This window comes from Apteryx mantelli, chromosome 13, assembly GCF_036417845.1.
Source record: "Apteryx mantelli isolate bAptMan1 chromosome 13, bAptMan1.hap1, whole genome shotgun sequence".
In the NCBI taxonomy this organism is placed as follows: domain Eukaryota; kingdom Metazoa; phylum Chordata; class Aves; order Apterygiformes; family Apterygidae; genus Apteryx; species Apteryx mantelli.
The window spans coordinates 6,690,963-6,833,854 of record NC_089990.1 but is presented as its reverse complement, the minus strand read 5'-3'; the positions used below and the strand labels follow the sequence as shown (position 1 = coordinate 6,833,854).

Sequence of the window (142,892 nt, the reverse complement as noted above, 5' to 3'; positions counted from 1 at the left end):
ATATTTATATATAATTTATCTTTCTAAGTTGTCATGCGGCAAAAGACCTCTCGCTGTGAGGCAAGCTTCTCTTCCTACTTAGAGAGAATTACGTGATTAAATAGAGACCTGAAAAGTTGTGAACAAGCACTGGAGAAGAAAAGGTTTCCTCTTAAAGCCTTAATGAAGTGGGCTCATTCCTCCTCCAACATCAACTTAGCCTTGTGTAGTTTGTTTTCACTGCGGTTAATCACTGACCAAAGCTGTAGTGCGGACCACCAGTTCCCAATAACCCATAAAAGGCAGATCAGAAGCCATTGTTCTTTTCTGTAGGGCTTAGCAGACAACAGCTGAATAAACCTGTTCAAAGTCAGAACAGTCAAGGAGGAACAGAAGCCCAGCCATCGGCCGGGGGGAGGCCTGAAAAGGAAATTAATTTATTACGACATAATTGATAGTAGGCGCAAATACGCGACGTGGCCGCGGCGCAGTTTTAGGTAATTAAATGCAGAGCAATTAATGCGCTGCCATTGCGGAAAGCAATGTTATTGCAAAGGGGGAATTTGCACCCACCAGCTCCTAGCGGACGGAGGCGCCTGCCCGCTGCTCCTTGCATCCCGCTCTCAAGATTTTGGACAAAATCCTTCTGTGGGGGGGAGGAGATGAAAAGGGGATATCTGTGCATCAGGATCTTTGGAAATTACATCCTGTAAAACTGTTACAGCTGAAGGAGAGGCTGAAAGGGCTGGAATAAGCTGGGAAAAGACTCAGTGTAACTGTTGGTGGAGCAGTCTTAGTGAAAGTACAAATGTAACCTTCGCAGGAGGCATGTTTTGCCTTATTATTTCATTCAGATTCAGAGCTCTTGCAAACTTGCACTCAGGGCGTTTTGACCATAAAAAGGGTCTCTAATGCCATAGTAGCCCAACTCCTTTCTACCACCACCAAGCCAAAAGGAAAGATCTTCCAAGAACATAATCAGCTTCTTAAATAAAGAATGGCCAGATAAAGCTCCAGGACAGCCTTTTTGCTCCGAGTTTGCTTCTGCCCTGTCCCCGAAGCTCTGGGTGCGAGCCCCACCGGAGGCCGTGCTGCCCGCCAGCCCAGGCCCCCTCTGCTCCGCAGTAATGACTCCATCAGCCCTTTCTGTTCCAATACCTTTCTTATAGAGCTGTTTGCTGAGCAGGGGCCAGGTGAGAAAACAAGCCTAAAACGGCAAATTTAAAGACGGACAACAAAACCCACAGCAAGCCCTAAGCGGCCGCGCTGGAGATGGCATTGCGAGGACGGACACGTCCTCTCCAAAGCCTTGTAGGAAGGTCTGGTTTGGTTGTTTCTTTTCTTCTCCATCCCCAAAAATCGTTGCAGCCACTCAAAAGCGGACGAGCAGCCCCCCTGCGAGCGGTGAACCGGGGCGGGCTTGCCTACCGGGTCCCCTGCCCTAACGCCGCCTCCCGGGGTGAATTCGTGTCTCTTGCTTTTACTACAGGAGGGAAGTTCTCTCCCGTGAAGTCTCAGGGACACAGAGAAGCGCGTTTCGGGCGGCCACCACGGCCGCAGATCCCAGCACGACAGACGCCGGACGCTGCCGTCCCAGCGCCCCAGAGGGGACTTTCCCCGTTCTTTACCCCTGGCTGGGCTGCGACACGGCCCAAAGCTGGCAGCAGCACCAGGCTTCCCTCCGCGTGCTCCGCTCAGCCCTGTCCCCGCCGGCAGCAGGGTCTCGTTTCGGTTCTCCGCAGCCGGGGAGCTCCTGAGAGCCAGCGCGGCTGCAGGAGCGACCCTCCGGGATACGCCTGCGACATGGGAGATGCCTTAGCCCCTGCCTTCCCCGCGCAGCTCGGTATCTTTTTAGGCAAGGCCATAGGCAGGAGGCCACATATTCGGCACCTCATCTTTTGGTCAAGGCGGAATGATTTCCGGTGTCACCAAGAGCCATCGAAAAATAAATAACAGGACCGGCTGCAGCAAAGGCCTGAACATCAGGCTTTGCTATTCCTCTGCTTTTTCCAACTGATGCTATTGAGGAGATTTACGACACTCGATCACACAAAACTTGTGGTTGCAGTGAAAACAGTAGCCCCGAGAGAAAAAGCAAACAGTGCCGGGGAGAAGAGGGAGAAGTCGGCCGCGGAGCGTTACGAGCGCTGACACTGCTTGATGAAAACCCCGGAGGAATCGCCCGGAGAGCGGCACATACACCAGATTTTGGAGGGCTCTTGGGAGAGACACTACACTACTTTGATCTTTGGTAGGGGGAAAAAAAATAAATGGAAAGGTTAGAGGCGGCGAAGCAGCTTTTCTCCTCTTTACTCCTCTGAGTTAAAACAAAATAAATAAATAAAACGTGTCAGTAGGGAAAAAAGGTTAAAGAATAATAAGCAGAGACTGATGAACAGCAACAAAGTCTTTGGCTGAAACAAGGATTTGTTGTTGCTGCCGGGAGGAGGGAGAGAGGGAGGGGCGGCAGGGGGAGAGCTGTGCTTTGGCCAGAGCGCCACAAACTTTCAGTTTTAGACATCATTTTCTATTTTTCAGCGGTTTATTCCTCTCACCTGCGTGCTCCATGGGGAAACACTGATTGCTTTAATTCTAACATTTGGAGTGGAACCCATTCACGAAACTTTCTGGCTGTGTGATTCAAACGAGCCTTCTCTTTCCTCTTTTTGTTCTCACAAGAAAATCAATTCACTTGAAGAGCCTCTTAATCCCATTTTTGCAATCAACAATTGCCACTTGTATATCGCTCTAATAGATTAAGAAGTGGGATGATGCGGTTGTCTGGTCTAATTCAACCCTATTCAGGTAACTGCAGCCCGAGGCACTTTGTAGTGCCAAGTGTAGAGCTCTACAGGAAGACTTTTGCTATCATAATTTCCTGTGGAGCTATGCACTGCCCCCACTGAGTAGCCTGAATTACTTTGAATTAGGCCCGACAACCACAGAGAGCAGAAATCCAACAAGCAACAATAACCAAGTCTTTGAGCATGACTTGCATGGGTTATTTTTTCTTTGCATTAGAACAGAAAGGAGGAATTTCAAAACGCACATCTATTTAAATGACAGCGACCTGCCATAAATCAAGTGTGAAACAAAAGAGAAAACAGTTTAAGTGAGCGAGAAGTTGAAGTGGAGGAAAAATTAATCAAAACAGTTTTCAGAAACTTCATCGTAAGAGCCTGTGAAAAAATTTCAGGCCTACAGCATCTCCATGGCAACAGAGAACAAGCACATGTGGGATACCAAAATCATAAAAGGTTTGTTTTGCAGGGATGAAGCAGAAACAGATGGATTGGTGCTCAGTTTTAGTTTAATTTGTTAAAATGTTTCAGGCAATTTACTGTCTGGTATGCCAGAATATTAAAGAAATACCTAAAAATAAGAAAGCCTGCACAAGCCCTACCAAGAGTTCTGCAACACACGCCCCAAATAGCTGTGAAGAGCGCCGCTGGATTTCCAGTCGTAAATATAAGGCTTAAAAACCCAGATCCGACTTGAAAATCAAGCTGACATCACATCAGGTAAAACAGCCCAATGCTGCTTTTCAAATATGCGTTTGAATCGTAAAACCATCTCTACAAAGGAACAATTCCGAGCGCTGGAAGAAAAAAAAAAAAGAAAACTGGCATATGTTAAATCGTTGTCTGGTTCCAGCGAGTGAATAAATTGGACAACGTGGCTAAAAATGCAGTGTCTCAAGGGGTACAAGTTAAAAATGTTCTGGGTAAGGAAACTCTGATCTTAGAGGGGTAGAAAGAGGTTTCTTTCCTCCCCCCCCCCTTTTTTCCCCCCCCCTTTTTATTTGTCATCATCCCTTAATTATTACCAACACGGCAAAAAATGAATTAAATCTAAATAAATATCGAAGGTTTCTCTTCTTAAGAGTTTCAATCACTATTCCTACTCTTTTACCTTTCTGTGTTCAGAAAATAAAGAGAACAAAGCGGGAGCCCTACTGGTTCAAAACTAGCAGAACAGACAAACAACAGAGCACAACTGTTCCCTCATGCATGCCTGGGATTAGGATAAAAGCAGAAAAGACTTCTGAGAAAAAGAAAACAACAAAAGAAACAGGAGTGCTGACAAAACTTTTTTTCTTTCTATTGAGGCAAAAGAGAGAGAAAAAAGGAGCCCTGCTAATAAAAAAAAAGAAAGAAAGAAGGGGGGGAAAGAAAGAAAGAAAGAAAGGAGAAAGAGAGAAGAAGAAAGATTAACAAACAGCAGTAAGGGTTTTCACCTCCTGTTTTACTTTTTACTTTTAGCCCAATCTGGTCAGAGAAACAAGGCCCACAAGTAAAGCAGATCATAACCCAAGCCCGCGCGGCAATTTCGGACGCCCCGGAGGAGAGGCCGGCGGCGGCACTTTTGGCCTCTTGGCGCTTTCTTTGCTCGCGAGCAGAGCGGCGCCGCGCGATGCCGGCCAGGCTCCTCGCCGTTTCCTCTCCCCGGCTCAAGAGCAGGACGGCGCAAACAGTTTGCAGGATTGCTGCAGGAGGGCAAAATGCGCGGGCAAAGCTTCGTGCTTGGGTGCTCTTACGTGTTTTTAATGAATTTGCAAATTAAAAAAACCCAACAAAACACAAAATGCAACATAATTGTTTCAAATAGCAGGGCCCTGGAGGTCAAACCAGCTAATGTGGCACCAGGGAGAATTTAAGATCTTATGAACTACAAACTCCAGGCTCTGCCTGTTCGTTTGGTAAATCGAACAAACGAGTCCTAATTAAGTTGACCGTGGTGTCGTTGGAAGTTGGCGCCACTTCACTAGGAGCTGCAGCTCACCTGGAAAAGCCCAAACGGGGACGCGCAAAGCATCTCCGCTGGGCCAAGAAAAAATAAAGGGTTTTCCCATGTCTAGCTTCAGAGCGTTGGATTTTAGCTACATTCGTTCATCAAGGGCCAAAAGCTGCTCTCTGGTGGTTCAGAGCATCGTAGAGGCCTGCGGAGCGGCTTGGCCCAGCCCGCAGCTCTCACTCGAGTCCTTGGGCAGCTCCACGCATGCAGACGTGGCTCAGCGTGACATCCTCAACTCAGGACGGCTCAGCAGAGCAGCGCTGGGCACAGCACTGGAGTTGATACCCTTGTGCTGTGCTAGCTTGCAAGTGGCTTACCTTGGTCAACAGTTCTCAAAATCAGCCCACATCTTGCAAAGAGCAACTTACTGACAGTCCCGTGAACCAGCCATATGGCTTGAGCTGTTCAAGCCCTTGCTTATGAAAAGGCATTTTTCGATGCGCATCTGGTTATAGCACAAATACACCCATAACCAAATAAACTACCCATTTGCAAGCAGCAGCAAGATCAGTCTGAACTGCAAAACGTGCAGGGAAGAGCAAAGTCTGCCCTCCCCGTAGCCCCATCACCACAAGGAGAAGGAGCCCCGTGGTAGCCTCCAGGGAGGGCTTCACTGAAGTTCCTTGGGAAGGGACCAAGACCTGCCCAAAACTGATGGCAGATATGGGGCAGGAGGACTTCAAGCACTGTGAGCTCCTGCACAGCACTGAACTTCTCTCAGGAGGGGAAAAGGCAAGAATAAGATCATGTGCTAAACAAGGCTCCGAGGCCTCTGGGATGCTGTCAGCAAGATAGAGCCAGGACTAGATGCAGGCAGCCAGTGGGATTTCTGCTTTTATCAGGATAAAAGCATTTGTCCAGCGGCACGGTCCTCCGCACACAAAGAGCAAGACAAGCACTTTGGAGTCTAAATGACTTCTTTGAGGTTGAGGGGAGGGAAAAACAAAATGAGCAAACAAAGAGCGAATTGAGGCTATGGAGAAGGGAGCTGCTCCGAGTCAAAGCGCACACAGGATACCAGCCACTTCGCCACCTTTCCAAAGCAGCAGCACACGGAAAACAGGATCTTGCTCACACCAGCCAGAAAAGGGGCAAAGGCTGTTCAAGCTCGAGGCAAAACTGAGCTTTCAGAGGCAGTAGCTGTGCTGTCCCAGCGCAAGGGCTCTGGTGGACAGGTTGCTTGGGATAACCTGGTACACAGGACCCAAGGGGAGCCTTTGGCAGACACCCACAAGGTCGTGTGCCTCTCTTCTTGGCTCATTTCAGTTTCTTTTACCAGTTCAGCCCCTAAGCACCAGGCATCCCTGCTCAGCAAGGGGCCCCATTTCTCAGGATAAATCAGAGTGTTTAATTCTTCAGGACTGCAGCCCAAACAACCATAATGCAGAACAGGATGGATCCAAACTGACACAGGGCCAATATAGCACAATGGCCTCCAGAGAAACAGAGGTGTTTAGCCAACAGAATTAGTCACACATTAAATAAAATCTGATCCTGCAACCTCCACTTGCACCCGAGCAGAGTGCTATGGGCCCCGAGTGCTTCTGGCCAAGGAAAGGCACATTGAGGGTCTTCTTGCAGACATCCACCTCTCTGCAGGCCACGCGATCCAACTCTCCTTGTGCCTACGGCCACTAAAGGATCCAAATCTCATTCAGGCCTGCAGGAGATCCTGGAATACAGGGCAGACCCTGGGGGAAATGTGCATTGGTTTCTTTGCTCCCTCCCATCCCCCAGGAGGCACAAATCAAAGTCTTAAATGAGATGTTCACCACGTACCGTTTGCGCTGTGTTCGAGTCTGTATTCACTCACGGCACAGGTGGATGCAACAGGCAGATACAGGCATTGGAGGGGAGCGTATCCCTACAACAGGTGTAATTGGCACCATTGCAACCCAGCGGCAGCGAGGAGAAAACCCTTCTCCTGCGCTCTGTCAGCAGCGGCAGCTTTTTTCTCCAACGAGTGCGCTGGCTAGCCATTTACACCAAATGCCGTCCTCAAATTGCATTACAGCTTCTCTGTACCCAATGCCAGAAATCCAGCCCAAAATTGCTGTGCTGATGTTTTACCTGTTAGCAGTGCAAGATCATGACCCTGCAGAAGGAAATATCGGGGGCAGATCCTGCTACTCGCGGGAGCCTCTTCGGCAGGGTGTCTCTGAACTGCTCAGAGGCAGAGCCGTGTCAGTTTAATCCTGTCGCCCTCCAGCAGCCAAAACTCCCAGGGTCTAGAGACCTGGTTTGAAAAGATGACACTCCTCTCAGATTAGCCCAGATGGCCACTGGTTGTCACTGTTGCACCATTAAAATGGAGCGACGTCCAGTTTAACCTGGCTGTACATAACGCAGTCTTTAATGACAGGAGTTCAAAAACATTCCTGGGAATGAGGTGTCATTTACACTCTTCAGTGACGTTGCTGCAGTAGTTTCTGTATCCTGATGAACTAACCCTAATCTGCAACGCCAGAGATACCAACAGGCACGACCCCCATTGCACAGACCACATCTCGTCATGGCTGTGTCCAGCTCCTGAGCTTTCTAACAGAGTCTCTCCTAAACATAATGGCGATAATAACCCTTACAAAAGTCCCATAGTACTGTTAGTGGTTTGCAAACTATCACACGCGACATTTCAGGAGCATCCACGGATGAGCACCCACCCACGCAGGCTCATCTCCTTTGTGTAGAGCGCTTTCCCCTTCACACCTGCCGCTCAGACCTCTCTGCTCTCACTGAGCACTGTTCTGACTGCAGCTTAGGAAATCAGCCTCTTATCTAGAATAATTCTCCAAAATCCAGCGAGACTGAAACCCCCATCACAAAACCACCCGCCCGTTAGTGCAGAAGCCAACCCATCCGGGTTTCCAGCTGCACATGTCTGACCAGCGAGCTGTAGCACCTACACTCTTGGTTTCTCACTGGCTTTATCTCATGAGTTTTTCTATATCCCATCTCCTGCCTACATCTTTCTGGTGGGGAATTCACATGTGCAGCACCTATCACCAAGGGCACTTGCCAGGCAGGAGCTGTCAGAAAGCCCATGTCCCTGCAGATTGCACTGAGATGGGCTCGATTTTTAAAGAATCAGCAAAAAGAGTGAAATAACTCACAGGAATTTAAAACAAATGCAAATAGTTGTGTGCAGTCACCTTTTTAGATTTGCTCCATTTTTTTGCCCCCCAAGCAACTGTTTGTCCTCTTCCCTCCTTGAATCTCAAGGTCAGTGCCGGTGGTTCAGGGCAGGACCAGCTCCTGCCTCCCCTTACGCAGCTTTGGAGGGCACCAACATGGGCTCTGCCAGCTTCAGTGCCTTGTCAGAAGAGGAGGCCAGCAGGGACACAGCAGCCAGGTGTTGCTGAGCTTCACTCGCTCATGACAAAGCTGGAGGCACCATAGGGGACCCACGCTGGAGCAGGGACCCCTCAATGGACTGTGGAGGGGGAGACCCACAGCAGGAGCAACAGACAAAACCCCCAGCTTAATGTAATTAAAGGTTTACATTACTTAGCACTAAATTAAATAAAGCAAAATTACCAAAGTCAAGACCATTTTACCCATGACTCTACCCCAAAATTAATAGTTAACAAGTGCCTAAAAGTAAAATTCAATATTGATAATGATTAAGACTCATTCTTCCCTAGGTTTTGTCTAAAAACCTCAGTCTCTTTAGAAATGCTGATAATTCCAAATACATTTGTAAAAGAGTAGATTATGCTATATCATATTTTACTCATGTAGTGAACGCGGGCACGTGTTTACCTTTTCAAAGGCACTCTCGTGGCTTTTTCTACTTTCATATCAGATTCCTAGCAGACTCTAAGGGACTCATGGAGTAATTACTATCCTGCTCAATAAAAATCAGCCTGTGAAGGGAGGTTGTAGTGATTTTTACAGAAGTTACTGTTTCTTACAATGTTCTGCTTAGCCAAACTACAAGCCTTCAAATAGGAGGTAGGAGAATTAGAGCAAACCCATCGAAAAAATAAATATAAAGACCAAACTGACTTCCCCCCCATTAAAACTAGTTCATACAAAAAAAGTTAGGATAGAAAAAAAGGGGAGAAAAAAGTAAAGTATCAGATGTCACACACTCCAACCAAGTGGGAGATGTTTGGTCCCTGAAGTGTGTGGGATCCAGCCTGACAGCTTCTGAATACACACACATTCCCAGCCCTCTCCACCACTGGAGACACTCCAAACTTCACCGCCTGAGTCTGCAGAGAGTCTGATGTTGCTGAGGAGAGTCAGGCTGTCCCTGACATCCACCTGGCGGGGTTTGCCACTGGGAACGGGACCTCATCCTGATGCTCCCCTGACTGAAAACACTATAAAATGGAGGGGGGGGTCTACAAAGCAATACAAAGTAGTAACAATAGAGGAATCGAGGGTGAAGAACAGGCAAGACCAGAAAGAAGATAAAATAAGGAACTGCAGTGATGGTTCTGCACCAGACTGTCCCATTAGGTGACGACAAATTCAAAGAAAATGTACTGATGCCATAATGCTGGCAATCATTAGCGTGTCATTAAAACCATTCCTGTTAGTCAGAAATACAGGCATGTGCTTAACAGTAACAGAGGGCTCAGCCTCCCCTTGGTGGCACCTTTCTGCCCAGACTCCAGAAGAAATGGCATCATCTCAGTGACTCACCTCCTGGCTCTTTAATCTAGCATTCAAATCACATGCACACAAAGTCATGTATAACTATCAAAATTAATAATGTAATCAAGTCTCATTTGAGCAAGATATCATCTTGCTTGTACTAATATTTGATTTCTATTACAAATTCTCATGCTACTAAAACCTTCCCCTCTGGACTAGCCCGTAGCATTTGCTGCTGAGGTTGGATATGAGGATGGAAGACACCAAACCTCCACATAGAGCCAAATCTCAGATAATTATTTAGTGCATTTGCATAAAGATAGCACCAGTCCTAGAGTAAGCTAAAACATTGGACTATGTGCAAAATTAATCTGCCATAATTAAGATAATTTTCCAGGTTCTCATATCACACATCTCTTTTACAGGCACATACCAAGTGACAGAAAGGTTTTCAGATGGCAGAATAGCTGCCTGGCAGGTTAGGCAGGCAGCTCATTAGCAACTGAGCACTTGTTTCTGCAATGCTGATGCAGCTACAAGTGTTGCATAAACTCCTATTAGGTGATCTGGGCGTGATGCCATACGGTTCTTTAGTAGCAGTTGTTATTTTTTGGGCAAACACAAATTTTATTCCTTTCATGTTCAAATATGAAACACTTTCATGCCACGTAAAATTATGTTAAATCACCCAAACTTAAACACTGAAGTTTATTTTCACCAGAGAGACATCAGATGTATATAGATAAAATGGAAAGATATTTCTGAGCTGTATATTATAAACGTTCATTGAAGTCAAACGGAGTGGCTTTCACTGACTTCAGCAGACACTGGATGAGATCTTTGAAGATCAAAGGGTGCAATTATATCTTACTTGCTACTGCGAATCTGAGTTTTAAGCAAATTATGATGTTGGTTGTTTTTTCCTCTTTCCTTTTTTTTTTTTGAAAATAGCTCATGCTGAAAAAGAGAAAGGAAGGTTTGGGGCTGGAAGCCTGCAAAAAGCCCTCACATGAGTTACAATGTCCCCAAAAGGTAACCAAGATACCCACCAGCCTTCTTTAGGCTGGATAAACTTATGGTTAGAGCCCTATCACAGATCAAAAGCCCCAGAAAAATTAGCTTTGCATGCCCTGAGCTCAGATGACAAGAAATGAGCAGCTTTGAGGGTTGTGATCATCAGCAACCTCCGGCTTGCCAGAGCGCTTTCCTTCCTTAGGTTCCCGGGAACTGTACTGAGGGAAAGGGCCCACTGATGGACGGCACCTAGACATCTAGGGCACTGGTGTGCCTGTGGGACAGACCCAGCGACGTGCACCACACTACACACCCAGGAACTGCCGTGAGATCCCTACTAGCAAGCCAAGCATGCTGCTGGAGAGCGAGGGAAATGCTATGGATGCGAGTGTGCCCAGCCCCTTTCAACTGGCGGAGATTTCTGCGTGAGCAGCACTGCTGCTGCCGATGCCGCTGGGACTCCCACATGGCGCAAGAGTCCCACGTGCCACCTGGGGGAACACAACCAAAAAAGGTGGCCTGCCGTCAACAGGTGAATTAACCACCCACGTGCCTGCACCTCCCTGAATTTTCTCTCTTAGGGTGCTGCAGACAGGATGCGGTCAGAAAGCACCAACAGGAGCATCCCTGGGGACCCCTGAACCTGTTAGCACATGGGTACCAGCTGCCCTACAGAGCATTGGTCTCCAGTGGCTCCGCTGCAATGGCCAAGGCAGCGCTGCTCTGGCTGAACTGGGAGTGTTTGCAGTAAGCTGCAGCCCTGCCACCCATGTGGTCTGAAGGGAGTTCAGGTCTACCGGCCTCAGAGCACCCAAAAGACCTATGTTGTTTGCTGAGGGTGACAGAGGTCTTGGAGGGGCAACAGAGCCTCTCATCGCCACGTCAAACAAAGTCGATGCTCTTCACTTTACTTTTAAATTGGGGAAGGCAACAAGCACGAGGCAGCACTTGCCAAAGGATGTGGCAGATAAAAGAGTAGCTGTTTTTCCAGAGGACAGCTGAGGGCAGGAAGCACTGGGGGACACTGGTGGTCTGAATTACACCAGTGTCAGACCAAGTCCCAGGGACTCCTCCGGTCTTGCAGCCCACCAGCAGGTAGAGTGGGCCTTTGCTTTCTGCTCATTACCTGAATTACGCACTCATTATGCTTACATAAATAGAGAATGGCAGCACACAATTATTTAGTTCATCAACTAATCAGTTCCCATTGAAGTTTCCACATGGCTTCATTTCTTGTGCAATTTTCTAGTGACCTTATACATGGCTGAGCGTTTCTCCTTGCGAGGACACCGCACCATGCCACTGGTCACAACTAGCCTAAGACCCAGCTCATTTCCAGTAGTGGGCTGTCTCTCAGAGGCTGACCACAGTGCGTGGACACTGCAATTAAAGACAATTCCCTCTGCAAAATGTAATTACACAGCTGAGGTACATCGGCATGGCCAAGGCACGAGAAAGATGCAGACTTCATCCGAGTATCTTGTCTTGTGTAGGACTACCTGCTACAAATTAACAACAATAAAAACAAACAAAAAAGGCATTTTTGCTCTCCAGAAGTCTGATGGTCCAAGATCTCCAGCTGCCTCAGCCAGTTGCCACCTCTCACTTCCCCATCACCATACAAATGTCTCAGGGGGGCTCATTTGGAGCAATTCCACAAAATCACTGCAATCCAAGGTCCAAGTCAAGCCAGCTGCCAGGGGACTTCACTGGAGATGGGCTGAGGACCTGAGCACCCTCCCGATTAAAGGATATTTTGAGACAGATCTCAGCAGCATTACTCTGGACTTTCAGTAGCTTAAACTAAATCTCAAATCTGAAAACTTAGCTAGAACTCACCTAAGCCTCCCGCACTTCATTCCTCCTCTTCCTCCTCACCTGCTTCCTCCCCCCCCAACCTGGCCTTCTCTCACACCCTATCAGCCCAAGCGCCTGCCCTTGCCATCTGTCTGCAGTCACACGAGTCCCAGGGACACAACCAGCAGCTCCCTTCGGTACCCGAGCAGCGCTGAGTGTTTCATCACCCTAAAGAGGCGCTGCGGGATTTTTAGTCAGACGACACTGTCACCAGCAGAGCTAAGCAAGAACTGCAGCTCCAGCGGCAGCAACCCCCGTGGTGCACCGAGACAAAGCTAGAGGCTTTAAGGAGCTTTCGGCGCTCAGACAGAAACTTTCGCCCGCCCCGGAGAAGCGAGAACCATGCTGCTGGGAATTTGCCCTGCTGGATCCAACCCAGGGACCGAGCGTCACCTCCCTGCTGGGAACTGGGGCCCTGTGGTCCTCACAGCCAGTCTCTGCACCAGCACCATGGGAGCATCCCAGCCGGGGGCTCAGTGGGGCAGGAGCAAACCAGAAACCTCGCCTCAGGCAGAGGTGGCTGACAGAAACATTATTGCAATGAATGGATATTTTCCCCCTCCCCCCAAAAAACAGGAATGGCTGTCAGACCATTCCCAGGAGCCAGCCCTTGCTGCCGCTGGACCTCACCTTGCGCCTCCAGCAACCACCTACCCCACTCCCCATCTTGGTTGGTAAAGAGCAAGTGCAAGTCCTTGACAAACAGGTCAAATCAGGCAGGTTTAATTAATTAACATCTGTAGAGTAGTTTGAAGATGGCAAGTACCTGTAGTTGCTACACATCAGCCTGCAATGGTTTAAGGCAGTTTATTTCTGCTGACTGTGGACTCTTGCAGACGAGCACCCGTGAACACCGGGGGGGGGGCTGAAGCATTGCAGGCCCCAGTGCCTAAAGTGCCCCTCCGTGAGCACAGGCACAGGACGCCCACCCTGGCTCAGCAGAGACGACACTCCCGCACGGATGCAACGGCTCCAGGTGCTGCAGGTCACGGCACTTTCTAGTCTCCCCATTCAGCTGTATGTTATACTGATGCCACCCAGCTGCTGCAGAGCATCTGCACCCCGCAGTTCTTAGAGAGGCCTCACATCCACCCGTGACCACAGGATATGGGTCCAGCAAGCACCGCTGCTAGGTCCAGAGACGAATTGTGGGAAGGGGCCGCGAGTGCAGCCGGAAGAGCCCGATGTGACCGTGTCTGCCTCCCCCTCCCGCGGGAACCACGTTGCTCAGAGGGGCACGGGAGATGGTGGGTAAGGCTGCAGCTCCACAGCACATGCCTGCAAGGGGACATCGCCTTCAGAAACGGGGACACACCTTCCATAGCACCCCCACTCCTGGCAGAGCCCTTGGCCCTGCAGTGCTAGCAAAAGCCCTTCTTCATCTTTACCCCACCCCACGCAGACTCTCCTTCCACCTGCAGGAGGAAACACGTAAAAAAGTTAGACGTGCAGCCTGCATTGAAATAAAGCCTCACATCCTTCCCTGCCCTTGTGGTCAAACCCCTTAACCATCGAACCTTCTGCGAGAAGCACGGACCAAAAGGGTTTCTGTAACAAAGGAAACGCAGTAAATCACGGCAATAGGGCCACACCGCTTGCAACTGCATCTCCGCCGACCTGGCCCCTTACAGACGCAGCCAAGGGCAGGAGGTGGGCTGGGCGCCTCTTAGGCAGGTCTTAAACAGATAACAGGGCAAAGATTAATAAAATTAGCCCCGAAGTAAAGTGTTCCTGTTTGACTGTGTTTGACTGCCGTGCGTCAGTGCGCGCGATACGCTGAATTCAGCTTGCGCTCCTAGCCTTTCTTCCTGGCAGGAACCCCCGAGCTGGTGTGTATTCATTAAAATCCTGTCCTAATTGCTCCCTCATCAGCTATGAATCTTAAGAAGCTTAACTGCTAAGTGCTTAAATTGTGTTTACTGACAGAAAATAGAATATTCTGCTAATGACTAGATGGCGATGACTCAGGTTTATTGCGGGGGCCTCGCACCTTGTGCTTTACAGACGGCGCAGTGATGCCGGCACTGGGATTTTGTACTTAAAGATGAAAGATAAGGTTGTTCTGGACCACGCGGTGCAAAAACGCAGTGCTGCAATACTCACGGGGGACGTGCGTCCCGCTCCGGGCTGCATCGGGGACCCCGCGGGGCTGGCGGAGGGCTGCAAAGGCAGGGCTGGGAGGTGGAAAGGGGTGCTGTGCGCCAGCCTGCAGCCCTAAAAGCATCCTCCCGAGGGGTGCACCCACCCTGCAAAGACAGGGCGGTGGGGCTGACCCCGTTTCCGGGCTCCCCGCGCGGTGGCCCCGCAGCCTGAAAGCTGGCTCTGTGCTCGCGCGCGCACCCGGCTTGACGCCGCCTCTCTGGTTTCTGCTCGACGCGCGCATCAATGAGCGCAGTGTTTTAAGATTGAAACCGGTAGAGACTCGCCATTGTGGGAACACAAATATTAGCTTCATTTTTTATAACTAATATCCCCTAGCTTTTGCTCCGTGGCTGCTGTGGGGCAGCCCTGCATAGAGTAGTTGATGTATTTATGAAGTCCTAACTTCCGAAAATATTGCCGGCAGCAGGCCATAATTCTCTGACGTGTGACCTACGGTTTTTAAATACTGACCTGAACAGCCTGGCTACTGGGAATGTGTGTGTTTTTTTCCTTCCCAAGTTCTCCTCCGAGACATATTTACTGAAATACTTTATTACCTCATCACTGAGCATAATTTAAAACTGCAGTTAAGCACTCAGCGTTTAAGTAAAAGCATGCATCATTCTGACAGTGTTTTGTTGTGAGAGTTTGAAATTTTCACAAATTATTAGCCCCCGAGTTTCTTAAAATTCTCAGCTATTAGCTCCAATTTAGCCGCATTCATTGAAGCGCATTTCAAAGCTTTAGCTTTTGCCTTCTGTGTTTTAAGGTAACTGTTGTGGATTGGCAAAATGTGTGAATTTAATTAGTGTAATCTAAACAAAAGAAGCATTTCAGGGCTGCTTTAATCCATATGAGACCAATATGTTGATTTGTCAATGTGAATTTAATTAGTGTCTTCGAGTCTAAACTCCAACTCCCCCTTCTTTTATCTAATTATCACATTTATAAAAAAACATTATCACATATTTGTTGGCCTAACTGTTTTGCCACGCAGTCAGACTGAAGTCCCAGAGTCAACATGCACTTCTAATAAGCTCAATATGTTTCAAGAGCACCGCGCTCGGTTCAATAGCATCCCATACAGCGGCTGCACGCTTCCCCTCGAGAGGCTGAGGACAACTTAGCAGTCATTGTATCTTTTCACCATACTTTGCCATGCAAAGAAAGTGAGATCCTTCTGGTGTAGCCATCGGTTAAATGCATCAATTACACACCATTCTGGGGACGGCGACCACGAGGCATTCACTTATATATGACTAATTGAGCAGAGAACAATTGCTATTCATTTCACAAGTGGTTCCCAAGGGCTGGAAGGGGGAAGGGGGGGGGGCGGGAAATGCATCAATTCACTGTTCATCAAGTAAACATTCAAGTCATAAGCACAACCCAAATCTCTCCGGGATGGTTAAAGATGTTCTCATTTCTCCTTACAGCCCATATTTGTTAAATGCGGCCGCGCTGTCCCCAAAGCCAGCGCCACAGCTGCAAAGTGAGTCGCGGCGGCAGGAGCCGGACTCCGCACCGTGAGCCCGGCAGCACCCCCAGCAGCCGGGGACCTGCTCCGATGCCTGGTGCTCAGCGCTGCACATCCCACACGCCGCCCCAGCGGCGACCACGCGGAGAGGGGAGGCGAGGGGAGATCCCGCGCGGCCGTGGCCGCCTCCGCGGGGATGCTCGGCATGCTCTGTGGGCCAATGGCACCAGGCTCCTCCGTCTCCTGCCAGGAGTCCCCAGATGTTGGCTTTTAAAACAAGCGCGCAAACTTACACGACAGTGGGCAAAAACATAACTAGGTAAACTCACCTGTTGGAGCCGTACAAGAAGCAGGTAACTGCCAGGCACCTGAATTAGGACTATATAGACTCTAGTTATCCCTGGCTACAGCACTGCCATTTACTGGTCCCAGAGGGAGAGAAATTGTTCTGTGTGTTATTTATCATGGACAACCATAAACTTTGAACTTCCTCAAACTATAAACCCAAATACTATTCATCTTTTACATTAGGCAGATTTTCCCTGACACAACCTATTATGGCTCCTTCCAGACAGATATGGGATCAAGCATAAAAAAAAAAAGATCGTTTTTTCCCTTTCAAATTAGAAACGACAAAGATCCTGAGTTTCCCCGTTTCACCACAAGCATAAATTAAAATCTAGTGCCAAGGACAAAGGCCAGATTTTGAGAGAAAAATGGGCCTCTTCACCAATGCAGCAGCATATCCATGCTGCCATTCATCTCATTCGAGCTCTCCTTAGGCAGGGCAGCGAAATATGGCACAGCATCATGCTGAGTTATTTTTCTTCCGCGCATGATCATTGCATTTGAAAATAAACTGGCCTTCTCGCTTGCTCCCGTTGTGATTACCAGTCAGTTCAGCTAAGAGATATTGTCAAGGAACTTAACCACAGAGCTATTGAAGAAAATAATAGCATGAGGCTTTACAAGAGCTCTTTGATCAGGTTTCTACTTGGAAACAGGCAGACACCTCTGCTGGGAGAGCAGGATCCTTCAAATGTTCTTAGCACACTTCAAAAAACAAAAATCACACCTGGATCACCACGTCCATATGAGCTGCTTGGTTATCTTGTTTGTGCTAATAGCACAAATCCTGCAGTTTGTGCCAGGGAAGGAGAGGAGCTAAGCTAACACAGGGCAAACGCACACTCGCTCCAGAAAGTGTGGGAAATCAGGAGTCTTAAGAAAAATGGTCAGGAAAAACCATTTGGGTCAAAATTCCCTGAAAGTCTTGACCCATGGAAGACTGAGCAGCTGTTGCCCTCTAGAGATCTTGCCTCACGCGCATGGTCCTTGTGAATTTGGTCTCCCTGAAGATGACCTGGGCAAGCAGGTGCTCACATACACAGCTGGTATGAAGAGCAAAAATCCAGCCACACTTCAGAGGGAGAGAAAGATCCAGTGAAGGGTCAAAACCAAGCCAGGTCTAGCTGTGAACACAGCACCACGATGGAGGTTTTCAGGAGGCAAAGCAAGCCCCCAGGTCAAGGCCGGCCGCCCAGGGCAGGACATGCACAGTTGGCCGTCTCCTCTGGCAACCAAGCATGAGCAATAGCTAGTTTGAGGAGTATGTCTCAGAAATCAGGGGAAATGGAGCTAGAAGAGATGCAAACATACTTATCTATGTCATTCCCCAAAATCTCCACTGCCAGAGATGCCCTGAGCAATCCAGTCCCTGGCAGCTCCTTACACATAGGAAGGGTTTCTGAGCAGGAAACCTACCTATTCCTGCTGCAACCCCATCCCTGACTTCTCATCTTAGTCCTAGCACATACAGGGAGCAAATTACTCTTCTTCCCTGCAGCCATTATTTCATGTATTTGACCATCATGGGCTTCCTCCTGCGCATGTGCAAGACCAGGAGGCAGGAGAGGGAATCTCCACCAGAAAGAGCCACTCTTTATCATGCAAAAAAAATGAAATTCTGCTTTTTGGCAAAAGTGAATTTTCATTAATTCCCCCAGCTGGAGGTTCACCATTTTCCAGAGGAATTTGGCCATTTTCCCAGTGTTGCAAAGCCTCTGTGGGTTAGCACCAGCAGGGTTTCATTTTCACAAGATCAGCCTCCAAATATGCAATGCAGCCTATTGTCTAAATACAGTATGAGCACAGCTAAAGCCACCTGATCAGGGGCCTGGTTTCCTGGCATTTACTTCCCCCATCTGTTGGCTTTTAGCATAAATTGAAGAGAGAGTGCCTACTAATACTAGTCTCTCATTTGAACGTGCTCATGAAGCCATATTCTGACATGCAGAGCATATTGGACCGAGCTCAATTTATGCAAAATGCAAGGCACATCCCTGAGACAGAGATGGAATTACTTTCAGGGCATGTTCTTTGCCCAGAGCACTTTCTGCTACACGTGCATTTCTCCATTTCCCAAAAAAATGGGTCTCCAGTGTATGCACGTAAATGGGAGCTTCCCTTTGGCTAATTCTGATCCTGCTTCATTTCTCATTTGATCCCTAAACACATTCCAAATGAACTCAGAGAAATCGAGACAAATCATTGCATGGAAGACACTGAGTTTTGAGTGATTATCTCCTGAATTTCCTTGCACGTTAATGACTTGGATGTGCAAAAGAGTGACGCAGCTCTGTGCGGCAGGCAGGCTCCCTGCAAAGCCACACACCGTCCTAACACCAGCCCACATTCCCAAGCTGTGCAGGGCTTTTGCAACATGCCACGATCCCCTCCACAAAAAGGCCTCAGTAAACCCAAACTTCTAGACAAGGTGAGAATGTAGCTCTCCTGAAAATGCAACGAACTGGTAAGGAAATCAAAGGAAACATTTTGCTATCAGTCCTTTCCAAAGGCACCTTGCACAGGGTCTGTAAGCATCACAGCTCAGCTTTGTTTTGGGAAATTGGGACACCAAGTGTTTTGGGGTTGTACTCGGCCCTTGCCCATTCCCTTCGTATTTCTGCACCGTGTCACATCCCCGCAGAGCGGGGGCTCAGCTGTGCCTCTCGGGTGCTGCGCGGCCTCAGGGATCGCCGTGCTCATCCCCGCCCCAGGTTTCTGAAGGTCAGTTCCCCAGAGTTCAGGCAAGGAGGGATCATGCTGATTAGGTGCCGATTTTGGTAAGCTTCTTAGACCCAACCCACAAGGCTTTTCTGGATTTGTGTGCCTGTAACTTCAATAAAGGAACTGCTTCCATATGTGCACCTTCTCAGCATCTTGGCTTGCCTTTATCTCTTTGATTCATCCTTTAAAAATAAATAAATAAATAAATAATAAAGGCTTGCTTCACTTTTCATCCCCTGTTTCTTAGGAATACCTCTGAGGACAAAAATGCACCAGCTCCTTTCCTGAGAATGTGCAGGTCAGAGGGTGACTGCGCTGGAGTTTGCACATCCACATGTATTGACTTGGCGATATATCTAATATTCCTTCAAGGTTAGCCTCTGGGCCCTTCCCTTTGAACATCCAAGCAGCAGCACAGCACTATTGATGGGTCCTGTTCAGGGCACGTTTTGCTGCACTGCTTTTTTCCCCCCTTCAAGTCAGCCTGCTATTTGCCACTATATTTCTCAGGAGTTTCAGCGAAGGCCTTATCTGCATTGCTATAAATACTCAGCGGGCAAAACTCACCAAGTCCAAGTCCATTCACCACCTCCTTCTCCAGTGCCACACACTTGCATTGTGTCCTCCCACACTATCCAACCTGCCGGAGCAGCAGGCAGTGAGCCCAGGAAGCCAAGCAGGCATCAATCAGAAGGGCACCATGGGGCTAAGCTGAAGGAGGACTGCGAGCAACTGCCCTGCAACCCTCCAAAGCTAAGAGCAGGGATGCAAATGTCAAAAGGTGCTATATTTCCATTTCGTGGGTGTTGATAGAACCTTTGAGGAAACTCATCTTGATTTAAAAAGGCAGATCCTCAAAATTGCTATGGTCACAAATTCAGCAAGGCCTGGCCACGTACATGCTGCTGCTACTGCCTCTGGGCCTCTTGAAATGCACCATGCTGCAAGCACCAGTTAGGACCTTGCCATCTACACACATGCTGCTCATCTACTTTCTGCACAGCAGCCGTTCTCCAGCATGGTCCAGTCCCACCACTACCTACACCCACTGTGGTGCCTCCCTGCTCCCTGCACAGCAAAACTCCTCCCCTCCAGGGACACAGGCACTGTAAGGAGGGTGCCAGGGCATCCACAACCTCCCCATGGCCACCACCAGGAACAGGACAACTGCCTCCTTTTTTATTTCATTTATTTTCCATCTCTTCAACATCAAACTGCATCACTGCCTGCAAAAGCCGTGAGCTGCCAGGAGGTACAGGGACACATCCCCAGGCTGCTGGGGAGGAGGAAGCCTGCAACACCCAACAGCAGTGTTGGCCGTGTCCATAAACCAGCTCCACGGCACACCGGGCTGGGGCAGATGAGGACAGCTTGAGGGGAGCGAGAACATCCCCAGAAGAGAGCAGGCTACAAATACCCACCAGCAACCCTATTCCTTCCTCCCCTTGTCCCCTCCCAAACTCTAAGTGTTTGGGCATACTTCTTAGAAGACTTTTCACACCAAAGCTGGAGCAAGAGGAGGAGGCATCATTGCCCCTCATCTCCTGGGGCTGCCCATGGTAGCGTGATAGGGCAGGCAGCTGCCTGCTCCTGGCACAAGGCGTCATCCCTCCAGAGAGCGGAGCTCTGGCAGGGAACGTCCTGTTCCTCCGGAGGAGGAACAAAAGTACATGGGTTTTCACTGCCGCGCAAACATCTCCGTATATAGCCGTGTGCTATTCTCATCCCACACAACCTCCTGCCCAGAGGAAGCCACTTCCCAACACATTCTCATGCTTAGCAAGAGGCACACTCAGGGGCTGACGGAGAAAGCTCTCAACAAGCCTAAGCACAGCATGGCAAGCCAGGAGAGGCCAAAAGCAAGCAAATGTGGCTATTTCCCACATTTACACAGGGTGCCTTGCAGTTCCTGTGTCCTGGTCCTAGTTGTGCTAGGAGCTGAAGAAATATTCAAAATGACATCGTACATCCCAGAGAGCCTCTACACCAGGGCTCTGCCGCGCTGCATGTGCGTTGCACATTGCACTGTGCAGTGCCGCAGGACCACAGCTCTGTCCATGGAGTTATTCCCAGCCAACGGACTAGCAAAACTGCGCAGTGCGGGGGGACACAAAGAGGTGCACAACAGCTTGCCCAGCCCCTGGTCTGCTCACGCCATCAGGTCGGCTCGCTGGGAGCAAGCCCAGCTGCTCGTGAATGCAGCACAGGCATGAAGATGGAGCAGAAGGCAGTAGGTTAATTCAGATTTCTCCAGATTTACCGAGGCAATGCTCCTGCAAGGCTAATCTAAGCAGCACTGGAAGCACCTGTATCAAAGGACAGGCCCAACTTGACTAAACGCCTCTCCAGGCACAGAGCGAAGGGCTCTCGTCTCCATCTGCCCAGGGCAGGTCCCAGCCCTCACAGATGCGGTCTTGGCCCTGGGGACCGTTGCCCATTGGCACAGGCCACAGCTGGAAATGAAAACCGCTTTGCAATGCCAGGATTTTCACCTGTGAGCACAGTCAGCCCCAGGTATGTTCACCAGCTCTGCACAGGTCCTTGCCCAGCCCTGGGGGCACACATCCTACTTTGCCCCTCAAACTCCTTCTCTTAAGGAGCAAGCCATCACTGAGAGTAGCAGCAATTGCCACAGTCTATTTAACACCATCATTAACGGGGCCAAATGATTTAGTGTATATCCTGGGCAGAGAAGTACTTAGGATTTGGCAGAGGGCAATATTCATTAGCTGCTACGTTATTTCCCTGTTGTTGTACATCAGGCAAACCTCAGCAAGTTAGCAGTTACTGACTACAGGAAGTAGCTTCTCGCTTGGCAACTTAAAAAAGAGAATTTTTCCTGATGCAAATCAAAGTGGGCTCCGTCACACCCAGGTGATGCCAGGCCAGAGACACTGCCACCCCCTCCACACTGCACTACCACTAGAAAAAGGAGCACAGGTGGGAAAAGTCGCCTGTGCACAGTCAAAAGAAGTCCCCAAAAGCCCATGGTCACAGGCTCCTGCAAGGCAGCGAGTGATCTCCCAGATCCTAAGATTCAAATGTCTTTGGCAAGTCAGGCTTCCCCTTGCAACACCGGGGGGGAGCAAGGGTTTCCCACCAGCTCCAGGCACGGGATCAGCCCAGTGGTCGAGGGTTAGGAGCACAGTCCTATGGTCCGGCACCCGCACCGATGGTTCTGGAGGCGCTGTCGCTCCATCGTGCTTACAGAGCAACAGGAAACCACCACTGACTTTCCTCCCACAAAAAGCCCCATTTTTGGTACCTTGCCTCGAGGCCACAGCTTGCCCTCTTACCTTTCCCTTTGCAGAGGCACACAGAAGAAATCTCCCAGATGAAGGAAACTTCTGCACGCAAAATCCACCCCATTCAGTGGGAAACTTCCCACAGACTCCACGTGAAGCTCTGGCTCTCAAGAGCTGCTGGTAACCAATTCTGTAATCGTCTCTAAACACATCCATTGCTTGGTCAGTAAAAATTACTAAGGAAGTGTTTCACCCGGACAGACCTGTGCACATTCCTGCGTTCAAGACAGCTCAAAAGAAAAGCAACAGTGTCATTACTTAGTACTCACACTGCAGCAGATCCAGTTATTTACACTGCCGCATTTGGTGCAAAACACACATTATATAAACCTAATCCTTCTCAGTAAATAAACTCCCTGCCAAAAAGAAATAGTACTGTAAGACTGTATTTGCTCCCAGCTCTTTCCCTTCCTACCACAGCAGGCAGCTTTGCATTTTAATGGCTCATAGGCAAGGATCTGAGCCCTGAAGAGGAAAACTTGCCCGTGCAAAGTTTAAGTGGGAAAATAGTCCAACCTGGCCGTCAGTTCGGACACTGCCTTGCTGCACCGTACCTGCAGCGGAAGGAGAGCCGCGAGCCAGTCGCCAGCCGACCAAAGCCAGACCTCTGCCTGCCAGCCGGGCCGCGCGGCTATTCCCGCTCTGCGTTTGGGTCAAGGGCAGCTGCTTTAACCTGCTGCCAACAGCCTTTTGGGAGCCCAGCTTAACCCTTCCTTCCAGCGGGGCAGGACCGTATCTTCCTTCAAGCATGGCTAAATGCTGCATGCTAAAATAATAATAATAATAAAAAAAAGACACACCAAACCACACACACAGAAGGCATAGAATATAACTGTTTGGCTGACAGTTTTTAAAATGGTATATCGTGATGCCAGCCAATGTGTTATGCACATGCCATTCAACGATTAAGGCTAAGCAGTGAAGTCTCTTGAGCTGCTAGCAATAAAGGTGAAAACACTTTCAAACAGTGCTTTTGTTATAACCGCATCTTCCCGTTACGGAGTAAAAGCAGGCAGTCAGCGGGCACAACGTTTCCCAAATACGCGAGCTGATTAAGCACCTTTGCACACAGAGCGTGCCGAGAACACAAGCTCCTGGAAAAGCCGACCTCAGTTGGACAAATCAGACTTATAAACTTGGTCGCTTCTGTGGAGGGGGCTAACGGCTGCTTTGCTGCATTACCCAGTGTCTTCGTTTAGGCGGAGAGGAGCAACCGAGGGGCATGTGCACGTAGCGCGACTTCTGCGCTAGAACCCTGCAAACCGCCAACTGGCAGCTCCTTGGCTCCCGGCCACCCAGATCCAAGCGACCATCTGGCAACTGGCTCAGTTATCCCTCCCCACTTAACAGATGTACACTAGATGGTGTGGGAACAGCGTTTTACACAAGCAGTTTAGACTCCAAGCTATTTGGGGGTAAAGAATAAAAAAAAGGAAAAAAAAACACAAAAAACAAACTAGCTTCTAATTTCAGCAAGAATAACCATCGAGCAGCCAGTTCTGCTGGTTGCGCTGCCGATGCGTACCCACGGGGCTTGCCAGCAACTGCGCCAGCGCCGCTCGCTCCCGTTTCCAACGCCACGTGTCGGACAACAGGGAGCCGCCCGACGCGTTCCGAGGCCGCAATTAGACACCACCACTCAAACCGCCATGCGGTGACCGCACGGCGGGTCCAGCAGCTAAAACCCAACTGGGTAGGGGCTGGTCTTTGAAATGCAAATCTGTCCTGACTTCAGCTCCTCCTGTGACCCTGGGCAAATCATTTAACCCCTCTGCCCAGCGTGCACTCCTCCCCTTCTCCAGAAAATGGGGCAAATTATGTGATTTTGCTTACAGGGAGCGCTAAGGTGGAATCAATTAGACACTGGGAAGCACTTGGAGTGTCTTGAATGGGAGGAATCACAGAAATATAAAGTACTGTTATTAATTACAGTAACTAATTAATTATTATTAAATTAGAACAATTTTGGTCTCTGAAGAGGAGAGAGATTCCTCTCCCAGCCATTTCTTTTGCTCGCTTCCTTAAAAGAATGACTTTCCAACTGGAGAAGACTGAATGAGCAGCTTAACCCAAATAAAATAAATTGCCAGTAATTTCTGGTATCCCCTATGCCATTATTGAACAATTTGCATTTGAATCAGGGCTTTTTCCATCACAATCCAGCTTCACCTGATCCTGCTCTATAATCACCATCCCCATTTATGAAATCCCAGCATGTTGCCACAGAAATTATGTCACAAATTCATCATTATGACTTCCCCAGCAGGAGCAATTGGAGCTGAAGATTGGCTGTAAAAGTTGCCTTTTTACCAGCCCTGCTTTAAAGATATTTTAATATTTTTAAGGTACAGAACTGAGATTACCTACCATGGGGAATTATGTGAACATGTCATAAATATCCCAGGGATACAAGATTACACCCATGAGTCACAGGAGCCATAAAATATGATCAAGAGACTTTATGGAGGATGATCTTTGAAATCAACTCCTAATCTCCGAGAGGTTTACATAAAACAGACTATTAGTTAAAAAAAAAATAGTAATTCAAAATTCAAAAGAGAACCAGACTCATAATAGCAAAGTTACATCTATTTCAGTCAGAAAGGCTTATCTGTCAAACCACTGCAAACACCGAGGCTAACAGGTTTGCACACTCCTTTGATAACATGATAATTAGTTAGGCACCGTGGCAGGAAGAATTCAGAGAGTGAACTTTTGAGGTAAATAATTTATACTTAAATATTTCAGAATTTTCCCACTAGGCTACGTTCCGCTCACTGCCACTTTTCAAAGACGGGCACGTGTTATATTTCCTAATGAGAACCGCTGAAGAACTCTGACACGGGGCAAAACCTCAAAACAAAGAATATTTAGGCTATAAGCAATGTACTTTGCCAGTAATTGTCTTATGATCCTTCTTAATTATTGAAAATAAACCACATTGGAATAAAAGCCTCCTTCCCTCACAGCTCGAGCCAAGAAAAAAAAAGAAAGAAAAATTAAGAGCGCCTTATAGAGAGCGTAAGGCCTGGTTTGGGGACCATACGCTGCTGTTTTAGTGCAGGCTCAGTGGCAGGATGCTCCAGGCAGCTCTGAGGGGTGAAACCCGGCACCAGGGAAGGGACGGCAGTGACATGTGCCCACACCACGGCTCCTCCTGGCCACCCCCCGTTGTGTCCGAGAGGGTTCATTAACTTTTTGCATCGTGTTTGATAAACGCTGTCCCCACGCACTTCATTAATGCTCCACTAAATGCCTCCCCTCCATCAATCCAATGGCCACAGAGTGTTTTCCCACGGGCCAGGGAACCCTCCGTGCCCAGCGCAGCACCGCCATGGATGGGGCTCAGGGTGCCTCCGACGGCAGGCGAGCAAGGCACCCGGGTTGGTAAGAGGGGGCAAAGAGAGAGGACCCCAGATTTCCCCCCCTGCCCCATGCACATGCTGGGCTCTGCTCCCCACTTGCATCCCTCCGGGGACCACACGCTCCCACACAACATTCCCACGCTCCGGCACTCGCCGCCGGGCCACGCGCCCCGACCCCGCGCGCCCCGCAAACCAGCCTGGGCAGCTGGAGAAGCGGCTGCAGCTGACATGTGCCCATTCCCCGCTGCACAGACTACTCGCACAAGCTGCCATCAATTTTCATTTGCGCTAACACAAACTATGGCAGCTGGAAAATCACCCAGCTATAAATCACTGCAGCTTCGTTGTCAGCTATTAGTCCTCCAGTTGGAGGCACAGATTTCGCCTCTTCTCCCCATCAGTTTTCCATCTTTTCTAAACTAAAAAGAGGAAAAGAAACAGGAAATAGGTCTTGTATTTAATAACAAGAAATCTTTCTCTAATGTTTTTAAGCAGCCTGGCAGGTTAATTACTTCCCTGGTATTTCCTAGCACACACTGACTTGTAAGGGAGATGCGTCCTGTCCGTTTTAAACCAGCTAAACCAGACAGACATGGTAAGGCAAAGCCAGCGCGCTTTTTAAGACTGTGCCTGCATAATTTAAGGCCTCAAATTCAAGCAAGCCTAACTTGGCCAGATGCTTAGCCCCTCGTCCAGGGCAGCACGGGTTCTGCCAGGAGAACTCCAACACGAGTTCCGAAGGGAAGCACCGCAGTGCCGACGCTGCTAGAAATCCCTCGCTGGCTACCAGGAGTCCCCGGCTTCCCGAGGGGACGGCGCGGGAGCCTCGGCCTTTCCCTCCCCAGGGCTGTCCCTCACAGGGCAGGGGAGCACACGGCTTCGCCAAACAGAAGGGTGCAAAGCAGGGGGTTCCTGCCCTCCCCAGCTCGAGGAGGACGGGTACCACGAGCAGCAGGCAGCCCTTGGCCTGCAGGTCATCACAGCTGTAAATGGGGGTTATTCTGCACAGGTAACTCCGTTACGTGGCAGCTGTGCTCTTGCACTTCCGAGCAGCAATGAGCAGTAATTAATTAATAGAGAACATTCCCAGAGATTTCTCACTCTTAGTGCAGCGGTCAGACCTGCTGCCACGAGGCCCGTGCTAGCGCGCTTCCCGCTGAGCCCCGCGCGGCACAGCTCACGGAGGGAGAGCAGAGAGCCGTGCAGAGCGGAGGGATGCGGAGGGCAGCCCCGCGGCACACGCTCACCGCCGGGGCGGCGCTTCGCAGGCGGCAGAAGCACCGCTGGAGCTCAGACACCTCCGGGCAGCGCACAGGGAGAATTACACGCTACATGTGAAAACTGCCTTTTAAAGCCCATAAGCACGGGGTGCACGGGAAGTTGTCCTGCGCGCTCATACCCGCCGGGGGGATGTTATCGCTGAGGCTGAACACAGCGCTGCACCGCAGGGACCCCCATTAGCTCTCCCGTACAACCAAACACCCTCCCTCCCCCTCATTCAGGGAAGAGGGGCTCAGTAATAGTGTTTTAACTCACATCCCATGCTGCTGCTGCTGCTGCTGCTGCTGCTGCTGCTGCTGCTGCTGCTGCTGCTGCTGCTGCTGCTGAGGACCTGGCACACACCTCCTGCCCTAGCTCCCCTCCATGCTGCCCTGAGAGCCTGTGAGAGCCACCAGCTCTTGGAGGCTTTGCTAATTGACCCCCTTGGCTGCACAGGTGAGGCCAATTAGCTGGTTTCCCTCGTTGGTGCTCGTTGGCCAATGACGGTGCCAAGCTGCTCAGCGCGCCCACAGAGTGTGGGCTTGGCTCTGGTGGCATCTCCACCTCTCTGCTGTGCTGGAGGATGATGGGCAGCTGGTTCAGCACAGTTTTAGCTAAAACTTCTGCCTTTTTTCCCCTCCTTCTTAACCAAAACGTGTCTGCTGATGCAGCCTCCACAGGAGGTGTTTGGAGAGGAGAGAGAGGAAAAAGCTAAAGGAAAGCTGAGCTTCGCGGGGCCTGAGGACTCGCAGCTGGTCCCACGGCCCAGCCTTCCCTGGCCGGACCGGGAGCAGCACGCTGCCTCCCCATCCTCCCCACAAGGTAATCGGCAGCGCGCAGCCGCCTGCGCCCTGCTCCAGCGCCGGCAGACCAGCCTGACACTCGCGGTGCTTCTCCTTCTGCTTGCAGACCAACCCCAGTGAGAAACTGCCCTGAAGGTCTTCTCCTGCTGATGGCCATCCCGGTGCAGACAGACAGACAGCTCCCTCGGACTGGACTGCAAGACTTCTCCTTAGAGCCCATATCCCACAAGAGGGAGGAAGGGACCGTCAGCTCGTCAAGCAAGTCCCCTGCCCTCCTGCACAAGCCCGTGGCAGATGCCAAGCTCTGAAGACCCTCAGGGAACATCTATGCAACGTGCCCCGCGCACCCACGGCCACGGGGCAAACGAGACAAAGTGAAGACCAGCGGTGAAACGCCACAAGCTGCATAACTAGAGCGGGCAGGACGGGCAGCATCCCGATGCCCAGGCCCTGCATCACTAGGGAATTTGTTGGATAAAATACTCCGTGCTCACCCGCAGGGGAAACCACACATCAGGCCCTGCCAGTTTGACAGATTGTCTCTTAATCTGGATAAAGTTTAACCCTGAGCACGTGACCAGGCCATCCAAAGCAGGCACCTTCGCGCAAATGTAAAGCTATGAGCAGCATGTTCCCCCGGCTTCTGGGTGGTTTGGGGGGGGTTGTTCTCTGTGTGCCGGCCACAGAGCCACCAGGGCAACAGCGTTTTCCTGCAAACACCTGCAAAACACTCAGAGGTGACCCCGGCTCGCGCCTGCCTCCTGGGGACCATGTTTGCTCCCAGCTCCTCTCCACCGCCAACCTGTGACCAAGGAGCAAGGGAGCTCCAACTCCACCTGTGCCTGGCTGTTTCTTCTGGCGATCTCTCTTTTGGGACAAATCCCTCCCTTTTCAAAATTCTTTAAGGTATCTTTGCCTGCAGGCCTCATCCAATGTAATTTCCTATATTTCCCTTTTCTGGAAAAATTACAGCTTCACTGAGAATTTGGCTGCCTATGTTTCTTCTCCTTTAATGGTAGCTCAGGAAGGAGATAAATATCCTTTGGATGTACCATTATAATCCTCATACTCCAGAGTCCAAGGAATTTGTGCCACGGCTCCCACACCTTTTCATACACTGCAAACCCTGTCAAGGAGCAGCACAGGAGGGAAACTAAACCAAAAAATATGGGAGGCACATGTGCACCTCTGATTAACCCCACTTTTAACGACAAACAAAGCAGCTCGAGGGCCCTGTTCTCTCTGCCCCAGTAATAAATCTCCCTGTTTTACTGTTTTATGATGTCAAACATCTAAGAGTTTTCCTTCAGCTGCAAATAGAACATAAATTACCTTGGGTAAACTCCGCAGACGCTAACGTTTTCTATAAAATCCTGGCACTAATAACTTCACGGAAAGTCTAAGGGCTTCCCATTTTGTACGAGTAAAGCTGAACAGTGCGTGTAGACTGTAACTAAGAGGCATGTAGATTAGGAAGATAAAGTACCATACTATGAACTCCGTAACTGTAGTTACTTTCGATGCCAGAATAGGAGGTGACCCTGACCTGGAGGTTCAGGTACAGCCTTGCAGCATCTCAACGTGAAAAACCTCCTCCTTTTATCCCAGCAAAGTCATGGACATCCCACCTTGGTGTAAAGAAAACATACTAAGAAGGATGTGCCATGCCTCCAGGAAAGCTGCGCCACTAGTTCACCATCCTACTCAGAAGCACAGGCTGTCGTTAAGCCCTTCCCCACCAGCCCTCCGCCGTGCAAAAACGCTCTTCGCAAGGCAAATCGCGCTGTGGCCAGCTCCCAACTTCGGCCTTTCCAAAGGAGCTAAAACGAACAGCTCGGACACTTCTTGGTGCTCTCCCGAGCCCATTTCATGTGTCGCAGTTACATCCATAGGTTTCTGAGCCAACGGCGCTCCATAAAGAGGAGCCCGACCGCAGCGTTTTGTACTAAAAGACACAGTATTTCCTCCAGGCACCGCGTCCCTCTCCACATCGGCGTACGTTTGGGTCAGACAAGCATGGGAAGTGCTTGAGGAACAAGTCCCAGTGGACCAAAAAGATGCCAAAATTGAGTGCCAGAAGACACCCTGCATCCAAGGAGTGCCTTTGCAGTGAAATATAGACTATATAGAAATATAAAATATATATTTTTATATATATATATGCGCTGCCACCCGGGTGCCGGGAGCCTCCTGCCGGCTGCCCCCCGGCCGCGGCACTGCTGGGCGGCGCGGGTGATCTTCGTGACGGCGTCCTCGCACCTCCTGTGCGCGGGGCCCTACAGCCTGCTGGGGCCGGCGCGGGTGGCGGGCCGGGTCGTGCCGGCCTGGCTCGGCACCGCCGCGCGGCTCCTCTTCCTCTCGCAGCGCTGCTTGCGCCCCGCGCCCACGGCTACACGCGCGAGGACGTTCGCAAGGGGCTGGACGCAGCCACACGGCACCGCCGCCGCCGCCGCCGGCCGGGCGCTTCGCTCCCACCTCGCCACCGCGTCGGCCTGGAAAGCCTGAGCCCGAGGGGCGGACAGGACCTCGCCGCGCGCGCCCACCCGGCCGGGAGGAGCGAAGCACGCGGGGCCCCGGGGTGCCTCGCTCGGGGCCCCCCCGTCTCTCCTTGCCGGAGCGGCTTTGGGGGGCTGAAGCCGTCCTCGGGGTGCGTCCGCTGCCCTCGGAGGCTTGCCTCGAGGGCTGGAGCGTTGGCCGGGCCCCTCTCCTGGCCTTGGTCGCCACAGGAGAACCTCTGAAAGCACTGGGAAATGGGGGAAGACCCTCGTTTTCGCACGGCGCTGCCAGGGGGAGCTTTGCTCCGGGAGGAAGGGCGTCCCCAGGCACGGAAGAGCAACACGGAACAAGGGCTGCCGTCCTTCGGAGCCGTCTGTGCCACCTCGCGGGCCGGTCCCAGTTCTCCGGGGCGCTGCGGGAGGAACCTGCCGCTTCTGCTAGCCCAAAGGAGCGAGGCTGATCGCCCGGCTGTGGCGCAGCTTGGCAGATTTTGTAGCTCCCCGTTACCGGGTTTGCGTGTGGTATTTAATGCCTGTTATCAACAGGAAAACAGGAACTGCCGCTAGGGAGAGACGGATATCAGCGTTAAGGAACTGCTGCCTATGTTCCAAATAGCAAAACGGCTAGCGCTGAGCTGTTTGCTTATTCACCAATTTACCTCTAACATCAGAGTCCACTCCGCACCGGAAAAGACGCTGACAGCTCTTTCGCCGGTTGTCCAGCATTAATCCAGCTGCTTTCGGAAAGCAGTCAATCAAAACGCAGCCTTTTAGGCGCTAACGGAAGGAGACGATAGGTCTGGAGGGAGAGGTTTGTGAAATCTTTTATTAGAGCAGCTGGTAAGAGTTGGGGAAGGAGACCAGCCAGGTCCTACCGGCGGATGCTGAATCCGAAAGCTTTCTACCTGTACCAGCTGGTCTAAAAAAAGAGGCAGCACCTATGAGCTTTTCCTCCCTAAACCAGCACGGCCAAAACATCACAGCTAGCGTGGGGTACAGGTTATCAGAGCTCAAAGAGCGCGGGTGGAAACCGGCCTCCCAGCCGTGTGCGTTCAGCGCCGTCATGCCCAGGTGGGCTTCTGCCGAGGCGAAGCCAAGCTGGAGTCGGAGCTTTGCGCGCTAAGAACAGGTAAGGCCATATTTAACCGCGGATGTCACGGAGGGTGTTTGCACATGCACTCGGAGCTGGCCTCGCTCTTTCCTGTCGAAGTCGGGGGCTACCAGGGGAGAGCGTTTCACAGGACGCACCGTGCTACCGTGGTGTTTGCATCCATAGCTGTTAGCATTTTAAACTGAGCACGCACTATTGGTAAATTTAATGAGCTTGTAAAAGATAATGGGACTGTCCATATCGCAGATTGAAAGGTTTTCCTTGGAGGATTTTTAATTAAGCTTTTCCTTATTGTTTTTAGTGTATTTTATCAGCATACATGCTTACTGATTGGGGAAATGCATGTATTGTCAAAATAATCACTAAATTAACTAAATTCTCTATTTCTCTGTCAGTAGGCATTGTCTGTACATACAGCCTTTACATTTTGCACCTCAAATCCCTTGTTATGTCCTGCACATAGTTCATATTTAATAGAAATGGGAATATTGAAATAACTGAGCACCCTGACATGAGTTTAGCAGACGCTGGTTTTGACCCAAGTTTAGTTGAATTAAGCATGTCATTTTTGTACTTGAAGAGCACAGCAGCCTCGGGTTTCTGTTCTTAGTCTGAAAGCAACAGCCACATTTCTATAGGAATGCAGTGTTTTCATTCCTGTGTTCAAGGAAAAATGAATTTATTCTGATCTGACCCATATGTAAAGTAACATAAGACCGGTCAGTGAAACCGTTATACCTGTGCTGAACTTTACTTACATAGCTATTTCCACTAGCTTCAGTGCTACAGCTCATGGGAATGAAATCAAACATCAGAACATCTGGTACTAGAACCAAGGAGGACTGATCTCCATCAGGAAATTACATGTCTAACAGTCATCTTTTCCATGCAGTTGGTGATTAGCATGACCTAACCTTTCTCCATCCATTTCGAGTCATTTGCCTTCTCCCCAATCCTTATGATCCAAAGTGCCTAACAGTCTTTCTTTTACACCTGATTTTCACAACTGGATCTTTGTGTGGTGATTGCTGTTAAAGATCTCACCCATAAGTTCCAGAAGGGATCCCATGTCCATAGCAGGGTTTAGGAGCGGGCAAGGTTTGGTTTAAACTTTCCTCCAGCCCTTTGCAACCGATCTCTCTGAACATTCAAGCTATTGGCACAGTAGGCTTAAACAATTTCTAGACAAATTTTAGATGTGAGCTTAGAATGTGTTGCCAAACACAAAAGCACAAATGATACAAGGAGCATTAAATAAGACAATAAAGACAAGCTTACAGCAAAAAATGTCCTTCCCTCGCAACTAATCGTGAGTACATCACGTGTTTCCAGCTCCTCCACAGCAGCACAGTTAAACAGATGAGGGCACGGACCCCATAGGCACATTGCCCTGTCCTCTCTCAACCCAGTTCTAATGCTTGCTGTACATCTACATAGCCTCGTTCCTGCATTCCCATTTCAAATCAGGAATGAAGATGGGGCTGCATCTGTTCAGCACTATCCGAGCAAGTGCAATTAAATGTAAAACACCCAGTACTGAAATTCCCTGTTTCTTTGAGATTCTGTTGTAACTTGTGTTACTTCAAATAGGATAAACATGACATTCTACAAAGTCTCTGGAATTGGGTGGTTATTACACAAAGATTCTTACAAGATGCTTTACTTCGTTTTATGTAAGTCCGTTACTGGAAGCACTGCAAAAATGAAATGTAGATGCCTATACATCCACTTAGGAAAAGCTAAAACTTAGCCTGATTTTTTCCTTTTTAAAGAGGACAGGAAGACTCAAGTGTCTGAGACCGGATAGGGAATGCTTTACTAAGCCCATTGCTCTAATCAGAGTAGACTTCAAGAGACAAGGGGCAGTGTCTCTTGGGCAGGGGAACTCCAGCAGCAAAATTTCACAGCTATCCACTGATGGGAAAACAACAAAGGACAAATTAGTTAAAACATGTATCAGCAACTGTCCCATCTTCCCTCTGAGTTTTAACAACTACAATTCAGATATTAGTTGGTCATGACACTGATAGTCAATCATGATACTGCCTCTCCCAGGTCATCTTTGTAGCCTGCAAAAAGAGCACCCTAAGAATTCATTTTAAATATACTTAAACATACAGCCTGTGGCAGACACTAACAGCAGAGTAATTGCCTTCGCCATTACAACATCCATCTATTTTGAGGAAAAGTGACCAGAACTAAAGCCTTTTTATGATTGTTTTAAATAGACACTCCTGCTTCATAACACTGTCTTCACCACAGATTGCTGAATTACAAAGCTTCAGATATGCATAAATAGGGCTGTTACAAAAACCTTAAAAAAACCCTCCGATAATAACTGCATACAAGAATGACTGATTTGCCCTTTATGGCTTTGACTCTAATCTACTTGCAAGTTTCAGAAACTTGCTTAACCCAGTTTCTATTTTTTAACCCACTAGTATGCACAGTAAAAGCGTGAATATAATTTTACAACTCATTTTATTTTGCCTCTTGTGAAATGCACATTTATTAATCTGGCAAGAATTCCTGCTGGGATTTTATGCCAATTGTAGCTCCAAATTTTTCTCATTAATTCATTTCTTATTGAACATGTAAAATTCAAAGGCAGTTTTAGCCAACACTTCTCATAAAACTTTTTTTTAAAACCTTTCAATAAAAAAAAAAACCTTCAAATACGAGATTTAAAAGGAAGGACCTTTTTTAATAGGGCAGCACTGATTTCAATATGAACATAAAGTATTTAATACAGTGAATGGTGGTTTTGGATGAGCAGATAGCCATAAGCTGATTTCTCTAATGACAACTCTGGAGTTTTACAATTCTGAAGAAGAACAGAAGGAAAACAAAGAATTTGGGGGTAGGAGAGGAGAACATTTAAGAGGCCAAGTTGCCAGCAAGAACACACCTGAAGCTCACCAAACTATCTTTATTGTTGCCGGCTCTTCCTGATACACTGGTTTTAAAGTGCTTGGCTCTTTTTATTAAATTGTCTAAACCTGGAATTCCATGGAAGAAAACTTACTGTACTGCAACACTGTTAGGAGTTTTTCCATATGACTATATGCAGCAAAACATATTCCCCTTGTGCATACTCTGCAAGCTTTGATTTAGAACCATCCCAATCTTGCATGTGGGAAAAAAGAGAGAGATGTAGGACATTACACTGCAAAATAATGCAAAAAAAGATTATGTGCTTTGTGGGTCCTTCTGTCAGTCTCCCCAGACCTGTAATAATTAGAAAAAAGCAGAAGAGCATCAGCCTGAAACAAGATAGTATAGTATAGTATAATCTTGAAGAACACAGCTAACTGGTGCTCCTCGGTTACTCTCTAGTTGGTTGAGCAGTGAGGTTTCCACTGTGACTACATCCTCCCACCCCCAAGCTTCCTCCCACCTAACTATATATTCATGTACTGCTTTCCAAGAGCCAGCTGAAATATGCTGTTCTTGAGAAGTTTCCGTAATAACTTTAGGAGCACTGGTATTGAAGGAAATTCCATAGACAAATACAAGTTCAAAGATAAAGCAAGCAATAATTTGCAGTATGAGAGATATTAAGATATAAGACACAAATTCAAGCTAATAATGAGAGTAATCCTACTAAAGGATCTCACTGCTCCACAGGCTTTCTTCAGTTACTAATTTATTATATCCTCATGAGGGCAGGATAAAAAAGGTGTAGGTATGTCCTATTGACTGCAGCTCCAAAGATCCTCATCTCAATGCTTCCTTTGTCAAAAGAGAACTTCACATCTCTCCTGTTTGACAAACTGATCTGATCAAAGTATTATTGCTTCAGCTCCAAGGGAGCCAAGAAGAACCATCACTATCTAATTCAGACTGCAGCACTCTGCCTGGCAGCAATCAGCATTAGAACCTCCCTTTGCACCAACCGCTGTGCAGAAGAGATGTCACCCAGTACTCACCCCAGCTTAGCTGGATGATCTATCCCCCACACCGGTAATCTGGAAGGAACTACTACAGGTGGGAGTGAGACTTGAAATCATCATATCAAAGATTACATTTTGGAAAGAATATAGCTTCCAGCAGTGAATGTTTCCATAGGCCCAGTTAATCAGCTTTGATTATTTCACCCATTAATCTGAATGGACATCCCCTTGTTCATCTGCAGTGGGGCCAGTAACATAGCCATTGGAATTCAGCAACTCTCTTGCTCAGCCTCAAGTACAATTCAAGATGTTGGGAAGCCTCTTAAAAGTCTTGAAATTCCTAAGAAAAGAATGCCTGTAATCTTATAACTGAAGAGGTTATTAAAATACTCCTTCTCATACAACCCAGCATTTAAGAGCACCTCTGAGGAGTAGGAAGGAAGGCTTCACCTTTAAGAATCATCTATTCTCCAGCCCAGCTAGGTTCATGGTTGCTTCCTGGCAAGCTGCACAATCGTCAAAGGGCTAAGAACAATAAGATGCGTGGTTCGAGGGCTTAAAGAAGGGGAAGGTTTTTGCTCTTAGGTAGATGGTTTGCCTAGCGACAATATTTTGGGGAAAGTTAGAGTAAGTGCACAGCTGAGACACAGGTAATAGCAGCAGCAGTTTCAGAAGTCTTTGCCAGTTCCACAGCCATGGATTCCAGTTACCAACCAGTCCCCGTGCCAGCACAGGTAATTTCCAGCCACAGAGGACAGCTAACAGATGGAAGTCATACCCAAACTGCTTATGAGTGATATGAGACTTGAGAGCTATCAGTTGGCTCCTGCTGAACTAGCCAGACTTGTGCAATCTGTATTCAAAAAGTGAAGGCCTAATTAACAGGAAAGGAGACAAGTCAGTGGGAGTTGTGCAGGTTTATTTGAACAAAAACCAGTGTCGATATTTTTAATAAAGTCTACATTACACTAAATGCATGTACATTTGTAAGAAGTAGTTGTAAAGAAGGTGCAGGATAATATGTACAATCATAGTTAAGTTAAAAAATTCACATTTTACATAAGATTTACTTGACAGTCCTATGCTTTGATGGTATAACTGGTAACCAGAAGAGGCAACCAAAAAAACAAAACAAAACAAAAAAAACACAAGAAATTTAAGAAATTTCAACTGGAGAGCTGTATAATGCACTCATTGTTCAAATAAACTAGTTCACAGAATTTTTATTTGTTCTAAATCAAACTTTGGATACAGTTTTTAGAATGATTAGAATTAACATGTTCAATGAGTATACTGATGTAAACATTTTTCCAATGGTGCCATTTCTTTCCATAAAAACATGTATTTTATGCTGTAGTCTGCTCTTCAGCTTTTACAAATCAGAATAATTACACAGTATGTTTCTCAATACATGGTAAAAATTATCAAACAGCAAGGGAGATATGCTCAAAAGACACTTTGAAATTCTTCAGTCCACTTTCACAACACTGTAAATCTTACTTACAAACCAGAAGCAGGCAAAAAATCCAATAGTCCCTAAAATGAGAAAGTTAAAATGGTTAGTTTATCTTCCAATTTGCTCTGAGAGAAAAATCTTAAGCATTTCACAGCAGGACAGAGCATAACATTGTAATCCAGCTAACTATCCAGAATAAAAACACTTGTTAAATTTAACAGCACACATTCATCCCTAGGCTAAATTATTGATTTAGATCAAAGATGACTCTTAGGACCAGACTGCATGATGTACGTTTAAACCACTGAAGGTGGTGATTAAATACACTGCTGTAACACCACCAGCAGGCACACAAGCACCATTTAAGAAACTGACTTTCATACACATGTAAAGTCAACATCTACCTGAAATCATTCAGGATTTTTTTAGATCTACAGTCTTGCAAAGCCACCTATGAGTTATGCCACCTTGGGAGAAGTCATCTGGCCTGTTTTTCTGTTCACCCTGTTCTATCTATTTAGACATAATACTCAAGAACAGTGACCCTCTTACTCTGTATATCCTGTTACTTCCTTTTGCTACAGCTACGCTCCGAGCACTACAGCAGTTGAGAGCAAGCATCAAATGAAACTAGCTGTGACAGGCTCAAACCAAAATGAACAATCTCGTATAACGTGTATTTGAGTTGTGGATTTTCTTGCCGTAGGTCACTACAGATACTAAAAACGTATGCTGGTTCAGAGGACTGAACAAATTCATGAACAAAGAAATCCAAAGGCTATTAATTACAGAGACACCACTTCAAGTGCTCAGAATGCTCTTGAGCCACAGCTGATGGGAAGCTGGGAGAAAGTACTTCTACACACCTGCCCTGTTCTCACACCCCTCCCTGGGAGTACTGCTCTTTGACAGGGTGTTGGGGTAGCAGACCTAGGTCTGGACTGGCATAGCCTTCCTTTGTTTCTTACTAATCCAGTTCTGTAGTCATCCAAATCAACAGTATGGGGCTGGGAGGCAACAACTTCAGAAGGCCCTTTGGCCATACGTGAAGTCCTATGGCTCGAGTTACCACATTACAGAGTAAAATAATAGAGAGGAAGTGACATGAAGAGATTAGTCTATACCATTTTTAAAAATTTTAAACTGAAGAATGAGTCTGTGGTTTTTTCCCAATAGTCACAGCAATTGCAAAAGATGTTGTCCATCACATTTATTTTAATTACCTTAAGAACTTGGTACGTAAGGAGACAATGACTTCCATAAAAATAGTTAAGTCTCAAGTCTCTCTAAGGGGAGCGACACATTATTCCACATGTTTTTACCCATGGGTAAGCTGTGACACAAATGTTAGGCCTGACCAGCTAAAAAAGGAAGGTGTCACTTTTGGCCGAACTAGCTCTCAAGGAAACAGCCACAGCCAGCCAGCAACACTAGCCGCTTGCAAGATCATGCATGCAGCTCCATCAGATTTACATCTGTAATTTTCTGTTTGTTTGTCTAGCTGTTTGTCCAGCCCATGTTTAATACCAGCTCCAACTTTTTTTACTCCTATTTCTTTGTGAGGTTCTTTATTAAGCATTTGCCTTTTCTTCATTCATTACATTTTCTGTCCTTCAGACCACATCTACACATTTGATAACTGAGGAACCTGTCTTTGGATGCTTATTATCTATATGCCAATTCTCGTGTCCTTCATGCTGCCATGTATATTTGAGGCTAAAGGCTTTTTGACAGCCTACTATTATGTGCCACAGATTACCCTTTCCCTCTGAGTTTGCAGTTATCATCCTCTGAAACAGTAGGAGATGGCAGATTTACTGCTGTTGATAGAAGATCAGACACCAACCACAGAAGGAATTTAATTCCTTTGTAGGCTTGACATCACTAAGTCTTTACAGTTTATGGTCAATTCTCCCTCCTTCCTACTGCGTCCAATACTCCAATATCAGCATTGTTATCTTAGCCTCACCTTCATGTTTCTTCCTAATAACGGTTCTCGGCATCTGCTTTCTAGTTGTTTTTATAACATAGCCCACTTTGAGCCTTTTATGCCTTTGAAAACAGTGTTTCTTCCCAATGTTTAACAGATGAGGTATCTTAAAAGTCTATCTGCTGTTCTAGAACAAAATTGTAGTATCATAAGAAAAAAATTGCAACTTTAACATGAGAATGAGATTTACAGCACAGTCTTCTGATCATGCTGTAACTTAATATAGGAATATAATCTAAATACACAGTATTTTCCTCCAATCCTTGTCACTCCGAATCTTTCTGACACACCAGCTTTCTATTGTGTGGCCTCATTCATGGTAGAATCTGCAGACTTCAGGCTCTGAATGATCATTTCATCTATAAACAGACTTTTACAGGTTTCAGTACCATTGATTTTCAACACCCCTCTTAAAAAGAGTCTGTTCAGTACAGCCTTGCATATCACTACCTTCTCTGTCAGAAGTTTCCTTACATTTTCACTTCAGTAGTGTTTTATTCACACATCTATAGTTAGGGCTTACCAGTACTGTAATTCCTTCTTCCCTCCCAAAAACAAATGTGTCCTATGAATTCTGGCTGCGGCAGCTCTACGGACTAAGAACCTTGAAAAAAGGCACCAAACTAGGGATCCCATTATCTGACCCAAGTACCTCTCCTAATAGTATATTCCCCACTCAAAGATCAGAATGGTTTGAAAGATGCTGGCAGAGTCACAACTAGGTTGAAAATCCACCTCAAGAATCCAACTGTAGATTTAGAGGTAAGAATTAATCACAGCAAATCAATTAGGAGTTTTAAATACTCCCAATTTTTAAACAACATGGGCCAAATCCTCAGACTAAGAGCTTCCGAAAGTTCAGGTCAACACCCAGTTGCGTTGGTATTACAGAATAAATATTAATGGACAGAAATGAATGCAAGTTAAAGAAATAGTTATTTAAAAGGTTTCCATGTACAGCAGCTTTACCTATAGGATTGCTTAGGTTAATGTAATGAAAAGGTTAACTTTTTGGTGGGGTGAAGAGTACAGTGCCTGGCTCCACTGAAATTCAGTGGTTTTTTCCACCTCAGATCTGCAGGTGCTTGGGACTCCATGAACTGCTTCCAAGAGGTCCAAAAGGATAATTTAGTCAAAAAGCTTCCAATTTCCTATGCAGGAGAACATATCCCAATCAGAAAGGCATCTGCAAATGCGTAAGGATTGAGGAAGGAGAAGAATAAATCTGACCTAATTTGGCTCCTTTGAAAATCCCAGCCAGAACATGTTTTCTGCATTTTAGACCAATTCGCAAATTTGCCATTTGTTCCAAATCTCCTATTCCAAACTTTAGCACTTGATACAGAAAAGCATCTACATACTGAATATTAAGCCAGTGCTAACTCACACGGCAGGTTCTCAGATTCCCCCTTTGCTTTAACTACTCTAAGGCCAATCTTAAATTACAGATAAGTATATGATCATAGGTTCCTTAACTGTAGCTTTACCCATTAAAATTGCCATTGCTAGTTGCACTATTTAAAATACCACCTTTTCATCTGAAATGGCATGGTTTTCAAAGTGTATTTTCCTGAAGAGCATACTCAGCTCTTGAGCACTTTTCCTTGCACCAAATGTAAGAATCATCCACCTCCTTAGAACAGCAGCACTGTATAGATAAGTTATAATCACCCAAGGATCCTGCTCACAACATTTGATTTCAGTTTGAATGTTGAAAGAAGCAAAGTCTTGAGGCACAGTCACCAAGGAGCCTACCTCTTTGCCTTACTGCTTCACTGATGCACAGTAGTGAACACAGAAGGATAGAAAACAGATATCCAAACCTTTTTTTAAAATCCATTAAACAAATTCTAACAGTAAGTGCTTTCAAAAAACATTGGTTCAAAGAACTGACCTCTAAGATTATTTTCTGATAGTCTACACTGTTCCATTATAAGGTTTTTACAGCTTTAATATGCACTTCTCTATCAAACAACACAGCACAAAGGCATCAAGCCTGACACCAATTGCCCCAATGAGGCTGTAAAATACAATTTGTTTTTTTTAAAATCCAACATTATGAATGAATTTTTAGGCTAATGTTTACATTAACTGATCCTAACCATCCACCAGCTTAAGTTGTATGAAAGAGCATTTGAAGGACACACATTTAAGAATTTGCTGGGGAGAAGGCAGCAAATCTTTATTTTTCCCAACTGGGTGATACTTTAAGATTCTGCCTTTCTAAATAACCCCCAATAGTCTAGGAAACCAATGCCATCATAGTGCACTGCAACTTACTGTATATCAATCCTCATTCTAGAGAGGCACAGCTAAAAGATCATTTTTGTGGGAGCTGTTTAAAAAAATCATGAACCTGGTAGTCAAGGTGTCTCGAGTAATTTCTCTAGTCAAGAAGCAAAATACATCCAATACATCCCTTTATATTAGGGAGACACTGACATTCCAGTTGTTTCTCGATCTTTTGTCCTCCAGTTCCTGTACTGTTGAATACTCTGCTCTGTAATATATAATACCACTCAGCAACAGTTTTCTTGTACACAGAAGGAAGATCACAGGCTAGCATCTACCCGAGTAAAGAAAAGTTATTAGTAAACTAGTTTATTTTGAATTCAATATTAAAAACAAGATTATCGCAGAGTAATACCAAAACACTTTAAGCAGACTGTTCTGCTCTACTCATCTCTTCTAGCTTTATTGTTTAATGAAGAAAAGAGAATTCAAAGCACGAACAGATTGTAAGAAAGCAAATAGAAAAGCACTCTGCACTTGGCTGATACTTCTTATATACCTTAAAAGCTCTCTGTATCATACTGCTTTCAATCACTGCACAGTGGTGGGTGCTTCAGAATCTTGGATTCTAAACACAATCTACCCAGAAGATCAAAACTCAATTTTGAAAATGGCATTAACTCACAAGTGAAAATGATGTTCAAAAATAGAGGTCACTGTAAAGCAACATGCTTTGACTACATTCAGCAATTTTTTTTTTGGTCTCCTAGCATGAAATGCACCTAATCATGTAACTATCCCCATTCAACCAGACTTAGTACTTTCTGAAAAATTAACTGCACTTTGTACATTAAAATAAAATTGTCTCGTTTGCATGTGCATGTTAATTGTTAAATTTCACCAGTCAGATTATATTATTATCACTGTTGCCATGAAAGCCTTCAGTTCCTATTTAGTTATTCATTGTGATCTCTTTCGTAATGTCCACAGTAATACAACATGCTGCTATGTAGGAGGTATTAATTCTGCCCTTTATATTTCTCTGTCACAGTTGCTGAGACCTAATATGCAAGAATACAGAAAAACAAAATACCTACTGCTAACTTAACTGGAATAGATCAAGGTCCCAGTTTTGGGAACATACACACAGGAAGAAAGCTACTACTGCAAACAGTATGTAAAGTTATGATAGTAAACTCCCTCACCTCCATAAACTTGTGAAGGACTGAACCCTTACTTTTCAAAACAAGTGCTATTAAGGAATATTCTACAATACAAAGCAGAAAACATCTAACTTTGCTTGAATCATCTAGCTATAATAGCTCACATCTCAGCATCAACTGTCAAACTAAATATGGGAATGAAATTTATCACAGCATTCCACATTAGCAAGTGTTTATTAAATACTCTACATAGTTAATTACTGGAAAGGTAGAAGGTATTTTATTCAATTAAAAAAAAAAAAAAAAAGTGACCATATAGCAGCTTTCTTCATGAACTATAAACATGTAAGTAAAGCACAACCAACATTAATGTGGTTCTGTAAAAAAACTGAAAAAGTAACAGTGGCACAGTTTATAATTTTACTTTTTGGGCCTCACTAACCTCCACATCAAGAGCTCCAGGATCAGCACATCTGAAGGTTTTAATACCATTTCAGCAGCTGCCATGACAATTTCAATTATTGTTTTATATGTGAAAAGGATATTTTTAATTCTACCAATTTGCATCTTGTAAGTGAAATTGGAATTAGCAGAATAGCAGCTAACCTGTCCTAAAACCCAGACACACATTAACATATCGCTTTAGTTTAAAAGCAATTAAAGCATTTTTACAGTAGATTTAATATATATAAATTATTGATTATATCATATTAATTATATACATACATGTGTGTATAGATATATAATAGAGGACATCTGGAGCTCATCTGTTTTGCCAAGATTAAAGCACACATTTAACTGGCAATATGCCAAATTCTATGTTTCTCTTCTAATAATTAAAAATTAGAAGAACTAAACCCTTCCTGTTTTTCATTTTTTTAAAGACAGTGAAAACTGCCAAAAGTGTATTAAAAACAGTTTTTTTGATACACAAATGGGTCTAAATAACAACCAAGAATAAAAATCTAGCAATAAATGCTAGTTACTGTTGTTAACTGTAATCTCTACAGTATATTTGCTTTGCTGAAACACATGCAGCAATATTCTTCAGTATTTTAGTATTAACAGTACTATTTTTTGCCTCAAGCATTCATTCAATTTTAGAGGCAAAAAGATGAAAGAAGTCCTTCTCACTGCTGACCTGGCAAGCTTTATAAGTCTGATGCTAGGATCTTTGTTTTTACAGTTATTTTAACTTCCCTGATGCAGTTAAAGGCTTGCTAAATGATGCATTCCATGAGGCCAACATGAAATATTTACAGCAAGTTTCAAGAATCAGGTAAAAGACATTAAGAAGCAACATCCTGAACCAGTATGCCAGCCACAAGGAGATCCTTCATTACGGATCTTAGGAACAAATGTAAAGACTGTTTTTATGAACAACCTATCATACATGTACTAGGCATTTCCACCACTGCAGTACTTTTAAGATGCTAAATGCAATGATATATAACAGATCTGACTTATGTATTAAAACTACATATACAACAGCACTGGTACAATGAACGGCAACATGAGATGCTCCTGTCTACTTATAAGGGCTTCTAATTTCATCTTATACATGGTACACCTGATAGAGGTTTCCCAATCAATCAGCCTCAAAATTATAGTTTGAGCCAAATGCTTATGAATATTGGAGAAATTATGTAGAAGACACTTGGTCTGCTTGAGTAATGTCTGAAATCAGTTTGAAATTTGACTCTCCATTTTTGGTAGTCCAACTTCTAAGACATTCCTCTAGTTAAGGTACATTCCTGTCATTAAGAAGTGGTACCACAGTTCAGCAGGTAAAGACCACCTCTCTCTAACAGTGCTAGAGTTCACTATGTGAAGAGGCACATCTTTCAAGTATCATCTTGCTTCACTTGATAACGAGTGAAAGTTGAAAACTTCTTTTATTCTCCATATGCCAAGTGCAATGTTTCTAAATATAGAACTTCCAGAACTGATTATGAAATCCAGAACGAAGTTAAGAACCCCTGTTATCAAAGTGAACAAGATGGAAATTTTGAAATACAATGGCTTGAACTCACTGCTATTATAATATGCAATAAAGGAAAATTAATTACACTATAAAAGTAATTTCAGGTTAGACAAAAAAACTCAAAGAATATCTTACTGTGATGTGCGGTTTCACAAATCACAAAAAATAAATACAACTTATGACTCTCCTGGCAGAGTTAATATTTCACAGATTCTAAATTTCACCTAATATTTCTCATTTCACTCCAGCTATAAAATATTCAAAAGCAGAAGTCAAATACTGAAACCCCTGCATTCATTTTTACAGCAACTGTACTTACCTGTGAAAAGGAAAAAAATCAAGACCATGATCAATGTATAACCGAAGTATAAAATGGTGCTAGCAGTGCCTGTTATCTGGAGTTTAGAGAAGAAGTAATGAACTGCATAGATAAAGAGATAAACAGCTGTAAAGCTGCTTGTTAAGAATGATCTCCACCACCAGTGATAATCCTGAAAGAAATAATAAGCCATTCAGTAAAAGACCCATATAGAATATAGAAGGTAAATCATGTTTTGCCTCCCTCCCCGCAGCAGCATCAAAACAGTAACATAAAACAAAGAACAGGAAATTAAAAAACAAAACACCCAAAGTCAACTTGGAAGAACTTCCCCCTTTCACATTCATGATTTACTATCACCATATCAAATAATAGCATCAAACAAAGTCTGAAGTTTTGTACAAAACAAGTCTGTGTAGCAGTTTCCTTACTCAGGCTACTTATGAATATATACAGTACCACCACAGGGCTAACGCTGATGTCTAATTACCTTTAGAAACTCCTGCACTATAACAAGGGGCAGACTGAGAGTTTATACAGTTGGCTGTAGTACTAGTGGGAAAAACTACAAGAACTTTTTAAAGTAAAAGGCATGTTTCAGAAAAGTAGCTAGTGCAAAGCATGTTGAGGGTATAAACAACTGATGTATAGATACTGACAAAATAACCAATTTACGGTGTCCAGCATATCACAGAAGTTCTTGTGACTACCTCCACTGCTTTTATCCCTAACATCTTCCAGCTAAAAGTGGTATTTTTGTCAAAACTATACTTTTTACCTCTGCACACAGATGGAAGTAGCACAGCAAAACTGTAGCTTCAGAACAGGTAATTAGAAGAATTATAAAAACTAGGAACAGGAAACCAAACATGTAGTACATCTGATGAGACCTAAAATAAAAAACAACAGTGTTACAAGCTAAGCTAATAATAATAATAAAAAAAAAAGAAAAAGAAGAAGAAAAAGGAAAGAAGGTGGAGCAGCTTTGTTTATACCACTCCTGGCAGATTCCAAAAAATTTTTGTTCTTGTCTGCATTTACTCCGTAAATATGCATCCACAGAGCAATGCTAAAAGTCCTCAACTGTACTTCCCAGGAAATTAGCTTCTATAAGGCTTTCACGGAGAACAGCTGTGGACAGTTTCCACCAGAGATGCTTCTATCATTTCAAGCCTTATTGTGGAAAGGACCTTAAGTTTTCCTGACTCTTGCATCACCTATACTCCTTCCCTAGTTACAACACGTGCTTCCTTCCTACTACAGCAGGTAAGTTTTCCAGGTGTCTTTGCAGCACCTCACTACATCCAGCCAGGTGTTTCTCCATTCCCACTCTATCCACAGGTCAAGTCTTACTCCAATCCAAAGGTTAACCAAACACTCACAAAAATAAATAAATACACACACTTCCCTTGAATTTATTTTTAATCTGGTTGCTCTCAGATGACAGAAGTAACCAAATCAACTTTACTGACTGATGAAGGTGACAATTACTGCAATGTAAGACTTGCCAGAAGGAGAATAAGTTGCACATTCCCTCCTTGCTAGCCTTCTGTAGGAGAAGTAATGAGAAATAGTTCAGGAATTCAATACTTTCAACTACAAAAGTGCATAGTGTACCTCTTTGTCAGCTGATTATGTTTTCCAGCATGGTTATATTACACAGTTACTACTTTACTTTGAGGACTAATACAAAAAGGCTAACAAATATATAATGTATTTGCATTTAAAAATTTATTCAGAAAATTGTTCTGTAAGCAATCTCAACATAGACAGAACACACCTGGTCAAAAGAACTGGCATGTTAAACAAAATATTACACATTTCATATATACATTGTGAAAGTTATGAAAGATTGCATTCTTTTAATTTTGAAAGCACATGCTTTCTTGCTTGACTAGGTTTTAGCAAGATTCAGGAGTGGTGTGGGTGTTTTGGGATTTTGTTTTGTTGTTTGTATTGCACAACATAGAATCCCAAAACCTTGACCTGATTTTAACAGCTGAAGCAGCTAGATCATATTAGTTTCATAAAACATAATATAGTTCCATAACAGATTAGGTTCCACCTAAGCACAACATTATGGAACCATGTTTGTGCTGTTCAGAGCCTGAAAGATAAAACAAGGCAACAGCACTAATTTCACACTTCACAGTTGTCAATAAGAAAAACAAGATTTATATTTTCTAAGCATAGGAATAAATATACAGATTTTGGAGATATCACAAAAGTCTACAAGAAGATCAAAAATTTTAAGAGTTGGTTTATATCTCATATTCATTGTTTTGGGATGTCCAAGCTCGCTGTGTGTTTACTATCAAACCAGCCTAATTAGAACGAAAAAGTGATACTCACCAAATGCTATTCAGAATGAAAAAAAGCTGAATAAAAATACAGCCAAAGGGCAAGATGCCACCCATTACGATGCCAGGCAATGGCTTTGTGAAAAAGGACTGTTCCGGAATCTGGCGAGGAATCTGGTTTGTACGAACTGGATGTTCAATAGGCTTTGAAAGAAATTAATATGATTAAAAGAGAAATTATTTCATCGTAAATTACTTTTCCCAAATATTAGTACCTAAAGACTTAATAAGCCTAACTCTCCCATTATTCTCATCCATAAACCATCACAAGGAAAAAAAATATCAAGCCAAAACACTGCAAACCTGTTATCAGTCATTAGGAAAAAATGTATTTTAGACACTCCAACTGTTGGTCATTAAGCAACATGAAGGAAAAGTCTATTCCATCCTTACTGATTTTTTTTTTCTTAATTGTCTGGCTTTACCTCAAACTACTGAAGTACAAATAAAGCAAGCAAGACCTGCAAGACAACTACTGAATTCTTATTCTGAATGAATGGTCAGAAAAAGGTTTAGTATGACATTATGAAACTATACTCAGTCTCAGTTCAAAATCAGGAGAAATCGAAACATCATTTTACAATCATAGGGCCATAGATATTAACCACACCAGTTCTTGTAGGCTTAGGGATTCAATGTCTCAGCTGCAGAGAAGTGTATTTCAAAATTGTATTCAAAGAGCCCTACCTTCTCTTTGAAGCCAAAATATGCACCAACAAATGTTAACGGGACTGAAATTCCAAACCACATGGCTAGGATAGCAACCAAAGTGCCAAAAGGGATGGCAGCTGAGGATCCTTTCACCCACAGAATAAGATTCATAACGAAGAAGTCAGCAAAGACAATCCTGAAAAGAGACCAGAAAAGAGATTGGAATATTCAGAAAAGAATAAGAGCTAGTATTAAAAACGTGAATCCGTAAAGAGTCTGTATTGGAAAAACATAGCTTCTTGCTCTCCTTCATTCTCTAATAGTCCTAGATATTTTAGCAATAATTCACCAGGTGAAGGTCTCGTAACGCGGTTAGCATAGAAATGCTTGCTAAACCCAATGACTCTAATTCAAGTATCTATGGTAAAGCCACTATTTAAATAAAGACCAAACCAAAAAAGTAACAGAAAAAATTTTCTAAAAATTTTTATAAAAAGTGTGTTAAAAAAAACTCGTCTGAATCACCTTTCCTATTATTGCCAGTCATTTAATTCCTTCATATAGTTGCTTTCTAATCAGAACATTCTTGTGATAGCAAGATCTAGTATTAGCAGTCCACAAGTCAGTCTCGCAATAAGCATATACCATGCTATGGTTTGTGTCATAGCAGCATGGCACCAGAGGGATGGATTAAAGAGGGCTCTTCCCTACAACAAGAATTTTCATATTAACATCTCATGTATTTTTCCACAGTCAAACAGTCCATGCCTTTGGAAAATGTAAATAAAGACTGCATCAGTTTCAGCAGGAACCGATTCAGTCGGTGTGTAAGCCTGTAAGAGCTTGGTGAAGCCGAACCTAAGCTATTTTCAGGACAGTATTTACTGGCTTCAGTCAGCAGGAAGCTTTCCACTTCTTCAAAACGTACGAGAGGCACAAGCTACTTGGCAATTCTTAGTCTCTCAAGAGTAGTCTTTTAAACCTGAATACTTCTCTTCTCTAATAATGTGCATGCGCCCTTCAAATGAATCCCCACTCAGCTCCGCTCATCATTCGAACATGTAAAACTCTCTTCTAAAAGTTATTCAAGATATACATATTTATCTAAAAACCAGAAGATTTATCAGACAGTTACAGCCTGTCTCCAGCCCAATTTTTCCCTCCCCAGTTAAGTGCACCTCCTTGGTTTTCTAAACATTCTGGGAAATACTAGAAAACAGCTCCAAGAAATACAATGAAGATTTCAAACATCCCATTCTGAAAGCAAAGCAAACTGTACTGCAAGGGAGCCTCACACAGAAACCTGCTTGAATTTCCATTATTCATGGCTTCGGAGATGCAACAGAAAAGAGCCAGTCTCAGGAAAGGCCTCTACCCAACCTCACCGTTCCCTGGATTTTGTTAAAAAAAGTGTTCCTGAGGCAGAATTTACACTGCCCTTAAGGCAACACACATACTCCATTGTATTTAATTATAAATAAATAAATAAATAAATAAAGGCAGGGCCTTTTCTCCTAGGAAGGGCCTCTTCTCCTTCTCATGTAAGCATCTTGTTTGATGAAAAATAAATGTCAACTCAATTTTAAAATTCTTGCTAATCTTTATAATCTGCCCATGCTTGTAATACAGATCCCAATTACCCCCTCCAAATTTAGGGGAAAACATTCCAAATATGAACTCCCAGTCTACTGAGACTATTACTGCCTTTGGTTGTTTATGATATTATGCAAATTCACTGAACTAGCGTTGTGTAATCAAGACATCTGTACCTATTTTACCATCCCCAGTCATTTTATTCCCTCTGAGAAACTAAATTTATTTGGGAGCTTAAATGATCAGCACAATATTTCTTCCACAGATAATTTCTTGAGAAGGAAGAAAATACTTATCTAAATGACAGCAGGGAGACTGAAGCACATGTTGTTTAGAAATAAGATTTCCAAACAGAAATATAACACTCGTTTTTTATCAAATACATTACCTTTCATTTGATCAAGTTCTACTTTACTCAAAAGTAGGTCATGTTTTATTCATTCTATTTTGGGGCAGAAATACCTTAAAAAATGACTTATAATCTTTTCCTCAACCTTTGCCAAAGACATATGTCAAGGGATAACTTCACATACCCAAGGCTGCAACCAAGAAATATGGAAGGCTTGCAGAAGAAATGAGCTTCTTTCCCCCTTTCTATACTGACCTCATTCGCATGAAAGGTCATGAGAGCTATGAGAAAATGAAAGGTAGGAGAGCTATCAACCCTTCCCAAGCACAGCAACGTTGGCTGTAAACACTACAATAAACATTATATCAATCTCAGAAACAAGACACTGCCTACATTTATATAAAGTTATGACCAGCTTAAGAGAATCTCTGCATTATTCTCACCTGGAAGCATACTAAACTTCTCCAAATTATTACCTGTTTTGGATTAAGAACTATTACCTGTTAAAAACAGAGCTATATTGCTGAAGACAGGCCTTCCTAAGCAACATTTTGCAACAGGTCACTAACAAGAATTCCAAGATCACCAAAAGCAGCACATTACATTCAGAAGTTATTTTGGTGCCTATAACTTACAGGATAGGGTAAGATGTTCCATGCAGCTCACCATCTTTATACTCTGGCTTTGCCATTGAAGTAGGCCTCATAAGCCAGAAGTTTTTAGCTCTGTGAGATAAATATTATAGGAAACCAGAAAAAAGTGTATGGAGGTGCCCCAAAACTGGACCCAGAGCGCTGAAATGACCAGGCTGCTGTGGTCTACTTCATTTGTCCTTCAAACACACAGTGAAAACCACACTTCCAGAGAGCAGCTGTCTGCATTAGAGGACCACTTTAAGTTACCTTTAACACAATTTCAACAAAAAATATGTACATTTTAGAACATTCATATCTCAAGGCATAAAAGAACCCAGATTTCCAAGGTTTCTAAAGGGGATTTTCATATTCATTTACAAGCCATACAGAGCCCCCACATTACATTTTGTAAGCAACAACCTTTCATCACCTTTAAGGATGTTTTTCAGTATAGCAGCATATAGCCATTTCCTCCTCCTTTTTTTTTTTTTTTTTTTTAATGATGCCTCCCTTATTCTTTTCAGTAAGTTAGGTACGAGAAAACCCTGATGCTATAACTAAGGTAACAGAGGTTCTGCCTACAGGGTTGTCAACATTAGCTTCAATGCAGGTAAAGAGATACCCATGCTGTTTTAAAATTGTTAGCTTAGCATCAACAGACACAGAACAGAGTGTAGCACTAACTAAATTATCTTGCTGAGAAACAGTAGCTGCAGTTTAGATATCCCCATTAAACTCATATCTCTCACATTAGTCTCCAGGCTGAACTCTAGGTATGTTGTGACCAACTTTGAGAATAGGACATCTCTGTTTACAGAAAAGCACTACAGACATGCTAAAGTTACCACAAAACTACATACTACCTAATGAACTGACTCTTCCTGTTAATAGTTAAGGCAGGATTATCTGGAGCAGACTCAGTGCTGTGGTACCAAATTAAAATTACCCCATCGTTATATCTAATGTTCTAGCACACTGGTTTTCAAAGGCTCTGATGCTACCTTGCAAGAGAAAGTCGCATCATTCTTCCCACCCCCACAGCTGATTATAAAATAAACAGGATGCTTAGAAGCTATGTTCTAGAGTATTAGGTTCAAATTCCTCAAAATCTAGTTTCTTTTATATTCAAAAGACAGGCTACGCGTGAAAGGAACAGCAGTTAGGAGAGCAATAAAGAAAATAACCCCACAAACAAGTACCATTGTAACAATTCAATCTTCCCCCCTCCCTCCTACCTCAGATTAATTCATACTGAAGAATAAAGGAAAAAAGAGGGGAAACAATACTAACCCAGGGCAAAGCAGAGCTGTAAGCAAAACATTTGTCTTCCACTTCTCACCTCTAAATGCTGAGGGAAAAAGTAAAAACAATTTCAAGTTGAGCACTTTTTCCAACTGTTTTTCAGTAAGACAGCAAGGAGCAGATTTGCTATTTGAGATATCAGCTCCAGTCTGTGGCTTATATTAAGCCCAGCAATTCTGAATTTAACCTGCTGTGTCATATTAAACAAATGTGTATACTTACTCTTGTACATTCTAGCAGACACATAACCAGCTGGAGTTCCCAGTAAGACCCACAACACAACTGCACAGGTCATCAAAGCACCACGGTTGGCAGGAGAAAGAAAACCAAGGCAAGCTAGAACTAAAGATACAAAAAGATTTAGTCATTTATCAACCCGTGTCAAATTATCCTGTAACAAATACTGCTGTACAGGTTTATCACTTTCACTGGCAGATATTCAAATGAAGACGATATGCATAAGCTCTCATATCTCCCATCACATGAGCACACCCCTAACCTCAATGCCTAATTCATAAGAAAGGACTACATTATTTCCACCTCATCTTTTAAGGTGAAAATTTCTTGTAGCTAAAAAACTGAGAAACAAAACCCCACACAGGGCTGAACAATGAACCTGAACCAAACTTCCTGATGAAAAATCTGCTTTTGAGATCCTACGGTGCTCCTGTAAACATACACGGTCACAACTCATACACATTACGTAACAAAAGTTTATTATGTGGCATAAAGGACATCCAAGAAAAGTAGGTCTGGAGAAGCCCAAAACTTTGACAAATCTAAGGTTTTTTGGGTTTTTTTAGGGTAGAAATCAGCGTGAAGATAAAAGATTTTAAAGGGTATGAATTTTGGAATTTGCTTGAAATTCCAAAAAAGGCTCTCAGCCACTATGATGGACAACACTTATCCTCAATAACGTGCTATCCTGAAAATAAACCTATTAAAAGAAGGTTGTCTGAGTGTGAATTAATTGTAGAGGCCAAACCAGAGAGATTCTTGGAAAAAGTTTGTCAATGAGCTCTAGGGGGAAGTTTCCTTTTCACAAAAAGAATTTGTCTTCCAATTCCTTTTTATACCACTCTGGTGGCACCAGGAAACCATTGCAGTTAGAAGTTACAAAGAGCTGCGATCTATAACAAAAGACAAGTCTACCAAGAAACAGAAGGTTAGGTTTATATTAATCATAGAGCATCACATAGTAAACAGAAAAAAGGAGAGGCTCTGTGATAGCACTGAAAGATGATACTGGCTAGAAAAAGAAAAAAAAATAAGTGCAGTTTGAAAAAAATCTTCTTTTGTACATATCATATCAACATACTTCCCAATTTTATTGTACAGTAAGAAAAGGAATGGTGATATTAAGAGACAACATATAACAAAACACTGATTTGTGGCAGGTTACGATATCACATACGTATCCAGCTACTCATGGCAAACTCACTACCCTATCTCAGCGTTGCATCAGTATGATTTCATTGGCATGCATTCTAGCTCTTATTTCTGCATGGCTGCAGGCTGTTGTGTTAAATGTATTAGACAGAAAGTGTTCTGAAAACATTAAAGCTTTGATTAGATGTCTTTGAACTTGTATTATTGGATCCTGGGATAGTTTACAGCATGACAAAAACTTTGATTTTTTTTTTTTTTAAGAGAGGCTTTTAACAGAGAAGCTTCGTTTCTACAGTCATAAAGAACCTGAATTATTCCATATACCACAACATTCTAAACATTACCACTTACAACAGCATTACTGAAACTAGATTATTGTTATGAAATAGCATTAACATTTTCCTTTATTACAGGAAGAACTTCACTTCCAAAAGAAGGCTTCTTCTATCATTTCTTGCATAATGCTGCATCTTTCTTACACTATTACTCTATAAACAGATCACCTTAATAAGATAAAGTTACTTACATAAAGTAATAAATGTCATAATGAAAATTTGCGTTCCTTGACCCAAAAAGACAGACAGTAACATTCCCTTCCTTGGAGGTCTAAACACATCTCCGTGAACCAGCTTCCAGCCAAATTCCTCTTGGGCATCTTCCTGTATAAAATCAACAGTGTCATTAGCAAAGATACATAATGCTGTAGTGAATTAATACAAGCAAGACGTGAAATACATATTAAAAGTTTGATTAACTTTCAGTTTAGTTCCAAAGACGGACTAATTACACTGATTCATCACTCATTGATTTTACAACCCCCTAATGGTTCACTGAAATAAAAAGGCAGGATTTATCATGAAAATCTTCATCTTTTAAAGCAAGCAAGAAAAAAAACCCAACAATGTAATTAGCCAAGACCATGCAACATAATTCTAAATTTAAACTAAAACAAAGCATTCCACTTAATTTAACTTGGATTATAGCATTTCAATCTAGTTCAAACATTTATCTTTTTTTGCTTCCATTAGAAAACATATCAGTCTCAATGACAACACTGAGAAAGAACGAAGCAGTCTGTTCCCTCCACGCCAGAAGAAGGTCTGCTCCCTACAAATCACTAAGCAATCCTTGCCCCACTGCAGAGTGGTGAACGGATGGAGTGGGGGGAGCCTTGGTCCAGCAGCACTAAGGAACCGCGGCTGAAGAATAAAACTTTTCCGTGAACTTGCTCAAAACAAAACACCTCCCCCCAACAAGAACAACAAAAACCAACATATATCACACTTTTCCTCACACAGTTAAAGGCTGCAGGTTTCACTCAGCCCCAGACTATTGCATAGAGGTCACTGGACTGTTTAACATTAGAATTACAACACACAAGAAATGGGGCAAGAAGGAAGACAGACCAAACCAGCAAATGGTACAGCATAGCTTAACTTGTGACAGATTCTCCGACTTCTTTGGTTTTATCTTATATCTTTATCTTCCCCATGTTGGTACCTTTGCTTGTGCTTTGTTGACAAGAAATCACTCTCAGAAGTTTGATATGTACCAATACAAGAAAGTTAAATTTGTCCCCTAAACATGAGATAACACTTCGATAAAAACTACACCTCCAAAAGAATTGGTACCAGGGATCTAGGTATGAGGAGACTACACTAATTCCAACGTACACGTGCTTTTCCAGGAAAGAGAGACTTTGTTTTGTTAAGAAGCATTTAAAAAAACAAACCAACTCCCCCCAACTTTCCTATAAGACACCAATTAGTTCAACTTCAGAAGATGAAAAGAGTTGTTGAGTTAGGATAATAGAAAGACTGTCCAGAGTTGTAAGTGAAGAAAAAAAGAATTCAGAAGGTTACCATCTGAAATAAATTCTTATCTGTTTACAAAACGGTAGGCGCTAAGCAAAAAGAAACGCTTAGCAGTTTAGTTCCTGACAGAACGAGGTAAATGTACAAATATGGAATGGATCAACCAGTGAATAAGTTGGAATTAGATCTCCTATCAGCTACTAACCTGGCAAACAAAACTACCCAAAACCCACCTATGGTTTTAACACAAACTTTAAAATGTACAACTACATAGTAAGTATCTTGGTTAAACAAAAAATGAGAGAATCAAGCTGGACAGAGTGAGACTCTTGCTTTACATTCCATGGTCCCATGGGCCAGAGTGCTCTTCTCAAGACTGAATCTTTGATAAACCCTTCCATTACAAGTTCATCAGCTAAGAGTCAAGAGTATTTTCCAGATTTTTTAGAGAATTAGGCAGTATTTTATATTGTTAACCTTTAGAATTTAAAGATGGGGATAAGAATTGTATAACTAATCCAAGTAAGAAGCTTCAATTTACAGTTACAAAAATATTTTAGGAAAATCTAAGATACTTTTCTTGCCTAATATCCTAAAAATCACTGCTGTTAAAAAATTATAAACAAATTCTCAAACCTCCAATTTCATATTATTCGTATGATTAAAGCATATTTTGTAACAGGAGCAGATAATAGTTTTTTGGGGTTTTTTTTAAACATCATTTTCTCTTCAATATTCATTGCAGGTCTCATTACCAGCTAGGCAAATAAAGAATGCCATTTAATAAACATGAATATAGAGACAGTCCAACACACACTTTTGAAAAGGTACCCGTAACAAGACAGAAGTTTTGCTAACACATTTTTAAAGGGTGCAAATTTTGGTAGGGGTACCAGGGCCAATGCATTGTTTATAATGGAAGTCTTGTATCTACGTTTACCAGACATGTAATACCAACTGCCTAGCAATTATTGCACACCTGCACCTCATCTTATCCATCGATTTAGACTAGCTCTCAAAATATTTTATTAAAGAATTAAGCCCCCTACACTCGAAGTCATAATCAGAGATCTAAAAAGTGTTTTAGTTGTCATTGTTGTTAAGAAATTAAAATGCATTCTCTTAATTCAGAAATCTTCTCTTAGTCATAAAAATCTTAAATGTAATCTTATAATCTCTCAACACTTCATTAATGTATTTCTCACTAAGATTATGTTATTCTAAAAGCCAGCTGGTATTAACTGAACTTTAAACATGCATAAGACCACATTCATGCATGATGCTCATGCATCTATTTGTTTTCAACTTTCCCTAAGTGTGAGATCGTAATTTGTTTCAATGTAGCTTCCTCAACCCAGGTCTTCTTTCACACAACTATTTCACAGCTTTGTAAATCAAAATCCTTTAACTACAGTAGATCTTAAAAGTCTCTAACGACTGGTAAGAAACTAGAAAGAAGTGTGTGAGGGTTTTGGGTTTTTTTTGAAAGTCACACCTATCCCCACTGTTACCCATAAAAACTAATCAAGCTTCTATAAGTCATGGTATTTATTACATTAAGAATGACCAACTAATAAAGACAACACAGTATAAGAGAGTGAACATAATTTAATTGAGAGATCAAAGAGGAGCTTCACAAAAATGATCAGTTAAAGGATGTGGAAAAATTCTTCTACTTTAATTACTGTCTGGATTTGCATTAATATAGGATATTTAATATCAAAAAAAACATAAGAATGAAAGTATTTTCAGATGTTTTAGTTTCAATATGAAACATTTTCGTGCATTTTAAAGTATTTCTTTAACTAGATAGACAGGAACACCAGTAGAAATTCAAACCTCTGTAGTATTTGACATTATTTCTCATCTTTGGCTTGCAGATACTACTTTTACCAATTAGAAAGAGTCAATTTTTACTCAGTCTTTTACTCACGGTCTACTGGTCAAGTTTTTTTTACTGAGAGTTAATTATATTCTCTTGCACCAAGGCAGCAAGTCACTGTAGGGACTTGTTCCCTTTCCATTTTTAAGGAGCACGTATTTCAAAAGAACTAGCAACAAGTTCAGCCACAGGGCAACAAGCTTCAGTCACTATGTAAAGACAGACAGGCCACCCTCAGTTCAATGCAGGCACTACCAAAAGAATTGTATTTAAAAAATTCATTTACATACACATTGCATAAAAATTACACATTGGAAAAATGACAACAACTGAGCTTCTTAACACAAGTTCATTAAGATGTGGGAAATATCTGTCTGTAGTAGTTTTAAGCCTGGTCCCTTATGGGAAGGGGAGAACACATAATTATCAATAAAAATATTTATGCTCTTCACAAGGTTGGTAGTTTAGACTTTAAAATGCATTTTTAGGGACAAATATATGTCAAAGGAGTAGCAAAGTTTTTATTTCTAAGCTGTAGACATCTCTGCAACGGTTGCAGTGCAGCTTCCATGCTAAGGCCACATAACCTGACTTCAAAATAGCACTGCACTGACAGAAAAATCTTGCGTGTAATCCCAGGTCGTCATAAATGACACCCTGGCTGCTGAGATCAGTGTCATACTACCAGCCACCCATCCAGACAGACTCCATAATGCAGCCAAGAGAGTCAGGAGCAATTATCACATCTTGATGGTGAACCACTACCAGAACTCTTTCCCTCAAATTTCAAATGCCTGTGGTCTATCTTGGCTGTTGTTATACCGTGCAAATATTAAAAAAATGTTTTTCCTTGTTTGAGACCTTGGAACAAAGGCATTTGCATTTTAAATATGAGTTTGTTCACTATCAAGAAGTTTTTGCGAATCATCCACACACTTCATAAACCTGAAGTCTGTCCTTCTGTATTACAAGATCAAAACTGATGCTAAAGAACTGTCACATGTACAAATACATTATTGCCATTAGAAAAGACGAAATAGTAGTAAAGCTACTTTTAACTCACAAATCTTTTCACATGTATCAAATTTTTAAGAGTTATATATTTCTTTATATCATATTCAAAACTAATTGATAGATATTATTACTGCTAGAAAATGTGCTCATATAAAAGCTGTAAGTCTTACTCACAGAAGAGTCGATCTGGTTGTATCTTGCAATATCTTTATGAAGAGTCCTCAGAATTATCATAGCCACCATCCCGGATAAGAAGAGAACAATTACGAGGGAATTCATTATACTGTGGATAAAGAAAAAGTCAAACTTTCAATCCATTTTTTCAGATCTCAGGATAGGCACTCCTACTCATACCACATGTACAGCTCCAGGCTGAGGAATAGCCTTAGATACTCAGATTTCATGTAAGCCATTCCATTAGACCTTTTAGCACACACCTTCACAATTTGTTAGAGATAGACAAGTGAAAAGAACAGTATTTTATGATGTACTGTTTATTCTCAAGACAGTTACATTTGCATGTCTTCATTTTCCATGTCAAGCACGACTAGGTTGCATCCTCTGTTTATGATAGATTTTAAAATGCTCTCTTAAACACTAGCTTCCAGAACAATCCTGGTGTGAATGCAGTAATACACAATATAGAGCACAACTGGAAATGAAAGCTGAGACAGTCAAAGCTTGCAAACTCTGAGAAAAACAGTGCCATTAAATTAAATGGGTCTGAGCACATGAGTCTGGGCTGTATACCATGAAGCAGTGATAACAATGGAAAAAGTGTTCTGCTGTTGGTTTACAACATCACAAAGATGCATTATGAAAAAAGCGAGGATGTTCAGTACATAAGAGGAGGACAAAAGTTTCATAAGAAGAGAGGACACAAAGGCAAGATTAAAAAAAAAAAAAAAGACATGGGGCTGGAGGCAGAGAGGAACAGGAAACAACAACAACAACAACAACAACAACAACAACAACAACAACAACAACAACAACCACCACCACCACCACCACCACCACCACCACCACCACCACCACCACCACCACCACCAGGCAAAAGGCACAAATAGTTCCTAGACGTGAATTTGGCCTCTGAATGTCAGTTACACATAAAGATAGATGCTTGCTGAGAATCTCTTGGAAACTAACCCCATACCACAGCCATGCTCTTCTGTTTCTTCACCACTGTAGTTACAATTTATCAAAAAACGCACTCTGGTAACTTTCCTCCTTATATAGCTCAAAAGTAATTTTCCCAATGAGAAAGCTAAGGTTCTCAAAGCAGACATTGTCAAGTAGATTTTATACCTATGAATCAATCAAATCTACACGGTGTCATTTAGTATTTTGTGGATATATATTTAATCAGATTACCCTTTTCAAACACTTTATATTGCTAAATGTTATAATTTCTACATAACAAATTATAAACTTACCATTTGTGTGGTACAGAGGGAAATAAGTGAGAGCTTTTCATATATATCTTTTGCTCTTAAAAGAAACCCTTCTTTTTACTGTAAGCAGCCACTGAGTACAAAACAGCCAGTTTACATATGTAACTCTCACTCGGCAGCTGGAGAAAGCCAGACAGTAACAATAAGAACACTGAAAAGCAGCAACATCTCAAAAGTTCTACAGAATAGAGATGATAAAGTAAAACCATGGAGGTTGCTTTCCTTTTGGATACTAATGGTACATTCCTTTGGTGAAATGCAATACTACAGTTGCTCCCAAGAGAACTAAGACTGATAAAAGTTATTCCACATATGGAAACAAGAAAGTTCACTGGCCTGGAAACTAACAGACTTTGTTTTACCACAGCAGAAGTTACATATCCCTAGAAGCACAGATAAGAAATCTTTATGCTCCCTTGCAAAAGTTAGTCATTTAATAAATGCAAGTCTTACCTAAACCACTGGATATTGGTATGTGGCATGGACTCCAAAATGTAGTCCCATCTGGAAGCCCATTTAATATTATTCTTTTCCTATAAAGAAAATAAATATCAATGAATAAAAACAAGTACAGGTTTGTTGCAGTCTCTGAGAGGGAATAAACACATAAGATCTCTTCCACAAACCTTCCATTCAACATTATGCCTAAGCTTGGTATCAACCCTGGATGTTAAACTTCCCTCTTGCATTAAATCTTTTTTAGTTCTTGACCCTCTCAAAAAATATCTCAAGTTTGCTGAAGTCTCCTATCCATGCCTTCTACTCTGTGACTTCTGGGGCTTCGCTAAGCCTCATCTCTCCATGATGTGGTATGCAGGTGCCTGAAGCTCCCAAATGCAGGCTGAAAAACAACCATGCCATCACTGCAAGATACTCTCAACATACCATAGTCAACTTTCAATTTCAGCTTTGTTAAACACACTTTATGAATACATTCTAGTTTCCCTTGGAATTTGTCTCTCTCATCTTCTTTAATGTATTTAGCGCAGAGTTCCTTGCCCCTTACCATGATGGCGTCTGATACAGATTTATTTTGCACTATGACTCCTGGCAGACAACTTGATTTGTCTTAAATCCTTCACAGGAATATCTAGAAATCTAGAAATCATTCAGCAATTTTCACCTTCAAAAGAAGCTTTCATCCTCTCATATCTCCTTCTCCAAACGTTTCACATGAGGGCTGTACAATGATTCTTTCTGACCCTCAAACCTTGTCCTCCACCAGCTTGTTTCATGGACTTTATGTTCACTGTCCTGCCATCAAATCTCCTGACTGGAATGAAGTTCAGCAGAACTTCTTAATTTATTCACCAGATGTTAGTTAATCCTGCAAATTTGGACTATGTTGTCTATTGCCTAGAATTTTAAAGTTAAAATTAGTGTTCTGGAACAAAAAACACGTTTCACTGAAGAAGTGCACCAACACAGGTAAGAGGCTGAAATTGCCACAAATTACTCATTGAAGTTACCAGCCCAATGTGATCAGTAGTTCACAGCTAGTCGGGACAAGTTTTCAGAAGTGTGGCTCTACAGTTTGTTATTTGAATATCACATTGCTCACATGCTTACATTTTTGTACACTTCTCTATTAAACACGAGAGGCACAACTATTTATATTTTTGCACACACTCAGGGCTGAATACCTTGCCTGCTACAATGAATTAAAATGGACATCATAGCTTTCTCATCAAAAGTCAGCTGCCATATTAGAAAGGACCATAAATCAGTTATTCCTTTTACTGGTTTATGCATTCAAGCTTGCTGAAATTAAGGTTTTCCTCTTTTTCCTTTAAAAATATTTTTCACTGGTAATTACTCCCCTTATAAGTTATTCTGAAACTACTGATAAAAAGTAAAACACATCAGGTATTCTTTCATTCCAAATCAAGGCTTAAGGGTAACAGAGAAAGTAAGTCAATTTTGCAATATATAGTGATTAAGATGTACACAGTGCCATCTGCTGGAAGTCCTGAACCAACAGCAATTAAAACTTACCTGCTCTACTACAAAGAAAGAGGCAGCAGATAGTACAAATGCGTAACACATTTTGTGAATAACCGGACAAAGTTCACATTGCAATTCTGAATTGCAATATATCATCAAGATTTAAACATTAGTATTAATAGACAGGAGGCTCATTCATGTAGTAAAATTAGAGAGCCTAAGGAGGATTGGATGTCTCAAGGGAAAAGTAACAGGATATAGAGCCTTGCACCTCAAGGTCACTGGTTCAAATCAAATTCAATTTGGTAGAATGAAAGCTGTTACCGTATGACAGCTGCTTGGCTGCCTATGCAAAATAAGCTGGTGGTCTCAGGCCAGATCCTAGAAGATGGGTGTCTTACGTCACAAGAACAACGGTGCTTTTAGGACAGACTAGAACGGAGGCACCAAGGTTTGAAGTAGCACAAACCAAATTATTCTCACCCCACAGGAGGCTGACTTTCCAGGCTGGGGTAAAGACCCAGCTGCAAGTAAGCTTGATTTCCTCCTTCCTAGAGTTATAACAGGCTAAATGAAGCATGGTACTCTAAACAACAAACAGCTATCTATTCAAAAAGCTAGTGAATGAAATAAAAGCTCTTCAGAATGAGATAAAAACAGCAACTCCCCTAGAAAAACAGCTTTATAATATGTTTACTCTAAATTAGTATCTGGAGACGCTTTTGTCTTTAATATTATATAAATATTTCTTCTTCATCATGAGACTCACAGCTCCCTAGCTGAACTCTGAAAATGTAGAACGTACCTCAAGGAAGGCAACTCTTTCAGTTATTTAATCTACTAAACTTTGAATTAGTAATAAAACAGAGCAAAACTGAAGGCTACATTTCTTTTATTGGTTTTCTTATGCCAAAAAAGAGCTGGTTCTCAACAAGACAGTTAAGACAGCAGTTGCAGGAAAAGTTTGAGAATATCATTAGACCCACAGAATCCTGAAAGATGATGACAATAATGGAGAACCATACTGTTCAATTTTCTAAATCAGGGATGTAGTTTAAAAGGGGAAAAAAGATGCATGCTTTCCTGCCTGAAACTGGATGTGGGGGGGAGAAGTCCTCTTTATTTATACATTTCAAGTGTCACTTAAACTTCTACTACTGGAAATGTAATGGTTTGGGGAAAAACAAACAAAACAAGAAAACTGTTTTACAAGACAGTCTTCAAGCAATTTAGACTGCATTAATCCAGTTATGACTATTACCAAATCATCCAGTTGTTTAGATCTCATTCTCTTGGGGAATTACACATTGTATAACAGATTCAAGATACTTACTTCAAATGTCACAGAGTAAGTGTAGATCAAATTCAGTTTATTGTTGAATTCTCCAGGAATCTCCATAGGTGGACCTTCACAACTCAAGTTGTTCTCATCTGTATGTTTGTAGCTAAGAAAAAAACAAATTAAATAAGATTTGCATATGTGTACACACACACACTTCAGAATTTCTGTAACAGTCCTTGAGCCACACCAGAACTGAATGTTAGCTCTCATCAGCACTCGTGGTGAGAGCTAAAAATTCCACGGGAGGAGTCCTAGGGACCTGCAGCCTTGGATCACTCTCCTAGACTCAGTTAATAAATGCCCAGAAATCTGAGCAGGTGAGAATATGATAGATAAAACTGTTTGCTAAGCATGCGAGACAGAGGTAACAGACCTCAAAGGTCATGGGATGTGGTTTCGCCCTACTCACTTTTCTGCCATGATCAGAGGGAAGTCCTAAGCTAATATGTTGCTGTGTTAACTGGATTACGAAGTTTGTAAATCCTTAACTGGTAAGATAGTAAGCTTTAACACAGATTACCCCTTCTCTGCCACCATATCTCCCTCCATATCTCTAACAAGATTGCGTTATTGGGGAGAGGCTTAATCTCAGCGTGTCTGTCAATAAGGAAGACAAGGAATTTCTTATGGAGCTCCAAAAGGTTCTCACCTTCCCTCAAGAGTCACGGGGGAAGGGTGTTTTTCATTTTGGTGGATTTCAGGGCATATCATTTTATTATTTTTATTACACTAGGGCAACAGAAATGACTGAGAACCTTTCAGTTTTCCCTTAATATACAAGCAGTCTAATTTCCACCCTCTTCAGACTCGTGTACTCTGAAAAAAAAACAGTAATTCAGAGCAGCATTATAAAGTCCATACAAGCAAATCCTTTTTTGCAGTACCTTAGAAATACTGCAGCTGTAAAAGCATAAAAAGAAAAAAAAAAAAAAATCAAAGAAACCTTAAAGTTTTCGTGAATTCACTCCTATGAATCGCCTGTAACAACAGAAAATAGCTTCCTTCTCATACCCTTTTGTCAAGGCGCGCTTACCCAATCTAGCTAAATAATTCTACCTTATATGTTAATAACTAGGCCAAGCCACAAGACAATAAAAATTTCCATGAAAGAGCTAAGGTGTTCCAAACACAAATACTCCCATCAGGAGAGCTTCAAAGCTGCACAGCAAAACAGCAAGTCAGAAAAGGACAAAAATTAAGGTTTTATGCGCAACCTAATTGTGCCCCCTTGTGGTCTGCATTACTGGTGAACAAGCAACCTATCACCATTATTTTTCAGCCATTCAGTATGCAATTGATAAAGGGTTAGAATGGGAAAGGTTGGTAGAATCTTCTTGCCACCATCTAGGAGCAAGTGAAAAGGGCAGGAACAAACTTATATAAGAAGCTTAATTCACTGAAAACACACCACATCATTGCAACTGAAAAAACAAGGCACTATACCCAAGTCATGTAGTACCATACAGCATGTCTATGTGATTTGATTAATTGTTGTCATGTAATTCAAGAGCGTAATCTCTACAGATACGGGGGAAGAGTTTAAGTTAGGAAAAAAGCAACCTACTTTGAAATTGTATAAATGAACTGCAGTTTTTAAATACAAGTAAGTACAAACTCTGCATGAACAGTCTGACAGGGGCCAAAGCAAAATAATTGCTCAAGTCTGTTTCTGACCTCTGAAGGGTATTAACTCCTCTCTGGTCAACACAGCAATGCAGAAACTAAAAAGTTATGGTTTAAGAAAGCAAATTAGTCTTCTTAGATGTTTAGCTTCTTTGAATATATTAATTTGGTATTTCATCTGCACCTCAGTATCCAAACTAACACTCGTACATTTGCACAAAGACTGTACATTTGTACGAAGAAAGTACATTCGATACGCAGTGCAGCAAGACTAAGAGAAATGACGTGGGAAACTGTCACCCAGTTAAAGAATGTTTGTCAGTGCACCTGAAAAAAGTGTTTTTTAAAAGAAAATGGTTAATTTACAACTAGATGCAACTATAAAAATATTAGAAAACTTCTATTAATTGTTTATGTCAGGTTGTAAGAGTTTGTATAAGCAACTTTTCCTCATCGGGAGGAACACTGTAAATGTAATGCAACTTTGCTTTTCAAATATTCCTCAGTCAAGGAACTGTTCTTTGTAAATACAAGCCCAGTTGTGAACCTGTATACTGAAAGCTTTACCACAGTTAAGAACAACCAGCTCCTCAGAAAATCAAGAGCCACATTACACCAAGCATCATTTCTAAGTTTGTAACTACTGTTAGGACTCCCTTCTACTAGTACCTGCTGTTATAATATGCAGTTACCTTTGTGGTCTCAGTCGTGCCATCACCAGTCTTGCACCAGGCCAGTTTTCATCCTTTCCACTATGGTACATGATTGTTATGTCAACATGGTTGAAGAGGTAGAAAGTGTTCTTCTTGTTAAACTCTGACTACAAAATACCAAGAGATTGAAAAAACTTCTCCAGTAAGAGAGAGCACAATGTGGTCAAGAACAAAATGAGACTTGTCCCGTGAAGGAGCAGGAAAGAAGGGGAAAAATACTTCAACGTTCACATAAATGTTATTAAATAAAACATACTCACATAAGTAACAGTCAAAATTGTTAAAATATCACATCTGTGTTACTAGTAAGATTTAAAAGCATCTGACACCATTTTTGTAAAATTACGACAAAAAGCTGCCAAAGCAGATTCAAAGATCCATTATTCAAGGTACAAGGAAATCAGATTCACAGTTGCTCCCCCCTGACATACACACTTCATGGTAGACACTCCAACTAGCAAAGTTTACAAACCAGGGTCTGCTTCAAGAAAATACTCTTCACCTTCAATAGCTATTCTGCTTCATCATCTCTATTCTCCCAGGAGATGGAATTATGAAGAACTATATAAAGCTCACGTTTCTCCTCCACGCTATCATTGTTAAATTGACTATAACTTTAATCTGAATTAAGGGACTAGGATGACAGATTGCTAATTGAGTTTCCAAGTAAAAAAATTCCTTTTAAATTGTGAATATTATCCTAAACAGTCTTTAAAACATTCAGATTAGCTGTTTTCAAACTGCCATATAATCTTCCTGTCCTGCCCTCCACCAAAATATTACAGTCTTGCACTGAAATTATCTGAATTTCATTATAACCCTGTCTTCAGAGGCCTGTTCTCTGTAATTTCACAGTTGAGGAGGTAGCACAATTCATAGACTGCATAAAAGTGAGGATGTACTACAGTCCTACATCTGTACAGTAACAACCCTCTCCCCCCACTTTTTTATAGGGATAATTATCTCTGCTGGCATATATATTTGGGTATCCTTCTAGAAGAGGATGACCTCCTCTGACTCCAGCACAGAGATGAGACAGTCATATCCAGAGTGATACATTCTTTCTTGCCCATGTAACAATTGTTCCTCTAGAGCTATGTCATGTAACATTCTCATTTCACCTACAGACAAAAATTGATTCTGGATACGACAGCTACTCTGGCAGAGCATCCACATGACCACTAACACACATTATTTGCATAGCTCTTCACAGATATACAGTACAAGCTTTCTGAGCACTCACTAGAAAATTCAATCATTGCTATGTATGAAGACCCCCACAAAAAACTAATCTTTCCATTTCAGCTGTTGACTTTGCTGAAACCATTTCCCATGTACTAGCTAGCTTCCATCACAACATACCAGTATCAGTTTAACCTACAAACAACTTTCCCCCTAGCCCTACAATATAACATCACATACAATGTACTATAGTTGAACACCTAACTAAAACAGGTTATTCAACCCACAGTCCATTTTCAACAGCATTCTTTCTAGGGAACCTGAGAAGTAACCAAGCAGGGAGCAGATCGTAGGCAGACTTGCTGTGCATGCATAGCAGTTGATCTGCACATGCATGACAAACACAGAACTTCCGAGAAGCATCAGACCTACTGAATACAAATAAATCAACTGCACTGCGTATGAGCAGTAAGTCACGTGGCAGAGCCAACAGCTCTTTCTCTCACTGAGGAGATGAGCACAGTCCCTCATCCTGGGAGAAGTAAAACTGAGCAGCTCTATTATATGAAACAGCACTAGTTCACCAAGCAACTCCAGGGATGACTGACACACCTCAAATTGTTGTCAATATAATTCTTTCCCCGTCACAGCTGCATCTGATATTTTCCAGACACCTGGGAAAATCCAGAGGAATTTGGCTTGTAATCTGTGCTACACAGCTTTTGCAACTATAATGCAGTGCTCGTTTCTAGATGTTCACTGGAAAGTTTCTCTCTCAAAGCAATAAAAGAAGGTCTTGCCCACAGATATATCTTAGTTGTACGGACAGAGAATGAGTAAATACAAGGATGGATACACATGAAACTTATTTCAGAACAAAAACTCAAGTCTTCAAAACATTCAGATGCCATCAATAGAGTTGTTTATAGCTTCAACTACATTGGTCAAAAACTCTATATGAATAAATTTTTATGGTGTATCAGTGAGAAACTGTATAGAAAAGAAGCATTTGGTTTTGTCACTGTCCACATTCTGATGTTTACAGAGATATCTGTTCTTTTTCAGGAAAATAAAACTTAACAATAAAACTCTAAATGAAATTACATCTACTATACTAAAACTTCCATCACTTACATTTATAACGCAGGCATCTTTAACTCTACCATCTGGAGTAACAAAGCATCCTATTGGAAAGCCTGGATTGCAGTATTTTTGTCCATCTTCTACATCATAGCACCACGTTACAGGCATGTTATCAATAATCCTGGACAGAAAACATAAAAGAACAGGTCCTCAGAAAAAGATCTACCTTATTTCATACTGACATTTAATACTCACGTAATGCACATAGTTTTCATTAGTGCCCACAAGATGCACGGTAGAGGACAACCATCAGATAGAAGAAAGAAAGTCACCACTTAGAAAATAACTACCATGATGTAAACAGCTGAACAGCAGAAAAAAAGTCCAGGCACAGATCTTAACTTACCAGTGGTGTTGATAATTCAACTGCATTCCTTTCTTCAAAAAAGCCAGTTTATTTTTGTCAACATTGTTTTCTGGGTCATATGATCTTGTACAAACTTTCTTGCATGTTTCTGGCTTATTAAAAGTGAACTGTTACAAAAGCCAACAAAAAAGTAATTTAAACTTTGCTTCAATAATATCTTTTTTTGACTTATTTTTAATGTAAAGCTTATGTTGTTTTCAGAAACTTCACTTCCTTGCTATAAAAATTCTGAATCCAGGATTTCCTATACAACTTTAAGTTAAATTTCAAGAATTCTGTATATCCAGCATCAGCATTCCCCTTTCACATCACTACAGATCTCTACAACAGGCCAGATAAATTATATTCAGATAAACCCTGAAGATCAAAATTTGAGAATTAGTAGAAAATGTATTGCTTTTTTCTTCATTTTATTTTGATAATTTCATCATCTGCTACACCAGGCTTTTAACAATACTCTTTCTGAATGTTCCATGTTAATTTTTAGCTGCTTTTCCCCATGATGACTAAGTTATTAGATAATGCAGCCAAAACGCAACATGTTGCACAACATCTGTGCTTCAAGTGCAGACACTTCCTAACACAAAGGTGTTCACGTATGTGTATCAAACTTGCATTCTAAAACATGGTTAAAGCTTAGCTGTTAGTAAGCTAACATAAAACATGACTGAAAACTCTGACATAGTCAAGGCCTAAGCAGTAACAATAACAAAGCATTTTTAATTACTGTAGTGTGTAGCCATTTCAAGGAAGTAACTGTTATAAAGCTTGAGAGTCTGTTCAATGGGTATCTAACCCAAATGATTCATCATGCTACATACTTAAAAGCACCTTGTGGCCCACAGACTTAAAACTACATTAGCTCAAAAAGTCAAGGAAGCAGAGACTTCTAGGAGCAGTCTACACATGGGAAGAGGCATCACCTCCTTAACAGTCCTATGAAAAGATGTAACTGGGTCCCTTATGACTGAGCAGCAATAGACTTGGAAACTCTGCTGCCTCATTTCCTCAGAGAGATTTGTATTATCTAGCAACCCTCACATACAAACACAGCCAAGTTTTCAGTTTCACCAGCAAATCCCAGCCTGGAAACTGCACTTGAACAGCATAGGGCTTTCAAGCATTTCACAAGTCACGGTCTGACCATATCTCCTTTACTGCCAATGATGTTCCCCAAATTGATTTCAACTGGCCAGCATTTGAGAGATTCTGCTTTTGGTCATTGTTAATACAATGCGTGAGAAGCAAGAATATTTTATACCTGATCTATAAAATGCTTCTGTATTTTTATTTTATGGAAGATATCAAGTGATATGCATCAACAATGAAAAATTAAGTTTTAGACAACAGAAGTTAATTGTGAGCAAGCAGATAGAAGTTGGAGATGAACCCCAATTTAGCTGCCCCTTCCCACCCTGGAAGCTGCACAACCAAACTGTATAAGAAACAGTGCCTGAACCACCAGTTTACAGCCTCTTCTTTAAAGTTAAAAATCTAATAGTATCAGATTACCTAACACACTAGGCTGTAAGCCCAGTTGTTCAAAAACTGTTTCACATACAGTTTAGCTGGATTTCTCTACCACAGAAAAATAGGAAAGAAGAATGATTACTGGCTCAGCTGCCTAACTTTAATTAGCCACCATAAGATGTCTTTGGTGGGGGGGGGGGGGGTTGTTTTTGTTTTTATTAGAGATGGACAATCATCAACTCTTCAGTTACATACTAAGACAAGATTACAGACATCAAAATGACAACTGTCAAGTTTAAACAGGATCATGTTCAAGGATAAAATAACCTTATACGGAGATGATGCTATTCTCTCCCCAAACAGCACTTGTCCAAGATTTTCTGATGGCCTTTTTTCTTCTGTATCTTGACAGAAGTCAAAACTGAAAAAAAGTGGAAAAGATTACCTTTAATTGATAGAAAACTGTAAATATCCGCCTAAATCAATTTCTTAAGCTATATCTTTAACATGGCATTTTTCATGCTTCTTTCAGTGCATCGGCCATTGTTAGTAAAAAATTGACTCCCTGTGCAAAGAAGTTTGGTATATGCTATATTGAAGCAATTCTATTTTGATATCAATTTTGATCAAGATGCATGATAGCTAAAGTATTTTTAACGGAACCTATGACATTTAATCCAAGCACCCTTTTCAATTGACAACTTAAACAATAATGCAAAGGACTGTTCTCTCCTCTTGCCAAAAAAAAAAAAAAAAAAAAAAAAAAATCAGAAAAAGAACTAATCCCCTTTCTCTGCAGAGTCTTTATAAATAGTATTTAACATGAAACATGTTCCAAAGAAAGGAAGTACTTTTAATATTAACATGTCATATCGCAAGATGCACTGAAACAGCTGACTATGGGAGAACGTAACCATTCTGGATTTTCATTATTTACACATTGGTAGCTGTAGGTTATGAAAAAAGAAGTCCACTTGTCACTGGTGAATAAGTATCTTTCCTCAGTGTACAGACCTAAATTCATTGGCTTCCATAAAGTTTAATGCAAGTAGGGACAGTGTTGGCTTTTTGAGCTACTCCCCAGTCTTTCTGCCACTGTTGTCACTGCTGTGTTACACATAGCAAGAGCTACAAGACTGGCAAGTTTCTCTCTTTCGTACGCTCAACAGCAAGACTCACAATCACATTAATTATGTATCATTGTTTATTAAGCCTACAACTATCCCCAAAGGCAGGTAACAGTTTTCACAGACAAGAATCAAAAAGAAAAAGCATTCAAGAATTAGACACGGAGCTTTAAGGAAAAAGGGGAGTAACAAAGACTTTTCTTCCGATTTCTTCTATTTGCCACAAGCAAGGAACACAAAGCTCCTGCTTTCCTAGGCTTGATGAACAGGAAGGACTTTTAAATGCAGCAGTCTACACTAAATCCAAAACTGGGGTCAAAAAATGCACCCATTAGAAACCCACGAAGAAGCCTCATCTTTACCAATAAGAGAAGGGCGAGGACGGTCAGGAGGCACAGCCAGCAGCCCTCAACCTTTGCACCCTCCTGTATTTCATTCCTGCTGCTGAGCACCAGGTTTACTCTTCTGTTTGCGCACCCACGGCAGTGTTTTCAATGCCCATGCGTAGCGTGTCAAGTTATGCATTATGCCGCTTCCCCGAGAGGAACAGAAAACACGCTTTTTCCGGATCACGATGTACTTACGCATCGTACTCGTAGGGCAGAACCGATTCGACCGAGTCCAGCCTGTTCACAAAGAGCTCGATCAGCGACTGAAACGGGGAAGGGGGGGGGGGGGACCGTATGAGAACCCGCGTAACAGACGCGCGGCAAACACGGAAGGTACCGCTAGCTGCCACGAAGCTATAAGAAGTGTAAAAGAGCCCACTTCGCCGCACGCCGCGGTTACCACAGACCTCCGACAGGCCGCGGCCGCGCCAGAGCCGCCCTCGCACGGCAGCGGGAGGCGGCAGCACCTCCCGCCCGGCCCGGGGAGAAGGAAGCAACGGCTGCCGCTGAGATGGGGCCACACGGGGAGGGGGAAACTCGGCGGCCCCCCCTCGCCACGGAAACCCCGAGCGGGGCTCGCCCCGCTCGGGGTTTCCGTGGCGAGGGGGGGCCACACCGGGGCCTCCCGTGAGGGCTCTCACCTTGCAGCCCTCGGTCTCCTTGCCCTCCTCGCAGAAGCTGACGGGTGCCAAGCCGGGCAGGTAGAAGGCGGCGCAGAGAGGGGCCACCAGCAAGAGGCCGGCCGCCAGCAGCCTCATCTTCCGGCCGGAACGGGCGAAGGCAGCATGAGCCCCGACACCCGCGGGCTGCGCCTTGCGACGGCGGCCTCAGCCGAGGCAGAGGGCGGCAGCGGCGGCGTCACAACGGCGCTGGGGCCGCGGCGCCTGCGCGCTGCGAGGGGCTGAGGCCCTGGGCGCCATCTTGGGGCAGGGCGCCCTGAGGCGCGGCGGCGGCGGCGGTTTCTCCTCGCGGCGGCGGCCGTTGGCTCGCGGCCGTTGGGGCGGGCTGTTGCCGCCCCCTCGGCGGGGAGGTGGCGGTGCTCTCCTGCCGCGCTCCCGCGTGTCCCTGTCACCTCAGTCCTTGCTCTTTCTCCCAAGCATATGGCTCTTACTCCTCTGCTCTCACCCTGCACCCCAACTAACGCTTGACTCCACGCAGCTGCACTCCGCCGTACTCCTTATTTCTATCCAGTTTCCTAAAAAATACCAATTCCCCTCCACCCCAAAGTCCCCTATGGTGACTCTTACCAGAACCGCTTTTCAGTTTCTAGCCACCAGGATAGCAGAGAAAGGCTTAAATAAGACCTTACCAGCTCAGAAATTAGGAGGGGAAATCCAAGATTTTGTATTGGAACCCTTATTTTAAACCCAGTGACTTTCATGCCTTAAAATTTAAAACGTTGTGATATGTGCTAATTTGTTACATCAAATTGAGAAACAGCCTTGAAACATCCTGGACTGTGATGTGTGCTAATTGGTTACATCAAAGTAAGAAACAGCCTTGGGAACATCTGTGGGAACATCCTACATCCTGTGGTGGGGGCATGTACCCTGCCTGAGATAAGGGAGTTGAGCTAGCGAAGCGGCAATGTTAGTTTAGATAGCCTAATATGGTGATGGCGATGTCACACAACTGTGAAATATAGCACGACTTCGAAAGTTGTAAAATATATGCGTGACCTGAGGGTCACCACTCACAATGCAGAGGGCTGAAGAAGACCCCCTAGCAACAGCCGGCGCAACCGCAGAAGTTACAGGAAGTGCCACATATACCTGGAGCTGGAATTGCATATAAGGAGACTGTGAGGGGGGGATTGCGCGCGCTGTTGGTGGAGCAGGAGATTCCCCCGGCCGCCCAGCGCTGTTTTGCTTACTTGTAACTTGCTCAATTATTCCATTAAAGTAGATTTTATGCAAACCAATTGGTCGTGTTTGCCTATAACAACGTTTTCCCTGTCTGCTTCAGCAGTCTGTGATGTCTGCAGACTACAAAAGCAGGATGTGCACCAGCTCTTCGGGCCCCGTGGTTCGTTCCCAGCACAACGCAGCCGCAGCGGCGCTGTGGCAGTGACGCCAAGCCCTGGGCTAGCTGGTTCGGATACTGATGGCAGGAGCACGCGGGCCAGCTGCGAAACCTGTTTGAGAAGCTTGGTTAAGTGCAAGCGATGGCTGCAAGCTGAGCTTCTTGGCAAGACCGATATTCCCTACTGACGCATTACGGTGAAGGCATTGCTGTCAACGCAGAGTAGACAACACCTCTACCTTCCTCTCTGCATCACCCATCTAGAAGCTGCTGCCTCTCCATTTTCTCACCTACCTCCCACATTACATTTGCATTACCCCTGCAAAATCACCAGGTAAAACCGTTTTACCCAGCTCAGCAATCAGTAGCGAGTTGCCCTTTCCATAGGACAGCACGAGGCGAATGAAGGGGGGGACAGTAATTCTTATATTTCTTTTCAGCCTAACCTGGAGAAATTGAGTGGTCATTTCAGGCAGGTCTCAGCTATGGCTTAGGGGGTTGTGATCCTATATTGCTAAACTACAGATGGCCACAATTAGACCCCAAATAGGCGTCTGGGGAAAAGCAGGTCATGGAGTTGCAGTATGGAAACAGTGGACAAAATCCATGCCAGAAACTATTGGTTTGTGTTGCTCTGATCTACATCTGAGTTTCATGCACAAAAGGTATTGAATTTCTATAAATATCTATGAATTGGTAGCTGTCCAGAGAATTGATCTTTGTACAGGCTGTCATGGAAAAATTTATATTTGAACTAATTGAAGTCATTTATATTTGAACTGAACTTGCTAGAAGATTGAGATGTTTGATGAAAATATGCAGCTAGGTATGAGGGAGATCCAAATTACTGCACTTCATATGGAAAGATTTGCAGTTTAAATCCAACTGTGTTGTTAAACGCCACAGGGTTCATTCGAGAGAGTGACATTATAGGTGAAAGCTACAAAAAAATGCATAAAGTGTTCTCGTGGAAATGTTGTCTCCCTCTCCTGTTTCTGCCTAGAGTGTTCATTTTTATGGTTATCAGTGAAAAGGCATGAATTGATCTGTTTTTTTATATGTATGTGGGCTTGTCAGTAATATACTTGATTGCATTTTTCTGCTCTTAAAAACTTAAGGAAAACTTTCTGATCTGTAATAATGCAAGCAGTATTGAAGGGCAAGTAATCAGTGCTGGTTAGATAGGAACGTAAAGGTTTTTGAGGCTTTCCTGGAATCTGTTTCCTTGGCTCTCCCTTCCAAGTTTGTTTCCTATTCTGTAGGGGCCAATATTAGGACTTATTACTATCTTCATTTCCCATCAGAAGAATCAAAGTTGGAAATTGATCTGCAAAAGAAACTGTAAGGGCTCTTTATTCTTGAACTTCTTTCTTAATTGAGCATTACTGATAAGTTTCCATTCTGACTTCAGCTTGTTTCCTGAAGATTTGGGAAAATTTTCTACAAATTACAAACCTAAAAAAAAAGGAGGGGAAAGGGAGAAATTAAATATCCTCTATGAAAAAGATCTTTCTCACTGTAGTTGGAGCAAGACTGTACATAAACTATGTAATGGATTATAGTGAAATACAGTTCTAATTTGCAATGTAGATGGAAACAAAGTTTTGATGTGAATCATGAGAGATATCTTTCAGAATAAGTGACAGATTAATTTGGCCCTAATACAATTAGGGCAGCCATGTTCAAATGCCACATCTTGTAATTATTTTGCTGCTAATCACATCTAGCTACATGTCCAGTACTTGTTAACAGAATGTTAAAAAAATTAAGCCTCAAGTTACCAATGAAGTATTTTACTCTTTTAATCAGAAGAGAAGAAAGAGAGCTGAGTTTGCATTTGCTTTTATTTCCAGTTACCTGGCAGGTGGTCAGCAAATACACCAGTGTAGGTCATAGAATTACACAGAGAGACTTCATATATAGGAGGGGGACTAGTTTAGCATGTTTCTTACAGTGACTAATAATTCACTTTTTTCACTACCTATTTCAACCAAGGAAACTATGAAGTTTAATTTTTTTTTGTATTGAAACTAGAATTTGAACTTGTTTTTCACATTATAATTGGATGAGTGGCTATGCCAGTCCTCAGTCTCTGCATTGCTATCACATGCAGTGCCCTCCCACATCAGAGGTCATCTTTCCCTTTTCCTATGCACAATAATAGCATCCACAACCTCTTAGCATCTAGGCTGGAAAGGTGATCCTCTTTTAAGTGCACACTGCATTCCGGAGAAGTATTTGTTTATCTTCTTTTGTATTCTCAACAGATCTATGAGGTAATGTTGCCTTCTGCTCTTACTAATACATGGAGTTGTTGAATGTCTGTAACTGAAAAGTCTGAAAAAAAAGTCTCAGAAAGCAAAGTCTGAAGAATACCACGAAGGAGAATAGAAATCACAGAGGAGTGAGCAATGCCCATCCCCATGCATTAAGAAAGTGAATAAGGTAATACACTACTGGACCATATTCTTTATCTCCTGTGATTATTGTAAGACAACATGGCCTAGGAAACTGAGACAGCATTTCTGAGTGCTTCAACCCTACCCACCTCCTCCTGTTCCTCCATGCAGCTGGGGCAAGTGACAGTGTGGGAGGGGGTCAGAAGGGCAGTAGGTGTAGATGGAAGGGCAACATTTTCTTAGTACCTCCCAGCAGGTTAGTTGTGAAGCCCTGCCAGCCTTAGAGACTTCACAGCCTCAGACGTGCTATGATATCCGATATCCTAGTATGTACAGGTGAGAGCCTGAAAAGGTACCAGGCAGCACTGCTTCCTATACAGCACAGATACCCTTCGAAAAGCTGTAGAAAAGCCACCTGGTGACCTGAACAGCTGATGCAGGTGCAGTACAGGAACATGTCTGCAGAGACAGCTCCTCAGACCACACAGGCATCCTCAGCAGGGCAACCCCCCAGAAATGCATGGGGACTGGCCCCTGGCATCCTCTTATTCAAACCTGGGATCAGGGGCTTCTCTTGAGTTTCTCTTCTAAGTCTCTTCGTTAATCTTAATGGGACTTCAGCAGGGGAACCAGGTGCATTAAGTAGCTTACCTACAATACATCCTGGCACTGTTCCCTCACTGCACAAGGATGAACAAGGAGCTACATTAAATCCTGAAACACTCTAGGAACCTGCAATTCCTTTGACTTTACATCTTGTTGAAATTAACTCTAAGGGTCTTTCAAAGAGTGGGAATGGGTGTTATTTTTAGGTTCTGGCTACCAGTTTTCAGTGACAGTATTCACAGTGCATATTGATCTTCTGTAAAAAGGTAAAGAATGGAGAAAGACAGATTTGCAAAAAAAAAGCCGTTGTTTAAAAAACACATAAAAGAAAACACAATCAGACAACTTCCCTTTTGTTGTCAGTTACTTTTAAGAAGATAATTGAAAAATCTGTTTTTAAATTAAAATATGAAGTGTTAATTAGACTGGGCCTTCTTGAATGATTAATAGCAGTTCAGCTACAATACAATTTAAAACAATGAAAACAGCAATTTTCTATATCTATAGATTTCCTCCTAACTTTTCCATTTCAGCTATCAGGTTTAGTCAATAAAAGAAAGTAGCCAGAACTGAATTTCATGTATAATTAAAAATGAGATAGTTTGAAGTGACATACATTGTTTACAATACAAAGTTTTGCATTAGTTTAGCTAAGCTTATTTCAGTTTACTATCAGTCTCCTAGGAAGGAGCATTGACAGGCACATTCATCCAAATTAATCAGAACTGCCTTCAGACTGTTTTAGCTAAACCGTGTTAATTCCACACATAGACACTTTCACAAGATTAAACTGACCCTTGTGGGAGTTATTTTGCGTCCCGAGTGAAACAACTGCTGCTTTTGGCACCCAGTTGGGAGACAGGTCAAGGAGAGAGGCAAGGGAGCTGAAGCGCCTCGCAGCTGAGATGCCCGCGGACAAAAGGGAAGCGCTGCTCCGCTGCAGGCCGCCTTCCCTCGTTACCTAACAAACCCACACTAGTTTATCGCGCCGCGCCTCACGCCGCCCCACACCCGTCTCCACGCAGGACGGGTTGCTCCAGCCCGCTGCCCGCCGCCGAGGCGCCGCGCCCGCAATAAGACGACCTGCGGAGGCGGCGCCCGCGCAGGCCCCGGCCCCAGCGAGACCCCCACTGCTGCCGCCGGCGGCGGCCAGCGGCCTCCCCTTGCCGGGCCCGCCGCCGCCTGCATCCGGGGCTCCGGCCGGCCGGTGACGTCAGCGGTATAAAGGCCTTCAGCGCCTTTGTTCGCTCTCATTGCGCAGTTGCAGTTCGGTCGCAGCGGAGGTGAGTGCTGCAAAGCGCGGCGAGCAGGCCGGGGGCTCTGGGGCGGTGGGAAGCGCGGCCTCGCGGGGCTGGGCTCTGCAGCAGTGCGGCGGGAGGTCCGGCTTGTGGGTGAGGGAGCTGCGTTTTGCACGCACACCGCTTCGGGCCCGAGGCCGGGCGCGGCGGAGCCAGGCCTGCGCCCCTGGCTGCCTGCCCCCGTGCCGGGTGGGAAGAACAGCATGGCTGTGGCGGGGCGCGGGGGGGGTCCCCGTCGCGTGAGGCGCGGTGGCCGCCATTTTAGGTGCGGGGGGGTTCTCTTCGGGGTCCCGCCGCGTGGTCCTCTTCCTCCATGAGGAGGACAAAGAGGCGGCGGCCTCGCCTTGAGGGCCGGGCGGATATTTCGAAGTGGAGTTAAGGCGCGCGGTCCGGTTAGCGCCGAGGCGGTGGGCCGGTGCCGGCAGGGAGAAGAGTTTCTGCCAAAGGTGGCCGCCATTTTGTGGAGGCGCCTGGAGACGGCGGAGGGTCTAACGCCCCCTACCACCCCGCCCCCCCTCGCCCTCCTTCCCCTAACCAGGCTCGTGCCTTCTGGGGGCAGGGAGGGAGGCGGCCGCGCGCGCCACGGCCTCCTCGGCGGCCTGCGCAGCCGGGATGGCCCGGCCCGCGCCGGGCTCCCGCCGCCTCCGGGGGGCCGCTTTGTCCCCGCGCTTCTTGTGCGCGGAGGGAGCTGCACGGGCCCTCCTCGTGCGCTGCTCCGCGCTTTCCCGCCACTGGGCTGGCGCCGTGTGGGTAGCGTTTGTCCTTAGGCGCCAGGCATTTTGCCCGGAGCTTTGGGGTTTTGCTTTCTTTGTGTTCGGCGGGTTCTTCTCTCCCCTCCCCCGGCCGTCGCCTTGCTGTGTAGGACCGCAGTGATGGGGTGGTGTCCCTTCAGGCTGATACGTGGTCTAGGCCAAGACTTTTGCGAGGTGTCAACATACTTAGAATAACTGAAAGAATTAGCTTAATTGAAATGTTGGCAGCAGCTGTCTCTAAACTTACTATTTGGTTGTGTCTTGACATAATAAGTATATTTTTTGATTAATCTACCGCAGGATTTGTGGGGAGGGGATGCTAGGTTTATTATTGAGGACAAAATGACAGGAACCCTCGAAGGTTTTTCATATCCACCAGAACTGTTTGATCTTAAAACTGTTGCCATCTCTCCTTTGGTTCCCTTTTCAAGGTTAATTGAATCTATTTGAAATAAGTTATATAATGCGAAGAAGTAACTGTAGGCACTACTTAGTCTAGTTTCTTCAGTCTAACAATTGTTTCTTACTTTGTTCTTTATACTTTAAAGCTCTTCATTGGCATCTTCTTTAAAAGAATTGCTTGTATGTTTGAGAGAAGAAGTTATATTCCATGGGGTTGTCTGGAAGTCTCTGTTGTAGTCTAATGCTTTGTTAATAACAACTTTATGCTTTTAATAGGTCATTACGGAATCAAAATGGTTGAAGCAGATCGTCCTGGGAAACTGTTCATTGGGGGCCTGAACACAGAGACTAATGAAAAAGCCCTTGAGGCTGTATTCGGCAAATATGGGCGCATTGTGGAAGGTAAAAAAACAAACAAACAAAAAACTACTGGCTACTTGTAAGACTGATATATTAAAAAAAAAAATGGCCATGATGAATTTTGTGGTGTTGATCATCTGAAATGATGATGCTTTCATGTCCTCTAAGAAGTTCTGAGCCTAAAGGTTAAGTAAAGGTTAAGTGTTGCTGCCTAACTACAGAAAAGGGTAACGTGTAGTTTTATATCTGCAGTTCTCTTGATGAAAGATCGTGAAACCAACAAGTCCAGAGGATTTGCATTTGTCACATTTGAGAGTCCAGCAGATGCAAAAGATGCTGCCAGAGACATGAACGGAAAGGTAGGAGTTACGGCCAATCATATGTTGCCGTTGCTGCTGACAAGCAATACTGATCTGTAGTGTAAATCGATAAAACTTGGAAAGGCACTGAGTTAAAAGATCCTGGAGACAAGTCATAATTCAAAACTTAGCAAAATTGTTACTTGCTCTAACTCCATGAAGCTGGAATCACTTTACTTTCTCTTGTCAAATCCAGATCAGAAGAAAGTCTGGCTGTCAGTCAGTTATACTCCCCCCCTCCCCCCAAATTGGTGATGGAGGGCTTTCTAGTAGGCAGTTCTTCATTCTTTTATGTCTCTTCTAATGTTTTTGTTTTATAGTATTTGACTGTAGTACTGTGTAAATGGTATTCTTGGGAAGTGAAGCATCTGGAAATTACTAATGCTTCCCTTAGTAGGAGTTTCTTGTCACCTGCCCACTATGCTGAGTGTTGATACACTATTTATTAGTGTATAGGTATCTTCATACATTTGTGAGTTGCACCCGCTTGGCATGTATGAGAAGCATCTTGCCAATGATTTTGCAGTTAGCCAGGAACGGAATTTGCTTGTTTACACCCTACAGTGAAACTATGTGGTTTAAAGTGGAAATACATATTTCATGTCTCTTTTTTGAAAGAGGAGCTTGGAGCAAGAGTTTTAAGATTAACCTTGGGATAGCCTATAGGAGGGTTATAGGCTATTGTGATCTCTAGAGATCTCATTCAGCATGTGTTTGAAAAGCTAGATGCAAATCTGCAGCTTAATGGTCAACAGCTGGATATCTTCATAGAGGTGCTGTCTCTTTAGACAGTGCAAACTGTCATCCCAGTTAACTTGAATTTCAGGCTGTGATTGCTCTTTGCATAATCTAAACAGTTGTGTTAAGGTCAAACTGAATTGGCCTCCTAAATGCTGCTCATGTGAGGTGAAGAAGCCTCTACTGATACTGTTTGTATTAAGAAGGACTCAGACTCTTGATAGCCATATGTCTTGTTAACATAATATATTGAGTTGAAAGAAAAATGTCAGTCATTGCAGAGTCAGTAAGTAAAGTTTAGTGAATAGTTCCACTCTGAGAATAAGAAAATGAGCTTGCAGTAAGTGTTCACAGTGAATGCTAATTGCTAGTAAAACTTTCTTGTTTTGTATTTAAAGTTATAGCAGACTTGCAGTTGTGTGTGCTTAATTTGTTGGTGTTTGTGGACATTCTTACAACAATCTGTGCTACTTTCTTTGGAGACTTGCCTCCTCTTTAAACAAGCTAATCATTTTTGTGAAGATGGAGAGTGACAACTGAGATAAAGTCCTTTCTGTACCAGTCAAAATATGGTTAAAGGTGCTCCTGTTACTTGAATTTACTTCCATGGTGTAGTTTGCTGCAGTACTGAAGACTTGTTGGCTGCAGTCCTTAAGCCCTGAATCTCTCTGAAGTAATCATTCAGCCATACCTTTGTGTAAGGTAACTTCAAGCACTAACAACTACTTGACAGACTGGAAGGAATTCAGTTGCTAATCCCAAGAAGTTTGTGGAGTGCAGCTCTTAATGAAAATCCACCTGAAAATAAATCACCAACTGTTTTGGATCTTGAATGTTGTGGCATGTGCCTGATCACACTGGAAACCTTTAGGAAAGGAATGGCTAGTAAAGTAGCTGAATCAGATTTAATGTTTGTCTGAGGTAATGTCTACATGTTTTGGAATGCACCACCTACATTACTTCAAGAACTTCTAGAAAGTACTGCCTTGTGGGTCATCATTCTCCATAACTTCTGTCTTAAAGTTACAAAGGTAAAAGTATCTTCATCTGCTCTGGACTTACAGCAAATAGTATATGGAAAAAATCCCTATTCAGGATTTGGCCAAGAATGACCTTTAAATCATAAAGCTTCAGATATTACTGTGTACAGTTGCATGTTCTGTGTTGGTTTAGTTTGTTTTGATCATGGATATCAAAGACTGGGAAGATGATTGTGAGGTGGTCTCTCATCCTCATCTTTAGAAAGCCTTCTGGACAGTAACTGCTGCTTGTACCTCAGACTCTGCATCCTACATCTGAGGAGGAGTGATGCTTGAGGCATGCTGTCGGAAGAGGTTCTTCTAATGAATCAGAATTTGGAATTTTGGGGATGTTCTGCAGCAATGGATTAGAACACTCATTAGGCTTCCAGGCACTTAAAGAGAAGAAGCAGAAGCACTGTGCAGGCGATTTAAACAATCTGCTTATTGTAAGTAGTTAGTTGACCTGTCTAGCCAGGGGAAGGAGTTCTGTATCGCCAGCTTCTGGTTCATTCTGTCATTCCAAAGGAATTCAAAGTTGAAGCCAGTAGAAGAGACTGACTTGGATACATTCTGTAAGAGTAAATCTGCAGTTCATTCTTTTTTTTTTTTTAATCTTTGCAGACGTGTGGGAACAACATATGTCCAGTGTTTTGTTCTTTTCTGGGTGGAGGGAAGGAAGGGGGTAACATTTCATTCTAAAATGCAGCAAGCATAGACTAGTCTAAGTGTGCTTGCTGAGGATTAATTTCAGTCCTGTAGAAAGAGGCCATGAGAAAATGTTTGGGGTGGGGGGAGGGGCGGCAGCAGAGATCCTTCACTTAAATTGCCTTCTCTGCAGAATCAGATCTGACTAAACCTGTCTGAGCAGCTCAGAAGATATCTTAGAAATATTTTAACATAGCAAAATATTAGCCTTCTTTAAGAAGAACTTTAATTTTATGGTAGTCAAGCTTGCATCCTGATATCATGAAATCCAAATCTGTATCTGGACACAAGTACGAATACTACAAGTGGACATTTGTGTGTTAGGCTGTTTTATGGTCTTTTGGTTTTGAGCCCTGAGGACAAAATGGATAATTAAAGAGAAAATATGACCTTAGAGGAAACATCCTGAATGAGCCAGAGGTTTAATTCAAGCGAAGACTTGCCAAGCCAGTTGGACTGTGTTAGAGGTTGGCAGCAAATACTACAATCCAAACGACAATCTAAACTGCATTTAGTGCTGCAGAAGGTTCTTTCTCTAATCAACAGGAAAGAATTTCCAGAAGTGATAGAACATGGAGAAGCTCAGCCTGATATAAAACAATCTTCAGTTCTTGAATATATTTGGTGAGTGCAAGCCCTCTTGCTGTGCAGTCAAGGAACATGCAGAAATTGTAGAGTCATTGGAGTATCAACAATGAAGTGATCTTTTGGAGCGGAGAGCCCTGTGTGGTATCAGCCTGCAGTTTCTCACCAGCTTTTTTTTTACTATTTCTTTGGAGTACTTAAATTCTGCCTCAGTCCTAAAACTTTCCAAGTATATACTTAATTTAACTTTTCTGTTGAAATCTGGAGCCATCTGCAGGACAGTTCTTTAATTCTGTTTGAGGTTCCCCGGCTCACCCTTACAAAGCTGTATGGATTGTTCATTCCGCATACAGGAGTTTTAATTATGATTGCCAATCATATCTTTATTATCCTTAAATGGATCTGTATAGGAGACTTTCCTGCTTTTAGCAACCAGCTGATACAACTGTATGGTGCCCAGATCATATTAAAAATGCTACTGTAGCACTCTGAATCAAGGTTGTAAATGCCAGCAAGTGAGTGTTTATGCCCACAGCTGGTGCTTTGGGCCCATTGAGAATTCCTGACTGTGAGATGGCTTGTCTGAGTTTTATCTCTTCAATGAGATGAGACCTTTCTTATCTGTTCTGAAAACCTATAAAATGAAGTTGTCCCTTTTGCTTTAAAATAGGACAAACCTTGAGAAATATTTTTCCTAGTTACTGGAGAGAAAAAAAGAATTTTCTTGGACCTGACAAAAGGTCTTTTTGGACCTTCAGCTTAGCTTTTTAAGACTGTATAAAGCAGTTTAAAAAAATTGTATTTTGCCTCGGTAAGATGCTTAAGTGTAAGGCAAAATGGAATAGAAATGGTTAAGAAAACTGTTCCTCCTTACATTAAAAAAAAAAAAAAAAAAAAAAAGGAAGAACTTGGAACTGGCATCCAGGTGCTCAGAACCCTGCTATAGCAGAAGGGGTGATGTTTGGTTTCCAAAATTCAGACAAGCTGTCAGGAATCTGCTGTGAAATTGAGGATAACAGTTGTCATGATGGCAAAGCTTAAGGCTTCAAGCCTACTTTTTCCTCTTACAAAAAAGATGACTAAGATAAGAGATGATGACAAAATAATAGATTTAATAAGTTCCAGTGATTATAGGTACAAATGCTCACTCCTGGAATATTTCAGCTTGGTATGCCAAAGGCTCTTTGGGGAACCTTACATTACTAAAGTATTTTTGTTTAGTCAAAGACAAAAACAATATGGTTTTGCCTAGTGCTCTTTTTTCCCTCGCAATGTATTGAGTTGAACCACTGGATATACACTGCTTTTTTCAAACAGTAGTTAGCACTATGTGTGCTGGTAGAGTACTTGAGCTGCTAAAGTGGATAATCCTTTCTAGAAAGGATTTCAGTGGAAAAGGAAAAAGGTTAAAACCTCATTAAACAACTACCAGCAGTTGGGAGTAAAACATTACTAGGAGTCATGTTCTTGTTCATTTACTGGAGCAAAGAAATGCAATAAACAATTCTATGTAATTCATTAGTTATCATACTTGAGTTAAATATTTAACTTCTAAAAAGGCAAATCCATGTTTGCCATCATAGAAGTGCAGTAACCTAAATGGCAGATCTTCTGTAGGGCTTGTGATCTTGGCTCTATTCTAATTAGCAAATGTGTGGTGACTGACAGATTGCACAGAAATTTGCTTAACGAAGTTGCATTACTGACTGTGTCTTACCACCTGCTCATATATGAGATACAGTAGTTGGCCACAGAGTTCCTGTTATTGCAGGTCTAAACTCCAGAAACAGCTTCCACTTCAAAAAAAAAAAAGTCTACTCTGGGGAAAAACACAAGTCATAGAATAAATTGTGACAGTCACCTTTTTTTAATACACAACTTGAAACAGTAGAAAAGGTGTGAACTATCATATTCAGTCTGCTTTGTAGATGCTGAAATTACTTTTAAATACTTCAGTGATCACCGTTTTTATCAGGACATCAAGAAAATGTACTAAACGGCCTCCCCATTGCCAGAAACCCCAACTGAAGCTAAGATATCTTCAGCTTAATCCTGTAACTACTGGCGCAGTCATAGTTTGGTACAAAAGTCCATGGCAATTGAAAATAAATTGGAGATCACAAATCATATTTCATTTACAGAATAAATGACATGGGGCTGCCGTAATCATTGGACACTTGTGTTTTGACTGAAAGTTCTTTCTGATGCTGCTCTAGATTTTTTTCATCAATACCACAGGAATGAAGTACTGTAGAAATTAGGCCCAACGTGCTGCTGAGTACATGGGGACTAATACTGAAGACTTGAATCAGTTCTAGAGTTGCTCTAACTTTATAAAATGGAAGCCCTATAATAGTGAAACAAGAGGGGCTTAATTTAAGAAATACAAACATGACTGAGCAATAAGTAAAGCAGCTTCTTCTTTAGTCATTAGATGGGAAAGCAATTAAAGTGGAACAAGCAACCAAGCCATCCTTTGAAAGTGGTGGCAGGCGTGGGCCGCCACCCCCTCCACGAAGCAGAGGTCCTCCCAGGGGCCTTAGAGGTGGAAGAGGCGGAAGTGGCGCGAGAGGACCACCTTCAAGAGGGAGTCACTTGGGTATGTATTTACCTATCTCATTATATACTTGGACAACATACAAGACAATCCCATTGGAAGATGACAATAATCCTACTGGAAAAAAAAAATCAAACAGCTGAATAGTGCACTCAATGTTCTTTATTAAAATGGTGAAATATGATCTCAGCAGTTGAGTCAAATTTTTGATTAGGCAAGCACACCTTAAGAAAAGGCTTTCAAATATGAAGATTCCCTTCTACATCTAACACTCCACTTGACTTTTGGCTATGAAAGGAAAGCAAAACTCCTGCCCTGCACGTGAGAAAGGAAGCTTTCTGGTATTCAAGTCGAAAAAGTGATTCTTCCGCCAGGGAAAGGGGACTGCCTTTCATTCTTACTAGCAAGAGGTCTAAACTCATTAAATTGTAGCTGTTTAAATGACTGATCCTTACAGATCCTAGTGGGAATTTGGGAAGCTAAGCCTTGTTTGTTGTTTAAAAAATAGCGTGTTAAGTTGAAGCTTTCTGAAGTAGGAAGATCAGTACAATACTTGATACTGGATATCCTTTAACTTAAGGTGTATCTGTTCATTCAGAGACTTTTCAGTATCAAAACAGTCACTTAAAAAAAGGCAAGCAGCACCTGAGGCATAACTGTAAAAGCTCTAATGCAGAAAAACCCTGGAAATGCTGAAAATTCCATTCTTGAAGAGTCTGTGTACTAGGTCCCACAGACCATGTAGTGCCTCTGTCCCCTCTTTATGTAGGATCTTCTCTAGTACATCTTCCCAGGTGGCTCCTGTCTTCTGAGAACCATAACTTGTTGAGCATCTAAGCTGTGACTGATCTGCAAACATCAGTTGTCTTTCTCCCTTTGTGCCACAGCCTGTGGTTTTTGGATCAGTTCTGTAAGACAGTTCTTGGCAGGAATTTAGACTGTGTTAAAGTTAATCTGGTATGCTCTCAGTTCTGCCTGTAGCATCTAGCTGTGACCAAAATACAGAAGAGAGCTTTTTTGAGGTCTAATTTTAAGTTTACTGTTGATCATACAGTGATGATACAGCACTTCAGGTTATCGCAGTTCAGATTATAGGGGCATACAGATGAGTATCACAGAAGTAATAAGTTGGTGCACACCTTATCCTTCTAGGGTCTTCTCGAGGGCCACTTCCTATGAAGAGAGGTCCACCTCCGCGAAGTGGAGGTCCACCACCTAAAAGATCTGCACCTTCAGGACCAGTGCGTAGCAGTAGTATGGGAGGAAGAGGTAAGGACTTGTTGAATTATTTTCTTGCACAGTCTTGTAGCACCCTGATCTGTCTTCAGGCACTGATGTAAATTATTGATAACTATCTCCTGTGGGATGGTGCATTGTTTTTACTAATTTATCAATTCTCTCCATAAAAACATCATTTTCATGCATTATGATGAACATGTTCCTTTAGTGCTGCTTTAAAAGCATACAAGCAGAACCATAAAATAACATGAAGACAGACTACAGTGATTAAGCTTTGAAATCACTGTAAACAGTCTGCTAATACTTGCCTTGGAGTCTTCTGTGTGGCTGCTGCTAACTAACTTTTTAAATTTGAACTGCTTCTCTTAAGCTCCTGTGTCACGTGGAAGAGACAGCTATGGTGGTCCTCCACGCAGAGAGCCAATGCCATCCCGAAGAGATGTCTACATGTCTCCAAGAGATGATGGCTATAGCACTAAAGATGGGTAAATTCTTTTAGCAATTTAGTGTGACTTAGTGTTTGTAGTTCTCCAGGTAAGGTCCCTGATCTTAGTGTGACATAGAGCTAATAACTCTTTTTTTTTTTTTCTAGTTACTCAAGTAGAGATTATCCCAGTTCCAGGGATACACGGGACTATGCGCCACCTCCACGAGACTATGCGTATCGTGATTATGGTCATTCCAGTTCACGTGATGAGTACCCCTCTAGAGGATATAGGTACCTAGCATTGGATTTTTCTTCACACCAATTATTCTTACTATGATCCCACTGACTTGTACTAAGTCTCAGTAGTCTTTCCTCTTACAGTGATCGTGATGGATATGGCGGTGGACGTGACAGAGACTACTCAGATCATCCAAGTGGAGGCTCCTACAGAGATTCATATGAGAGTTATGGTAAGAATACATTTTGAGGATCATGTAGTAATTTTAATTTGTACAGGTGTCATCCTGATTTTTACTAGGCTGCTCATGTTTAGGGGGAAATGGCATACCTTTCCCCCCCCCCACAGTGAAAGTGCAGTTGTTGGTTATCATTTGATCATCTTATTAAATAAGCTATAAACTAAAGAAGCAAAGTCTACAGTTCAGAATTGCAACTATCTCTGGAAAATATGGCTGAGTTTCTTCTCTAAAATAACAAGCTGTTCTGGAGTACCCAGTAAAGAGCCTGCCTGAATAAACACCGTCTTCATTCCTTCAAAGTCTTTAAATCCACTCACTGCCTGATATACAGCCCCCACTTTAAATACCCTTAACGTGGCAGATTATTCTCAATACATACAAAAGAGTAACAGTAAACATTTAATACAGCAATTCTGTAAATTCAGATTAAAAAATGTTATATATAACTTATAGTGTTGCCATATTACCTGACCGTTGACCCTGCAGGTAACTCACGTAGTGCTCCACCTGCACGAGGGCCCCCGCCATCTTATGGTGGAAGCAGTCGATATGATGATTACGGCAGCACACGAGATGGATATGGAAGCCGAGAAAGTTACTCAAGCAGCAGAAGTGATGTCTACTCAAGTGGCCGTGATCGTGTTGGAAGACAAGACAGGGGTCTTCCCCCATCCATGGAAAGGGGCTATCCACCTCCTCGTGATTCATACAGTAGTTCAAGCCGCGGAGCACCCAGAGGTGGTGGCCGTGGTGGAAGCCGATCTGATAGAGGTGGAGGCAGAAGCAGATACTAAAAACATTCTTAAACTTTTGGACCAAGACAGATTACTTCTCAAACAAACGAAAAGTGGAAGTTGTTCTATCTTTACTACCAGAGGACTACTAAAAGGAAAAGTTGTTTTTACCTTTTTTTTATTGTTGCCTGTTAAGTTTTCCCCTCCATGACTTTTATGCTTTTGTGAGGAAAAGTTAAACCAATGTTTAATTTCATTTCAAAATTGTTAACATTTCTTTCAAAAAGCAGATGTTAAATGTATAAAACTTGAGCTGTGTACTAGTGTTGTAATTTTCAAAGTAAAGTTTCCCTGAAATGCCACACTTCCCATCTGATTTTCCTCATGAATGGAACAAGCAGTTCTTAAGATCTTCCACACAACATCCAGCCATCTAACATGGAGATGGATTGTTCTACATATTCAGCCTCTCATTCTTAAACAAAGTACTTGCTTGTGATGTGGAGGGTGGTGGGGCTATTCTACACTAGAAGTTCAGTTTGGCTAGATACTGAAGTCGCATGGTGTCCCCAATACAGAATGCCTTCACATTTTTGTGTAAAGAGAAATACAGGATATCAGTCACTTAACCTGAAAAAGCAAATGGATAATACTATTCTTTGCCTTCCTGCTGTTTGATGGGGAGTTTGAAAAGATCTCCCAACCAAATAAGCCATGTACATGTAAGTCAGCTACAGAATACTGTAAAATAAAAAAAAGTTTGACCAATTCCATCAAAGAAGCTGCAAAACAGTGCTTGCTCATACTGTTTCAAATTTTTGCAACTCTGTAGTGTCTCACTTTTAAAGGAACATCCTTGATTCCAAAGGAGAAAATAAGATAAGCAAAAGAAGTCTTTCTCCAACCTCTCAAAGGCTTATGGCTTCATAAAAACAAGTGAATCTTTCAGCATTCCACAACTGATTTAAAGCATCAAATGCCTGTGAAACAGCAAAGATGGTAAGCAAAGCAAACTAGTTTTTCAGTCTAAGTCAAAATTGAACCAAGTTATCTTCTAGTACAGTAAGACAAGCTGCACGTCATGGCAATGGAAATGCTGTCTAGATTTAAAAAAAAAAAAAAAAGAAATGCTGCAGTACATTAGAAGTTCTCCAAATTCAACATTTCTTCTTGGATAAAAGCATTTATGGCACCAATTTTGAAACTAAAGACGTTAAGAATGCAGCTCACTGTAGACAGAATATGGCGAAGTAGGGTTGGGAGGGGGTGTTTTGTGCCCGGTATCTTTCAGTGAAGATGCTTAAGCAGGCTGCATATACTATATTTTAACAAAATTAAAGCCTTGTGAAATCAGGAATTGGTTTAGTTTGACAAATATCAGCTCGACTATTGGGAGTTTGAAGCAAGCCATTGCAAACTTGACGTTTAGTTGGATGCCTGACTGTTCAGTTTGACACACTGCATTACAGGGATATTCTAATACATGTGGCAGAACCTGTGGCAAGTTGTCGTGACTCAGGTAAAGCCATGAAGTTCAAAAGATGCTCTTGAATATAGTAGACGTGAAGACCTCCAACTAAAAAAAAAAAAAAAACACCACAAAAGCCTTGTACTACTGTTTAGTCCTCAATAAATTTTGTCGTTCAACTTATGGATTTAACATGGCAGTGCACCATTGGAAAGGAATGAGAATCCATAAGCCATGCAACCTTTCACTAAACCATTCCAGTCCATTCCAAGCCAGTGAATCTTCCACCACTTAAAAAGCGAAGTAGTAAAACTTGCAACAGACTAATCTGCAAACCCAAACTTGTGACTCTTTTGGAAGGGGGGGAAGCATTATAGGTTGAATCTTATCCTAAAACGTGCTTGTTCTCAGTTTGTTGTATCTTATTTTAATTGCAGGTTGATAATTTTTTGAAGATAACCTCTGAAATAATGCCAACTCATATGTGTTAATGACAGAGATGGGTGGCAGCTATACCAGGGCAGAAGGTAAGTAGCATGCTAGTGTAATAGCTGTATAGAAGATTTCTGGAGGTTCTGTGTTTATAGACAAGGGTGGGCTTTCCTGGTGTAATCTCCAGTTCCAAATGGCTAAACAGTCTCTGCTTTTTGTTCAAAAGCAAATTTTGGAGGAGCAGAAGGTTAAAGCAGGCCTTTTAATTTCTAAATTAGAAATGATAAGGAGAGACTTCTCATCTGCAGAAATTGGGGTACAATTTGGGTACAACAGATTATAAACTTACTACACATGCACCTCAGTCACACTGCAGAAATTTATTTAGTCTAGGAATCTTAGTGTAAGGTAAGACCATCAAAAAATAAAAATCAGAATTGGAATAATAAATGTCTGTATAGACATTTAATCAGTCTTGTTAAATAGGTAGAACATGAAATTAAGTGACTAAACCGTGTAGTCTTTGATTAGGCATTTCTCTCTTCAAAGATCTTTAGATTAAATAGTAGACTTTCAAGCAACTCAAAAATGATTCAAAACTTTGTAGGTCAGCTGTGTTTCCTGGCTTTGAAGCCTAACACATTGATATTCTCTGTTAGTGGAGGGATGAGCAGATACAGGAGCAACTGTCTTCAGACTTTATGTAGAAGAGTGACCATCAGATTCTGTTCCTCTGGTGCTCACCAGGAAAAAAAGAACGAAAGCAGTAGTTGCTGTCATGCTAATGCAACTTTTTGGAAAACTCTTCTACCAAGTAATTGTCACAAAAAGATTTGAAATAACTTTTTAGCGTGTGTGATGTCTGTTAAAAGCTAGTATACAGTAAATGATAACGGCAAATCCCTCTTCCAAGGAAAATATTTATGTAAAAACTGTGTGCATTTACGGAAGTATTGTGAGAAAACATCTTTATGTAACGATTGGTTTTCAAAGTACTTTATAAATACAAGAACATAATTTGCTGTTAATTTCAAATGCTGCTTTTAAGCACCAACTTTTTAAATGGCAAAAAGAAAAGTTTTAGTTGGTACAGTGGTGTTCATCTGACACACTGTTAATCATTGTAGGGAAGCTGTGTCTTGTGTGAAGGATAGGTTATGTTGCATAATACATACTTGTAATTTCAGTTTACTTAAACTTATTCTTTTTGATTTAAAGCCTCAGTCACAGCATCTAAATATCTGCAGTGTTTTTGTCAGAGGACTCTTGACAAATTACTCTTGTTACATTGATACAGAGGAAAAAGTCTGCATTTATTTCAGGGTACTGGATTTTAATTAAGAAAGCAATGGGAACATCATGTGTATTTCCTTGCTAAGAGTCAGAGGAAGCATAGAACTAAACTAATTAAAGAAAAACTGCTACCTGACCAACTTCAAGTTATCTGTCACTGTTGATACAATTTCAACAAAAAAAGCCCCTACTTTCTTCATTTTCGTGTTCTTCTTAAGCATGACTGTTAGTGTATTAAAATCACTATTAAAACCTTCCAGAAAGGACACTATTTGAACTACAGTATCTTTTTTAAGAATAAACAAATTGTATAACATAACCTGTTTTTCATTCAAAAATCACTGATCTCAATAGTATGACACCATGCTGGATTAGAGAAATGTGTCTATAAGTAAACTTTTTTTCCCAAGAACTAGTAAAAATAAACTCTTAAATTCACAGTTTGAGGCTGGCCCTGATAATGAATCCTCTAATAAAGAGGTGAGGTATTGCCTTTAATATGCTGCATCGTTGTTGACTTAACAAAGTTTTGCCAAATCACCCTGCAGATTTTGTCAGAATATTTTCAGCTTTTGGATATGTTTGTACCATATTAGCTTCAATTCCCTTGGCAAGTGAAAAAGCTTCTCTCTTTTTGGAAAGTTAGATTTGTTTTACTATAGATTAATACTTAGTAGACCATGTTGTAATTAATAAAGATATTCAAGATAAAAATACACTTCCTTAGCCTACTTTGCAGCTTACAAACATTTCCGAATTTTCTAACAGGAAAGGTGACAATGTTAGTTTAGGGAGCAGTAGTTAGGACTTAATTGATTACATGGCAGGAAAGCTAATGCTGTCTTACTAAAAATAAGAATGTAATTGTACTAATTCAGCAAGCTGTTTGCCTTTTCTTAATTATAAATTGGTATCAATAATAATTGCATTTGTAATTCAATTCACAACACATTATTATTTACAGATGTGTGTATGTGCATACAAGTTTATTATGGGTTCCTGAATATTATCCTGAAATGGTTGAGTGCCAGTGGGATTTTGTGATGGGCAGTTTTGAGGGAATGTACACTGGAATTTTCAGAACCTTTATTTGGTGCTCACCCTGGAGACACTGTTGTACAAAAGTAATGCAGGTAGACCTCAGACCGTTTTGATTATTGTAGTTAAGTATTGATGTACTTTCATACCCTTGGCACAAGTTGAATAGAACCTAAATACTTGCATTGTGTGTGTATAAATATACTGATCAACCCAAAGATGATTTAGCCTTTTTGACTGTCTGCTGGTTTCTGAGAGTGTACTAACTTGACTTTCCTTTTTTCAGTTACGATGACTGGAAGAAGGCAGTGGAGCAGTGGATGTGTGTTGGAAAATTGAAGGATAACAAAATATAAAACTTGGGCTTTGAATATGGTGTTGACCAGTATTTGTTTTAGAGGGGTGTATTTCATTCAGGAATTGCATCTGAAAGTAGTGCTACTAATCTCTTGGATGTAAGAAGCTCTTAGATAAGTGGAAACCAGTTGCTGTTTCTGTAGCTAACCTTTTCCAAGAGTCAAGAGTAAGCCCTTTTTTTAGTCAGTATACATGCATCAGTGGATTGTGCAGCAGAAGAACATTCCGGCATTGGTCTTCACATAGAGTGCTTTCCCCGTATGCTGAAAAAGGAGCAAGTTACATTAAAGTGAGTTTGAGCCCTCCAAAATACAGAGGAAAAGGGTATCCTTCACAAAGAAAGAGACCATTAAAAGTTGTATGACATTTTTACATTAACAGTGGTATAATTGTCCGAGCCTTTTTGACGAGAGGAAGGAAGTGTTGATGAGACCACATTTGTGATAAATCCCCAGAGTGGTGTTCTTACAAAACTCCAGCCAGCAGTGCCTCCTCTTATACATGTACAATTCCATAGAAACAAGGTGTTTCCTTAATTGCCTAGGTTTTGGTGCGTTCGTACCCTCGTATGTGTTGATGTGCCAAGATATGTGAGAGTAATCCTCAGACATCATTTTTTCATATAGAAAACTAACTTTAGATTGATGGAAATCCTTACACAGTCATGGCTAATAAAGTTTATATTGACTTCTTGTGCAGTAGACAAACTGATTTCATTTAAACAGCACTTAGTCTACAAGGATTAACTTGAGAAGAAAACATGCATTTCTTACTGAAAGGATTTAAAACTGCCTTTGGGTTTGGGATAAGAATATCCCTTTGAGCTTCAGTTATAGACTGCAGACTCTAGGAGTGAGTCTACCTGTATGTAGCAAGCAGATGGGCAGAATTGCATTATTTTCCAGAGCTAATAAACTTACTGTCAAACAAAAGTATTACCTGCTTGTTTAAAGAAATCTCTGCTTCTTAGCTACATTTACATGGTGGAAAAAATAACCATTATTATACAGTAATGGGAGTTTATTGTTATGAAGCGGTCTTAAGAGAGTGTACCTGATTTCTTCAAGAATGCGTAATATGCTGTACTATTAAAAGACACAGTAGTTTATAGTCTTGCTGCTGCTGTTTAGGCTGCAACAGATCATCCTGTCTAAAATGTAATCCCAGCACATGAGCTACTGTATGAAAAAAACCTGTCTGCCTAAAATGGTAGATATGTTATATTAGTGCTACATTCCCATTAGCTTATGCACTGACTCAAATTACATTCTTGAAAGTCTCTAGTTTAGAAGCAAATTTGGCTTTGGGAAAAGTCTAGAATGTTTTGTAAACACTATTCTAATTTTCTCCTGTTACAGTCTATATACTATCAGTGTCCTTTGCTGATTGGATGTAGACCAACGCCCTTTTTTTAAGCTAATACTATAATATAGTCATTATCAGTCATTAAGGCTGCAAATAAAAGTTTATTGGTACCTGGGTGGTGAAGGTTGATTCTGCAAGAGGTGATTGACAGTTCATTTGATTTGTCCCTGTCGGCAGATAGCTAATGTTGAAATAAGAGAATAACTTTTCCAAGGAAAGACCAAGCAAGAAACTGTTCCTCTCTTTGTGGATTTACCTTGATAGCCATGGTTCTGCTGCAGAATTATTCACCAGTGAGAATGGGTGAAAAAATAGGTACATTTTCAGTTGGGTCCTTATCTTCTTCTGAAAGATGTAAAAGTTGGCCTCAAAGTGGTTAATCGGAGTACCCTATGTTTTGGGGGCTTTCTGAATGTGTGAGAGCGCAAATGGCTCTGGGTCAGTCTTTCAAGCTGTTGGTAAGTGTCCAGGATGTGGGAGCTATTTTCATTTAATCATGGTTGCAACTAATGCATGCAAAATAGGTATGGAACTCTTAAGACTGTATCAAAAAATAAAAGGCTAGATAATTGTTTTGGAGGAGGGAATGGGTAAAGTATTTTTTTGTGTTCAAGTTTGTAATACTGAATTTAATGAAGCAGGTGTAGATTTTTCCCTGTCTCGAAATATTTCTCTTGCTCTACATCAGAAACTGGTGGGTTCTAATTAAGATTACTGAAGTGGGTGTCTTCCATTTGTGAATGGTGGTCCCCAATATATGAATGAGCATTACCAATTATCTTGCCTACTACAGATTTGAGAAATGGCAAGCTATGGAAGTGGAGACTGCAAGTACACACTTCCACAAACAAAGTAGTACTGCTCATGAGATCTAAAAAAGAAAAAAAAACCTATTTTGAGGTTCTTGTATTTAATTATAAATTTGAAGTAAATGTTCTGTGCACATATGGATAGCTATAGATGAACTTTACCAGATGGCAGTAAGAGTTTTGTGATTTAGCTTCAGTCAGTGTTACCATTCACTCTGGCAGCCGCTAGTGTTACTAGTATTTTCGTATAAAACATAACTCATCCCTGCATCCTGTGGCCAAAAGTCTAAACCTAAAAGGACGGTTGTGAATTCTTACTGTTGGCTATTGAAAATGATCCTTAGGTGTGTCCCAATCATAAGACCCGGAAAGTGGGGACACAAAAAACTGCGCTCTTTTATTGCATGTAATTTCTTCTTTTGCTCTTCTCTTTCTCCCTACACCTCAAATTATAAGCCTAAGCAATTCAAGAGAGGTGATGTCTTGAAACCAGCTACTTCAAGGAACAGGCACAGCAATTGATTTATAATTCAGAACATCGTCAGAGAATTTTTGGTCTCTAGGACAATTACTTGTTTCTGTTTCATTGCTTCTATCCCTGATGCTCTAGTTAACTTAGGAATCATGAGCTGGTTAGAAAACGGAATAGTTTTCTATCTGTGTTGGTGAAAGGACAGTTAAAAAGAAGAAAACTGTGAGATAACCTCTGCTAAATTAGCATCACCAATAGTGCTGGCTAATACTACCGTAGAGCAGGGTGAAAAACTCCTAAAACTACTCTGTCTTCATGCAGTGGATCCTGTAGAGTGCTGGTAGAAAGGGACACTTTAATGGGACAAGTAAAATAGTTCAAAATTTTCATTCTCTGCTTTATATTAAAAAGACTTCAATTTGTTTTATGAAGTTTTCACAGTTATCCAAGATGTTTGCTTTGACAGATGGTAATCTTGCAAAAGAACATTTTGGATTATATGTATATTTCTTGTATAAAATAGTTGAGGAAAAAAATAAGATTTTGACATGCATGATCAGAATCACGATCAGATCTTGCAAATGGAAAACTATTGTAAAATGGCAATGATTTTAAATTAAGACTTTTGCCACAGAAATTTAAAAATTAAATTTTATTAAAAGGTTGCATGGCATGTTTCCCCCCAAATCATCTTTAATGTGAAATGCAATTTTATTGCTGTAAATATCACAGTGTACTAGGAAGTACTGACATTTACTTCATTGGACAATAGCCACAAGACCAAGTTTACCAGGTTGTAGGATGGCATCTGACACGAGAAAATAACTGTGAAAGACCTTGTTACAATGTAAGTATCCACTCAGAATGCTTCTGTTTTCAGGAATGCTGAAAATGTGTAGTAGATCTGCTTTCATTATATCCCTTTGAAGTAACAGAGTACTAGAAACCATTATACAAGGATGCTTCCTGCATTATAGTAACTGTAGTTCTGCTTCTTAAAATTTGGTGCGTTTCAGTGCCAAGTGAAAAAAGGTTGTTTCACTCTTAAGCTCTGCAAACGCCAGAAGAAGCAGGAAGATGTAATCACGGATGTGGGTTACAGCGAGTTGCTCACAGAAGTACACTGAAGGCAGAACTCTCAGCGATGAATCCAGAAGAGCAAATTGTAACATGGCTTATTTCGTTAGGAGTTTTGAATTCTCCCAAGAAAATAGTAGAGGATCCGGAGGAGTTCCTGAAAACTTCTCTGAAAGATGGAATAGTGCTTTGTAAACTCATTAATCGTCTTCTTCCGGGATCTGCAGAAAAGGTAACTCTTCAGATATATTTTGCCAGCCTGAAGCTAGAGCACTGTTTGGTAAAATATTGCACTGGTCATTTTAGGATGTATTTTTCTTTGGTAGGCAGCATGAGCAAGGAGTATCAACAAGATCAATATGTTTAAGTTACTAGTTAATTCTAATTGAGGGTAAAGTAGGATCCTAGCTTTCGGTTTTTGATTTTCTCTCTTTAACGTTCACAAAAACCCAGAAGGTTGTAGTTCAGTGAGTTACGCATGTGCTTTCTGTCGCAGAGGAAATACTGGGCCTACCAGAAGTCAAAAAACCCCTTGTTTTTAAATAGATGGACTTGTGGTTTGTCTGTATTTAAGTAAATATAGTAAATTACAACAGTGTAAATGTATTCACTCTTTTGGAATTCTCACTGTAAAACACCTTGCTATTCAGGAAATACATTGGAGAACAAGATGAGGTTAGGAATAAATGAACCTTGCATCCATGCCATTTTGAACTATTTCAAGTCCAGCAAATACACTTATATTGAAGCCATTTAACCCATCTGAGTACCTTGTATTACGGTTTTACTAGGCATATACGCAGAGAGTTTGAAATAGTGATAAGTAACTGGGGGGGGGGGAAGGGGAAGGAGTATGATGAGAGATAGGAAATGGCAACACAGAAGAGAAGCTGTTTTAATTAAAGAAAGAAACAGGTTCCTCCCCACTCTGTAAAATAGCCTTTATTTAAAACAAAAATTTGCTAGCTTCTTATCTCATTTATATATGATGGCTTAGGGCAGTGTGTTCTTAAAGGTTATCAGTTTCCCACTGCCACTTAGGGCATTGTCATATGTTGACATTCAAAACAAGATGCCGACCATTTCGATTTATGCATCACTTCCTCCAGTGGCTCTTTCTTCCTGGTTCGACAGCTTGCCTGCCACCCCCATCCGCCCCCTTAAGAAGCTTCCCTAATTCAGTATAAAACGCACATGTCAATATTCATGCAGGCCTTCTGAATAGAGGCTATACAGAAGGTAACGTAGTGATCTTGGTGGATTTTGTTTCTTTAGTATTGTCTGGAGCCTAAAAATGAAGCTGATTGCATCAGTAATATTCAAGAGTTCTTAAAAGGCTGTGCACTTCTTAAAGTGGAGGTAAGTCAACTTGTATCTTTCACATTATTTTGTTCCCGTAATGTGCTTGTTTAATACATATTCTAAAAGGAAGCCAAATACCAGAGGGACAGGTAGTCGTTCCTAATCTTTTTTTATTGGTAACGTGAATAAGAATATGGGTAATTTAATATTCTGGCTGGAGAATTTGGAAATAGAGTATTTTGACTGTGAGCTTAACAGATTCCTTCAAGACTTTGAGAGGAATCTAAACAGTCAAATAGAAATACACACAGCAATAACAGAAATTCTGTCTAAACACAGTTGAGCTGTGTGGACCGGTTTGCATTTTTTTTTCATTATTAGAGACTAGGGCTTGCCATTTTTAGTCTTGCTTTAGTGTAAAGGTGAAATATTCTTAGTACTGCAGTATTTTTATCCCTTTACAAGCATTAAGTGAGATTCTGCCAAATATATCATATAAATTGGTCCTTATACATACAAATAATTCTAATGTAGACAAAAGATAACTTTTCAGTATCTATTCCTGATCCTATATAATTCTTATGCCTAAACATAGTTCATATTTACAAGATCAGAGTCTAAATGCATCACTTAAGAGTTCAGATAATTCTGCCATTATATTTTTACAACTGCATATGCATTTAAAATATTTTTAAAAACTTTGATATAACCCTTAAATTTCTACAGTAAAAAGAACCATGTATCTAAGAGCTGTCACTAACTTGTTTGAAGTTTTATCCACATTGCAAAAATATATATATTCTGAAGATATATTCTGCTAGAAGCAGGGAACAGCATCCTTGGGCATTACACAAAATTATTTATGCACTACAGTGAGAAGGAGTCAAACCCATGGCAGCTCTGTTGCTGTGCTTTTCCTTTGGAGGTCTAAACAAGCAAAGAGAGCCTTTCTTCTCTTCAGAGCTTTTTAGCTGGCCAGCATGAAAATTCGTTCATTCCAGAATTTTTTTAATGAGCCTGTTGTTTCCCAGTAATCCATTTCTAAAAGCCTACTGCAGCAGTCTAGTTTTAAGAGCAGATATAGATATATAGAATTACTGAAGGGCTATCAGATCAGAAATCAGTGCTGCTAGTCTTCTGGTGCTTAATCGTGATTTTTTTCAGTTTTTCTGAGAAATTATTTTTCTATTTAAAAAATAGAACTAGTTATAATTGTTGTGGTGGAAAATACTAAAAATAGGAATCAAACTGCAAAAAGAGAAGACAAGGGAACAGTCCTGAACTCTGTCATGCTTTAAAATCTCATAATTTTTAAGCTAGTTCTGAAATACTGCAGCCCCACTTCACAGTTTCCATATACTAGGGACAAGCAATATTTTGCATCCGGCCCTGGATGTTGCTCTGATCGTACTTGTTGCTTTTCTTTCCTGGTTTTATTTTAAGAAAAAAGTTCCAATTTTTTTATTTTTCTGATTTATAAGCCCTGTAATCTTTGAAATACTCTGAGCCTTCAGTTACTTTCATAGTGCACGTGATTGCCCCGTCTCAGTTCCTGTGAAAGTAGACCTCTAAAGCTAAATTAAAGCTCAAATCTCTCAAGCTTGCATTTAAATTTTGCAGCCAAATGTAGATGATTTCATACTGTTTTTTCATGGTACCAGAAATATTAGTAACAGTCATATTAGAACACCAAGCAAAAATGGGAATTTTGCTTCTTCCTGTTTCCCCTCTGTAGTCCCACACAGAGGAATGCTCTGGATGGTACAGCTCAGGTGGTGGACAAGACATGGTACATAGCAGAGTGGTATGCATCCCTCTAGATCTCCCATATCGCCACCTTTTCTGAGTGCTGTGAAGGCAAGGCCACAGGGGACATGGTATCCTTCTGCCATCTCTGTTGCTCCTAAATGTTGCCCTGTCTGGACCTTCTTGGCAAAGAGACTAAGCAACATACCTTTTGCTGGCCATCCCTCATGTCAGATGCTTAGTTTGCCTTGGGAAGGGCCACTGCCCTTCAGAGGGGGATTGTCTACATTTACTCTGAAATCACGTTAGGAGCATCAGAACAGACAGGGAACCTTCTTGTTCCAAAATCCTTCAGCAATGAAACTGCAGTGACTTGGCATTTGTTATGTCTAAGGAAGATGAGCATAAGCATAGAAAATACAATCTGCTATAGTAATCTAGCTTGAGGAAAGACTAACACAAGGAAAGCTTTAATCTTAATAACAGGTTTGGGTCCCCTGAATGCCGTGCTGCTGGTTACTCAGATTTTGGATTTGACAATAAAAACCTGATGGTTCCATCAAATTCTGCCCTTCTCCAAGTGCCACAAATGACTCTCATTCTTTAAGACAAAGAAACAGCCTGCCATTGCATTTGAGGTACTTCTGCAGTCTTCAGATTGTTAAGTGTGTGTTAAGGTCAGAGATTTTCTTCCTGTTGCAGATGTGAGCAAAAGCAGAAGTTCTGAGAAGATTCAGAGGTCAGGACTTCTACTCTGGATATCTTGACTTCTACAAAAGGCCTCATCTCAGGAAATCTCAAGCATGAGAAACTTCATACGTGATAGCATAGCAATCATAACCATACAGGATAGCATACCATCCTAGCACCCCATGGCTTCATCACACTTTGCTACAGCAATGGCTACTTTTCATACTATGCCTTAAATTTGTTTTTGTTTCTGTCACACATGTTTGTACAGCTGCCATTTGGAGCCGAATACATACTTTTACCAAGCATTGCTACTATGCGGGGAAGGTGATCGGTTTGAAAGGGTAGTGTTTTCAACACAATTTGGTTGAACCCCATATCTGACCTTCCATTGAAATGCTACTGCTTTCCAATCTGTTCCTGTGGGAGGGCTTTCAAGAGGTTACCCCTGTAGAGCTACATCTACACTCTTCCCTCCTACCCTTCTTCTTTGTCGTCCTGGTAACTCTCAATCTTAGGAAGTAGAAGAAAGACACAGCAAGGCAAACAGCACCTTCTCCCTTTTTATAGAAACAGTGAAACATTTGGGCATAGTGGAAGGGATGGAAAAGGACTCTATGTGACCTTCCTGCTATGAGGTGGCTCCATTGAAGCTGCAGCAGCTCTACAGGCCAGTGGTGTGAGCTGGAAGAGTTCATCTCATTCCAGGGTATAAATAACTAAACTTCACTTTTCCATAGCTTCAGCTTGGGGCTAAACCCTGCAAAGATTTGCTGCTTCAAATGTGTTAGTCCAAAAAAAGAAGGCAAGCAGGGCAATCAGCTCCTCCTAACAAGACAAGTGCTGTAATTAGATGAAACAATGAGACTGCATCTAAAATTTTCCTACCGCTTTTCAGTGCCAAAATTTTCATGTCTATCAGTCTGACTCTGTTGAGACAGAGGACTAGGCAGAGGACATGGGCACTCGCTTGGAACTAACCCTTAGATAAATTCTTTGGTAGTTTGGACTGAGGAACAGCACAGATGACCTGGTTGTACTTTATCTAGACTGTGGCTTCCACCTCTGAGCTGTGTACATGACCCAAGATCTGATCCATTAATTGAGTACTGCTAAAGTGGTAACAGTTGCATGCAAGTTGGATGAGGTGGGAATAGGAAGGCAAGATGTTCTGTCCCGGGGGCCAGATGGAGTCTTGCATAGAAAATATGGAAAGATTGTGATGAAAAAGAAAAATAATGAAGCAGGTAGAAAGCAAGGGATCCTAAAACAGCAGACTGAAAGCTAAGTCACCTGAAAGGTAAAGGGAGAGTAGTATGTCACGTGGTACCGCACAACACACAAGAAACTCCAGGCCTAGCCTGTTCTTGAGAGCACAGATAGGAACTGTTACAGTATTTGCTTTTGCTGTTGAAACCACTATGCACAGAGTAACAGCAGTTCAACAGCATCACTCACTGCTGAAGAAGCACAAGCTCATAACCTTCATTCAGCAGTAGGGTTTTATTGCTAGGATGACCGCAAAGCCTCTGGCAAGGGCCTGGATTTTGTGAACTAAGGTAGGTATCTGCAAGATAAATCAATGGCTGGATTAAACTATACTGTCAAGAATGAGGTGTAGAGAATGCAGTCCAGTTGTTGCCATTGTGAATGGAATTGAAACCATTTTTGTTGTTGCAGTTGGAGGTGTTTGCAACCTTCACCAAACTGTTTGTGCTAGGACTGAGGTCTTGGGAGGAGATGAAAAAATTGTCATCCTTTTAGCTCCCTATGAATGTGCTCCCAGACCCTACTGTGCTTTGGCTTCAGACCTGTTTCCCTAGCTGGATAATGTCAGGAGGGAGAGCTCCTGCCCAGCACCCACCAGTGCAAGCACTAGGGAAAGGGTATCTCTGGCAGCACCTGCGGGAATTCAGAGGGACCCATTGTCCCGGAAACTTCCTGCTCGCAGATGTACGGGGCGTCTCTGAAAGTCCTGTATCCCTTAAAACCTGGCTTCACATTGGATCTCGGTCCGGTGCTTCATTTCCTTTCCATATTGCAGCCTGCTGTTGTGCTGAAATGTCCGGGGAATTTCACACTCCCTGCAGGAGTTTTCGTAGAACAGATGGACGCATGCAGCAGAGAGGCGCTGTGTTTGCCGTGCAGTGAGGACATGTTGTTTCTGAGAATGTCACTGCCTCGACTGAATTGTGGCTCATCCACAGGAGCCCTTTCATCGCGTTTCCAAGTGTTGCAAAAGTGCTGTAATTACCAGTTTAATAGCCCGGATTTTCCTTTCTTTTCCTGTCCTTCCCCCCTCTTTTTCTCCTGTCCTTTTTCCTTCTCCTTCTCTGCTTCATCTCTCCTCTCCCCCTTTCTCCTTTCTCCCTTTCTCTCTTTTTCCTTTGCTTTCTCCTTTCCTTTGCTGTCCCCTTTTCCTTTGCTTTCCCCTTTTCCTTTGCTTTCCCCTTTTGCTTTCCTTTATTTTCCTGTCCTTTCTCCCTTTTCCTGTCCTTCCTCTTTTTTCCCTTTCCCTTCCCCTTCCCCTTTGCTTTCCCCTTTCCCCTCTCCCTCCCCGCGGACTCCCGCTCGCCTCCCGGCCGCGGCGGGCGGGCGGCGGCGGCGGCGGAGGGTGCTGCGGCGGCCGCTCGGCCCGCGGCGGGGCGGAGCGGGGCGCCGGCGCCGCCTGTCACTTCCCCTTCCCCTTCCCCTTCCCTTCCCTTCCCCGCGCCGCGATCCGGCTCCGGGTCAGAGCCGCAGCGGCCGCCCCGCGGCCCGCAGCACCGCCCGCCGCCGCCGCCATGCCCCGGGGCTGCGCGCCCGCCCGCCCGCCGCCGCCGTGAGTACCGCACCGCACCGCGCCGCGCCGCCCCGGCCACCCGCGGGGGCTGCCGCCCCGCCGCGCTCCCTGCAGGTGTCACCCGCGCTCCCGCGCCCGGCCCCGCCGCTCTCCCCGGGGGGGCCCGTCATGGGGCGGCCCCCGCGGCCGTCACCGGGTGGTCTCTGCGGGAGACGCCGTCGCCCGCCGGTCCCCAGTGCTGCCAGGCAGCACCCACCGGTGTCCCGCCGCCGGGCAGTCCGCACGGGCGTCCCCAGCCAGGCCGCCTGGGTGTCGCTGCCTGACCCCACGGGCGTCCCCGCTGCGCTTACCGGAGGTGGCATGCGGCTCCTAGCTGTGGTTGTCAGGAAGCCAACCTGGTCTGGGGGTTAGTCGTGGGGGTGTGAAAGTGTTGCAGCATGGGGGGGGGGGGGGCGAGAGCCAGCACGGCTCTGGTTGTCTGGTCTGCTGAGATCCCCTTCCTCGGAGGCGACGGGGGCTGGAGCTGCGCTCGACCAAAGGCGCTCCCCAGCCGTCTGCGCGTCTCCCTCTTGCCGGTCTTCGCAGAGCCGGCAGAGTTTGGCTGCGTCGCTGCTCCTGCTGAAATCGGAGGCAAATCTCTTACCGAGCAGCTCGGGTTATTAAGTGCCCGAAATGCCGGCGTCCCTGGCAGTCAGAGCAGCCGGTCGCTGCCTGGCGTGAGGCCGCTCCGGCTCCAGCCCTCGGTCCTGGCTTGGCTGCTGGGTCCCTGTCCTCGTCGTCGCGTTCAGGCCGAGCTTTGGGCTACGCACGCAGCTTGAGGTTTTGCCAGGGTTTTGTCTATGGTGGAAGTAGTTTGTGCAGATAAAATGCAGCTCATCTCAGGCTTAGCACCCAACTTCCCCTTAACTTTTCGGCAGCTGGCATCTGAGTACCGTGATTCTGGCTGCCAGTGATCTGCTAAATGCACCTCGGTTTGATTTTTCGGAGACGCTGTTCAGGGACGTGTTGTTCCCCTGACTGTGGGAAAAGCTGGATGCTCTCCTGGTCCCTGCTCTGCAAGCACTGACATCTTCTCGCTGTCTTTCCAGTGAGCGCTGGAAGTGCAGCCCAGGGCAGGTTTTATCTATTCTGGTGTGATGCCTGACCGAGCACCTGGAATATTTTGCTGGAGGAAGCTGTAATCTGTGATTTTGAATGAAGGAAAAAAAGCATTTTAACTGAGATCCTCAAATGACAACTGTAGATTTAAGAGGAGCTTTACTTATGTACACCAGTTCTTCCATGAGCTAGTAGTGAAATCCTCTTCCCCTTCTATTTTCCTTCCAGCTTTGCAGCTTGTCTTTTGATTAAGAATGGAATTATTGGATGCATTTCACTGGAAAAAGTATTTTTTAGCTCATAAATGAAGACTCTTCTCTGTGATGAGTTTATTCTGCAATAAGGTGTGAAGCATTTTTAAAGTACGGTAGCTGATTCAGAATAGTTTTCCATATAGACATGTTGTTCCACAGTAGCTGTTCCAGGCAATTTCTCTATGAAGAAAGTGCTGAAAGTTGTTTGCTTTGTGCTAGAATTTCCTTTGCACGCCGCCTGCCACCATTTCCCTCTGGCCTTTGTCAGTCTGATGAGTCCGAGCTTACGTTATTTTGTGCATTGAAAGACCAGGGATGTATTTTTCCCCTTTAAAAAAAAATTGATGCCACGCATTCAAGGCAGGACGTGTTTTTCTTGACTAGTGAAGTGGGAAAAAAGGACATGACTGAGAAAATGACACACCAGGGAGATATTAGCAAGCACTGCAACCTCAGTGTTTACTTTCCTCTTCTGCGTGGCAGGAGGGTGAAGACGTGCTCCCGTAACGTCGCATCTGCTAGCCGCTGCCAGCAGGGTCAGCGTACTCCCAGGCTCTCTGTTACTGTCTCCCTTTCAACGGAGACTCTAACGTTGCTATTTAAAGCTGGAGGCGACGCTCAGATAGCACCTCTTGCAATTGCAAGGCAGGAAAACTAGTTCACCCGCCAGGGAACGGTTAGCACAGGGGAAGGGGTCCGCGTGGCCCACAGGAGCGAAACCAGGTGAGCACAAGCAGTAGTGGATCAGCTCGGAACAGCCCAAGGCAGGTGGGGGCGTCCCTGAAACGTGCAGAGCTGTAGGCGCGAGTGGAGCGGTGGCTCTGGAGCGCCGTAGTTTGATGCAGAAGCTGCTGATTTTAATATGTGTAATAGTCGAGTGTGAGCCATGGCAGTCTGTTTCCCCACTGACGGTGGATTAAATCGGGTAAAGTCTTACTGAGTGGCTGAGCTGAGTTTTAAAAATACTCTCACCAAAGAGCAGCCTTTGTACTGCTCACGTTGAACTTTGTTGCTGCGCTGACACGTAGCTCATAGACAGAGAGAAAGAGACACTGCAGGCATCCAGGGTTGCAGAAAAGGCCAGTCTCCTTTCTAAGTGACATCTGCCAAGCATACTGAAGGAGTTATACGTGGAAACCAAGAAAGGGCCATTTTAAAGGGCAGAACTGTATTTAAGATAATTAATGCTCTTGTACTTATTTAGGAGGATATACTCTTCAGTGCATTGGAAGAGTTTATAAGTAGATAGTATCTGACAGGAGAACTTTAAAGTCATCTTCCCTGTTCCCTGGATTTGCAGATCTCTGTTCTCCATCTGCAAGACAATGTGTATTTGGGGATTAGCAGATGGTGCCTTGTGTTAAAGCAAGTTTTTGCTGGTTGTACCAATACCAGAAGCTTTTTTGTATTACTTATCTCTGCTTCATTAAGGAAAGGGTTTGCAGAGGCTTTCTAAACTCGAGGGCATTTCTCACATGTTAGAGAGGATTGCAGTGTTTTGGAAACTCAATTGCCCCTCATCTATGCTACTCAATTGAGGTGTAAAAGAAAGAATAATTTATGATGCAGAAGTTATTTCTTATTCTTATTTCCCACTTAGCAGCACAAAATTATTTAGAATGGATTTTTTGCACGTAAAATAGCCTTTTCTGGCTTCCTGTAAAAATTTGTAAATGCATTACGTATGCCATATTGCAATAGCAGAAAATCCTGTGTGTTTATTTCTTCTGCTTTAGAATATATACATGTACATACATATATATATATATATATATATATGCACACACACATGCATACACAGCCTTAATCTCTATAGCTTTAGCTAACAAAAATAGCTTCCTTCCCTCAAGGCAAGCAATAACCTTCTCAGTGATTTTCAAAGGACCGAGATCTGACCCTCCTCTGCAGACAGCACTGATTTCGTGTCCCCAGTGTTACACTCTCCAACTGGTGATGGGTACCACTGCCCCTCCCGCACCATGTGTCATCTGTACCCCAGGAATTCACTAGCTTGAAAGGAAATTGGACTTGTCATGCCTGAATGAACGCCCTATCCCTGCAGAGACATACGGGCTATTTAATCATCACTGTCACTGTGTACCACCGTGGGCTGCTCAGACGGTGATAGTAAGATGTTTCATGCTAAACTGACAAAGTTCCTCTTTCACAGCTATTTGAGCCACATGATTTGTACACAGGAGAACAGTTCTCCAAGGTCCTGAGTACGTTAACAGCTGTTAATAAAGCTACTGAAGGTAAGAGAAAGTTTTTTTTCTATCTTCTTTTCAAATGCTGTCTCTTATGTAAGCTGGGGTTTTTTTTTGATAATTCACAGTTTATAATGATTTCTGAAGGCTTGGCTAATTGTGCTGCCAACGCTGTGTACTGGACAGTAGGATCAACATTTCATGCTTTTTACGAACTTTAGGTTTAAATGTAATATTTCAGAGTTGCTGTGTGCACTTTACAGAGCTAAATTATTACTTTACACTAAGGGACCTCTGGACAGTTTTGACAGTATTAAGGGACCTCAAAGTAGGTCATTGTAAAGGAGCCTGAATATAAATGAGCATGCACCTCCCAAAATGCAAATGTCAGATTTTAAATAGTATGTTTTAAAACTGAACAGAAAAATAGGTCCATCTGTGTAATATCTCTACTGAATGTCAAAACAAACATAGCTGCCAGATGCTCAGTCAATTGTATTGATATTTCTTTCTCTCCCTCGGTCTGTGAAGTAGACTCCCGTAATTGGAAATCAAATGCTGACAATTGCCACTGATGACTTGTCCTGCTCCATTAAGTGCGGGAGCAGGCTGCCAAAGCAAAGCACATCAGCTCCTCTTTTTTTTCCCTCCTAAACATTTAGCTGTTCTCTGCATGCCGCTTTGTACTAATATTCAGTCAAATAGGCTTTGAAAGGAGAAGTGCGATGGGGAGCGCAAACAGATTTTCTGTGTTTTTATAGACAGTTCTCTGCTTTTGTATGGGCCAGAGGAAATCATTACAACATAATGTTCTGGAAAGGGTTGAGAGGACTAGGGTGTCTTTAATGAGGGGCTGAGGAACAGGTCCACATTAATCTGAAAAGAGTGTAGAGGGGGAAAAGCATTTATGGGCTCCTGACATACAAACAGATTTCCATGAAAAGTCCTGTGTATCCACCAAAATCCAAGACCAGGATCAGAGCTTGATTTCGCTGTTGTAAATTACATTTTAGGTGATTAAAAGTAGAAGAAATTAAACCTCCCCAAACACCTTTTTTTTTTCACGGGAAAGATCTTCCATTGACTTACTACATTTTTCCCTGTTTTGGTTTGTAGTGATTTCATTTCACTTCTTTTTCTAGTTAGCTTTTGCTTTTGGATTCTCTTCTGCTAGTACAGTGCTGCAGAGCTGCTCAGGTGTTCAGGTAAACAATCTCATTGCTGGAACTGACCCCCCCTTCCCTTTTTTCTCTTTTCTGTTCTGGTGTTTTGTAACATCTCATATATGTGTGTGTGTGTGTGCATATATATTTATATATAAATACTATATTTTGTATTACATAAATGCATATATTATACCAACAGCAACAACATATATACATATATATACACACGTACACATATATATGTATATACACACACACACACTATATGTGTTGCTGAATTCTGCTTAAAGAAATACAGGTTCTTAGACTACCTGACTCAAGCCAGCACACAGCTCTGCTGCCAGCTCACTCCCTAGAAGTCCGTGATGGTAATTCAGCCTCAGCACATCTTCTTAAAGACCCTTACTGGTCCCTTAAATGACAATTCCCAGCGACCCGATTCAGAAGATTCTTGAAGTTCAGTAGGATGGGGATGTAAAATGCAGGTTACCTAGACAGCCGTTGCGAACGATGTAATTATGATATTAGCTTCATTATTCCGAAAGCAAAAGGGGTGAGAGGCCTTACTGCCTTTGTATTTGTAGGCTGCTGGACTGGGGGGAGCAAGCTGTCGCTGCCTGCGCACTGATGCGACGGCGAGGCCACAGTGCCGTTGCTGCAGCAGTCCCCGTGTTAACAGCCCCGTCTCCGTTCTTGCAGTCATCCGTGTTTCTCAGCTCGGTTTGGCAATCACTGCATGAGGCTCGAGACATGGCTTTACTGTGGAATAGTTTCTATCACACGTTACCAAAGGGGCTATAGGGAAGCTGGGATCCTCTTGGTTTCATGGCAAACATCTGCTTAAACATATGCTTTCTCTGTTTAAATGTTAAAAAGCGCAATGACTATGATAAAATTAGCTGCTCAGACAGAGAGCACCCTTGGGAAAGTACAGGGTAAAAAAACTACATGTCTAGAATGCTTGCCTTTTTGGTGGCTTGGCCAAGTTCCTGAGAAACAGGAGCCTGTGTCCTACAGACCACAACTGCAGATGGCCCAGTTTGTCCATCTCACCAGAGAGGCCAAGGGCTGAATGCAGGGTCAGGATAAAACCTCCTCCTTTTCCCTTCTCCGCCTGTGCTCTTAGCAGTGCCGGGCTGAGCTGGGGGAACAGGACACGGCAGGGAAGCCTGCCCCAATGGTGCCTGGCTGCCTGGGGACGAGCCAGCCGTTCCCTGCAGTGATCCCCTGCAGTTCCCCGCAGTGCTGGCTGCGGCTGTCCTGGAGGAGGGATTGCGAGCCTGTTCCCAGCTACTTCCAGCCCTGCTATCCCAAGGGCTGCGACATGCCTGCACGTATAGCCCCTACCTCTGGAGCGACTGCATCCTGACACCCTCGTGGGAGACAGAGAGAAGTAGGTGACAGCTAAGGAAGTGATGTGACAGTGTGTTTCTGAGCATCCATTTGAAGCCTAAATCCTTGTGTCTTCATGGGTCCTGTTATGCAAATAACTAGAAGCATCTTTTGTAATGTATAAACTCAGCGCAGCAGCTGTCTATCAAATAACAGCAATATAGACCTCGATGCTTTTATGTGCAAGAGAGGGCAGGGGAGGAAACCCAGCCATGATGGATGAGGTTAGGCTGATCTGCCTAAAATACTGTAAGAATGTGAACAGAAAACCCAGCTATTTTAACCATAGTTTAAACAACATATGGCAGCAGTGTTCTGTGCTGGACCAGGCATAAAATAGGACGCTGTCATGATGCAATATAAATGATACGCTTCCCTGCCAAACTGTCAAAGTCAGTTTTACATTTGTTTCTAGGTTGCTGCAGATATTTATAAAAGCATTGGAAGATAGGGAGGGGTGGGGAGAAGCATAAAATCTACAGTAACCAAGTCATTTCCGTGGGACTGTTGCTCACTGCTTGAATAAGCGGAGAAGTCTAGACTCGCGGTTTACACCCTCCCTTTTTAGAACAAATCAAGGGAAGAACATCTCAAACTGGCAGCTGTCCACCCCTCCTGGTCTGCGAGTTGCTGGGAACAGCTGAAACCACTCCTGCTCAAATATCAGGATGCTTCAGAGAAAAAAATCCTGTGTTTGCGAAGTGGGTTTTCCGTGCTGAAAGGTTTTGCTATTGCTGCCGCAGTCCAAAGAGCTGAGAATTCACTGTGTGGTCATCAGGCAGTTGTATAACAAATAAGGCAGGAAGCAGAACTGACTCACTGACAACGCTCTAGATTTAACATGGGTGTTGTCCCTCGCTGGCTGCATGGACCGGGCAGACCAAGGCGAGAATGGTTGTTGGTTTGTAAGGCAGCGGTGCCTGGGAGTTGTAGTCACAGACCTCGTCCCCATTGCGCAGGGCATTGTAGAAGAACAAAGCGAAAGGCAGTCCCCTCTCCAAAGAAATTGCAGTTTGCATTGCTTCTGGTCCAATCTAAGGCTGAGATGTTTTTCTATTTAAACAAATAAACTCTCCTCTGGGGAGAAAAAAAGGCCCAGCTGAGTTCCTGTAACTCCCACCAAACTTTCCTTTCGGGATGTTTTTTCCATATTGATGTTGAGACTGGAGGATAATGGGGGCACAGCAGTCTTACAGTCTGTATTTTCTCGTTCCTGCACACACATGGCAGCTGTTCTTCTGGAGAGTGCTTCATCACTTTCTTCTGTTGCAAAGTTTTCAAAGAAAAACTCTAAACATTTTCCAGGGGAGTCACACACCCAGGCTAGTGAAGTCTGTGGACAGTAGTCTCCTCTTCCCAGTCCTCCTTTAGTGGTTCATGGGCAGGCTGGGTCCACACCACAGATAGAAAACAAGTTCTTGGGAATACAGAAATATTCTTAAATTCAAAAAGAAGGCATGAGGCGGATCTCTAAATTTCACCACACTTCGCAGTTTACTGAAATGATAATAGCTGCCTTTGCTTTGTTTGTGCATGATGGCACATAGAATGGAGATGATTTGATTGCTTTTTCACAGTGTGAGGTGAGATTCAGTAGCACAGAACTACTGGAAACGGTGGCTTGAAACCTGTGTTTTTACTGCTCTGCAGCATCCAAGCAGAATTTTGGGCTGAGTGGTAGGAGGTGCTGTAGTAGTTGATTCTGCTTTTTGTGGTGAGGCCACTGATTCAATCTCAGCTCAAGGCAGTTGTGACCAGGAAGCCTTTTACCATCCAGCAAGTTTTTCAGTAGCAACAGAAGCAAATCACTAATCATGAAACATAAATATGTGTCAGAGCAGCATCGTTATCTCCAGCATCAGGCATGTGGGGCCAGGAACAGGCCCAGAGACTAGCTTGCAAGGGAGTGAGCTTTGAGTGTATGTAGGAAGCAACTCCATGAGCGGCTGGGAAGGTTTGATCCTTTCTGTGGGCTGTCAGTCTCTTGGGGGTGACACTCTTGTCCTTCCTTGTAGTCTGCACCCCTCACTCTCATGGTTGATGGCAGCAGTCCATGAACAGTAATCAAAATTGTGCATAGCCTCTTCCAGCTGTATAATGAACCCAGAAGGATTCATCTAAATAGGGAAACGATTGTGTTTAACAGCTGTTCAGCATTCTTGCCCGCTCTGTGAGGAAGGCCACACTACAGCTGCAGAGGTGACCTAAGAGTGCTCACTTGTGAGCTAACCTTTGAAATACCTTCAACAGTGCTAACGTGGATGCCAGGAACATTCCCACTGGGGCATCACTGGGCTGAGTGTGGGTTTAGTTCATCCTAGTTCTCAACTGTTTTGAGGGGGATTTCAAAAAAATATTGCAATCAGCTCAGTGGCTGTAGGGCTGGCATAACCTAGGAGTGCCTTGGGATGCAATTCAACTTACTCCATCACAGAAGAGAGTTAGCAAAACCATCGGCACTGCAAAACCATCCTCACTGCCCATGAGGAGGTGCCCCCATGGGAGGTGCTCTCTTTGCTGCAATGTAGAGGGAATGTGGGCAGTTGGGTAAAACGCGGACTTTGTTTTTGCTTCACCAGATCAGCCGTCAAAAAGACCATGCTCTCAATTATCGTCTGTTAGCTCCACAGCTGGAGGTCCCCACACTAACTCCAACGGCACAGCTTCACGGTCGACAAGGGTGTTAAGGAGGCAGTCCAAGCTTGTGGTATCCTTTATTTAAAATCTAATCAAGGGTTTGATGGATGTGGGGCAGAGGGGTGTGAGTGGTACCTGTGGGTCAAGCATGCCAAAGTGACTTGTGTTCTGCTCTTGGCTCCATCGTGGCTTTGCTGCCCCAGCTGGAGGTAGTCTCACGGTTTCTCCAAGCTTTGGTGCTCCTCTCTGCGAGATGAGGAGAACCATGCTTATCTGCCTTCCATTGCACTATGAAACTTAATTAATATTTGGGAGGGACGTTGTGATCCTCTGACGGGAGTGCTTACACAAGAGCAAGAATATTATTGTTCTTAAAAAGTGCAATATTGAAAAAGCCAGCTGTAACAACAAGAAAAAACAATTGTCCTGGTGGCTTCTACTTTACCTTTTGGGTTATTTGCTAATGTTTTTCCATGTTTCTTTCCATAGGAGATGACCGAGAATGGCAGTCATCAGCTGGTGGTAAAGGCTAGGTTCAATTTTAAGCAGACCAATGAGGATGAACTCTCTGTTAACAAAGGAGACATTATTTATGTTACCCGAGTTGAAGAAGGGGGCTGGTGGGAAGGGACATTGAATGGAAAAACAGGCTGGTTCCCAAGCAACTACGTCAGAGAAATCAAATCTACCGGTAAGCAAATTGCTTTCAAGGGCTGATTGAATGACAGCAGTATAATGCAGTGTAGATCCTCATGCCTTTGGGAAATTGCTGCTATTTATTAAGGACTGTTAGTGTGCTTAAAGCAACAGTGCTAATGGAAGTATGAATGGGACCAGAAGGGGAAAGACTAGCCTTTCGCATGACTTGTTTGAGAGCTGCCTCTCTTTCTTCTCCAATCCAGCATGTCCATGCAATGCTCTGCCCAGCCCCAGCAGCTCAGTGCAGGAGCAGGGGCAGCTTCCGGCACTGGAAGAAGAGGCCGGGGAATGCTTTGTGGGTCTGCTTAGCTCCCTTTGTCATGGGGAGCTATCAGGTCTTTCCAGCGTCTAAGCACAGAAATACCTTTTTTTTAAGGCCTTTGTCAGGCCATGTATTTGGCTTTGATCCTGCCATTTCTGGCAGTGGTAGAATGAATGCTCATGGTCTCTGTGAACAAGCCAACAAAAACTCTATGGCCATAGGGAACAGTTCCCTGTTTTCATGTGTAGCAATTGTTGATTTCACATAGTACATTTTCCCTCCAGATGCATCTTCTGCTATGAAGCTGCAGGCAGTATTGAGAAAAGAAGAGGGAGGGAATGATTAGTCCGATGACATTTGCCTTCACTGAGCTTTGTCCTGAGTTTTCTTAGCATTTTCTGAGATGTGATTTTAACCAGATGTGCAGTGATGATGACATGAAAGATACCTCTGGCTAACTGCCCTGTAGTGGCCCACATCCATTCAAACAGCTCACCCTGCTGGGTTTCTCATACCATTGTGTGATAGCAAACTTGTTTTTAAAAAAATCCAACTTTAATTTCCTAATGTGCCTTGAGGGCTTACCCTCGACAGAGAATCCTTGTGTGCTAGGTGCTGTACTTACGGATCAGGATCAGCCCAGGCCTCAAACACCATGAGATGTTGGGAGTGGTCTGCAAAGTGAATGCAAAATTTACAGCTCTTGCTCCCATACTTGCAAGCAAAAAAGCAAAAGAGGGAAGAATAAAATTAATGAGTGAACATTCAGAATTAGGCCAGTTTTTATTTAATTCTAAATGAAAAAAAAATCATTGTTAGAATATCTCATCTCCCACTATTTCCTCCTGGGAAATGATGTCTGAGCTGGAGCAGGACGTTGCAGCGTAGATTGAAGGCTTGTCTGGAACAGCCCAGGAATGACTAATTAAGTCAGTGAGTGGAGAAGAGAAACATTTTAAAAAGGAGAGCAAACTTCAGTCCCATGGGGGAAGTCAAATGGGGGTTTCGTGAAATAGCAGCACCTCGGTGAAGCAAAGGACAAATCTCCCATTGCTCCTGATGGGCTGCCACCAGATTTTTTCATCTGCCAAGCCTTTCCCTCTGAGTCCTCTCTCCAGCACCGAGGCTGAGTAACCACTGTTCTTCCATTTCGTATGGGAGGAGAGTTCATTCCTCCGGGATGCAGGCACAAAGCCAACAAACAGGCTGTGCTTGCTCCAGGGGATGTGGCCGTGTCCAAGTGACTGACACAGGGACCGTCACCCTGACCCTGTGTAACGCTCTCGCACGCCACGACCCGCTGCGTCGGGGCTGTGGCCCAGGAGGGGCTCTGCCTGCGGGGGGTACAGCCCTCGCTGCATGCCAGCGGGAGCTGCTTTCCTGAGCCTCACCTCCAAGGTGCTAGACTTGTCACTCTAAATAGAGTTACTTGTTTTCAGCAGTGTCTGCGCTCGCACTGTGTCCTGAGCGCGCCCTTCGGGTTGTAATAACTAGCTGTGTGGAGCAAAGCTCCGCGGAGTCTTTAAATGAAGCACAGAGCTCACGGGGCTGGAAGTGACAGGAAACTCCACAAGGGCAATAATTAGAAAATACATCAAGCTGTGGTTTCCAGGGGCTAAATTTATCAACTTCAGCTTCTCCCCTGCTATCAGTGTGAAAGTAATTGCCTTTCGGAAGCTGTTGCTTGAATGCAGGGAAAAAGAAATGCCTGGCTGCTCTGCATGGCAGGTTTGGGGCTCTTCCCACACAGACACGTTTCCCGCAGCCCGCAGAGGGTGAGCATCACGTTCAGGGTCTGCGCTCAGAGCCGTGCACTGCTGACCTGCATGACTCCGAAGGGAAAACATTACCTCCGCGGTGCCAGGAGTACTGTCAAAGCCGTTCTCCCATGGAGAACATGGACCAAACCGAACCTGCAATGGGAACGTCGCTCTGCACACGTGGGGATTTCACAGCCACAGCATGACTCCAGAGGAACGAAAACGTACTGGCGGCTTCCTGGCGGAGGTGTTGTTTCCTCCGGTGTAAGCGCACGCTGGTTTGTTGTGTGTTTACTGGCAGGGAGTGCTCTTTTCTAGGGAAGGAACAATGGAGCGGTGTGTGCGAGTGTGTGTGTGTGTGTGTACACACACGTGCATGCCTTGCTGGATGCGTCCGTAGCAATTTGGCAACTGGGAAAAAACAAAGATGAAAATTGACTTCCAGGTTTGTGTGAGCTCGTTGTTCAAATCTGCCTTTGTTCAGCGGAGGATTTTACATCACAAAAGACTGCAGGGATCAGGGGTACACTTACCGATTGAAGTTTGCTTCAAATACCTTGTGAATTGCCCCCGAGCAAGACCCTGTATGCAGCACTTCTGATAGACTTCCATTTTTAAAACCCAAATTTTGTGGTCTGGGTGAAGCCACGCTAGCTCCAAACAGCGCCAGCCGCTGGGCTGCTGCCAGGGATTTCAGAGCAAACCTGTAAATGCCAGCGGCAGAGGCTGCGTTCTGGGTTTGCTGCCAGTGTCATGCATGCCTTAAGTTTGCTCCTGTTTTTTTAAAAGCAGACAAACAAACCCTGCAGTTGAACTTCTGCGTTTACAGAGGTGAAGGGTTTTTTGCAGTCTGCTGGACACAATACAGCAGCGACTTTTCCTGTAGGATAATGGGAGCTCTGCAATATAATTTATTGATGTATTTCTTTGTACAGATAAACCACTCTCTCCCAAAGCATTAAAAGGACTTGAAAGCACTCAGCTGACAAAGAATTATTACCCTGTGGTAAGTTTTAAAGCGCTGATCGTACATTTTAATAAGTAGCATATTATTAATCTTCTGAACTGGCTCCTTCCCTTGGAAATCATTGAAGCAATTTGTAACAATTGGGGATGTGACTCTGTATTTAAATGCAGCTGTTGCCATTTCCTTGACTCAGGATGTTTACTGGGTTGTCGATAAAATAAACCACAAATGGAAGATGCTGCAAGATGTCTAAAGGAGAACTTGAAGTAGACAACTGAGATAACACAGCAGTTTTGAGATCAATGTTGGAGAAAAAGTCATTATATTTCTGTTGCAGTCTTTTCCTCTGATTGTCAGTTATCTTCCTCTGATAAAGATGGGGAGATAATGAACTGTGTCACAAAGTAAAGCAAGCCAAAACAGAGCTCTGATCCACGATCCGCTTATTTGGTTTAGCTGCGGTGGCTGGAGATAAAGCACCCTGAGCTGTCTACCCCATGCCTCTGCCAGAAGTTACAGCCCTGGGAGAAGGGGCAGCTGCTGCAGTTCACAGCCTGACCTGTTAACTGGAGTTTATTTTGGAGCAGGTCAATATGCCAGGCTATGAACTGTGACAGCAAAAGGGGTAGAGAAACGTCTCCTCTTCTACCATCTTGCTACAGGAGCGGTAATGTCTGGCAAAGGGGGTCAGGTACCTCCCTGCTGTGTCCAGCCTAGAGTAAGCCCTTTGGTGCGAGAGAGTTAAAATGCCTGCATGTGAACATCCCTGGCTCTCAGTTCCAGAGGTGAAATGTGTTCATCAGCATGTCAAAATATATTTGAAAGAAAGCAAAGTGGGAACAATGTGTCCAGAAAGCTGGGAACCACCTCCACTGTCTCAAAAGCCCTATCAACGTTGTGAAACTTGAGATCGTGAAGGCAGTGGGTTTGACTACCCTACTGCTGGAGACAACTTAGCTGCTGAGATGGATTAGCAGGACCAAACTGAACTCAGCAGTTCCTCAAAGTGGCAAGTGAGCTGTGCTCTGGCTTGAGCTGTTGCAGGAGCCGTCTTCGTTCTGGCCACTGTTGCATTTAAATGGTTGCCTGCCTACGTGCAGATGGTGGTCCCAGGATGCATGCACAAATCATTTGTTTGCATACCTTGGCAGCCAGTTATGCATGCAGGGTTAGGCATGAGCCTTTCGGGGGTCAAATACCAAACTCAAATCTGAATTCACATTGTCTTCATGCTTTGCCAGAGAAGAAGGAGCAGCCCTTAAAAACTTTTTCAGGACTCCCCCAGTTTGCAAAGTGAAATCCATAAATTGGATCCCTAGGGCTTTCCTGAGCATTCTGGGTTCTGCATTAACAAATGTAAATGCATTTATGGACTTAACATACACTTCCGTGGTTGCCCCACGCTTGGAAGCTGATGTCATGTTCCTGTAACTAGTCACTAGTACTAAGATCTACTCAGTGCTCTGTCTCTCACCCTAGGTGTTGCAAAATATTCTGGAAACAGAACGAGATTATGCGAAGGAACTCCAGTCACTTCTGGGAACTTACTTAAGACCCCTCCAGTCTTATGATAAGTAAGATATAAGGGCATCTGAGATGGACAGAACCCTGTAAAATTGACCGTAGTTCATTACTTTTCCGCTTTTGAATGTTTAGGGACTGTTACTGCTCTTGTAAAGCCTTAGAACTTCTCTGTGAACAAGAAAAAGACTATGTTTGTACAGGTTTCTGCTCTTTCCTATTCCTCAGTGGTCGTGCAGGCATTCAGTTGTGTTAGAGATGGGCATTTCTTTTTGGTAGATGGCTGGCTGTTATAATTCATCTGCAAGCTCATATGTGACTGTCCTGGCATGCATGTTTCCTGGCGGTATGCCTTGCATGGCTTCTTCCCTTGTAATTTGTCTTGTGACTTCTCAGTCCCAAGTGACATTGCCTAGTCATCTCTTCATTTAGTGAGCCAGGAGGTATATTCTCTCTGGTTAGATTGCTTCTCGCTTAGTCTGAACTGCTTCTGAGCAAGAAATGATTCCCCTCTCTCCCCATCTATACTGTGATCTGCTTAAAGTGTCTCCTTGTTCAGAAACAGCATGTTGCTGTCCCTCATGGCCCAAGCAACATTTGGACAACGGAGTGCCTTTGTCAAGGTTTACCTGTGGAAATAGGTCGCTATGTTTTCCATCAGTGCTGATGAGTATGCTTCAGAGTCAGCACACACCCAGTCACGTCCATAGGATTCCCCTGCGCTTTACCCAGATGATGACAGACAGCTCTCTGCATATCAACAGATTTGCACCAATAGATTCAGTGTGTCTAAAATACTCAGTGCAGTTAGCTTTATCCCATGCTTTTTGCCTCAGCTGTGCAGTCGCCTGCCCCAAATAGCGCCCAGGTCGGCAACCCCAACCGTGTAGCCTGCAGCTGTGTTGGGGCAGGGGCCCCTCGGTTGAGTGTGCTGCCGGGAGGACTGGTCGGCCCCAAGGTATCACCGGCAACAGGCAGATGTTTAGACATCTTCCAGTCTGGAGAGATGGGACAGCCGTGACTTAAGGCCTGTCTATTTAAATCTCTCCTTCCTTCCCCAAATCTTCACATGAGTATCTTCAGCTGTGAAAAATTCTCATCCCTTCAGCCTAGCTACCCCACAGGCAGCAAATCGCTTATATGAGGATTGTAAGACAGTGACAGTGAGGCATTTGACTCTGAGGATGACAGGAGCAAAGACATTACCTTTGGCTAGGAAGAATCCAGCATTACACATGGGACAGAACAACCCCTACCTGAGGGGCCACATTATAAGACCCTCCTCACTTAGGAAAACCCACAGCATGAATCTGTGAAGACAAAACTGTCTTTGTGTCTGTGCACACACCTCCCTCCCCACCCCTTTAAGAAATCCCATCTGTCTGTGTCTATTAGACAGCTAAATATCTGAGAAGATTAGTGTGATTAAGTGATTAAAATCCAATTAAGTTAATCCTTGACAGCAGACATCTTCTCCGGGAGGTTGTGGTCTGTAGTTCGCAGATCATGGATTTTGGTGTTTTATCATGTTCAGTGGTATATCTGGGGGAAACAAAAATTCCTGGGCCTTTTTGGAAGGACTGCTCACAGATGCTGTGGGGATCCTCCTAAAAGGTCTGCTCAGAGGCACTGTGCAGCATTTCTTTGATGCTAATTGGTGATTTGACTCTTTTAGGCTCAGTGCTGTGGACAGCGCATCGTTACTGGGAAACGTGGAAGAAATCTGTGCGTTTCAGCAAACACTGAACCAAGCCTTGGAAGAAGTTGCAAAGTAAGCTCCTGCCATGGCACTGAGGGTGTTAAGCTACTAGACTGTGTCTAAAAATAATAGAAAGACCCATTCATTAACGTTCATCCTGGCTGCTGTCTTAGGCTTGTTACATATAGAAGAAAATAACAGGATTGAAGAAAGGCAGCAGGTAGTGCTTTGACAGGAGGGAAGGCAGAAGAAACTTTGCCGTTTTTACTGCTAAGGCATCTGCTGAAACACACGACGCAGAAGTGTCACAAGCCCAAAGATGCAGACATGGGCAGGGTGGGAGATCTGGCAAGCATGAAGGTAGGGATTGTCAGTGGAAAGAGAGGAAATTATCAGAGGTAATAATATCCCCCAGGGAGGCTGGAAGATGTGTCAGGTCAAGAGCCTTAACGTTATGATTGGTGTGTTGGTGCTTGTAGGCTCCCTGAGAACCAGCAGCGAGTGGGAGGCTGTTTTATGAACCTGATGCCCCAGTTCCGGTCCCTGTACCTGACATACTGTGCTAACCACCCGTCTGCAGTCAACGTCCTCACGCAACACAGGTGAGTGATGGAGAAGGAGATTGGGATGGAAATTCCTCCTTTAAAAAGTTACTTATTTTATTAATATGTGGCCTGGCATGGCTTTTACCCAGGATCTTGGCAATAGGGTGTGGAGATAACAGGGATCCTGCTGCTGGGAAAATGACTGGGGCTTTGGGCTCTTTTGCATAGCTTCTCAGCTTCAGCATGGAGACAACTCTGGCAGCTTTGGTCAGCTCATGTAGCTCTGCTGTGCACGGATCTGTGCGATCAGTGTTCAAAGCTGGTCTCACAGGTTGAATCTGTATGTGTAAGACTTCCGTACCATGGGTGGAACAGAGGCAACCTCTGTTTGCCTCACTCAGCCCATGCAGCAGCATCTCCTACAACTGCTCCTTGCTTAAGGACCCAGATGCTGTTTCAGCCCCAGTGTTGAAATGCTCACACGCTTGCAGATGGGAGTATGTTTTCCTACATATGGCAGTATGGTGTGAAGCACATCGCTGCAAATGGAGGATGCTCAGAAAATCTCCTGGAGTTATCCAATTCAATAACTGAGCTGCTGTTCAACAGGACAGTTGCTCTGAGGGGTCTTTGGTACATCGTTGTAACAGCATCTTCCTTCGATATGTGCTGCCTGAGGAGACACCTGAATTTGTGTAATGTCATGCTGAAGAGTATGCTAAGCTGAAAGGCTACAATTATGTCATCTCTAATGCAGTTTAGCTGTCCTTCCCACAGTGATGGGAAAGCCAGGACTGCAGCCATACTGTTTAATTCTTCCCTTTCTGTAATGGAAGCTTGCAATGTATTTACTTACCTGCTGAAATCCAACTTTAATTCAGTCTAATGAAAAGCCTGGTTCCTGTAAATGACTCATTCATTTGGTTCATTAGTCTGACCCCTTTTCTTAAATCAAGCAAACAATCAGTTTTGGCAAATGTGCAGACCTGCACAAGCCGTGTTTTCCAAAGCGGTGTGCATGCTAACATTGTCATCACTGCTCCCAGCATGGTCCCTGCACCCAAGCAGCATATTGCTGTGGCATCCTCCAGCGCAGCGTGAGCGCCTGCAGCCCACGCTCTAGACGATCCGGCTGGCCATGCGCCACCTTGCTCTGCCGGGGGGCTGGCAGCTGGCACCAGTGTACCCCCCATACACTGCACACACAAAGACCTGCCACCACGCAGCATCCTCCGCAGCGTCCCCAGGAGGTATGGTCTTGCTCAACCATGAGCTAACTGCTCCCCGCCTGGCCAGCCGGGTTTGCAGCTGGGAGGTCCCCGGAGGGGGCTTTGGACTGCTTTTAAAACAGCATAGCTCGGAGCAGAGCCCCAGCCATCGGGAGACTGTGGGAGGCAGCAAAACACAGCCCTCAGTGGCGGCAAGCCCTGATACTTGTTGTTGTCTCTATTTATAGTGATGAGCTGGAGAAGTTTATGGAGAGCCAGGGTGCGGCCAACCCAGGCATTCTCATCTTAACCACCAGCCTCAGCAAACCCTTCCTGAGGCTGGATAAGTATGTGACACTTCTGCAGGAGCTGGAGCGGCACATGGAGGTAGGCGGGGTGTGGGACTGCTGTGTCCCTTGGTGCTGCAGGAGCTATCCCCAAATGGCAAGAGGCAGCTCTGCCCATTCCTCTAGTATTTGAGCAGCACGCTCTAAAATTGCTTAGGAGGTGGGAAAGGACTGTTGTACCTGCATGGGAGCCTTTCAGCTTAAAAGCAGGAAAGCAGTGGAGGATTGTGAGGGGGATGTGTGGGAAGGCAGTGCCTGCTCTTCACGCGAGTCCGTCACAAAAGATGGACCAGTTCCATCCCAAGCTAAAGCAAGTGTTCAGGGTCAGGCTAAAGCTGATATTTATTTGCACAGCGGATAATAATTCAGTGTTTTTATTATCATTTTCTGAGATTCCTGGCCCCGGCCCCTCGCTCTCGCCACACACAGGCACACCCCACCCCCTCACCCGAGGTTTGCGCTCATCAGCTGGAGCACACCCGCGCAGACATTGAGCTGGCGCGGAGCACAAACACGGGGGCGGAGGAGGGAGCGCCTGGGAGCAAGAGCGCCGCGAGGGGGGATAGAGACCTTCTCGGTGGGTGGCAGATGTGGTCTCGGACGTTCCTCTGCCGTTCACCTGCTGGTGTGCTCCAGCCTTGGGGATGCAAATCTCCAGGGGGGAATGCAAGGAGGTGAGGAAAACAGAAATAACAGTCGTTTTTTATCCAGATTTGCTTTTCCTTCTTCCAACATTAATCACCAGTTAATTACTTGGCAAAATTAGCCATGCTTGTTCAAATCTACATTCCAGCCAGAGGATTAAAACCTCTGTGCTTGAGCCAGAGGTTTTTCTGCATAAGAGAGAGCATAAGACCCTACACCGACCTGTCTCGCTCTCACCTGGCATAGCTAAGCAGCAAGGACAGAGCTGAGCTTGGCTGCATCTCTGGGATGCTGTGGCAATGCAAGTGTGTTCAGGTGCCTTTAGAAGTGCAGCAGGGAGGAGGTATGGGACTGCTGCCTTATGAGCAGGATTTGGCCTCTGCGTTTGGATTTCCACATCGGGACCTTTGCAGCAAGACTGGAAATCATACATCACCCTTTATTTTGTCCAGCAAAGGCTGCTGCTCCCAGTGCAGCCACCAAAGTCTGGGGCTGAGGAGGAGGTGGGAAGGGCTATGCTGGACAAACCCATGCTTTATCTCACCTTGAGTCCAGCCTCCAGCAAGGGCTGGTAGCAGAGAAACAGGGAGTTAAATGCAGCGGAGACTTCTTAAGCCGAAGGTTGTGTTTAATACTCCTTGGTGGGTTTTTGCTCATTGTTTTGGGGCCTGTTTGTATTTGCAACTTCCCCTGCATTGGTGCTGTCCAGCAGCTTGTGATAAACTGGGCTGGCTTGTGCTGGTCCATATTTGCAGCAGTGCCTGAGGTTCCTAATATTGGGCTCAAACTGCAGAGAGGCCCAGAGCCTCTCTTGCCTGACTTTGTGACTGCTCCCCTTAGGTGTTGTGGCCACAAGCCAAACAGAGCGAGAGCAGGTGGCCAGGGACTTGGGGACACACACATCAGCTATTTTTCTTAGTTTCTAAACCGAGTGTGGCGGTGGGGCCTTATCGCATGACTCATTAGGGGTAAGGTTTTGAGCGGTGGTCCCCTGGGAAGAGTATGGGCGTACGCTGTAGAGATGCATGCAGAACGGATGTATCCAGTACAGATGTATGCCATGGCATCCCCTGCACCGCTGCACAGCTGGAGACTGGGCAGGTCTGCTCACGTCCAGGATTCAGGGGCAAGTGGCTCCAGACAGCCTCTGACAGCCGCAGGGACAGCTCTGTCACAGCCTCGACTCCTTGTGATTTGTGTGGCTGCTGGGCACAAGGTCTGGATGGTGAAGAGCTTATGATGTAGGTCCCTAGACATGCAGGAGAAGGTGCTGGGAGGGTACCAGCGTGCAGCTGGAGTCAGAGATAAGTGGCAGCACCCTGCTTTCCCTTCCCCTGCCCAGGAGCTCCCCACTCAGGTGTGCTCTCCCTTAGACCTGGAGGTGGAGCTCCTGTTGATCACGGACATCCTACCTTTGATTGGGCAATAGCTGGAATATCTCACAAACAGAAGTTTTCTTTGTGAATGTGAAAACAGAAATCCTCCCTACACCGTCTGGTCGTTGTCATTGGTTTTCTTTGTAAGCTGAGTTTGGTCTAGGAAAAATCATACCTGCTCTTGCACTGACCATTTTAATACTCATTAAATAGTTTGATATCAATGCATTGCACAGCTACTTTAAAACATGTCAAGCTGAACAGGGCGGTGAGGAAACCAAGTGTGGAACCAGGGGGATTTTTGTCCCTTCCTGCTGTCCTGGCTGTCTGCACCCTGGATCCCACTTCCTCCGGAGCCCTGCAGCCCTGGGTGCACAGGGGCAATTCTGCACTTCCTGGGGTTGTTGCTGCTCATGGCTCAGAGATTTTTCTTTCCCTTCACTAGGAGGCGCATGCAGATCATGAAGAGGTTTTGAAAGCAGTCACATCCTTCAAGTCTCTTGTGGTAGGTGGCGATTCTTAAAATAGAGCGCTCCATTTCGGGGCTGTGTTTCACAAAGAATGAGTCAAGCCTGACATTTGTCTCCTAGTAGGAAAAAAAAAAAAAAAAAAAGGTCTTTTGGGGTGGAAAAGATGGTTTATAAAGACTCTTTTAATTTCAAGTTTCAAGCCTAGAGTTGCCCCTTTGGTTGCACGTTCCAGCAATTGCACGCTGGCTCTGTGATCCCAGCAGCAGAGGCAGAGGATCTCTCGCTTCTCTGTGCACTGCTGCAGAAAGCCACGTGTGGGTAGTGGTGGTGGCGGGGCCCCTTTCATCTCGTTTTGCCTTCATACCCTAATCATTTGCCACATGGAACTATACCGGCCCTTGCTCATTCAGATGAGCTGTGAAAGGTTAACACCGGTGTCTGACTCAACTGCTGGTGCCAGCAGAAAGGCTTCCTCTGAGCCCATTGAATGGCTGTTGATTTTGCTGAGATTTGTTCCACGGGCATCAGTAGGCTTTGGCTGTGTCACAGATATTTGTCACTCCAGGTGCCCTGGCCATCAGCAGTGAATGGAACGAGCTGCACAAACAGCAGCGAAGGAATGAGTCAGAGAGTGATATTGAACCTGTTTCAGTGAACTGCGTTACCTACACCCCTCAAAGGCCTTTCTCAATGAGATGAAAAGAGGGGAAAAAGCCATCCACATGCACAAATGTTTTACTCGGCAAAGCTTTTTTCAGTTATTAAGAAGCTATATGCTCTCTCTCTTTGTAGCCACTGAATACCTTTCACTATAACCACTCCAGATGTGGTCCAACTTCCTTCCTTAGCAGAGCAGATGCAAGTTTTCAGTGCTTAGCAGTGCAGATAAAAGATGGGGAGGAGAAAGTTCATAGAAAACAGGAAAGGGCGATCATGTTACATTTACTTAGAAATTCAGCTCCCTTTCCATTTATTCTAGTAGATAATAGGGGAATAATTCAGTTAAATTGTAAGATGTCATTAATCTTCAGAAATGCTCGTCAATGATAGAGACTTTTACTTGAAATGTGTACTTGGGCACTTAGAAATTTAATGTAATTGCTGCATAACTAAAGTGGTTCACTGTGGATTTGAGGTGAGACGGGGAGAAATGCCTTCTGCGACGTACGCATGACTCCCAGGAGGCCAGGATCAGAGAGGCTCCTGCGTGAAGGCACGGCAGACGTTACTGCAGAGCCACAGCAGGAGCAGAGCCATGTGATTTGCAGTGCGCCTGCTGTACAGATTGCGATGGATTGTTGTGGATTTTTTATGAATTTGCACCCTGTGAACTTTGCATTCAGCCACTCAGGGAGCTAAAGACCCATTTGAAGCACACAACAATTGCAAAACCAGAGGAATCCCCCACAGTCTGGTCCAAAAGTTGTGTGTGTTTTCAGGCTAGACCCAACACAGCCTCTCCTTCGAGCCTGCATAAGATCTAGATGGTCAAAGAATTTGCATGCCACTGACCCCCTTCCTGACTTTGAAAGGGGAGACAGAGGATTGAAAAAACAAGGAGCAGGTGAAAATTGAGCCCAGGTTTGGTCTTGCAGCAGTTTTCCCCATTGGCAGTGGTCTGTTATAGCAAATTTTGCATGGATTTGCAGGGTCATCTCTGCTTAGTCAGCATTGTCTTCTGGTTGCTGAGAGTTGCTGGAAGACTAGTTGCTCCGAGGAGCTCTACAAGTCCAGAACTGCTGCGCGCTGGTGCAGTCTTCTGAATTATGATAGCTTCAAAAGTTTCCTTTTGTACTGCTCTACTGCACTGCTGCAATATTGTGTCAAGCTCCCAGTTTGTGTTTTGTAGATTTTCTTAGAAAAATATCTTCCAATCTGATTTGTGGGGGCTTTGCACTGCTGCAGATATGACTTTATTTGCTGTTTGGGCAGAATTGGCAGGGTGTCTCTGAACACCAGCAAAATTAGAAACATTTAACTCTGTGTCTATCTTGGTTTGGAAAATGTGACCCTATTCTCTCAGAGGTAGAGCTGGTTTGGAAAGAAAAGTGTGCTCAGTGCAGTTTGCAATTTTTTGGACATTTTAATGAATTCATTACTTTGTAAATTGCTAAGGTGTGATTTTAAACAAACTTTATGTAATAGAGCCAAAGCAGGCTTCCATGCAGGCTTTCCTGGTGCGAAGGTAGTGAAGCTTTTGCAAAATGGTAAACCCAATTGTATGTGTAACTATATGTGATGCTGTCCATCTTCGCTGAATTCCTCTCATTGCCATGGGTCTCTTTTGGGGTAACGCTTTGAGCCCTGCAGTCAAATTCTGCTTGGGGTGCAATCCCTTGGCGTGCTCAGCGCTGAGCCCCTTTGGCTAAAGCTGTCAGGCCGCGGAAGCCTGGCTGGTGAATCCGTCTTTGTTAGGATGGCTCGAGTCTGAGTCTGCTCTTTTGTTAACAAGAAGCACTGCCGCTATGATTTCCAGTCACAGTGCCAGGAGCTGAGGAAGAGGAAACAGCTAGAACTGCAGATCCTTTCAGAATCCATCCAGCGCTGGGAAGGAGAGGACATAAAAACAATGGGAAGCATAATCTACATGTCCCAGGTTATGGTACAGTGTGGGGGAAGTGAGGTAAGTGCGATGGTCCTTCCTTCTCCTGGCTAAAGAAATCCCCGCTTGCTCGTGGGATCAGCTATGCAAAGCGACAGCTACTCTGAGCCCCGGCTGGCAAAGCGCTGACAAATAATGCCTAATTTTATCTGAGTGAGTGCTGCACAATGGGACTATGCATGTCTTTGAAGTCAAGCACTGCATCAAGTCCTGAGGGATTAGCTTCAAGCCTTCAATGACACACTTTTCAAACAAAAAAAAGGTGTTTTAGTGTCATTTAGCACATTAATTTCCCTTCTTCCCCCCTGTGACTTACTCTGAGAAATGAGAGTGACTTTAAAGCGTGCATTAGCATAATCGTTTTGCAACGTCCTGTGCACAGCCTGGTGACTGTTGTGACGTCCCACTCCAGAGTTGACTGCACTGTGGAAATAGCTGAAGGGATTCCTGTACTACAAGAGCGCATGCTGGTCCTGAAGTATCGCATGTGTGTTCTTAACAGACATTTTCCTGTAGGGTTAAACCCATGAATACTGCATGTTTTCGGGTTTTGCTGTGTGGGAATGTACCTGTTACCACTGAATTGCTTGCTTGCTATAGCAACTTTCCCTGGAAAGGAAGATCTGTAAAACAAAGCCCCTTAGTGTCTAGTCCCTCCTGTCTCATTTGGGATGTGAAATGCTTGGAGGCATAAGGTCTTCTGAGGCACTTTTAAATGATTGGAAAAGGAGGTCAGTAATATCTTTGGGATTAGCAAGTGGCAAACAAAAATGTATGTAGGCTCCCTTGGAAAAAATAGTACAGTTAATGCAAAAAAGTGATGCTGTAAAGAAAATAAGCCAAAGTAATCAGTTTGGGTATTGGTCCCTCTAAGGCTGTGATTCCAACCACCACAAGTTCACTTTGCTGAGAGGAGAGTACTTGCGATAGGTTGCAAACCGGACTGACCTTAATTCTTGTCCCCGCAGGAGAAAGAAGAGCGCTATTTCTTGCTGTTTTCAAATGTTTTGCTCATGCTGTCTGCAAGCCCACGGATGAGCGGGTTCATATATCAGGTAGGCATGTTTAATTTGAAGTTGCAAGGTGTTAGGTGTGAAAAAGGAAATCAGATATCTCTCAAAAAATTCAAATCCTCTACTTCCTCAAATCTCTCTGCTGTGGTGTTAATGCTCAACGCTAAGGAAGCAGGGCTTGGTTTCACCACGCATGCCAGGGCACTTTCTGAAAGTACCTTTGTCCTGCCAACTGGTTAAACAGCATGTGGTAGGTGTGAATGCTGTGGAATTAGGAAAAAAAACAACTCAGACCAAACCCTGCCGCTGCTGTTGCCCTACATGCTATTCTCAAGAATTTTGTGTGTGTGTGTGTGTGTAAGGAGTCCTGACCCAGCTGTAGGATTTTGCTCCGCATGAACAGCCAGCTGACTGTCAGCGTTGTGCTGTTTCTGGAAAATATTTCACTATTATAAAGGCCACTGTAAGTAGGCAAAATTTCCACTGTATGAGGCAGCCTAAATGATGCATTTCTTGTGTCTTACCATTCTGAATAGCTGCAGTCAGGCTGTTTGGAGCTCGTCTTACTCTAATTCCTTGAAACAATAAATAACCTCCTGGAAAGGATACTGTTGTGTCGATGTGTCGTTTGTTGTGTGCAAGGGTGATGAGGGAGACAGGAAAAGTTTGGGAAGGGTTTTGCTGGGCTTAGATTTTGTTCACCAGTGGAAGTAAGGCGAGTGGGCAGTTCATTATGCAAAGCAGAGGGACACGGAAGGCTTTCAGAAAAACAGGGGAAGTTTATGGTCCTGACTTCTTTGTGAAAAGGCTTTGCACCTAGGGAGTTTCAAGGGTGACAGATGAGCCAGGGATGACTCAGTTGTCATGGGAGCCTCTTCTCAGGGGTTTGACCTAGTTGTGCAGGGAAATCTAGATCCATAAATTAAAGGAGACTTTTCGTGTAGTCTGAAGCCTTCACAAATTAGTTTTTAATGGCGAATTCTAAAGAGAAAGGAATCAGCAGAAACAAGTAAAACAACACCTACCTGGGAGGCAGATGCAGACACTGACTCTTCCTCAATTCTCCCAGGGAAGGCTGCCTTTAACAGGAATGACGCTGACAAAGCTGGAAGATGCCGAAGGGAACGAGCACACATTTGAAATCGCAGGTCAGTGGGGCCCCTGCCTGGGGCCATCCTCCCAGTCCAAACAGCAGCTGCCACCAGAGGTACCAGCCCTCCTGCTTGCAACCTCTGCATCCCCATTGAGCCATGGTCATCCTTCTGCCCCTCTGCTGTGTGAGTTCCTGGGCATCTCCCTCCTGCCTGAGGCAATCTCCTTCTGATGCCCCTGAGCTCTGTCTCTGGCTAGTGCCCAGCTGCTTTCTAAGAGAGCAGCATTTCATATGGGACAAATTTTCGGCAAGGGCTGATCATGCCTTCCAGTAGCACTTTGTGCCTGGTGGTATTTGGTGTCAGGGCCCCATTAAACACTGAATTACCGCATTTGCTTACTTTTAACTTTAAGCAATTTTGCACACTTTCATCCCTCCAGTTTCCTTAGCTTTTTTATGTTGCTTCCATACTTTTGGGGACTGGGTGCCCAAAACAGAACAGGCAGTCACATCTTTGCACTGGCCTTTCTGAAGCCACTGTACTTTGCAAACTGAGGAGGTGCTTGCTGTCATGATGAGTTGAGCTTGTCTTGTGTTTCTTCCTGGGTCTCTGCCATTTGCTAAGGAAGGTTATTTAACCTTCTGCTGCAGGGAACATGACGGAGCGGATCACTGTGTCCTGCAGCAGCAGCCAGGACTTGCACGAATGGCTTGACCATTTGCAAAGGCTCACCAAAGGGACATGCAACACCATATCCAAAACACAGTCCTGGAGCGCTCATTCGGTAAGTGCGTTTCACCCCAGCCTATCTTGTTGCCTGTTGTTTCTCGGCACTGGCTGATCTCTCTTTTTCTGCAGTGCACCTTGATAGCGAGATAATTTATACAGCTGTAGAACCTTTTGCATCGCTGCAGTTTTGTTTGTAACCGTGTAGTTCACAACCAGCACTGCTCATAGCATTTTTCTATATCCTGCCCTATTTTGGTTGCAACCTACGTGTGCTTAAAAGAGTTCATAGCGAACCTTTGTCCGTTGCCCTCTGTTTGGATACTTTGTTTGGTGGGTAGCAGTCTTCATTGTTCCTCATCTATTTTCTCAGACATTTAGTTCAACTGGACAGATTCGTGGCCCGCTGGAGCCCCCCAAAATCCTCAAGCCCTGGAGCTTGAGTTGCCTCCGCCCTGCTCCTCCGCTCAGACCGTCGGCAGCACTGAGTTACAAAGAGGTAATCCCCCGTGCACACAGGGTACCCTCGTTTCATGACAGTCTCCAGTGTTTGTGCCCAGATTTCTTATCCCATGGTGAAGGCACAGAAGCTTAGGTTTATTGCTCCTTAGTCAATGGGAATGTTAAGAGAAAATACTGTGCAAAGTCATGCCCCAGTCCTGCAAACGTGTGACGGATGCTTGTCGCTGCACCTGGCTTTATGCTGCAAGTGGAGCCTGAGCATGTGTGTTTGCAGGGTTAGTGTCCCATTCTCAGTGTTTTCGGTCGGTTGCCCTAGCTCGCTCTCAGTCAGTGACAGTGCCCTGGGAGGCAGGCGCAGGGATTTCATTGCTGTGGTCCACGACGCTCCTGCCCTCGGCTGCTGGATGTCCCCAGTCCTGCAGGTGCGCTCAGCCCTCCTTCACAGCCCACCTGAGTGTTTTACACACCTGCAGCCTGCGGGATTGCTTCCCCGGCAGAAACCCTGAGCCTGGGAGGTAGGAGGCCCACGGGACGGCGGAGTGGGGAAACCCAAACTAAAACCCAGCTCCTGTTCTCAACCCCTGCGGTAACTGCAATGCTCTCCTTCCCTACCTCACATTAAACTTTTGGGATTACTCACTGGTAACTTGGGTAATGTTCCTCTTACTGATAGAGCACTCCGGTTCTGAGTCACCGGCCTTTCTTGGTACAGCACCCCTGGGAGCGTTAGTGCCTGGGGCTCCGAGCGCAGCGTGGGCACGGGGAGGGGGCTCGCGCCCTGCCGCCGGCTCAGCCCCCCACCTCTCTGGGACAGAAAACCTGGCAGCCAGGGGGGCTGCGGGGCTGCTGCTCCAGGCAGAGATTTTAGGTGGCGTCATGGTGTTCTGTTATGTTTATTTCTTAAAATTCATAAAATAATAAATTTCAATTTAGAAATAAAATTGTTCAAAAAAACAAGCGAGCAAACTGAAGACCACCCTTAATCTTTGCATGTTCCAAATCCCTAATGTAGACTAAACAGTTTCTTGTTTGCATGGTGAATTAAAATATAGGAAGGGGCTTTAATTTGAGGAGAAATTTTTCTGTGTGAAAGTAGAAAGATTGTATTTATTTTTAATGTAGGCCAAAACCACAGATTGAGCGATATCATTAATACCACAATCCTTTGCACTTTCTCAGTTATTCCCTGCCCACAGAGCAGGAGTTAAACTATCTGCGTAGAAAGGATGCGAGAGGTTTTTGCAGCAGTGGCTGTGCATACAGGAAGCCCAACGGGATGTGCCGATGCTCCGGGCCTGGATGGTGGCATGCAAGGTGTAAAAGGACCCAAAACTGTGGTTTGCCTGTGGACAGCAGTATCACAGACTCACCATGGAAAGCAGTGGAGGCAGCCCCCATCTTCCTCTAATGAGCCTTCCTTTAAAGACACTGCTGAGGCTAGAAAGTCCTCAGATAGTGAAAAGATTTTCCTTGCATTAGGCTTGGACTTGCAGTCATTCTGCCGCAGCTGCCAGTGGTAGGACCAGACTTGGTGGTCACAGCTGAGCAGCTTAGGCTCCTGTTGCCTAGACTGCAAGCGGAGCTTGGGAAATGGGGCTTTGCCTGTTGCAAACATTTTGCTAACTGAAAACAAATTACAAGAAAACACGACTAATTGCAAGGCTCCCTGGCACCGCCACTGCTTGACCAGGCTGGCTGAACAGGTCAGTGGAAACCCAAAGGCCAGTGGGCTCCCCCCAGAGCTGGGGCAGAGCTGAAAATGCACAACATGATATTAAGGCTCCAAAGGCCAACCTGCGTGAGCCTGGTGGGCTGTTCCCCTCTTAAATGCAGAGGGACTTGTGGACACAGGCGTGTGATGTCAAATGTGAAATAAGTTGTTGGCCCAAGCAGATTTTCATCTGCCCTGTCCCTCCCTGCAGCCCCAGAGTGCTCAGTCCCTAAGCAGAACTTCTATTTCGTTGTATTTGAAAAAGAAAAATTGAAAGCAGGACACAAAATAAACTATGCCCATAGCTCAGAGCAAGGCACATTCCTATTATGAAGATAAAATAAATGAATACAAATTTCAAAGGTTATTTGCAGGGAAAGGAGTGGGGGAGTTTGATTAAAAGATTAGAGATTTTCAGACATCCAGTGTTGCTTTAATTGGCTTCTAATAGTGTAGGATGGGATGGCACGGTCTTGTGCATTTCCTCATACCTTGCTGTATTCAGGAAACCCCAGAACCTGCTTACATACCGCACATCACTCTTGTTATTTCCATTGAAATTGGGTCATTTTTCCTGTTCTGTTTCCAGTAATCATTTGAAATGACAAAGCAGGTGCTGTGGGTACAGCGGTGTGTCTGGATTCAGGTTAGCAAAGTGAGAAAGACTTACAGATGATTTCTATATATTTTTTTTTTATTATTATTATTTTTTTTTTAAGTAACCTGCTTTGCATTAGGTGAAGGGTTTATAACCTGGGAATTCATTAGTTCCACTGGCCAGATCTGCAGGAGAGCCGCCCGGCTCCCCGTGCCGAGAGCCTCTGCACAGCCCCAGGGACGGCCAGGCTTGGACCCTCCCCAGCACGTTCCAGGGAAGTCCCGTTCCTGGAGCAGGAGCAGGGAAATCCCACCAGGCCGATGCCTGACTCTGTCAGGTTTCCAGTGAGGAGAACAGGTCCCTCTGGCAGGGTTCCCTTTGAGCAGACACGGTGCTGGGGGATTGTCACTGGGGTGTCCAGAGTGTCCCTTCATCTCTGCCGGGTCGGTCCGAAGCTGGTGGGACCAGTGCTGAGCATGGGACCAGGCCCCCGTGTGGCTTCCCAGGGCTTGGACAGAGCCAGACATGCTGGGTGGCTGCAGAATTGGCTGTTAGCGGGTGTTTGGGTGCTGCAGTCCTCTCCGCCCGCTGCCTTTCCAAGAGGCATTTTCCTAAACAAGCAATGTCTTCAGAAGTCTACTACTAACCGAGGAGGCATGTGCTCTATTTTGATGTGTTTAGAGTGTATTAATGCCCACTTACCATGCGTTTCACATATAATTTTTTCAGTTTTGCATGACACCATCCTCCTTTGCATGTTGATAGTGCTCTAAAACCAGTACAGAGGGTGTGACGCATTAATCGCAACACTAACATTTAAATGTGTTTTAGAACTGTGGATTTAATGGACTTGGTCAATAAAATCATCAACCTCTCACACTCATCTTCTCTTTCTTTGCATATTCATTGTAGAGGATGTCTTATATCTTAAAGGTAAGAGTAGATACATCTCTTTGGCTTATTGCGGCAAAGAATGCTTGTTCTTCTTGTTCATGCTTCTCGTGCTTGCATGACCCTAATTTTGCCTGGTGATGGATCAGTATGCTAACATGAGAGTCAATTGTGACTGGCAAATATATTTTGAGAGAAATCTCAACAAGAATTTAGGACTGTGATACTGAAACTTCCTGGCATGCCTCTTCTGCTTTTTTTTAGCCATTCCTTAAAATTTATATTGCATGTAACCTGCTAATATACTAATTCTCTCCAAATGAGCAAGACTCGTAACTCAGTGAAGGAGATAAAAGCTTTTGTTTCTTACTTATGGAGTCATAGCAGACACTAACTTTGTGTGTATTTGTTTGTTCCCTATATATGTTTATGGGGTATTTATACTCTCAAATAAATTGTGTGCATTTAGAAACAATGTCATTTATCAACTGTTTTACATTAGAAATAAAAATGGAGTCAAGGAAATAACCAATATTACAGGGTTTTCTAACAAAGAGCACAGAGTTGGTAAAGAGACCAAAAGAGCTGTGAGTGTGTGTGAATTCTTTAGCTAAAGGATATTAGCTGAGGGTTGCATTTGCTGAAGGACTGTGTCATGTCCTAGATCTGCAGGTGCAATTCCCACTGCTATTAGAGGGAGCAGTGGCTGCATGTCTAGTACATGGGGAAGGCAAAAAGCATTGTTTTCCCCAACTCTGTCATTGTCTGCTTTGTAGTTCTCTCGTGTTGCGCATAACATGGATAGCTGCGTTCAGCCTGAGCTGCTCCTTTGTTTAAGCTGCCTTTGGTTCTGTTTAAATACAGGAGTCTGTTTCTCTATAGGATTCCAGCAAGAGTCCAAAAACAATGAAGAAGTTTCTTCCGAAAAGGAAAACTGAGAGGAAAGCTTCTGATGAAGAGTTTGTTATTAGGAAAAGTAAGTGTTGAATTTTTCTCTTCTTTTCTGAGGTTTCTGTTTGCTCAATAATCTCCACAAGGCTTTGAGAGCCTCCATGATGAGACACACGAGCAGGTCTACATGCTGCTGTTCATGGGAGGTGTCTGGAAGTGCAGTGTTCCTCCACCTTGTATACATCTCCTCTGAGTCGGAACTACTGAGCGATGCTACAGTCCTCACTGTGATTGCTAGCACACAATCATGTGGTTGTAGATGGTCTTGTCCTGGCTACGAAGTCAGGGAACCACTTCCGAGCTGTTAAAAGTGCATTAAAAGCACATCAGCAAACAATCGTCAAAATACCTCTGGGAGAGTACAGTACATATCATAGAGAGCAAGATGAGAGCTGGGACAAGCTCTTATCTGTCCATGCCATCAGCTCCTGCATCAATTTTCATAGGGGACCAGAGAACAGAAAAGGCCCTATCCATGCAGGTGTTCACCTGCAAAGAAAGTCATTCTGACAGCTCCCTGGAGTCCGTTTTGGGACACTCCTAGTGGGTTTTATGTGAAAGGCCTTGATCACTTGGTGAGCTGCTGCAATATAAAAGCTGGAGGTCAGTTGTCTCACTCAAGAAGACAGTATTGATCAAGAGTTTGAAATGAGGACTTCACATTTCCCAGTCCTGCTCTGATGCAGCTGTACCAGATGTCCTGGGTACACTTAGGGAGCCCCTACTAGGAGGGCTGCTCTGCCTGCCCAGCTCCCAGTGCTCCCCTCAGCCAAAGTCAGACATCACCCCCTGACTTTTGCTAAGACAAGCAGCTGGAAGTGTGTTTTCACACCATTCAGTCATGGTGCTCAGTGCCACAGCATGCTGCAGAGGCCAGAAAATGTAAAGAAGCTCAAAAAGGAATTGGGCAAATTTGCAGAGACAGTGTCAGTCAAGGCAACAACACGCTCGTCTCTTAAGAGAGTTTGGAACAAGGGCTGGGAGAGATGAAGCCAGAGAAGTTTGCTTTTAGTGATAGCTGTTGTCCGCAATGTTTTACAGGCACTGCTGCGCTAGAAGAAGATGCTCAGATCCTGAAGGTGATCGAGGCGTACTGTACTGGGGCAGGCTTCCAGCAAGCTCTCAGTTCAGGTGGGCACACAGCCAGATTATTTAATTCTTCTATTCTGTCTACCACACTGATAACCCCTCTGGGAAAAAACAGATGGTTGCATCATACGGCAATCAGGCTTCTGCTAGGAAACTGTGTGGTGTTCAATCTTCAAGATAAGGAAGCTTCATCTGCCTAGTGGTTTATTTGCCATTGTTTTTCTTCTAAACACAGAGAATGAGTAAGTAGGAGGGTAGATGAGACACAGCTACTTCACCAGCACTTGTTAGGAATTAAACAAACTTAGTCAGTGCTTGTGGCTGTCAGCATGAAAACCTGATGGTAATCTCAGGTTGCATATAGCTTTAGAAAGGAAGCATGAATATTATCTCTCAATCAGCTGCGTATTTAAGAACAAGCAGCTTCATAAGAACCCGACTATCTAACATCTTAAACTCTGGAAATAAAACTATTTATCATTGCTGGTGAGATGTCAAATTAAATCAGCGAAATAGCAAATGATGCTACATTTAAAAATGGGGGGCCCTGTTTCTTCCAAGGGCTCTTGACCCTAATCGAATGATTTCATTTATAACTAATGATGTAGCTTTAGATGCACCAAGCATTCTTGAAATCTTTCCACTTCCTTTTTTAGCTCCAGTTCAGCTAAGTATATAAGCCCATATTCAACCCTGGCAAATACCCAAGTCCCTCCCCGCACAGCAGAGCACATAGGTGCATGTTTAGGTCTCACCGAAGTGCTCCCCCTTTTCAGTTTTCCCTACACTGAGAACAGGAATTACTGCGGGTGTCACAGCAAGCGTTCAAGCCGTGGCACGTTTCCAGGCTGGGGCTGCATGCATGTGTTTAACACCTTGTCACACGCACTGCGGGATGCACAGCAGGGGTAACTTCTGTTATTAGCGGCCGTTTCCGGGCTGGCTCCATCCCCTCTGCGTTCGCTGAGCTCGCCCAAAAAGCCACGTCCAAGGCGTAGGGGCTGCTAGGTCAAGGGCAGCACGTCGCTCGCAGGAGGGCTCTGGGGTGGCCCCCACGCACAGGTCAGGGACCCGAGGGGCAGCGCAGGGGTCCGCACTGGGAGCCGCGCATCTGCTTGAGCCCCCAGTTCTCCACTGCATCCCAGGTTTGCGGAGGAGGTGAACAACATACGAATTTGCAGTGCTGTCTCTGGCACAGCGTGGGTGTCAGGGAGAGTCTCCATTTCTCCTCCTGATGAGTAATTCTTGTACCCAGGCTCCCGTAAAGACTCCATCCCCCAAGTCCTTCTTCCCGAGGAAGAGAAAATCATCATAGAGGAAACGAGAAGCAACGGTCAGACTGTCACGGAGGAAAAGTAAGTGAGGCTGCTCTCCACTTGCAGATTCCCTTGTTGCTTTTTGGAAGGATGTTAAGAACTAATGCCCTCTCCTTCTGCATTTCCGCAGAGCAGCACAGCTAATGGGGAGCTCAGAATAGCCAGGTGTTGTTACAGCCTGGCAGAGACTGCTGTCTCCGTCCTCGCTGGGGTCCTGGCTGTGCCAGAAACTCTGGGCTATTTCTATAGGGAATTTGTCCCTTTTAGTGAATGGAACCACATTCCCAGCTGCTCTGAACTGGCTGTAGCCCTCTGCAAGTTGGTATGCCAGGTCCCAAGAGCTAGTTTATCGAGTCCCTGATTTTGTTAATGGCGTTAGGGAGGTCTGAACCGGATGAGGGGTTTTTTATGCTCCTGACTTACTGGGCTACTGGTACCCATTGGGAGCCCTGCATGTCATCACCTGGGTAATGCTGTCTGGGAGTGCTTTTACAGAGCTTCAGCCTCTGGGTGATTGCACTGGTCTGCTCTCTTTCTAGCCCAGACAGTGCATTCCTTTCTTTTTTTTTTTTCTTTTGCAGCATAACCTCAAGGAATCAAGGTCATTTTGTGAAAGATACTTAGGCACTTTCAGTTTTAAAACCATTATTATTTTTTGCAGTAGTGTAAACAAGGAAGCCAAAGCTGCAGAACTTTGTTGATAACTTAAAGCCAGCAGAATGGGGTATTTTTCTCCAGTTTTAAGAAAAGATCTTTGAACTTTGGACCAGTGGCTGATAAATGCTTCTGGACAGTGTTTCCAGAGTGCTCTCACAGGCAGCAATGACAGTGCCCATTGCAATGGGCAGCAGAGAAAAGCAGAAACCAGAAGCACCTTCCCATTAGCGTCTCGGTTGCAACACTCCCATTCTCTTGTTTTACTGCACTTTAGCTCCTTTTGTTTCATTTTCTGGGGATTTCTTGTTTTTGTAGGAGCCTTGTTGACACGGTTTATGCACTGAAAGATGAAGTCAAAGAACTGAAGCAGGTAATTTGAGTGGTTTTGTTTGTACTGTGGGTAGATCAGAAGCCAGCCAGACCAGCGCGTAGGTGCTTGGGGATGTCGTGTTTGACTGGCCAGTGCTGAGGAAAAGTCCTGCAGATTGCAGACCTGATCCTGCAGCTGCGTAGCAAGAGTCACTCCTGCCGCTGGCTGTGGGAGCTGTACAGTGCCATGCCCACAGCGCTGTTTAGGTAACGTGTCTGCCTGCCAGAGGCAATGGCTCTCGCTCGAGCTGCCGTGTTATCTCGTGGCCGACCACAACAGGGGAGAGCTGCTGCCTGTCTTCCCTCAGCCGTGCAGCCCCTTACATCAGTGCTGTGGGTTCGTGGGTGACTCAGGGCAGAAAAAAGAAAACCGTTCACTTTCTTCTTGCTGGGTTAGTTTTCCCCTGGTTTAGCTCCCTGGATCAGCTCACCACGTCGTCACTTGGGTACCAGAGCCTGCATGAGGAAGGGACTACTTGGCCTTTGCTGTAACATGAAAATTTCCTTCCAAGTCTAAATTCTCTTTCAACTTGACTGTCCTTTTGATAGGAATATGGTAGATGCCGGGTTCTTGTGGGCTCAGAGGAAATGCATCCTCTTCCCTCCAGCCCCAAGCCTGAATGTGAGTAACACCACACCAGGAGGACAGGATCCTCAAACCCAGGCTTGGAATAAGGTTTTCAGGAGAATGTTTCTGACTGCTCAAAGTTGCTGAGGCTTTTGTGCAGGTCTGTAAGGTAGTAAGGCTCTGCTTGAGCCTGTCTGACCACAGGTAACTTGTATTTTTTGTCCTTGCAAACTGCCATTAACCTGTCAGATTCTGGCATTTTATCACCTCCAAGCCACAGGCAGCCAGACATGCAGAAGTACATCATTGCATAAGGTGCATGGATATTAGTTGCATCTTTATTCCTTTATTTTTCACCTCACAGGAGAACAAAAGGATGAAACAGTGTTTGGAGGAAGAGCTTAAATCAAGGAAAGATTTGGAGAAGTTGGTTAGAAGGCTGCTGAAGCAGACAGATGAGTGTGCCAGGGAGGACACGGGGCGCAAGTCGTCTCTGATAGCCTGAATCTGGGAGAAGCTGCTGGCAGTGGTGTGTGACCTCAGGTGTTTTTTGGGAAGCAGAACTGGATCCTTTGCCTCTTTTTGCTCCTTATTTTGTTGGTTTTGGGGATTTTGTTACCAAAAAATAAGTCATAGAGAAAAAAATGGTTTTTTTTTTTCATCCTATAAGGAAATAAAACAAACACAAAAACAATCACAACTAAAACGGTAAGCAAGCGGTCCATGACTTGCAATTCATCTGCAGCAACTAATACCTCATCATACCTGCTGCTGGGAGCAAATACAAGCTCTGCTAATCATTGCCGCTCACAAAGGGTTTGGCAGTAGTTTCCTAGAGAGGAAACGTAAGCACTTTTTAATGCTTTCATTCTTTTAAAAGCTCCAGTACCTATTTATTGAATGAAAATGTTATTGAGTTGGCATTGAGCAGAAACCAAAAAGCACCATGCTCCTCTTTTCAGATAATCACAACTGGGGAAGCTTTTCCCATCCACTTTCTTTTTCCCCATTAGTTGACTGTAGCGAACTAGAGCCCAGCAATACTGTGGTTCCTGTGTGGCCTTGATACTGATTAAAATGTGCAATTACCACGAAGACATTTTAAGTCCTTGGGGAAGTCAGATCTGGAGCACCTGTCAGAGCGCATGGGAAGGTACGCTGCACGGTACTGCCTCCTAACAGCTCGCGATCAGCACAACAGGTACCTGCTGTTCTGCCCCCAGTACCTTTTCTTATGCATGACCTGTAACTCCTGCACCCTGCTGCATTTTCACTTCAAGTGTCCAGGTATTGTATGAGTTGATAGTTTTGCTGTGCTCCCCCTTGCAGTACATGCTTTTCTCCGTACGAAATGCAAACACTGCTTGACAAAAGAAAACCCCAAATGTGCTCGTTCTCTGCTCCCAATGGCCACTTCTCTCCCATCACCCCAAAGGGGCTTGTTCCAGGAAAAAGGAACTTTCTCTTGGGATAGGAAAGGTATTTCTGTTTATGCTTTGACAAGAGCTGGAGCTGTCCTGGGGCAATGACGAGTAGCACCCTTCCAGATCCCTGCACAGCTCCTCAAGCACAGCACACAGACAACATGCATATGTATCAGATATCTTCATCTTATTTGGTGTTATACCCTAGTTTATAACTGATGTTTTTCTTCCCTCTTAGCAGCATTATGAAAGTAATCTTCTGTTAAAGGTAATGATAAGTTTTATGAATATCACAGGGCAGCATGGTCCCAGGGTATGCAGACACACCACAGCTCACTACACAGTCAGACCATTACATTATTCGTGAAGGATAAAATAGAGGCAATAGCTGCAAACTCCCTCCTTGCAATTCAGATGCAGCCAGAACATAGCAAATGGTGTTTGGGGAGGGCTAAACTCCGAAAACATCACAAGGAATTTAAAAAGCATCCCCATTTAATTCTAAGCTGTTTCAGGGACAAAATAGGGATTTTTTTCCTCTGGCTACACTTGCCATCCCCAGAGCATCCCAGCTAGATGGCAGCTCTCCACATCCCCACCTGGGCACGCATTTGACATTTGCTGGAACATCAGTCAAGTGCTACTGTGCTGGTTAATCCTTTCCCAGGACGGTGTCCCTTTGCTGCTTGTGCTGGCGTGGCTGAGCCCGAAGTCAGTTTACGCTGCTCTTTTGGGATGCTTTGCCCAGACACCCCGTAACGAGGCCGAGGCGGCCTCCTGGCATCATCCGGTCCAGGCCAAAAGTGGGCTAGGGCCTAGCTCGGGACGTGCAATCAGTGCAAGGAAGCAAACCAATGGGTCATTTATACTCTGAGGAAAGGCTAGAAATATTTGCCTGCTGTCCCCCAGTTTAGTTGAAACCCGTGCTGTGTACATATGCATGTTCATAAGATGTAATGTGATGGAGGGCACACTGGGACATTTTGGATCAAGCGTTTGTCAAGAGCTAGAAGCCAAAAAAGACAAGAAAAAAATAAAATAAAAAAGGAAAAGAAGCCATGCCGGATGGACAGCAATGTTTCAATATTTACTTTGTTTACAGCGCTTTGTAAATAGGTTCCAGTGAGTCTGTCTTTAGATGGATGTTGTCAGCTGCCTTCCAGTTTATCTTTGTCATGTAGGTTTATTTACTGTTACTACTTATGCAAGTTCGACTTTTCTAACATGTTTTTATTTTGAACAGTTTTTTAATTGACATTTTCAACAAATAAAGAAGGATAAAACTCGCTTCTTAGCTGACTGTGCCACTTCCTGTGTTTTCCGCCTCCCGTTTTCCTCCGGCCCCAGGGAAGCAGGTCAGTGCCACATGTGAAAACCTGGCGGCACTGGGCGACGCGTCCTGCCATCCACGAGCAGCCAAAGCAGCCCCGGCGCACGAGGACAGCCAGCCTCCCACCGGGGAGCCCGGAGGCTGTGCCCGGCCGCCGCCGGCGGGGTTGAAGAAGGTGCTCGAACTGCCCGCGTCTGCATCGCGCACGCTCCGGCCCGCTCGCCGCCGCGGCGGGGCACGGCTCAAAGGGTCGTGCTGGCGTTCGGGCTGGCGCCGTCTCACCTGCCGCCGAGAAGGAGCCTGGTCCTGGGCCACGGAGACACGGTTTCATCTCTCAAGCCTTGCCTGCGTTTTGCTAGCAAGGATACTTTATGGAGTAGAGCTGTTCTTTACTGCACCAGTCGGTTGCTTTCTGTAGATAAATCGCTTCCTGCCTGTTTGAGGGATTTTTTTTTTTTTTGGTATCGTTTGTGTGTGTTTTTTTTCTGGGGATTAGGTGTGGTGACAGGATTTCCTTTGGTCTACCACTTGGACAAGACCTCTCCTGCACGCAGGTATTTTTAACTCCTTCGGTAGCGCCGCGCCACGCTCGCAGCCCGCACCCGAAGTGCGGCTGAGGCCCGAGCAGGGCTGCGGCTGGTGCGAAGCTGAGTCTGAAGGCAGCGCGGGAGGACTGCTGCTCTCCCCTCGCGGCGGGTGGGAGGAGAGTCAAGCCCTGCCCTCCCTCCACAAACGCGCAGGTCTCCTGCTGGATGCGGGTCTGTTGGGCCCTTAACACCGGGTTGCAAACAGGCCCTTTGCAGGACCGAGCGCTAATGCAGCAGCGCAAGCCTCCTCCGAGCACCAGGGTTTGCTGCAGCCTCCAAGTGACCATCCGTGTGGGAGAGAAAAACCCAGCTGAATCTGTGCAGCCCGAACCATCGGTGTGGCTGGTGGTTGGGGAAGCCCCGGAGGCGCCTGTTCGCGGTGGGCTGCTCCCGCCAGCCGCACCGCCGTGAAGCACTGCTCCACGGCACAAGCGTGCACCACCGCAAATCCCCCCGAGGCCAAGCCGAACCGGCGTGGGAGTCCCCCTCCGCCCGCTCTCGCGCTGGGGCCGCGGCTCCCCGGCGCCCTCGGGGCCGTACAGCGCTTAGAGGAGCGCGCAGCACCGGCTTAATCATTCGGCCGCGTTTCACACCCTCTTGCAAGGGATCGGTGACTGTAACGCAAGGGGAGAGGCAAGAGAGCGGGGCACGGGGCTTTCTAGGAACGGGCCGAAGCCGCCGCGTGTCCCTGCCCCACGGCTCTTCCGAAGAGCTTTCAGCCCCCCATCAGGGCCCAAAGCATTGCGGGGCAGGAGGGGAAAATCAGCGCAGGAGAAAGCATGGATACCAGGAAAGGGTGCGCACGCATGCCGACAAGTTGCAGCCTCCTGGGAAGAGATGACGGCAGCTTCCCGGGAGGCCCGGAGAGAGCCAGCACGGAGCAGGGAGCCCCAGGGCGAGCTGGCACCCGGACCGGCAGCAGCTAACTGGGGAAGAGGAGTGAGAAAAGACCCCTAATCAGTGCAGAAACAGCCTTGTCGCCCCAGCAGCCGCCTGCGCGCGGAGGCCTGCAGGGCGCAGCCGGGCGCCCTCGCGCTCCTGGCAGCTCTGATGTCGGAGGCGGAAGCTTGGCGAGACCTGCCTGGGAACCGCCATCGCAACTTTTCCTCTTTTTTTGCAGGGGGGTCATTTCTTGCACAAAAAGAAAAAGAAAAAAAAAAATCCCCCAACATATGTCCGCGTGAGCTCAGTGAATGCCCTCTCCTGGTGGGTGACCATCCTGCTGCCTGCTCCTGCCGCTGCCTGGTGACGGCCCCACCGCGGGTCACGCTGATGCCCCTGATGCGGTCATCTTCCACTCATCCCCTTTGTGCTGCTTTACTTAAGAAGAAGAAAATCATCTTTGGAAACTGTAAAATCCACAGCCCAAGAAGTCGCAGAAAGGTCCCGTGGAGAGGGGAAAAAATCGATGTATTGATGACCTTCAAACTTTCCGTGGGGCCGGGCAAGCGGAGCCTGCCGAGGCCCCGAGCAGGGGCCCGGGAAGAAAAACAAAGCTGCTCAGGAGAAAGCTGCTGCCTGAATTTCACAGCTGGATGCCAGCGAATGCATCTCCTCCCCTCCCACGCGCTGCCTCGCGTCTGAATCCCACGGGCTATTTTTGGCAAGCCGAGAAGCAGCGCAAGAAGCAGAAGTCTCGGGAAGCGCAGCCGAGCAGCTCGGCGGGCAGCGACCCGTCCGCGCTGCCTCCGCTGGCGAGCTCGCCCGCGGGAGCCCCGTTTGCAGGGGGAGGCAGCAGTTTACACTTTATTCCGTTGTTTTATGCCTTTCCTTTTTAATTGTTTCCTCTAACCTCCCATGCAAACCTCTTTATCCCATGCTCGGCAGCTTGGCGGCCAGCGGGCATCGCGGCCGGCTGCTCGGGGCTCTGCCAGCACCCAGGCGCCTGGCCCAGCCCAAACCCTCCGGCAGCTCTGCCCGTTCATCGAAGCTCGCAGCCTGCCGGGGGTTTTCCCCCAGGCGTTTTTGAGGCCGCGCACTGACGGCTTTTTCCCCTCGCCCAGGACTAACAGCATTTCGGCTCCCGCGGGTTTCCTGCACCTGAGAGCGACCACGCGCGCACTTCCCCTCCTCTTCCCACCCCTTCGCTCCGATCCGGCTTCTTCCCTCTCTCCACCCGTGCAGTTCCCCCGCGCGGTTTTGGTTTCTGCCCTGGCAGCCCCGGGCTGGAGGTGCCCGGCTCCCGTGGGCGGCACTGCGGGGGTGCCAGGGCTGCCGGGTGGCTGCTCCGGTCCGGGCATGTTGCTTCCCTCGCCGCAGCCCTGGCACCCGGGCATGCACCAGCCGCGGAGCGGGAAGGGTCAGCGGTGTTCAAAAGCGTACGGAGAACCCAACCGCGGCTCTCTTCATTCACAAACTGCATCAGCTGGAGCACTGCAGCGTGCAAAACCCCGCAGCGGCTTCTGCAGCAAGGCTGCAAGCGGCCCCGGGCTGCACTGCGCACCCATGCAGCGCTCCCGCGTTTCCCTGGGACAGAAGCTCTCCCGCCTTCCCCTGGGATGGAAACACCCGGCACGGTGGAGCCACGACTGCCGAAGGGTGTCGCGCAGCCGCAGCCGCGTGCGGTTCCTCTGCAGCTCACAGGTTTCCACGTGCTCGGGGTTAGTCTCTCCCTTCTGTTCACCAATACGTCACAGTTTTATTAAATAAACTGATGCATCAGGCAAGAACGGTCCGTTCTCTAACAAACAAACAGAAGTGTGCCGTTTTGGAGAACAGTCAGCAAACCACCTACTAAATTATAGTAAGCTAGACTGGCGGATTCTGAGCTTACCTCTAGTGACTTTGGGAGGAGACCGTGCCAGGTACCGGTCCCTGGCATAAGCTGCTCGCAGACTGCCCCATCCTTCCCAGCGAATCCCACGCACCGGTACCGCATTAGGACCAGACCTGCAGTCGCAAGCCAAGCAAACCCTAAAGAGCGTCCGAATCTGAGAACACTTCCCTTGCAAACCTGATGACTTCCAGGAGTATTTCCAGACTTTTGCACTCAGATAAGCGTGACCTCTACGACTAAGTGCTCCAGGCTCGCCACCACTTGGCATCTTTAGATGAAAAAAAAGCGCTGCATCAATATCCTCGAGCTCTGCTATGGCCCAGTGCATCCTCCCTGCCTGCCGAGCCGGGGGGATGAGGGGCAGGGAGCCAGCCGGCGTGCGGCAGTGCCTGGGTCACCCCTGCCCAAGACGGGACCTGGCCCATATGCACAGCGCTGCTCTCCTGAAGCTCTAGGAAACCATGCTAACATGGACATGTCCTCAGTGAGGACAGCCAGAAGATGCTCTGCACATACATCTTGGAGGGCTAGAAAAGAGTGGTTGTTCCTGACCCAGCACGGTGCTTTCCCATTTCTCCTGAGTGAACCAGCCCCAGAAGAGGTCCAGACTTGATGGTGGCAGCCAGTGCCCCTTCCACAGGGGAGTGAAACGATCCACAGGCAGAGGGTCCTCTCCCTGCAGAGATGGGAGGAGGAGGTCTCGCCAGCGGATTCGGTTCACCGAGAGCTGAGCACCGCCGGTGCCTCACCAAAGCTCTGGTCTGAAATCAGCAGGCACCTGGCGGCCACCACTCGCCCCTCTGCTGCAAGGTGAACGCAGCCAGTGCGAGCTGGGCCGAGTCAGCACCACGCGTGGCAAGGAGGCTGGCTGAGCTCTGCAGAGAGGAACGGGTGGAAAAAAAATGGGGTT

General features: G+C 44.3%; 3 protein-coding genes and 1 non-coding gene across 10 annotated transcripts; 3 read left to right on the top strand and 1 right to left on the bottom strand.

The window, feature by feature from the left end:
* Positions 1-36,064: 36,064 nt before the first annotated feature.
* LOC106484757 (transmembrane 9 superfamily member 2-like) lies at positions 36,065-70,900 on the bottom strand. The gene is made up of 17 exons (XM_067304093.1): positions 70,692-70,900; positions 70,246-70,313; positions 68,862-68,955; positions 67,044-67,171; positions 66,689-66,818; positions 64,352-64,479; positions 62,028-62,139; positions 59,204-59,283; positions 57,474-57,582; positions 53,116-53,248; positions 51,423-51,542; positions 51,189-51,246; positions 47,358-47,517; positions 46,663-46,814; positions 45,089-45,200; positions 44,311-44,482; positions 36,065-36,702 (listed from the first exon to the last, which is right to left on the bottom strand). The coding sequence occupies exons 1-17, from the start codon at positions 70,806-70,808 to the stop codon at positions 36,635-36,637; spliced, it is 1,941 nt and encodes a 646-aa protein (XP_067160194.1). The 5' UTR covers positions 70,809-70,900; the 3' UTR covers positions 36,065-36,634.
* A 1,136-nt stretch (positions 70,901-72,036) lies between these two features.
* Positions 72,037-86,886, top strand: RBMX (RNA binding motif protein X-linked). 5 transcript variants are annotated; one of them, XM_067304087.1, is made up of 10 exons: positions 72,037-72,406; positions 74,340-74,517; positions 77,806-77,931; positions 78,142-78,248; positions 83,726-83,897; positions 85,008-85,124; positions 85,465-85,579; positions 85,687-85,812; positions 85,888-85,991; positions 86,487-86,886. In XM_067304087.1, exons 3-10 carry the CDS (start codon positions 77,823-77,825, stop codon positions 86,792-86,794), a joined length of 1,158 nt encoding a protein of 385 aa, XP_067160188.1. In that variant the 5' UTR covers positions 72,037-72,406; positions 74,340-74,517; positions 77,806-77,822; the 3' UTR covers positions 86,795-86,886. The 5 variants fall into 5 exon arrangements, with proteins under 5 accessions (XP_067160188.1, XP_067160189.1, XP_067160191.1 ...); XM_067304088.1 differs by lacking the exon at positions 72,037-72,406 and having other exon boundaries at positions 74,322-74,517; XM_067304090.1 differs by lacking the exons at positions 72,037-72,406; positions 74,340-74,517 and adding an exon at positions 76,256-76,360 and having other exon boundaries at positions 85,903-85,991.
* LOC136993314 (small nucleolar RNA SNORD61) lies at positions 77,998-78,070 on the top strand. Its single transcript, XR_010885602.1, has one exon. It is a non-coding gene; the product is annotated as a small nucleolar RNA SNORD61 (small nucleolar RNA).
* A 60-nt stretch (positions 86,887-86,946) lies between the features above and the next one.
* On the top strand, positions 86,947-138,583 carry ARHGEF6 (Rac/Cdc42 guanine nucleotide exchange factor 6). 3 transcript variants are annotated; one of them, XM_067304084.1, is made up of 25 exons: positions 86,947-87,733; positions 88,640-88,729; positions 91,252-94,815; positions 95,018-95,277; positions 96,321-96,404; positions 105,088-105,172; positions 110,262-110,389; positions 110,809-111,010; positions 113,976-114,046; positions 115,487-115,581; positions 117,204-117,299; positions 117,707-117,829; positions 119,229-119,367; positions 121,794-121,853; positions 124,295-124,441; positions 125,389-125,475; positions 126,503-126,581; positions 127,178-127,311; positions 127,627-127,752; positions 130,937-130,957; positions 131,798-131,891; positions 132,908-132,997; positions 134,211-134,310; positions 135,244-135,298; positions 136,230-138,583. In XM_067304084.1, the coding sequence occupies exons 4-25, from the start codon at positions 95,113-95,115 to the stop codon at positions 136,368-136,370; spliced, it is 2,322 nt and encodes a 773-aa protein (XP_067160185.1). In that variant the 5' UTR covers positions 86,947-87,733; positions 88,640-88,729; positions 91,252-94,815; positions 95,018-95,112; the 3' UTR covers positions 136,371-138,583. The 3 variants fall into 3 exon arrangements, with proteins under 3 accessions (XP_067160185.1, XP_067160184.1, XP_067160186.1); XM_067304083.1 differs by having other exon boundaries at positions 91,252-95,277; XM_067304085.1 differs by lacking the exons at positions 86,947-87,733; positions 88,640-88,729; positions 91,252-94,815; ... (1 more) ...; positions 96,321-96,404; positions 110,262-110,389 and having other exon boundaries at positions 105,103-105,172.
* Positions 138,584-142,892: the final 4,309 nt, after the last annotated feature.

Bases quoted from the DNA above. Each gene is read 5' to 3' on its own strand.
- RBMX (XM_067304087.1), top strand. From the start codon at position 77,823: ATGGTTGAAGCAGATCGTCCTGGGAAACTGTTCATTGGGGGCCTGAAC. The intron at 83,898-85,007 runs GTATGTATTTAC...TTATCCTTCTAG, and splicing joins TTCAAGAGGGAGTCACTTGG to GGTCTTCTCGAGGGCCACTT. The intron at 85,125-85,464 runs GTAAGGACTTGT...GCTTCTCTTAAG, and splicing joins CAGTAGTATGGGAGGAAGAG to CTCCTGTGTCACGTGGAAGA.
- LOC106484757 (XM_067304093.1), bottom strand. From the start codon at position 70,808: ATGAGGCTGCTGGCGGCCGGCCTCTTGCTGGTGGCCCCTCTCTGCGCC. The intron at 59,284-62,027 runs GTAAGTATCTTG...TTTTCTTTATAG, and splicing joins CTTACTCTGTGACATTTGAA to GAAAAGAATAATATTAAATG. The intron at 51,247-51,422 runs GTAAGTATACAC...TTTTTCCCTCAG, and splicing joins GTCTGCTAGAATGTACAAGA to CATTTAGAGGTGAGAAGTGG.
- ARHGEF6 (XM_067304084.1), top strand. From the start codon at position 95,113: ATGAATCCAGAAGAGCAAATTGTAACATGGCTTATTTCGTTAGGAGTT. The intron at 117,300-117,706 runs GTAAGCTCCTGC...TGGTGCTTGTAG, and splicing joins GCCTTGGAAGAAGTTGCAAA to GCTCCCTGAGAACCAGCAGC. The intron at 134,311-135,243 runs GTAAGTGAGGCT...TTGTTTTTGTAG, and splicing joins CAGACTGTCACGGAGGAAAA to GAGCCTTGTTGACACGGTTT.